This window comes from Zea mays, chromosome 9, assembly GCF_902167145.1.
Source record: "Zea mays cultivar B73 chromosome 9, Zm-B73-REFERENCE-NAM-5.0, whole genome shotgun sequence".
NCBI classification, from domain to species: domain Eukaryota; kingdom Viridiplantae; phylum Streptophyta; class Magnoliopsida; order Poales; family Poaceae; genus Zea; species Zea mays.
Genome location: NC_050104.1, coordinates 73,912,539 through 74,056,717, shown reverse-complemented (window position 1 = coordinate 74,056,717; position 144,179 = coordinate 73,912,539). Strand labels below are relative to the sequence as shown.

Below are 144,179 nucleotides of genomic sequence, written 5' to 3'. Positions count from 1 at the left end.
TTCAAACACTCTGCAGAGGTTGTGCACTTTACCCACAAGCCGTGATTCCCTTTCTGCCCGGAGAGAGCTACTCCCCATTAACCACTACCTAGGTGGTCTAGCAGGGTATCACTACATAGCCTTTACAAAGATTCCCCGGGACTGTAGCCACCCGTTAGGTTTCCTAAATGCACTACACTCCTCCCCAAGGGGCGAACCCAAACTTGGCAGAGCGAGTCGCATACACCGAGCCCCATTGACGGCACGACGGCTAAGTGAACTACACCCCGGATCCTCTAATTATTCAGCTAAGGGCATCCCATTCCACCCTCATGGTTGCACTGTTTTCCCGGGCGGTCATCCATAGAACAGGTCCTTACGGAGAGGCACTCGAGAAACCGCTCGAGCCCCCTTGAAGACCACAAGTATAACATCATAATAAGAGAAGGGAAAACATCGTATCATAGATAATCTCATCATGTTCATTGATTAGAGTTTGAGCAATAGCATAAAGCTAAACAATAATAATCCAACCCAAATAGGTAAACAAGGACATGGATAACGAAAGCTAGTCAATCCTTAGGCATAAATGTGTAATGCGGGAGGTGAATTAAAGAGTGAATAGGACAGAGATAGGTCAAGGGACACTTGCCTCCACCAACCGACTGCTGCTCAGGGGCTTCTCCTGCGAGTTCCTCGGGTTCTTCGACCGGATCGTTCTCTATGCGATTGCAAGCATACATACATCCATCCATTCAAATTAGGGAACAAACAGTACACCATACAAGAGAACAAATGAGGTAGATATACATAGAATATCACATACGATAATAAACTTACCATGGTTAGAAAGAAATGAGAAAAGGTCTCGCGAGGTTAGAGCTTAAGCCCGAGATGCACTACGGGTAGGCGAATAACTAGACGCTACGTGTTCTAGTTCCAATTGGTTCTAACAAAAGGATTAGTTACATGCACTAATGTAAACGTGACCACTTTTAGTAGATTATCATTGAATGAGATAGAAGATTAGCTATACAAATTAACTGACGTTACCAATTTCCATGTTGAGACTCCTATCTAATTAATATAAACACGTGATTAGCGAGCATAGGACATGGGGGGTAGACGGGGCGTCTGGGGGTAGACGGGGCACGATGGGTCGTGCCAAGGCACGCGCACTACGCGAGCACGCGCGCGAGACCGCACGCACACGCCACGAACTAGCCGTGCGCATGTCGGGGCCGAGCGCTAGCCGAGCTCAAAGCCGCGCGCTAAAGGCACACTGGGCCGAGCTCGAGGCCACGCCGGGGCCGTCACGACGCGAGCAAGGCACGGTGGGGCGAGCGGGCGATCACGGTGCACGGGCGGGGCGGGGGGCACGGTCGGGGCCGGGACGGCACGGGGCCGAGGCGGGCGCGGCCGAGGCGGGCGCGGGCGCGGCGGGGACGGCCGAGCGGGGCTCGCGCGGGGGCGGGCTCGCCGGAGCGAGACGCGCCGGGGCCGGGCGCGATGGGGGTGGGGCGGCCGAGGCCGGGGTCGGGGCGGGGTCGGCGCGAGCTCGCCGGAGGGCCGGGCGGGGCGAGGCAGCCGAGGCCGGGCGGCCGAGCCGAGCTCGCCGGAGGGCGGCGCGGGGAGGGCGGGCGCGGGCGGGGCCGGGGCAGCCGGGGCCGGGCGCGGGCGGCCGAGGGCGGCCGAGCCGAAGGCGGCCGGGGCCGGGGCCGAGCTCGCCGGAGGTGGCCGAGCTCGCCGAGCCGGGGGCGACCGGGCCGGGGACGGCCGAGGGCGGCGCGGGGAGGGCGACCGAGCGGGCGGCCGAGCGCGGGGCGACCGGGCGTGGGCGAGGCCGGGTGGCCGAGGCGGGCGCGCCCATGGCGCGGGGGCGGGGGACGCCGGCGGGAGGGAAGGAGGAGGGAGGGGAGGAGAGAAGGGAGGGGGGAGGGAGAAACCTCACCGGAGAGGGAGGCCGGCGCGGCGGTGGCGCCGGGGAGGGGCGGCGGCGGCGCGGGGGCGGGACGGGGGCGACGGCGGCTAGGGTTAGGGTGAGGGAGAGGGGATGATGAGCGGGGCCCGCGGGGAGGGGATTTTTGGAAAAAGAAAAGGGAGGGGGGCGGTTTGGCCGGCTGGGCCCAAAGTGGGAGGGGGGGCGCGGCTGGGCCGCCAGGCGGCCCACGGCGGGGAGGGAAAGGGGGGGGGCTGGGCCGAAAATGGGGAAGGAGGGGGGAGAGGAGAAGGAAAATATTTTCCTTTTTCTAAAATCTATTTTCCTCTAGATGAATGCTTTCACATTTTTAAACAATCAAAAAAGTATGCATGGTTCGGCATGGTGCATCACCCAAAATAAAGTATTTTAAGGTTTTGCTTTACACGAGGTCTAAAGCCAAAACCCGCTGTAACTTTGGAAAAGATCAAGGTTTAGCGAGGGGAAAAGGGAAAAGGAAAGGGTAACGCCTGAATTTGGAGAGAGAAAAGAAGAAAAAAATTCTACCCCCAAATTCAGGGCGTTACAAAAACCAACCATGCATATCCAAAAGAAGTATAAATTGGTTTAACTGCAAGCAACCTTTACACTTACCTTATGCAAACTAGTTCAATTCTGCACTTATATATTTGCTTTGGTTTGTGTTGGCATCAATCACCAAAAAGGGGGAGATTGAAAGGGAAATAGGGTTTAACCTTTTCCTATAAATAATTTTGGTGGTTGAATGCCCAACACAACTAATTGGACTAACTAGTTTGCTCTAGATTATATATTCTACAGGTGCTAAAGGTTCAACACAAACCAATAAAATGATCAAGTTAGGGTTCAAATGGAAAGGAGCAAAAGAAACCGAAGAGAACCCTGGTTTGGCGCACCGGACTGTCCGGTGTGCCACCGGACAGTGTCCGGTGCACCAGTGCCGTACCACTTCAAACTTGCCACCTTCGGGTTTCAGAAGCGCCGCTCCGCTATAATTCACCGAACTGTCCGGTGTGCACCAGCGGAGCAACGACTAGCCAGCGCAACAATCGGCTGCAGAGCTACAGTGCGCGGACAGTTCGCGCAGAAGTTAGAGCAGCCGCCAGAGGCGCACCGGACAATGCACAATACATGTCCGGTGCCACATGAAGACAAAGCTCCAACGGTCGAAACCATCGAAACCCTAATGGTTGGGTGACGTGGCTGGCGCACCGGACATTGTCCGGTGGCGCACCAGACTGTCCGGTGCGCCCATCGACAGCAGCCTGCCCCAACGGTTGAACTGGTGGTTGGGGGCTATAAATACCCCACAACCACCTCCACTCCAACCATCCAAGCATTCATCACACTCCATTCAATACAAGAGCAAAACACAACACTCCAAAACACAAATCAAAGCCTTCGATCCGGTCAAAGTCCCCAATTCAATTCTAGTCTTTAGGACTTGTGAGAGGATCGTTCTTGTGTTTCTTTGTTGCTCTTGTTGCTTGGTTGGCATTCTTCTTCCTCATTCTTGATCTCTAAGTGACGTGTAATCAAAGCAAGAGACACCAAGTGTGTGGTGGTCCTTGTGGGGTCTAAGTGACCCGTTTGATTAAGGAGAAAGCTCACTCGGTCTAGGTGATGGTTTAAGAGAGGGAAAGGGTTGAAAGAGACTCGGTCTTTGTGACCACCTCAACGGGGACTAGGTTCTTTAAAACCAAACCTCGGTAAAACAAATCACCGTGTCATCCGCTTTATTTCTTGGTTGATTTGTTTTCCCCCTCTCCCTCTCAGAATCAGATTTTATTCTAATGCTAACCCTAGCTTGTAGTGTGTTTAAAGTTGTAAATTTCAGTTTCCGCCTATCCACCCCCCTCTAGGCGACTTTTAGCGGGGCCGCACAACGAGGCTACAGGGGGGCGCGTGACGGGGCTGCAGGGGGCGCGCAGGGAAGAAGAAAGGGGAGGGGAAGGGAGAGGGAGGGGAAGGGAGAGAGAGAGGGAGAGGGAGGGGAGCTCACCTCGGGGTCCAAATCCGGCGATCACCGTCTCCAAAACCTAGGACACACCGGAGAAGAGAGAGATGGGAGAGAGAGACGGAGTTGTGCGCGAGATAATTGAATGAGGGAAAGAGAGGCAAGGGGAGGGGGCGCATGGGGGGAGGGGCAGGGGCGTCAGGGGCGCGCAGGCCAGGGCCAGGCCGAGCTGGGCCAGGTCGGGCTGGGCTAGGTCGCGTCGCGGGTCAAAATCCCATGACACGCACAACCACAGATCGGAAACCAATCGCAAAACGAAATCTGAAACGAGACTAAGCAAAACACGCGATAAAACACGACATCAGACAAGAAATATGCCTCGGCATGATGCAACACTCATGTCAACTTAGGTTTTTGTTCACATGCAATACGGACACCAGTCGCTATTCTGCTTTGAAATTGGGAAGACGGAGCGAAATGGGAAGAGAAAAGAGAGTAACGCCTGAATTTGGTGAGTAAAAAGAAGAAAAAATTCTACCCCCAAATTCAAGGCGTTACAAACCTATCCCCCTTAAAAGAATCTGACCCTCGAGATTCAAGGTTGGCCAACAAAGAGTTCAGGATACTTGGCCATCAAATCATCTTCACGCTCCCAGGTTGCTTCTTCCTCAGAGTGGTGACCCCATCTGACTTTGCACATTCTGATAGTTTTTCTCCGGGTGACTCTGTTTGCAGTCTCAAGAATTTGCACTGGCTTCTCTATGTAGGTCAAGTCTTCTTGGACTTCCAGACCTTCCACTGGCAACTGTTCTTCTAGCACACACAGACACTTCTTCAACTGAGACACATGAAAGACATCGTGCACCGCTGACAAACCTTCTGGCAGACTGAGCTGATAGGCCACTTCTCCATGCTTTGCGAGAATCTGATACAGACCAACATAGCGGGGCGCTAGCTTGCCTTTGACTCCAAATCTTCTGACTCCTCTGATGGGCGATACTTTTAGGTAGACAAAATCTCCGACCTCGAAACTTAGCTCTCTTCTTCTGGTGTCTGCGTAACTTCGCTGCCTTGATTGTGCTATCTTCAGGTTCTCCCGAACCATCTTGATGTTCTCTTCAGCTTCGAGCAAAATGTCTGGCCCAAACACTTGCTTTTCTCCAGGCTGATCTCATTGCAACGGAGTTCTACAACTCCTTCCATAAAGCGCCTGAAATGGTGACATCTTCAAGCTGGCCTATAACTGTTGTTATAGGAGAACTCTGCATAAGGTAACCTCTTGTCCCATCCGGACTGATCTTGCAACGCACAAGCTCTCAACATATCTTCGAGTATTTGATTAGTTCTTTCAGTCTGGCCGTCTGTCTGCGGATGATAGGCTGAACTGAAATTCAGATGTGTACCCAAGGCTTCATGTAACTGCTGCCAGAAATGGGAGGTGAACTATGTTCCTCTATCTGACACTATCTTCTTTGGTACACCATGAAGACAAACGATCCGGGACATGTACAACTCTGCCAACACTGCACTGCTGTAGCTAGTCTTGACAAGTATGAAGTGGGCTGACTTGGTTAAGCGGTCCACCACTACCCAAATGGAATCGAAGCCGGCTCGAGTGCGAGGTAATTTGACTATGAAGTCCATCCCGATTTCATCCCATTTCCACTGAGGAATTCGCAATGGTTGCAACAATCCAGCTGGCCTCTGATGCTCTACCTTGATCCTTTGACAACTGTCACATATTGCCACATCCTTTGCGATCTCCCTTTTTATTCCGTACCACCAGAATTTCTTCTTCAGATCCTGATACATCTTCTCACTTTTAGGGTGTATAGAATAAGCTGACTCATGAGCTTCCTCGAGGATCAACTCCCGAATGGACTGGACATTAGGAACACACAAACGGTCCTTGAACCATACCACACCTTCTGCATCTTCCCGAAAATCTTTGCCTCTTCCTTCCAGAATCAGTTGTCGGATTTTGCTGATATTCTCATCATTCTTCTGTGCCTCTTTGATTTCCCTCTCTAAGGTGGGTTCTAACTCAATTGTTACTCCTTGCATGCTGTTCAGAAATCCGAGGCTCAACCTATCAAACTCCTTGGCCAACTCATAAGGCATCGAATGAGCGACCATCATATTGACTTGACTTTTCCTTCTCAAAGCATCTGCCACTACGTTCGCTTTGCCTGGATGGTAATGAATCTCCAATTCATAGTCTTTGATCAACTCTAACCATCTTTGTTGTCTCATATTCAGCTCCGACTGAGTGAATATGTACTTTAGACTCTTGTGGTCTGTGTAAACATCACATTTCCACCCATACAGATAGTGTCTCCATGTCTTTAGTTCATGAACCACTGCGACCAACTCTAGGTCATGGATTGGTTAATTCTTCTCATGAACCTTCAGCTGTCGGGACGAGTAAGCTACAACTCTTCCCTCTTGCATCAACACGCATCCCAAGCCAGTGTAACAAGCGTCGCAATACACTGAGAAGGGCTTGTGCACATCAGGCAAGACTAAGACAGGCGCTGTGGTCAACTTCTCTTTCAGCGCTTCAAAGGCTTCTTGGCATTTCTAGGTCCACTTGGACTCAACTTTGTTGCCTAGCAAAGCTGTCATCGGTTTCGTGATCTTCGAAAACCCTTCAATGAATCACCGATAATATCTGGCCATTCCAATGAAGCTCTTGATTCCTCGGGCATCTGTTGGCGCTTTCCAGTTCAGAATGTCTGCCACTTTCTTCGGATCCACAACTAATCCATCTTTGTTTATTATGTGACCCAAGAACAAGACTTCATTGATCTAGAACTCCCACTTACTCAACTTTGCATACAGCTGGTGCTCTCGCAATCTCTGCAATACCATCTTCAAATGATCCACATGTTCTTCCTCACTTTGAGAATATATAAGAATGTCATCAATAAATACCACCACAAATTTGTCAAGATAATCCATGAATACACTGTTCATCAGATTCATGAAGAAGGCTGGTGCATTAGTTAGACCAAAGGACATAATAGTGAACTCATACAAGCCATACTTGGTAACAAATACTATCTTCGGAATGTCTGAAGGTCGAATCCTAAGCTGGTGATAACCTGACCTCAGATCTATCTTTGAAAACACGCTGGCTCCTCTCAACTGATCGAACAGATCTTCTATTCTGGGCAAGGGGTACTTGTTCTTGATTGTGACCTCATTTAGAGCTCGATAATCGATGCACATCCTCCTAGTGCCATCTTTCTTCTCCACGAACAGGACAGGGGCGGCCCAAGGTGAGGTGGTTGGCCTTATATAACCTTTCTCTGACAGCTCATCGATCTGCTTCTTGAGTTCAACCAACTCTGGTCTAGACATTATGTAGGCTCTTTTAGAAATGGGGGCGGTGCTAGGAAGAAGCTCTATGGCAAACTCAGCTTTACGCTCAGGTGGCATACCTGGTAAGTCTTCCGAGAACACATATGGGAATTCAGACACAACCTTGATAATCTCGAGTGAATCTGGCTCCTTGCTATCAATAGCCATCTGATGACCACCTCCTTTACTTGGCTTAGGTGAGACTAACTCGGCTACCACTTCTTCTCCTAGTGGGGACACCAACTTAATTATCCTCTTATCACAACTGATAATTGCTTGGTACTTATCTAGCCAATTCATCCCTAGGATGACATCTATTCCCTGAGTACCCATTACTATGAGATTAGCAGAAAACACTATCCCCCTTATTTCCACACTTACATTCAAGCAAACACTATCGGATTGGATTCTACCACCAGCTGAATCAATTTAGATGGGGGTTGACATGGTAGTGATTGCAAGATTATGTGCTTCTACCCATGATGCAGTAATAAATGAATGCATTGCTCCAGTATCAATAACACTTCTGCAATATGGGAGTCGACTGGAAACATACCTACTGTCATGTCGGGTGTTTCCTGAACTGCTTCAGCTTCCAAGTGGTTCAGTCTCCCATGCTTGTAGCGCGACTGGGAGCAGTTGCCTGCTCCAGGCTGGGGCACATTCTGCTTTGCTAGGGCACTAGGGCCTGACTGCTGTTGGGCTGCCTTCTTCGGACATTGCATCACCCAATGGTCTTGCTCTCCACAATTGAAACATGCTCTGCTTCCTCCTTGAACTGGGGCTGCTTGACTACTCTGGTTGGTTGCTGGGGAGGGGAGGCGAGGTGCCTGCTGATTCTGCCTCTGGAACTGACTTCCTCCTGATTGGTTGTTCTGGCGATTCTGCTGCTGGTGCTAATGGTACTGCCTTTGATACTGCTGCTGAGGTGGGCGCTGATTCTGCTTGAACTGCTGAGGCGAGTTGCCTGAGAAACGGGGGCGATTGCTGCTTCCAGGCTGAGGTCCACCAATCTTGCGCTGGCGATCCTCCATCTCCTTGCGCTTCTTCTCTGTCATGATCGCTCTGTCGATCAGGTGCTGAAATGTGGGGAAGGTTTGATTCATCAGCTGATAGTGCAAGGGATCGACTAGGCCTCTCAAGAAACAGTACTGCCTCTTGGCATCTGTGTTGACATCTTCAGGAGCATAGCGGGACAGCTGCAGAAACTTGTCTCGGTACTCACTGATAGACATAGGCCCTTGTTTGAGCGCTAGGAACTCCTCCTTCTTCACTGTCATCAGACGTACTGGGACATGGTACTGATGGAAATTGTCTCTAAATTCCTCCCAGGTGATAGTGTCGGGGTTGGCATGAGTGGCGAGGTAGGACTCCCACCAAGACTGAGTTGCTCCTCTTAACAAACGGGGACCATACAGAACTTTCTCCCTATCATCGCACTGAGCGGTGTGCAAGTCCCGCTCCACGGTACACAACCAATCTTCAGCATCCACGGGGTCAGAAGAGTGAGCGAACACTAGGGGATGACCTCTCATGAATTCAGCACGCTTGTCTCTGGCCATATGAGGCATCTGAGGTTGAGGCGGGGGCTAATGCTGCTGCTGCTGAATGTTGGCCAGAGTCTGACCGATGGCTTGTACCGCCTGAGTCTGCATTAGGAACATCTGCTCGATGGTCATCGAGGGCGGTGGTGGCAGCTGCTGCCGGGGTGCCTCATCCTGCGGTGCTGCCTGCTCCTGCTGAGCACGCCTTCCTCCTCTGCGCATGTTGTCTGACATCTGCAGAATGCAATCACACATCAGAACCGATCTTGCAAACTTGTAGCATAAGAAAAGAGTATAGAATTCTTCCACAGTATTGAACAGATAAGCATCTTCACTGACTCCCAACACAAGCCAACACAGCTTCTCAGATAAAGAGGAAAGTAGAGTGAAAGGGCCTCCCAACTAGATAACTAATTTTATTAACATTAACAGGTAAACCAAAGTGCAGGGGATACCCACACTCTGGCGACAGTCATTACAAAGATCCAAATCCATCATTGTTCATCATGACAAACATAAAAACACAGGTTAAGCAAACTACCCTGTCTAACTAAGACTAACCAAGAGTAAGACTAAGACTAAGACTATAACTTCTATTTTTAAGCATTAATTACAAGATCCGACGCTGACGATCTATGGTTCTAAATTTATCTTGGTCCTACAGTCGAGGTTACCATAAGCATGGTGTCCACGTTGAGTTGAGTGGTACGGGTGTTGAGTCCCGACGGGAGCGGGGAAACCATCCTCTAGGTGACGATGCTCCGCTCGCTCAGCCCGCAACTAGGCAATCTCAGCATGAGCCCTACTCAGCTCATCTAGGGCATGCTCCAGCTCCGTGTTTAGCACGGCGGCTAGGTTGACTGTGCTGCTCAACCTATGATTGTCCTCACCGACAGGTGAGATAACCACGCCTCATGTGCTGCCCGATGGATGGTGGGGGTAATACTTCAGGTTAAGACCATCGGCTACCCCACCGAACACTGAGCAGTAGTGTGAAAGCGCACGACGTGCGACATCTTGCATGGATGCCTCGGCAGAGTCCCGCTCAGAGATAGAGTAGTGCTCTAAGCAGACCTCCGCACCCTGGAGACTGTTCTCCAGTCGGCGCACCAAACAAGTTGCCTCCCAGCGGTCCGGGTAAACCCCGCGACTATGCTGGAAGACAACACATCGATATTCGATAGACCAGGTACGCCGGTCAAGTGCCTGGCATAGCAAGGTGTCGAGCGCATCGTGAAAGTGACACCCACGAGCGGCGTCACGAGTGATGGGTCGGGCAACCCATCCCTCCAGCTCCTGCTCCTCTGAAAAGTCGGTGTTGTGGCTCGAGCTGCTGTCATCGCCTCCGTCGTCGGGGTCTCCTCCAACAGCTACTCTAGTGGCCGGGACGCCCAGTGGTGGTGCAGGGGGCGCCTCCAGCGAGGGCACAGGGGAGCAGCTCCTCAGACTCTATCTCGTGCTGAAGCGAGAAAGAAGAGCCCTGCTGCTCCAACTCCTGTCGCCGACGCTTCTGCTCCTCGTGCAAGCGGTGATACAGCCTCTCCAAATGGCTAGACTGACCAGTCACCGGACGGCGAAGCGGACGCTCCGCGAGACGAGAAGGCAAGAAAGGAGTGACTGACTTCCGTGCTGTGTGTCTAAGACGAGTCATCTACAAAAGACACCGTAAGCATAAGAGTGAGAACAGAGCTAATATGACCAGCAAGTAAACCATAAAAAATTAGGAATTAGAATAAAACAGATTTTTTCAGCAAGGTATAATATATATAGTAAAACATAGGTTTGGTCAATATGACCAACTTTTGAAGGGATACCAAAGTCAAGGTGATAATAGGGTCTATAATCCTTTGAGCGACCATTCTACTCTAGGTTAGCGGTCCTACAGTCAGCACGGCTTTGATACCACCTATGTCACACCCGGTTTTAGAAGGCAAACCGAATGCGAACCATGTATGTGGCAGGATCAGCAATTCATGTACACAGCAGTAACATAACTGGACATCATCACACAATGCTCAAATAATAACATAAAAGAAGGTATAATAGTCAATTACATCATGATGTGTAACACCCTGAATTTGGGGGTATAAAATTTCTTTGCTCATATTCACAAATTCAGGTGTTACTTCCCTTTTCTCATCCTTTCTCATTCTTTTCTTTTTCATTTCTATAGGAGAAAAGTGCTTACTTTATTTGTAATTATAAGTTTGATAGGTTAAACCCTAAGGGAGTATGAATTGTTGCATCATGTTGAACCCTAGATTTCACTTTTGCTTGGTGCATAATTCTTGGAAGGTCTAATTTGAATTTGTGGCTTATTTGGATTTGAATCAAATGGAGAAAATAAAAAGAAAAGGGAAAAACAATTCCAGAATAAAAAGAAAAGAGAAAGAAGCCCACTCCCCCGCCCCCCTCAGCCTTTCGGCCCAGCTAGGCCCATCCCGCGCGCGCTCTTTCCCCCCCCCCCCCCCCGCTCTCTCTGCCCTGGCGGGCCCGCCCGTCAGCGCGGCCGCCTTCCGCGCGCCCGCCCCCGCTCTCCCCTCTCTCTCTGCTCGCGGGCCCGGCTTGTCAGCCCCGTCGTCCTCGCGTAACCGCCGCCCGAGCTGCGCGCGGCCGCCTTCTCCGCGCCCACGTCGCGCGTGGATCTCGCAACCGCCCCGCCCCTGGCCACTTGAGCCCAGAGCCCCACTCGCCCTCTCCCCCTCCCTCTTTTGCGCACCAGCAGACCCCTCTTCCACCTCTCCCTCGCTGCGCGCACGCCAGAGCACCGCCGCCACAAATCCCCGCTGTCCCGAGCTCGTTTCCTGGCCGCCGTTGGAGCTCCGCCGTGTCCGTTGCCACGGTGAGCTTCGCCCCGGCGTCCGCAACCCGGGACGCGCCCCAATTCCCTCTCCCCCTCCCTATTTCTCTCTGCCCGCGCTCACCCGCCGTTCCCCGTGCAGCCGCGGAGGTCCGCCACCGTCGCCCCGGGCCACCGTCGCGCCATTGCCGCCGCCGAGGAGTCCCCGGAGCCCGCCTTGAGGTAAAGAACCTCTCCCGCCCCTATCGACCCGTGTATTGCCTTCTGTTGCGCTTAATTCCTCGCCGGAGTAGATTAATGCCGCCGCCGAGCCGCTCCGCCGTGAACCGCCCCCCTCCGGTGCCCCTGCCCCGACCCAGACCCCACCAGAGGATTCCCCGTGCCCTCCCCAACCTTCATGGCCGATCAGGTCGCCTCGGAGCCCCGCCAAACGCCCGCGCCCCTCGTCTCCGGCGAGTCCTCCGCCGCGGGGACGAGCGCCGCCGCCCCAGCTAGTCGTAGAAGAAGCCTAGGCCGGCCACCCGATCCCCACCGTCCGTCCCAGATCGGGCGGTCCCGTTTCAATTAGGCCGAAGCCCATCCTGGCCGTCCGCCAGAGATCCAGCGGCCCAGGCCCGCTTCCCCCACACCCCGCCTCCCTGCCGTTGGGCCCCGCCTGTCAGCCCGCCCACGCGCTCGCGCTGCCCGCCGGTCCCGCCTGTCAGCCCGCCCGCGCGCTCGCGCTGCCGGCCGGTCCCGCCTGTCAGCCCGCCCGCGCGCTCGCGCTGCCGGCCGGTCCCGCCTGTCAGCCTGCTTGCGCCCCGCGCTGCCCGCCCGGTCCCGCCTGTCAGCCGCCTAGGCCGCCGCGCGCTCGCGCGCCCGCCCGCAGGATCTAATCCTGGCCGTTCGCTTTAGATCTGACGGCCGTAGTAGCCCGATACCCCTTCGCCCGCGTGTTTTCTTAAAGAGACCCCCGGTTTTCTGGAATTTGAACCCGCCGTCCCTAGTTTCTCTCAGTTAGGTCCCTGGACCTTTTATTTAATTCAAAATAGGTATTTAGGGTATATTTTTAACCCCTAAACTTGTAAAATTCATAACTTTGTCATATGAACTCCAAATTAAGTGCTTCAAATTGCAAAATGCTCATGATGTTTTTGTCTATCTATTTAAACAATGTTTCCCTGCTGTTTCCATGTACCAATTAATAGTTAATCACTAGGATAGGATTAAGGCTATTGGAACCTATTTGAGATAATTAGAAGTTGGTAGACTTTAATAAAAGTTAGAATACTTAAGTTTATGGACTTAAACACCTAAGTTTAGGAACTTAAAACCATGTAATGATTTAATCCCTCTACTGACTTAAACCTGATTAGTGGATAATGAATCACTTTGTATAGTCCTCTACCCCAGACCTAGGGAACACCAGAGTGCCTATCCCTTTTCAACTATGAACTTGTGATCTCTCTGCTGCATATGTTTGGTATGTTGCTTTTTGTTTGTTATCTTCCCAAGTGCATAGTGTGAATGATTACTTTACGTAGACAACGAGCAGTCTGTGTTTCCCGAGGAGGTTGCAGAGGAAGTCCCTGATCAGCAGTTTGGTGAAGGCAAGTGTCCTCTGTCCCATTATGTCCTATTCATTTATAACTTACTACCCCGCATTACTTACTCGAAACCTAAGGATTGACTAGCTTTTCACTTTACTTTATCCTTGATGACCTTATGGGTTGTTATGGTTAGCACTCTGCTATTGCCTTAACTTAATCAATGAACATGATGTGACTATTTATGATACTGTTATCCTGATGATGTTGATGATCTTGTGATACTCTAGGGGGCTCAGGCTGTTTCCTGAGTACCTCTCCGTAAGGACTGGTTCGTTGAGAGACCACCCGGGATAACAGTGCAACCATGAGGGTGAAATGGGATGCCCTTAGCTGATTAATTGGGTGAACTAGAGGTGTAGTTGCTTAGCCGTCGTGTCGTCAATGGGGTCCAGGCACAGTGCTTGCTCTGCCGAGGCTGAGTGCCGAGGTTCTTTCGTTTTGCTCTTTGTTAGCCACTCTCCTGCGGGGAGGGGTACTGTGTTTATCAAACTGGAGAAACCTAACGGGCAGCTATGATCTCTAGGGAATCTTTGTAAAAGCTACGTAGTGATGCCCTGCCGGACCACCTAGGTAGTGGTCAATGGGGATTAGCTCTCCCCGGGTAGAAAGGGAATCATGACTCATGGGTAAAGTGTGCGACCTCTGCAGAGGGTAGTGAAACTGGTATATCAGCCGTGCTCACGGTTAAGAGCAGCCTTGGGATCCTCTTTGATTAGAGATACAGATGGTTCGAGATACATGGATTATGTTATGGTTTTGGTTCGACTATGATGATGATGTTCCTCGATGAGGAAATGGTTTACGGGTTGGTTAATGCTAAAATCTGGCTCCTACTAATGATAAATACCTGACCAACTAAAAGCAACTGCTTGAGCCTAACCCCACATAAAGCTAGTCCACTTCAGCCAAACGGGACATTTGCTGAGTACGTTGATGTGTACTCATCCTTGCTTTACCACAAAACACCAGGTTGTCCGCACTGTAACCACTGCTCAGGAGAAGGCGAAGTCGTGGAAGGAGACTTCCAGGAGTTCCAAGACTACGACGAATTCTAGGTGTGGGTCGGTGGCAACCCCCAGTCAGCTGCCTGTGAAGGCCTTATCTTTACTGCGTTTCGCTAGTACTTTGATTTACTTGTTAAGACAATGACTATGTGGATGTCCATGACTCAATGATGTAATAAGTACTCTTTTATGATATTACTCGAGCATTGTGTGATGATGTTCATTTATGTAATCGCTGTGTACGTGAGTTCTGATCCTGGCACGTACATAGTTCGCATTCGGTTTGCCTTCCAAAACCGGGTGTGACATAAGTGGTATCAAAGCCGTGCTGACTGTAGGACCACTGACCTAGAGTAGCACTGGTCGTACTAAGGACTATTGACCCTCCCCCTCACCTTGACATCTGATGTTACTTCAAAAGTCGGTCACCTCGACCAACCCTATGTTTTACTATCTATATATACTATACCTTGTTAAAAATTTTATCTTATTCTGTTTATGGTTTCTTCACTTGTCATATTAGTTCTGCTCTTACTCTTATGCTTACGGTGTCTTTTGTAGATGGCTCGTCTTAGACACACATCACGTAAGTCGGTGATTCCTTTCCTGTCGTCTCGGCTTGCGGAGCGTCCTCTGCACCGCACCGTGTCCGGTCAGTCGAGTCACCTGGAGAGGCTGCACCACCGCCTGCGTGAGGAGCAGGAGCGCCGGCGCCAGCACAGAGAGCAGCAGGGCTCTTCCTCCCCACCCCAGCGAGAGGTGGAGTCCGTGAGGCCCCGTTCCTCTGTTGCCCAGCTGGAGGCGCCCCCTGCACCACCGCGGGACGCCCCGGCTGTTGGAGGAGCTACTGGAGGAGGTCCTGGAGGAGACCCCGACGACGACGACTCAGACCACAGCACGGAGTCCTCTGAGCCGCAGGAGGCGGAAGGATGGGTCGCCCGACCCATCACCCGTGACGCCGCTCGCGGTTGTCACTTCCACGACGCACTCGACACCTTGCTGCGCTAGGCTTTCGACCGGCACACCTGGTCGATCGAGTATCGTTGTGTAGTCTACCAGCACAGTCGCGGGAGGTACCCGGACCGCTGGGAGGCTACCTGCCTAGTTCGCCGTCCGGAGGATGACCTCCAGGGTGCGGAGGCCGTTTCGGAGCACTATTCCATCTCCGAGAGGGACACTGCAGAGGCGGCTATGCAGGATGCAGCACGGCGTGCACTCTCCCAGTACTGTTCTTTGTTCGGTGGCATGGCCGACGGTCTCAACCTTCGGTACTACCCCCGCCGCCCTACTGGCAGCACAGAGAGTGTGGTTGTCTCACCTGTTGGCGAGGCTAACCCTAGGTTGAGCAGCACAGTCAACCTAGTCGCAGTGCTTAACACTGAGCTAGATCACTCTCTGGACGAGCTAAGCAGGGCTCGAACGGAGATTGCGGAGTTGCGTGCTGAGCTGGCAGAGCGCCATCACCAGGAGGGTGGTTCCCCCGCTCCTGTCGGGACTCAGCACCCTTACCACTCGCCGCCGCGTGGTCACCACACTTATGGTTCCCCTGTCTGTAAGACCAGGATAGATCTGGATCCTTAGATCGTTAGCGTCGAAGTTTGTAATAATTCTTAAGTCAGTTGCCTTAGTCTTAGGTAGTTAGTTTAGTTTGCTTATCAGTTGCTTCCATTTAGTTTAGTTTGCTTATCAGTTGCTTTCATGCTTGTTATGATGAACTTGTGCTGGATTTGGATCTTTGTAATGACTGTAGCCAACATGTGGGTTTTCCCCTGCAGTTTGGCTTAGCTAGTAATGTTAATGAAGTCAGTTGTTTAGTTGGGAAACCATTTACTTCTACTTTCCTTCTTATCTGAGAAGCTGTGTTGAATCATAATGAGGATCAGTGAAGCTCTTTGTTCACTCAGTGTCCTGAAGAATTATGTATTCTCTTTTCTTATGCTAAAGGGTTGTAAGATCAATGCTGATGTATGAATGTCTTCCACAGATGTCTGACAACAGGCGCCGATGCAACAGGCGTGCTCAGCAAGAGCAGCATGACCAGCAGGAGGAACAACAGAGGCAGCCTCCCCCACCACCCCCGATGTCAGTGGAGCAGATGTTCCTGATGCAGACCCAGGCAGTGCAGGCCATTGGGCAGACTCTGGCAGCCATGCAGCAGGCTCAACAGCAACCCCAACCCCAATTGCAAGTGCAGATGCCCCAGATGCCACGAGATAAGCGTGGTGAGTTCATGAGAGGGCACCCTCCTACCTTCGCCCATTCTGCTGACCCCATGGATGCAGAAGACTGGTTGCGTGCAGTGGAAAGGGAACTGCACACCGCCCAATGTGACGACAGGGGGAAGGTTCTGTATGGTCCCCGCCAGCTGAGGGGAGCAGCCCAGTCCTGGTGGGAGTCCTACCTCGCCACCCATGCTGACCCCGAAGCCATCACCTGGGAAGAATTCAGCGAGAGTTTCCGTCGGTATCATGTGCCAGAGGGACTGATGATCGTGAAGAAGGAGGAGTTTCTGGCTCTGAAGCAGGGACCCCTGTCCGTTAGTGAATACAGGGACAAATTTCTGCAGCTGTCTCGTTATGCACCTGAAGATGTCAACACTGATGCTAAGAGGCAGTACAGGTTCATGAGAGGTTTGGTGGATCCCCTGCATTACCAGCTGATGAATCACACCTTCCCCACCTTCCAACACCTGATCGATAGGGCAGTTATGACTGAGAAGAAGTGTAAGGATATGGAAGATCGGAAGCGCAAGATGAGTGGACCCCAGACCGGAGGCATCAGCCGTCCACGTTTCTCAGGCAGTTCATCTCAGCAAGGCAGATCTGGTCACCCACAGGGATATCAGAATCAGAATCAGCGTCCGCATCAGCAGCAGTTTCAGAGGCAGTACCCGCAGCAGCAGCAGCAGTATCGCCAGCACAGCCAGCAGGGAGGTAATCAGTATCAGAAGCAGAACAACCAGGCACCTCGCCTTCCTGCCCCAGCAGCAAATCAGAGCAACCAAGCAGCCCCAGCACAAGGAGGAGGCAGAGGATGTTTCCACTGTGGAGATCAAGGCCATTGGGCGATGCAGTGCCCAAAGAAGATGGCTCGGCAGCAGGCCAACCCCAATGCTCCAACAAGACAAGGTGTACTGCAGCCGGCAGCAGGCAATCGTAACCAAGCGTACAACCGTGGGAAGGTGAACCACTTGGAGGCCGAAGCGATCCAGGATGCACCAGATGTGGCAGTAGGTATGTTCTCAGTCGAATCTCATCCCGCAAAAGTGCTATTTGATACTGGTGCAACTCATTCATTTGTCACGGCAACCTGGGTAGAATTGCATAACATCTCAGTAGAGGCAATGATGCCGCCCATGAGGATTAATTCGGTTGGTGGCAAGGTGCAAACAGATAAAATATGCTCAAATATAATGGTGGAAATAAGGGGGATAGGATTCCCCAGTGACTTAATAGTAATAGACACCCCTGGGATAGATGTTATTCTAGGGATGAATTGGTTAATGAAGTATGAAGCAAATGTTAGTTGTGACAAGCGGACCGTAACATTGAAGTCCCCGTCAGGAGAAGAGGTAGTGGCCGAGCTATGGATGCCTAAGTCAGAAGAGGGAGTCTGTCACCAGATTTCAGTTGATAGTAAGGAGCCCAACCCGCTCAAGACTATCAAGGTCGTGTCAGACTTTCCGGATGTGTTTCCCGAGGAGCTAACGGGCATGCCACCCGAGAGAAAAGTCGAATTTGCCATAGAGCTTATCCCTGGTACCGCCCCCATTTCCAAAAGAGCCTATCGAGTGTCTGGACCAGAATTGGTGCAGCTCAAGAAGCAGATAGATGAGATGTTAGAGAAGGGTTACATCAGGCCAAGCACCTCGCCTTGGGCCGCTCCAGTGTTGTTTGTAGAAAAGAAAGATGGTACCAAAAGGATGTGCATAGACTACAGAGCCTTGAATGAAGTCACTGTCAAGAACAAGTACCCCCTGCCAAGGATAGAAGATTTGTTCGACCAGCTCAGAGGTGCCAGCGTATTCTCGAAGATAGATCTGAGGTCAGGCTACCATCAACTCAGAATCCGACCCTCGGACATACCGAAGACAGCATTCATCACCAAGTATGGGTTATATGAATTCACAGTTATGTCCTTTGGTTTGACAAATGCACCAGCCTTCTTTATGTACCTGATGAACAGTGTGTTCATGGATTACCTGGACAAGTTTGTGGTAGTGTTCATTGATGATATTCTCATATACTCTCAAAGTGAGGAAGATCATGTGGAGCATTTGAAGATGGTATTGCAAAGACTTCGAGAGCATCAGTTGTATGCCAAGCTGGGCAAATGCGAGTTCTGGATTCATGAAGTCCTGTTTCTGGGTCACATCATAAACCAAGATGGGTTAGCAGTGGATCCAAAGAAAGTGGCAGATGTCCTGAACTGGAAAGCACCGAAGGATGTTCGTGGGATCAAGAGCTTCATTGGAATGGCTGGATACTATAGGCGTTTCATTGAAGGCTTCTCAAAGATTGCTAGACCAATGACAGCGTTGCTAGCGAAGAAAGTTGAGTTTAAGTGGACCCAAAAGTGTCAAGAAGCATTTGAAGAACTGAAGAACAGATTGACTACAGCTCCTGTGTTAGTCCTGCCTGATGTTCACAAGCCATTCTCAGTGTATTGCGATGCTTCTTACACCGGATTGGGATGTGTGCTAATGCAAGAAGGAAGAGTTGTAGCATACTCATCTCGACAGCTGAAGATTCATGAGAAAAATTATCCCACACATGACCTGGAGTTGGCAGCAGTGGTTCATGCTTTAAAGACCTGGAGACATTACCTGTATGGGCAGAAGTGTGACATCTACACAGATCATAAAAGTCTGAAATACATATTCACCCAGTCAGAGTTAAACATGAGGCAGCGAAGATGGTTGGAATTGATCAAAGACTATGAGTTGGAGATACATTACCATCCAGGCAAAGCCAATGTTGTTGCAGATGCTCTGAGCAGGAAGAGTCAAGTCAATATGTTGGCCACGTACCCAATGCCGTATGAGTTAGCCAAGGAGTTCGACAGACTGAGCCTCGGTTTCCTGAACAGTACGCAAGGAGTAACAGTGGAATTAGAACCCACCCTAGAGCGGGAGATCAAAGAAGGGCAGAAGGATGATGAAAACATCAACAAGATCCGGCAGCTGATCTTAGAAGGAAGAGGCAAAGACTTTCGAGAGGACGAAGAGGGAGTAATGTGGTTCAAGGACCGATTGTGTGTCCCCGACCTCAAACCTATTCGGGAATTGATCCTCAAGGAAGCTCATGAGACAGCCTACTCCATACACCCTGGAAGTGAGAAGATGTACCAGGATTTAAAAAGGAGGTTTTGGTGGTATGGCATGAAAAGAGAGATCGCAGAATATGTCGCCATCTGCGATAGCTGTCAGAGAACCAAAGCAGAGCATCAGAGGCCTGCCGGATTGTTGCAGCCATTGCGGATTCCTCAGTGGAAGTGGGATGAGATCGGGATGGATTTCATAGTTGGCCTACCTCGTACCCGGGCCGGTTATGATTCCATCTGGGTAGTTGTGGACCGCTTAACAAAGGTGGCCCATTTCATACCTGTGAAGACAACATACACCGGAGCAACGTTAGCCGAGTTATACATGTCACGGATAGTCTGCCTTCATGGTGTGCCGAAGAAGATAGTGTCAGATCGAGGAACGCAGTTCACCTCTCATTTTTGGCAGCAGCTACAAGAAGCTTTGGGCACACATTTGAACTTCAGCTCAGCTTATCACCCACAGACAGACGGTCAGACTGAAAGAACTAATCAGATCCTAGAAGATATGCTGAGAGCCTGTGCGTTGCAAGACAAGTCAGGATGGGACAAAAGGTTACCTTATGCAGAATTCTCCTACAACAATAGTTACCAGGCCAGCTTGAAGATGTCGCCGTTTCAGGCACTCTATGGACGGAGTTGTAGGACTCCGCTGCATTGGGACCAGCCTGGAGAGAGACAGGTGTTTGGCCCCGACATCTTGCTTGAAGCCGAAGAGAATATCAAAATGGTTCGGGAGAACCTGAAGACAGCCCAGTCAAGACAGCGAAGCTATGCGGACCGAAGGAGAAGAGAACTGAGTTTTGAAGTGGGAGACTACGTCTATCTGAAGGTGTCACCTATCAGGGGAGTCAGAAGGTTCGGAGTAAAAGGCAAGTTAGCACCCCGGTACGTCGGACCATATCAGATTCAAGCAAAGCGTGGAGAAGTGGCTTACCAGCTCAACCTACCAGAAAGTTTGTCAACAGTGCACAATGTGTTCCATGTGTCGCAATTGAAGAAGTGTCTGCGAGTACCAGAAGAACAGTTGCCAGTGGAGGGTTTGGAGGTCCAGGAGGATCTGACCTACATAGAGAAGCCAACGCAGATTCTGGAGTTTGCAGACAGAGTCACCCGGAGGAACACCATCAGAATGTGCAAAGTTAGATGGGGTCACCACTCGGAGGAAGAAGCAACCTGGGAACGAGAAGATGATCTGAAGGCCAAATACCCTGAACTCTTTGCTGACCAACCTTGAATCTCGGGGCGAGATTCTTTTAAGGGGGATAGGTTTGTAACACCCTGAATTTGGGGGTATAAAATTTCTTTGCTCATATTCACAAATTCAGGTGTTACTTCCCTTTTCTCATCCTTTCTCATTCTTTTCTTTTTCATTTCTATAGGAGAAAAGTGCTTATTTTGTTTGTAATTATAAGTTTGATAGGTTAAACCCTAAGGGAGTATGAATTGTTGCATCATGTTGAACCCTAGATTTCACTTTTGCTTGGTGCATAATTCTTGGAAGGTCTAATTTGAATTTGTGGCTTATTTGGATTTGAATCAAATGGAGAAAATAAAAAGAAAAGGGAAAAACAATTCCAGAATAAAAAGAAAAGAGAAAGAAGCCCACTCCCCCGCCCCCCTCAGCCTTTCGGCCCAGCTAGACCCATCCCGCGCGCGCGCGCGCTCTTCCCCCCCCCCCCCCCCCCCCCCGCTCTCTCTGCCTTGGCGGGCCCACCCGTCAGCGCGGCCGCCTTCCGCGCGCCCGCCCCCGCTCTCCCCTCTCTCTCTGCTCGCGGGCCCGGCTTGTCAGCCCCGTCGTCCTCGCGTAACCGCCGCCCGAGCTGCGCGCGGTCGCCTTCTCCGCGCCCACGTCGCGCGTGGAGCTCGCAACCGCCCCGCCCCTGGCCACTTGAGCCTAGAGCCCCACTCGCCCTCTCCCCCTCCCTCTTTTGCGCACCAGCAGACCCCTCTTCCACCTCTCCCTCGCTGCGCGCACGCCAGAGCACCGCCGCCACAAATCCCCGCCGTCCCGAGCTCGTTTCCCGGCCGCCGTTGGAGCTCCGCCGTGTCCGTTGCCACGGTGAGCTTCGCCCCGGCGTCCGCAACCCGGGACGCGCCCCAATTCCCTCTCCCCCTCCCTATTTCTCTCTGCCCACGCTCACCCGCCGTTCCCCGTGCAGCCGCGGAGGTCCGCCACCGTCGCCCCGTGCCACCGTCGCGCCATTGCCGCCGCCGAGGAGTCCCCGGAGCCCGCCTTGAGGTAAAGAACCTCTCCCGCCCCTATCGACCCGTGTATTGCCTTCTGTTGCGCTTAATTCCTCGCCGGAGTAGATTAATGCTGCCGCTGAGCCGCTCCGCCGTGAACCGCCCCCCTCCGGTGCCCCTGCCCCGACCCAGACCCCACCAGAGGATTCCCCGTGCCCTCCCCAACCTTCACGGCCGATCAGGTCGCCTCGGAGCCCCGCCAAACGCCCGCGCCCCTCGTCTCCGGCGAGTCCTCCGCCGCGGGGACGAGCGCCGCCGCCCCAGCTAGCCGTAGAAGAAGCCCAGGCCGGCCACCCGATCCCCACCGTCCGTCCCAGATCGGGCGGTCCCGTTTCAATTAGGCCGAAGCCCATCCTGGCCGTCCGCCAGAGATCCAGCGGCCCAGGCCCGCTTCCCCCACACCCCGCCTCCCTGCCGTTGGGCCCCGCCTGTCAGCCCGCCCGCGCGCTCGCGCTGCCCGCCGGTCCCGCCTGTCAGCCCGCCCGCGCGCTCGCGCTGCCGGCCGGTCCCGCCTGTCAGCCCGCCCGCGCGCTCCCGCTGCCGGCCGGTCCCGCCTGTCAGCCTGCCCGCGCCCCGCGCTGCCCGCTCGGTCCCGCATGTCAGCCGCCCAGGCCGCCGCGCGCTCGCGCGCCCGCCCGCAGGATCTAATCCTGGCCGTTCGCTTTAGATCTGACGGCCGTAGTAGCCCGATACCCCTTCGCCCGCGTGTTTTCTTAAAGAGACCCCCGGTTTTCTGGAATTTGAACCCGCCGTCCCTGGTTTCTCTCAGTTAGGTCCGTGGACCTTTTATTTAATTCAAAATAGGTATTTAGGGTATATTTTTAACCCCTAAACTTGTAAAATTCATAACTTTGTCATATGAACTCCAAATTAAGTGCTTCAAATTGCAAAATGCTCATGATGTTTTTGTCTATCTATTTAAACAATGTTTCCCTGCTGTTTCCATGTACCAATTAATAGTTAATCACTAGGATAGGATTAAGGCTATTAGAACCCTATTTGAGATAATTAGAAGTTGGTAGACTTTAATAAAAGTTAGAATACTTAAGTTTATGGACTTAAACACCTAAGTTTAGGAACTTAAAACCATGTAATGATTTAATCCCTCTACTGACTTAAACCTGATTAGTGGATAATGAATCACTTTGTATAGTCCTCTACCCCAGACCTAGGGAACACCAGAGTGCCTATCCCTTTTCAACTATGAACTTGTGATCTCTCTGCTGCATATGTTTGGTATGTTGCTTTTTGTTTGTTATCTTCCCAAGTGCATAGTGTGAATGATTACTTTATGTAGACAACGAGCAGTCTGTGTTTCCCGAGGAGGTTGCAGAGGAAGTCCCTGATCAGCAGTTTGGTGAAGGCAAGTGTCCTCTGTCCCATTATGTCCTATTCATTTATAACTTACTACCCCGCATTACTTACTCGAAACCTAAGGATTGACTAGCTTTTCACTTTACTTTATCCTTGATGACCTTATGGGTTGTTATGGTTAGCACTCTGCTATTGCCTTAACTTAATCAATGAACATGATGTGACTATTTATGATACTGTTATCCTGATGATGTTGATGATCTTGTGATACTCTAGGGGGCTCAGGCTGTTTCCTGAGTACCTCTCCGTAAGGACTGGTTCGTTGAGAGACCACCCGGGATAACAGTGCAACCATGAGGGTGAAATGGGATGCCCTTAGCTGATTAATTGGGTGAACTAGAGGTGTAGTTGCTTAGCCGTCGTGCCGTCAATGGGGTCCAGGCACAGTGCTTGCTCTGCCGAGGCTGAGTGCCGAGGTTCTTTCGTTTTGCTCTTTGTTAGCCACTCTCCTGCGGGGAGGGGTACTGTGTTTATCAAACTGGAGAAACCTAACGGGCAGCTATGATCTCTAGGGAATCTTTGTAAAAGCTACGTAGTGATGCCCTGCCGGACCACCTAGGTAGTGGTCAATGGGGATTAGCTCTCCTCGGGTAGAAAGGGAATCATGACTCATGGGTAAAGTGTGCGACCTCTGCAGAGGGTAGTGAAACTGGTATATCAGCCATGCTCACGGTTAAGAGCAGCCTTGGGATCCTCTTTGATTAGAGATACAGATGGTTCGAGATACATGGATTATGTTATGGTTTTGGTTTGACTATGATGATGATGTTCCTCGATGAGGAAATGGTTTACGGGTTGGTTAATGCTAAAATCTGGCTCCTACTAATGATAAATACCTGACCAACTAAAAGCAACTGCTTGAGCCTAACCCCACATAAAGCTAGTCCACTTCAGCCAAACGGGACATTTGCTGAGTACGTTGATGTGTACTCATCCTTGCTTTACCACAAAACACCAGGTTGTCCGCACTGTAACCACTGCTCAGGAGAAGGCGAAGTCGTGGAAGGAGACTTCCAGGAGTTCCAAGACTACGACGAATTCTAGGTGTGGGTCGGCGGCAACCCCCAGTCAGCTGCCTGTGAAGGCCTTATCTTTACTGCGTTTCGCTAGTACTTTGATTTACTTGTTAAGACAATGACTATGTGGATGTCCATGACTCAATGATGTAATAAGTACTCTTTTATGATATTACTCGAGCATTGTGTGATGATGTTCATTTATGTAATCGCTGTGTACGTGAGTTCTGATCCTGGCACGTACATAGTTCGCATTCGGTTTGCCTTCCAAAACCGGGTGTGACATGATGTTCGAGACATCCACATAGTCTTTAACAATTATCAAAGTGCGGAAAAGAAACGTAGATACACACGGCCTTCACAGGCAGCCGACTGGGGGTTTGCCGCTAACCCACTCCTAGAACTCATCGTACTCTTGGAATCCCTGGAAGTCCTCCTCCATGACTTCATCTTCACCTGAGCAGTGGTTGCAACACGGACAACCTGGGGGGGTTTGGTGTGTAAAGCAAGGGTGAGTACACATCAACATACTCAACAATGTGTCCCGTTCGGCTGTAGTGGACTAGCTTTATGTGGAGCTTAGTCAAGCAGTTGCTTTTAGTTGGTCAGGTTATTATTACTAGTAGAAAGCCAGATTTTAGCATTAACCCAAGTTATTAACCCAGTGTACCCTTTCCAAACGGAAAGAATACCACTTATCATTATCATAGTCATAACCAAAACCATCATCCTCATCACCACCTGTAAACCAAACATCTTTGATCAAAGTATCTCTAATCAATGGAGCCTTGGCCGCTCATAACCGCGAGTACGGCTGATATATCAGTTTCATAACACTCTATAGAAGTTGCGCACTTTACCCACAAGTCGTGATTCCCTCTTGCCTCGGGCCGATCAAACCCTTAAACACTACCAAGGTGAACAGGCAGGGTTTCACTATGTAGCCTTTACAATGATTCCCTGAGGTTGTAGCCGCCCGTTAGGTTTCCTAAATGCACCGCACTCCTCCCCAAGGGGCGAACCAACCTCGGCAGAGCGAGCCGCATACATCGAGCCCCATTAACGGCACGACGGCGAAGCGAACTACACCCCAGTTCCTCTAATTATTTAGCTAAGGGCATCCCATTCCACCCTCATAGTTGCACTGTTTTCCAGGGCGGTCATCCAACGAACCAGTCCTTACGGAGAGGCACTCGAGAAACAGCTCGAGTCCCCTTAAATGCCACAAGTATATCATCATAAATCAAAAAGGGAAAACAACGTATCATAGATGATCTCATCATGTTCATTGATTAATGTGAAGCACTAGCATATAGCTAAACCGAAATAACCCAACCAAAATAGGTAAACAAGGACAAGATAAACCAAAAGCTAGTCAATCCTTAGGTATAAACTGTGTAAATGCGGGGAGTGAATTATAAGAATGAGCAGGACATAGATGGGTCAAGGGACACTTGTCTTCACCAACCAGCTGCTGCTCAGGGTCTTCACCTGCAATTCCTTCGGACTCCACCAACTGTCCGTTATCTATACGAGTTCAAACATACATTCCACACATTTAATACAAAAGAACAGTACACCATACAATAGAATGTTATAAATAAACAGACACTCGGCGCAGGGCTCACCCCTACGACTAAGCGAGAAAGAGAGAGTAACGGTCGAGGCTACGGTCGGAGAGCGATCACATCACACGATTATAAATCAAAATACTCGTCTAAATAGAATAGTATTAATTTAGCCATCGCGCTATACATAGGATAAAATCATGTTCCATGTTTAATCATTATAAATAGATCAAAGTAAATTTTAAAAGGAATGTCGCGTGGCGAAGCGCGCGACACAGCATTGAGACTGAATTAAGAACAAAACGATTCGTCACGCGACGGGGCGCGCCACGAGACACTTGAACTAATTATGAAAATAGCGTCAAACGTCGCGCGACGAAGCGCACGACGGCTTACGTAATCCAAACTGAATTTAAAGTGAAGCGTAGCGCGACTGGACGCGCGACACCACACATTAATTAATCTGAAATTAAACTAATTCGTCACGCGACGAAGCGCGTGACGCAACACGTGAATAAAGATGAATTTAAAATGGATCTTCGTGCGGCGAAGCGCGTGACGCAATACATCGACTAAACCAAATTTAAAATTGAATAAACCAAAAGCTAAACATCGCGCAACCACGGTCACGCGCGCGGGAACGCGCGAGGCCGCGTCGGGGGAAGGGCACGGCCGCCAGGGCGCGATGCATGGGCCGTGAGGGCACGGCCGCCGGGGCGCGAGGCCGCGGGGTGTGAGGCCACCGGGCGCGGGGCCGGACGAGCCACCAGGGACACGGACCGCGGCAGAAGGAGCGGCCGCGGGGCCGCGCGACGATGCCGCAGGGGGCGCGCGATGGGGCTGCAGGGGGGCGCGCGACGAGGCTACAAGGGGGGACACGATGGGGCTGCAGGGGGCGCGCAGGGAAGAAGAAAGGGGAGGGGAAGGGAGAGAGAGAGGGAGAGGGAGGGGAGCTCACCTCGGGTTCCAAATCCGGTGATCACCGTCTCCAAAACCTAGGGCACAACGGGGAAGAGAGAGATGGGAGAGAGAGAGGGAGTTGTGCGCGGGAGAACTGAATGAGGGAAAGAGAGGCAAGGGGAGGGTGTGCGCGTGCATGGGGGGAGGGGCAGGGGCGCCAGGGGCGCGCTGGTCAGGGCCGGGCCGGGCTGGCTGGGTCGCATCGCGGGTCAAAATCCCACGACACGCACAACCACATATCGGAAACCGATCGCGAAACGAAATCCGAAACGAGACTAAGAAAAACACGCGATAAAACACGACATCAGACAATAAATATGCCTCGGCATGATGCAACACTCATGTCAACTTAGGTTTTTGTTCACATGCAATACGGACACTAGTCGCTATTCTGCTTTGAAATTGGGAAGGAGGAGCGAAACGGGAAGAGAAAAGAGAGTAACGCCTGAATTTGGTGAGTAAAAAGAAGAAAAAATTCTACCCCCAAATTCAGGGCGTTACATGTCGTGTACTTCTTCTCATGCCTCTTCGTTTTTCCACGATTCAAATGTTGCTTCCCTTCTGTGATTCAACCTTGCCTCATTTCTGTACTTCGCTTCATTATCCGAAGCCAGAATTCGACCTTCAGCAACAAGTCTTGTTACCTACGAACCTTTAGCAAAGCCTTCTCACCAACAGTAGCCCTTGGCGAGATTAGTTCGTTTTCTATGACGAGCTTAAACCGCGAAATTCAATGAAGAGTACTTTGCAATGAAGGTCCAAAGAACACCTATTGAGTTATTCAAACTAGTTCTTTACTTACTATGCCTTTTTCTATTGAAGATGTAGAAGACAAAGTTGGGGCCATGAGGCAGTGAGCGTAAGATATTTGCCTCCTCGGTTACTTTGTTGTTTTTTATATATGCAGGTAGATCCTACTTGCTGGCACATGACATTTATTGCTTTCTGCTTCGTTGTGCTCTGCCTATAAAGCTTTTTTGTGAGACCTTGCTTTCATAGTGGTGGGTCTTCGTCCAACCTTAGGTTATGGAGATGGCTTGCGTTTGGATGAGAGTGAGGCTATCCACTCTATCATTGTCTGAAGTTCTTCAGCTTGATGACAACACTACTAGCATTGAATATTTTTTTGTTCTGTGAGCGGTGTTGCATTAAAGATTATTAGCAGATGAAGATCAACCGAATATCAATCCAAAGAGATCCATGTGAATGGGATCTAATGGCTACTTGGTGGAGATGATGCTCTTTGTTAGGTGAGGTACTCCTACTTATTTCTTAGTTTGACAAGCACTACACAACCTACATTTGTTATTCCATGAATGTGATCTTTTACATGTTTGGGTAAGTTCCTCATCCCAACATGAGCTAGCTACCAAAGCCATATGCAACCCATGCTAGATGTTTCTACTAAACAAGTCTCAAGTGACAATTCACCTCTATTGAAATCAACTAAGTAAAGCTTGCCCCTCAAATGACCTATAAAAACAATAGAGGAATCCTCCCTTCTAGAGACAGTCACACTGATAGTCACCTAGAGGGGGTGAGTAGGTGACACCTGAAAGTTATGCCTTGAAAACAAAAACTTTGATCCCAATTAGGTGTTAGAGCAAGAGAAAATAGAATCAGAGTAGGCAGATGAGTTGTTGTTGCAAAATATTGATCAAATGATTACGAATTAGCTTTGGGAGCAACACTTAAGATTTGAATCAAGATAAATGCAAGAGAACTTAGTGTCACACTCGGATTTTAGGGGGCACCAAAACCCGAGCGCGAACTTATCACCAAGTGTGCTAGGATCAAGTCTCACACATATGATGACTCATGGTACAGAAACAAATGTCACATATTAAATATATAACAGAGTTCTGTACAAAATAGTTAAATAATCACATCATACAAAGACAATGATCTAGCAACCCGGATAAGAATTATGATGTAGAACATATTATAATAAGACTTTGCATCCCCTTAAGGACGACTTTGTAGTCTCTTCACCTTTACTAGGTGGTATTTTAGCTCTACATCCCCTTAGGAATGAATTTGGAGCTTCTTCACCTTTACTAGGTGGCATTTTAGCTCTGCATCCCCTCAGGAATGACTTTAGAGCTTCTTCACCTTTACTAGGTGATATTTTAGCTCTGCATCCCCTTAGGACGACTTTGGAGCTTCTTCGGCTTTTTTGTTACACTTGATGGTGTAACCTCAGATTTATTACAAAGTACCAAAGGTTGCACATTCTCAAATTGTCTTTAAGGCAAGAGAGTAAAGCAAAAGAAACGAAAATTACAATAAATGTGTATTAAGTTCTTGATCCAACCCCTCTGTTGCTTTAGTAAATATGACTGGATTCTGGAACAGTGCTATTAACTGTTTTAGCTTCGGACTCTTCTCATGCATCACGTTGCTACTGAACTTGACATTGCCCCTGAGTCTGCTGATTTTGAGATGGAGTTGGTACTGATGCAGGTGGCTGGGGTAGAACCTACCTAGCTGGAAAGTGACTTGCCGAAACAACCGAAACTGTAGGTTGCAAAAATGGCTGTTGGTTACACACATACTTTGGGATGTATGGAGAGTAGCATGAAGCAGTGTGAAGAACTTGCTTCGGCTGGTTCATGCGTGCTTCAGTCTCAGCTATTTCCTTCTGTTTTTGTATCGTTACTTGGCAAGTTCTTGTTGTATGTCCCTTGTGCTCCCCGCAGAATAGGCAGATCAGTCTTGTTGGTTGGGAGTTGTATCTTCCTCCGAAGCTTCGTCCTCCTCTGCCTCTTGGGGCTGGCGGTCTGAAGGAGTTCTGTTGCGTCCTTGTTGACTGGGAGCTACGCTGTTGCCCTTGATTGTAATTGCTTTTGTCTTTGCTTTTGACTGGTGTTGTGAATTGTTTTGACATGCCTTGGATGAAGCCTTCCCCCAAAGCCCCTGGTCATCTCAGGTACCTGTAGGCTTCCTCCTTTCTTTGTCAAAAATCTTTGTCAGCTCTGATATACTCATCCATTTTTTTGGAGAAGCTTCTCCAGGGTTTGAGGAGGTTTCCTGGCAAAATATTGTGTCCCTGGACCTGGGCGAAGTCCCTTGATCATTGCTTCAATGACGATTTCATTTGGCACCGTAGGTGCTTGGGCTCTAAGGCGCAAGAACCTTCAGACATATGCCTGGCTTCATCTGAAATCCTTGAAAGCTAGTGACCAACATGTCTTTAAGTTTCTGCCATGATGTAATTGTTCCTATCCTAAGAGAGGATTACCGGGTTTGAGCAACACTCCTCACCGCCATGACGAAAGATTTTGCCATGATAGCCATGTTGCCACCATAAGATGATATGGTCGCTTCATACCTCATCAGAAATTGCTTTGGGTCCGAGTGGCCATCGTACATGGGTAGCTGGGGTGGCTTGTACGAAGGTGGCCATGGGATAACCTTTACCTCTATAGCTAGAGGAGAAGCATCATTAAAAGTAATGTTGTCATGATGAAAATCATCGTACCGCACATCATCATGGCTGGGGCCCTACTGACGAAGGTCTCTTTGTTGTGGTCTATGTCCTTGCTCAGTATCCCGTGTGATATGTTGCATCTCCTCGGCTGCTTCATCAATCTTCTTTTGCAACTCAGCCAACCGAAGCATTTTCTCCCTTCTCTTTTCCACATGTTGATGTATGGCTTCCAGGATGCTGATCTCTTGATCTAGCTCTTCATCCTGTGGAGTTGGGCTAGTAGCCTTCCTCTTCTGGTTTCGGGCCTCCCTTAGAAGAACTCCGTCTTGATTGGTGTCCAGGGGAGCAAGGACATCCCTTGGCACCGTTGTCTTCTTCGGAAGACGAAGGCCCCCAACAGGGACTTGTGTTATCTGAATTCTGGTTCAAATAACTGAAGTTTGGGATTCAGTGTTTGTGGCTGATTTTGGAGCTCCTATGTGGCTAATCCATGGATTTTTGGGATGATGTGTTTATAGTAAAGTGGAAGACCATAGAAAGGTGAACAAATTTCTTGAGGTGAGTTGGACTTGGTACTGCACATACATTAGAGTAAAGTGTCCCAAAATGTTCATTGTCAGGTTGTGTCCTTGTCTAGATGTGATTCAGTTACCTAAAACTTAGTTTTAGTGTGTTGTGCCCAACTTTGGAGCACTATAACATTGGATCCATGTACTTTTGGTCTTGGACTGCTGCAGCAAACCCGCAGAGCTATACGTTGGTGGACCACCACGTCATGGAGAAGTCATCCCCAAGATCCTCAAGCAGGTGGTCATGGCGATTAAGATGCTCACCTACCTTAATACGACAACGATAGAGGAGCTCATCGACCGGTTGTGGGTGTCAGAGGAAGCAGACAACGACGACGTGAAGGAGGCTACTACGGAGGGCGTTGAGCAGTTACTACTTATAGAGGAACAGTGGGAGGCATGATGTCATCAACATGGGAAGGAGCATGCGCATGGCAGAAATGGGCGGCACGACAACGACGACAAGGGAGGAAGCAGCGAGAGCGACGACAACACGAGTAGCGCGTGTTCCGGGCGTAGCCGGCCCGGTGGAAGCCACAACCGCGGGCGCTATTTGATTGCGGGAAGAGCGAGCACCTATCTCGCCACTATCGTGAGCGGAAGAAGGAGAAGACATCGCTCCTCGCCACCACGGAGGAGGAAGCCACACTGTTATGAAGATCTTGGCATCACTATGTCAAGCTTAGGGGTGATTGTTAGCACTAACCTTGACATGGATGTGTGTGTCGTGTGCATTGTGTATGTGTGTGTATGGCATGACCGGATGTGCGCTCCAGGAGGGTTACAACCATGGTGCGTCGGTCATGGAAGGTCGGGTCGAGTATGCAACCGCAGACCATAAAGACTTTGTGGAGGGTGTAGTCATTGTCAGTTGGGGGTGGTGTGCATGTTGGTTGGTTGGGCATGGTTGCGTCATCCGGGCAAGCAGGTGGCTCTCCACAATGCCGTGCGTGGCCACAAGAAGAGGCAAGTATGTGAGGCGTGGAGGCAATCTCCTAGGCCTAAATGTACCGGGTACCACCACTCCCTTGTGTAATCGAGGCCGAGTCTAGCTTAATTGAAGTGAAGAAATAAGCTATAGCGGCGGCCTTAGCGTTTGTCGCCATATCAACTGTTCATCTTCTTTATCCTAGCATTCTCTGTTTTGTGCGTGTGAGTGCCCTGCCTTGAGTGAGAGGGAGAGCGAGTTCTTGGCTAAAAATCCTATAATAATTGTTGAGAATAGTTCCGCATTGTGAGTTGTGGGTGGCCAAACATGATTTTATATGGTTGAGGGTGTAACCCTTTAATGAGCTAGCTTTTTAGAGGAGTGTTGATCCAACAAACATAAATCTGCTACTGTGTGTTTCGGACGTGTCGCGGCACGACGATCTGGATGTGTGCGGGTGTGCCATGTGTGCGGGCGACTCGACGGGCACGCCGTGTATGGATGATCCTGTTCCAACACTCAAAAGCCTAAAATCATAAATCGAAGTTATATATGTCTACTATTGACTAGATGACTTCCAACATAATCAGAGAAAGGAGCACAAAGGAATAGAAAACATGTCAGAAATAACTATGGCTATAATCCGTACCAGCTTCTAGTATTTCTATAACGTTTTTGTCCTTATGAATTACAACTGCCAAACAGTCGGCTTTAATCTGAAGCGAACCCAGCCTAACCACCGTGGGATTCGACCTAGTTTTTATGCTTTAGCTCGTCTGGTCGATATTAGGAAATCAGCTTAGCCGGTTTTTCTGCACAGCAGCTCGAGGCGATCCCAAAAGGTGATTTTTGGTTAAATCAATTTGGATTCAAACCAACATTATTATTGTTCTTCTCGAGATTCAAGATGCCTAGATGTGTTATCACTGACTGCAAGCAATGGAACACATTTTATCTGTTTACACCGGACTAACCGTCCAAGTGACCACTGGTACACCGTACACCCTCAAGCCCTTGCCATCCGTCCGTACACGCTACAACGGCATGGCAGCGCACCGCTCAACTGCTACGAGTTTGACGCCCTTCTTGAAATTGAGCACGATCCCGAACTGGAGCTCCGGCGGCGACTCCATCCGTGGCGACCGCCGGAAGAGGAAACGCCGGTACAGGTGCAACATAGAGAGCTTCACCTCCTGCAGCGCGAACCGCTGCCCCACGCACGCCCGCGGGCCGATGCCGAAGGGGATGTGCGCGCACGGGTGCCGCCGGCGCTGCTCCTCGCTGGCCGGGTCGAACCGCTCCGGCCGGAATGCACCGGGGTCCTCGAAGTTAGCGGCGTCGCGGGACAGGACGCCCGGAGCCATCCACAGCCACGTGCCCTGTGCGCGGTGAACCATTCATGAACAGGACGAGCACCATGCCGATGCCAATGCCCAACCCTTGATGGTGAGATGTATCCATACCTTTGGGAGAGTGTGGCCTCCAAGCTCTGTTTGTCGAGACGTCACTCTGGCGATCAGTGGCGAGACTGTGTAGAATCTCATGGCCTCCTTTATGACCTGCAAATGCAAACGGAAGTTACGTTCGCGGCGCATGTCGTCCTAATCCTACACGTGACGCTGCATTGTCGTGTCACTTGCCTGATCAAGGTAGGGGAACCGGTGCTGCAGGTCGTCGGCGGTCGGCACGGCGCCGCGCGGCCCGAAAGCGTCGACCTCCGCCAGCAGCTTGGCCTCAACCTCCGGGTGGCCGGCGACTAGGTACACTGCCGACGAGAGCGTGAACGCCGTGGTGGCAGACCCGGCGAGGAGGTGCTCGTAGGTGAGCGCGCTCACGTGGTCCGGCGTGAGCAGCTCCCGCAGCGCCGCACTGCGGTCCCGGGCGTCCAGCACCGCTGACAGGAAGTCCTTCCTCCTTTCGCCGTGCTGGCCGCGCCCGCGCGCCCGTGACACCACAATCTCGTCCACCCGCGCGCGCAGCCGCGCGTTGGTCCGCGCGACCCTCCAGTCGGCGGTCCCCGGGACACGGCTCAGCAGGTGCCGTACCGGGCCCTGCAGCGCGGGCGCGACGAGGCCGAGCACTACGGAGAGCGGCGCGGACAGGTCCATCTTCAGGGAGGTTGTGGAGTGCACGTGCTCCCTGATGAACTCCGCGGCCTCGCAGCCGGGACCGCTCGCCGTGAGGCCGAAATCCACGCCGAACGCCGCCTCACCGATGATGTCCGTGGCCAGCTTGAGCGAGAGGTCGGAGAAATCGACCAGCCCGTTCTCCTGAACTACCATCGCCGGTATGGCGTCCGCGGCGCGCTCGATGCAGTGCTGCATGGTGGGGACGAGGCCGGCGAGGTGCGATGGCTGGTACAGCGAGATGATTGTATTCCTCATCGCCGACCACCGTTCATCCCTGACGAGATCGCAATGCTATGTGGCGCACCTGCTCGTGGATCCAAATGCGTAGAGGAAAACGAACGAACTAAAAGTCACCTAGTGAAGAAGAGGCCCTTCTGGTGGAGAGGGGAGCCGGCGATCGGCGCCGGCAAGCTCCTGTTGGGGATGAGCTTGAACTGCCTGACGCCAACCTCCCTGCAGAGCTCTGGGTCAGCGACGATCACCAGAGGCTGCCTCCCCAAATGGAACCTGCAGCCAAGGCTAAACCTCATTCCCATTTTAATCCTGATGAAAACATCTACTAGGTGAAGTGCTGAAATAGAGCACTCGATTCTGCAAGATCAAGTCTCGATCTTATCGTTGTGGCTTTGCCACCTGAAGATCGGGCCATATTTCTTGGCGAGGAGGCCGAAGACGTCAGGTCCGTGTCGGGCGAGCAGCGGGAGGTGCCCCACGACGGGCAAGGCCGGCGGCCCCGGCACGTCCCTGATCCGCCAGTGTGGCGCGTAGAAGTAGAGCAGGAAGAAGACGCCGACGGCGCAGGACGCCACCGTGGTCACGTACGGCAACCATGCTTCCGTTCCTGCGGCGCCTGCCATCTCCATTGATGATATGATCCCAGCTTCCTAATCCTAGTTGCTATGCTCTTTCTCTCTTGTCAATCCGCAAGATACGCAGTTTGTCCCCTGAGACTGTAGGATGTCTGAAGGGCTTATTTGTTGTCCTTGATAGTGCTGCGACGTTTGCAGTAACCAACGACATGAGTGGAACCCGGTGTGTCGAGCACATTCTTGCAACTAGGGAAAGGGGAAGACGCAAAAGTTCTTTTTTCCATGTTGTCAAAGAAAAACAATAACAGAAACTGGTCAAGCCAAGAATCATGGCATCGACATCTGCTTTTGCAAGAATATATTACTACAGATAAGTTTCAGATTCTATTCTATTGGAACAAATCATCTAAACCACACGGTAGTGCTGAAAATGCATCCGTTGTCACTTAATTTCAATCCCCTAAAGACATCAAAAATCAAGACAATACAATTAAATCGAGTTTCATCCTCATCTTTTCCACTCACCATTCTCAAAGAGAAGGTAGATTGAAAGGATGAAGACGAGAATTTACATAAACAAGTAAGACATTTAATTGTAGACAAGAGTGATGCGTGATCAGATAAGAGTTAAATAAAAAGACATATAATTCACACGTGAGCGAAGTCACTCAATTATATTTCTTCTTTGGTTTATAAAACAAGAACTTGCATAAATACCTTGAGCTTCGTAAAATTACAATGAGAGAGGTAAAAAGATTATACCTTCGTATAAAGAGAAATAAATCGAGTTCCGATCGAAAAAAGTCTCACCAATGCAAAACATTGTTCCTCTATTTATAGACACGGGATATAGCTTCGGTGAATTTACAATCGTGTCCTTAAGCCTATATATTTAGACTATCATACATGCTGAGGGTATAGTGGTCTTTTCCTTCTTCTATCTACGACGAAATGAATTTCAAGGACTCCTTATGGTCTAGTCTAGCTTCATTAGTTGAGTACGCACGGCAACCGCCCAATGCTTCTACCTTCGTGTACGTGTCTGTTAGCAGTTTCGGCTGAAGATTATCTTCGGCATTAGTCCCGCAACATATGAAGCCAGATAGAAAATAGTCATTGGATTAGTGTTGAGGACCTTTAGGAGAAGAAGGCCCATACAAAATCTAACCCTATTATGACTTTTGGTGAATTAATCACAATACAAACAAAAAATAACGAGACCTATAAAGCATTTAAACTAATGTCTTACAAAAAATGCATTTGACAATTGGTGAACATCCTCCCCTCCCCACACCACCGCGACACACACCCGACCCACACAAATTCTTTAAAGAATGGATGCCACGACGTAATTGACAAGAATAAAAGTGTCATTGCGTAGCAAGACTGGGGTTTTACAGGTACTCGAGAGATGATGGATAGAGTGATGGACACAGGCTCGAAACACACAGATCCTAGGTGATATTTTCCACCAGCACATAAAAATTTGTAGATGTTTATCGGGAACCTATCAAGATTCTAGAGAGAGAGAGACAATATGATAACACGATTAAGTTGTATCCTTCTCCCCTCCGAAGATGTATAGGTAAGAAGGACAAGTAAAGCATATACAACTCGGAATTGACATGATAAGTCGAAGGTGAGCACAAGTGTAACATAGATATACTTTTAGTCGACGATAAATTGTACACTCAACAGTTCAACAAATGTGCATGTTCTTTTATACATAGTAAATACACTTAACATATTAGGCAAAAGAATGTGACAATAGAAAAGCTTCATTCTTATTATACCTTCGGAGGCTCGCTAAGAAGAAGATGTTATAGGCACGAACTACCAAAAAACATGTTGACATGTAGTGGTGGCACTGTTTATCTATTTATAGGGCCAAACTTGTATAGATTTTTATACAGAATTTGAAGAATGCACTACCTATTATATGCTAGCTCTTCGTAACCGAGGAGGTATAATTACGTCTTTTTACAGTAGAGATGTTTCATATACATCTTTTCTTCTCCTTGAGAGTATTCTTCTGCCTTCTTTTCGAAGGTAGCCCCAAAGGAAATCAGACTTCATCTCTCCTTTAACTTTAATTCTACCTTGTCGAGTTTGATACTAATCTTCCCTTCGGCTTTCAACAAATTGCTTCGTTGATTAGTTTCAAGCTCTAGGCCTTACTCCTTAATTTGAAGGTGCTTTGTCCTTTGCTTCAATTTTTTTTTCTTAGGCCTTATTCATTAAAGCATGTTTTGTATGGAAAATGGACCATAGCCCATTTGATTAAGTGTTTTCATGTTGGATGATCAACGTAACCATTTGGCCTAATAATGTTTGCTAATGTTTATGGATATAATTCAAAGCATGGAGCATGGAATTGTACAAAGGCAACAAGGAGATCAACACCTCAAAGCAAGACATTAGAAGAATCATTGAAGACCTATCAAAGATCATGCAAGAGTCCAAGGCACAAGACAAAAAAGGCCAAACAATGAAACACAAGGAATTGAAGAAAACAAACTATAAAGGAGCACTAGACGTGTCTGGTAGTGCACCAGATAGGGCACCAAATAGGTAATGTTCTTGTACTAAAGATTGGGCTGAAGACTTAGTACTCTGGATGTGTATGTGTGCATCAGACATGTGCACCGGATGCGACAACAGATAGAGCACCTAGTAAGCCCTACATCGTATACGTGGGTGGCCATAATGCATTAGACATGTCTGGTAGCTCATTGAATCCCGCACCTGTATATGGTACTTACAAAGGTTGCAAATGCAACTGAGCTAGAGATGTCGGTTGTGACACCGGTGTTAGCACCAGATACCTAGGCTTCAATGATCGACAACGTCTAGTTCGCAATGGCTAGCTGACATCGAACTTACTAGACGTGTCTGGTGTGCCACCATGCCCGGTGCTACGCAGAAAACTATGCTTTTTCCCAACGAATTTTGGATATGGGGGCTATAAATTCCACCCCAACCGACCATTTATCAAGTGTATGTGCTAAGAAACATGGAATGGGAGTTGAGACTCCAATCCTTGAGCTCTAGACACCCAAATGCTTAAAGACTCACTCTATGTTTAGCGTAGGTGGTTTGTGAAGTGATTATGTTTGTTACACCATTGTATTAGTGCTTTCTCTAGGTTATGCCTAGTTTTAGAAGTGAGGGACAGACACCTCAACCCCTTGGTGCTTCCACGCACTATTGTGTTGTATCGAGTGGGGTTGTATCCTGCTAGATCACACCAACTGCGTTTGTGGTATAGCCGCCACCATGTACTGGAGGGAATGAGCCCCACAACATTTTAGCCGGAAGCTCGATAATGGAGATGGAAGGGAGTATCCAAGAGAATCTAGAAGTGGAGCACCACATGCATGTGGAGAAGGCCCACAATTATTATTGGCGTTTCTTATGCCAATTAGATATGATCTGCAATCGCATAGATAACATGTTGTAGCCTTTCACCCAAGAATATTCCAAGGTATCAAAATCCACAAAGAACAAGAAGTAAAGTAATACAGAATAGCTAGAACCAAATAGTGAAGTTAAACCAAATTGTAAAATGTAAAGTGGGTTGTTGGTCACTTGTTCTCAAATGCTATAAATCAAGAACAAGGCAACACAATTGTTAGTCATTATCGTCCTTCGTCTAACCGAAGCATTATCTCTTCGTGGTATAAAGCTTTGTCAAACGAAGGTTAAAAAGGGCATACCTTCATCATTTATTATGCAAGTAGGGATGCAAGACGATAAATATTATAACTGCATCTCATTAATTGGTTTATTCTTATATTACATAAAACAAAAATGAATATAAACAATGCTAATATTACATTGATACCTTCGGCTTGCTCGAAGGTGTGGATGCGAGAAAGTGAATACAATCTAGCGTGAACAATACGAGGTTACTGTTCACCTATTTATAGGCACGGGACGTAGCCCGAGCAAAATTACATCCGTACCCTTAAACGCTTATTTACAAGCAACTAAAGCTAATAAGGTCTATTTAGTATTTTATTTCTTTGCTTGATCCAAGTCGAAGCTATCGAGCTTCGGCATTATGCAGTGTTGCTTTTACGCAAAGCCTTTGTCTTGATCCTTTGTATTATCTTGCCGAAGGTGTTTTTGTCCTAAGGACCTTCGGTGGGGAAGAAGACTCCCAACAGTAGCCCCTTCGCGGTGCTAAATCATTTTTTCATAACGAGCTCGATCCACGAAAAACACAAAGGCTTCGGTGCCGAAGGTCTGAAAACACCTTCCCTGAGCTCATTGTAAAAAACGATAAAATATTCCTAGCGTCGGCCGGTCCACCGATCTGTTAGTGTAGACAGTTTTGGTGGTCCGCCTTCTTCTCCTGCATCACTATATAAGCAGACAGGTTGGTGAGGAGTTACCACATCATTCATTGTCATTGCACTGTTGTGCTGCTAAAATTTTTTGACCAAAGCCAAAGTTTTGTGGATTGCGCTTTCCAAACACGCTCTTCATAATTCGAAGTTAGCTTCGTCTTAAGGAATTGCAACTCTTGAAATGGCACGAGTTAGATCCACTGCTAGGGTGTCCCGTGAGGGAGATGAGACTGAAGTGATAGAAACAACGCCAATATAGGAAGTGATGAGGTGATCAGGTTTAGTTGTGTCGGAAGAAGCTATTGCCGAAGGTGAAACTGCCGAGGCTGAGCAGACTGTAGTTGACAGGAGTGATGATGAAACCGAAGAAGACAACAATATTTTAAGCCCATCAAAACCCAGCCATGTTGAATTTGGAAAATCTACCGTATCAGAAGAGGACCTGGTTATGGTGAAGAAGCTTGGCTATTTTGGTTAAGAAGAGAGTAAACTTATTTGCTTTGTTGGCGAGGAAGTGATTTTGGAGCCAAAGGATGATGAAGTTGTTGTATTTAAAAGTTTCTTCAGGGTAGGGCTTCGGTTTCCTTTATATGATATAATAAGAGAAGTTTTGAAAAGGTTTGAAATATATCTTCATTAGTTGACACCAAATGCCATTGTCAGGATGAGTGTCTACATATGGGCTCTCCGAAGCCAAGGCAAAAGTGCCAATGCCGAAGATTTCTGCCGAGTGCATGAGTTGTACTATCAGATGAAGGCCAGAGCGGTTGGTCTTCACAAAAACTTTGGGTGTTATAATTTTGCATACCGTAAAGACATCAAGGCCTCGGTGATTGGCTACTGCACTAAGTGGCTGACCGGGTGGACAAACGAATGGTTCTACATGAAAGCTAACGAGAAGAAGAGGGAAAAACTCATGACTATGGTTATGAGTGCTCTGAGATTGAGCTTCGGGATGACAAGGCCATTGTGCAATATACAACTCGGCTCCACATGCCAGGTGGCCAAAGTCGAATTCAGAGTGGTGGCTGCTGAAACTAGCACTAGGGATTTGGTGCAGGAAACCTAGCGAATAAAACTGTAACACCCCAGGTGTTTATCGTCTGCTCGACCACGAGTGCGGACTTTAAAACGTGATAGCGGTGAATAAAATGTACACTAAATTTTGATCATCTTTGTCTATCGCGATTTTGATATCGTGTCTGTCTCCATCTGTTTAAATTGTCCAAAATTATTTTGCAAAAATTCAGACTTTAGTAATCTTCCGAAACATCAAATCCAGTATCGTTTGGGGTTAAGCCATCGACATCTTGCCCCAAACTATAATCTTTGAAATTAAATGTGGTTCCTTAAAAAAATTCGTTTGAAATTAGTTCAAGCTTGCGTCGCACAAGTCTATCTGTAGCCTGACATCATGACGCGTGTGGCGGGTGCGAACCTGTGCGGGGACAGCGTATAGCTTCTCACCTACAAGAACGACACGTGACATCACCCGTGAGAACACGTGTACGCATCTTATTTCCCTGTCATCTCTTTTCGATCCATTAACACCCCACTCAAACATGAATTTCAGAACCGAGACATATATGTATGTAGGGAGAAAGGAAAACAAAAGAAAAGAAAGAAAATCTATAATTTTCTTCTCTGCCGCTTAAGCTTCTAGGCTTATCTTCAGGCTGCCTCCAACAAGAGCCGCTAAAGGCTCCTGTCCGCTAAATGTGAGGGACTGTCAGGTCCCCTACGTCTCCAACAAGGTCCTCTAAAGCGTCCCCTAAATTATAGAGGATGTGTCAGAGACCCTAAATGTGAAGGCCGCTCACCGTGCGCTATCCGCGCGACGGATCCACCCGCCGCCGCGAGGAAACTTCCGCCTCCTCCTACCGCGCGCTGGCGACTGCATCTCCCTGGGCCGAGCCCTCGATCCGACGTGCTTAGCCGCCAGCATCGAGGCAGGTGGGAGAGAAGAGGGCTTGCGAGGGCGGACGCGGAGTATGGCAGAGGAGCAGATCGAAGAGGCGTCCATGGCCATCGCCGGACGCGAAGCATGGCGGAGGAGCAGAGCGAAGAGGCGTCCATGGCCGCGGCGGCGGCCACGCCGTTCCAGCTCCAGTTCGACAAGCCCATCCCGTTCCAGGTCTAGTCTGCGCTCTCCTCCCCTGCCTCTCCCTTCTGCGTACGCAAACAACCTCTCCTCCCCTGCCTCTCCCTTCTGCGTACGCAAACGCTGTTGTGCAAGTTCATGCTGTTCTGATTCTTAACCAACATTTGCTGAGGCTGCAAAATAGTGTGCTGCAAAATAGCTTGACCTGCTTCTAGCTAGCCACCTGCTGCCTGCATTAAAACTAACTTTACAAATTGGCGTCATCACTCAACAAGTACTCTGTAATAAGTGTAATGTTTTCTTTGACCATCTTTCAATGGTTAATTTTCTTTATAAGCTTGAAGGGCTAAAAAACAATTTGGTGGGAGAAATTTTTCCAAAACTCTGCCGTAATGCTTTATAGTGATTGATTGGCACTATAAACACACACACAGACACAAAGGGAAATGTATTGCAGTGTCATTAATTTCTTTTTTGCAGTTTCACTCACATTGTTAGTACTAGTAGTGTATGTAATCTTTCATACTCCCTTTCACCTTTAATTTGGAAACAAGACCAAATCTGCACAGCTTGCCACTGTCAGTTAATCTTGAAATATAACAATATCTCATGCTGTCAAGATCTACTTGTTACTTTTCTTTTACACAGTCACTTTGTGCATTTATAATTGAATAAAAAATCTCATTGCAGAATGGGAAGATGCTAAGAACTATGAAATCCCACGATGTTGCCATTGTATCTTTGAATTGGGCAGAAGACGATCCACTGTCAAAGGTATGCTATTGCCTTTGCGATATAAGTATCATATAATAACACATGTGTAGTTACAAAAAGTTTCAGTTGATTTACAAATTCAGCACTAATCAAAATTAGTTTAGGTCTCTACTAAAACTTCTCATTACTGATTCTTCTACTAATTTATTCAGTCTGACAAGGATGAGTTTTTATCCTATGAAGACCGCACCACACGTTTCTTTCCTCCTCCTGTGATGCATAGGATAGGTGGACTACGTTCTGGAGATACTGGTCTTGCGGATGAGAACGAAGAAGCTATTCCAGAATTTTCTGATGCTTCCTGTCAGCGTTTTAACATTGTGTGCAGTGGTGGCAAAGATGGTTGTGTTTGCTTCAGCATTTTTGGAATATTTCCTATTGGAAAGATAGCAAGTAAATACAGTAACTCACTTGTCCATAAAAACTGTCGGTGTCTATTGTATCTTTGTATGAACATTCGTTTGTACTTCATAGACACCTGATCCAGTGCCTATCTTCTCTTAATATTTTTCTAATTGCTTATTCTCATTTTTATATCTTGCTTAAACCTTTATGAGCGAACTATTAGGAGACAATTAGGGGATACAGGCCTCAAGGACTTCTTGCCCAATTATGTTTTTGATAGAGGCATTTTAATACTTCTTGAAGATTAATGCGTGTCAGCTATACAATTGTCAATTGTGTTTGACAGACAGGACCACTTGATCACATACACTTGGGGATCTTGCAGCCACTGCTTGAACATCTGTGCAGATTCTCAAGACCTCACTCTTCCATGATAAACTTCTCATATTATTTTCTTGAAATGAAACACGCCCTTTTCCAATGACACTCTCTTAGTATCTTGCATCCTCTGCAAAGCTAGCTTGACCTGCTTCTATGCGACGTTCTATCGAGAACAATTACACACAAAATAATAGGCAATAATAATTAATTTAGACAATTCAAAATTATTAATTCGAAAATTAATAAATACTTTTTTGCGCATCATTTGTATAGCGTGAATTGGGAAGAAAATAAAGAAAACTGAAAAAGAAATGGAAAAAAGAGAATCTGTTAACACTGTAGCTTTAAGGGACCGAATTTAGGGGACGTTGCTGGACACTGAGAATATATAGAGGACAGAATCTTTTAGAGTGTGCTGTAAAGGACAGAGAATACTCCTTTAGGGGATGGAATTTAGGGGACGCTGCTGGAGACAGCCTCACGCCGCCCATCCTCCAACTTCTTCAATCCCACGCCAACCCTCTCTCTCCCTCCTCGTCGGCCACCAGGGAGGTTCACGCTCCCCCATGGCGGCTCCCTCTTCTCGCCCAGCCCATGGCCTCACATCCGTCGAGCACTCGGCTGAGTTCCCTTGACCATCCCCATCCATGGTCGTCGCCCCCTCTAAAGCCGTGGAGCACGCCATGGCCTCCAACGTCGTCGTTCTCTAGTGCGCCCTCGCCGATCTCCCACCCCGTCGCTCTCTGGTGGTGTTCGCCATGGGAGATCATCGACCCAGTCTTGGTCCGGCCATCCTCAACCTCGTCTCTCGCCGCGCCATGGTGTCGTCCCAGCACACCGACCGTCCCTGTTTTCCCCTTGGCGCCGAGCTCCTCTCCTCCTGGTGCTCGCCCCTCCTCAGGTCTGCGCTCGCGCAGCTCGCGCCCACTCCCAGCTCGGTCTCCACCTCCGTTTCCTCTCCCTGTCCAACCAAGCACACCTCGTCGTCGATTTCCTTCACTGGACCGCGCCCTGCTCGGCTTCATGCAGCACATGTCCAGCCCATGCTCCCAAGGTCATTGAGCAGCAACAACTATGAAACCCCTTCGTGTTGCGCCCTCGATGTGTTCGATGAAATACCGCCGCGAGCTCCACCTCGATCTATGCCGACCCAATCACCACTTCGTCGAACCCCGGTGAGAACTCTGTTTTTCTTGTGTTTATTCCTAGCTAGTACATGTACTCGGCGTAGATTAGGTAGAGGCTAACCATGTGTATGTTTTTGTATGCTTGTGAGGAGAGAAACCCCTAGGTTCCGATGGTGAAGAACCGAAGCCCGTGTGACGATTATTAAGTGTTCGGTAGAAGGACCGAACCCAAAACCTTCGCTGTGTTCGCGGACGTCGCTTCGAGTTTAGTCGTGGTAAGTCGATTCGTTGTTTCCGTTAATCGAATAAATGGTTGATTTGTATGGAGTCGATATTTGTGCTAAATGAAATGTGCATAGTGTCATGAAAGCGGTTCTTCGTTGCGACATGACCTTAAGTTTGGATTGCAAATTATATGAAATGAATGGATTCATGATTTTGAAGTAGTCGAGTCATACGTTAAAGTTTAGTTCTTAAATGCAAATTATGCAATGTGTCATGGTAGAAATATATGCAAGGTTGTGGTGGATTCTTAATAGTGCAATGGATGTATCGTGTGTATATGGTGTATTGTATAGTTTCATGTTATGAAATAGGTGTATTAGTATTAAGAAGCCAAAGTATTGTTTGATCTAAAGATTGGTTTATGATGCAAATTAGGCAATGGATGCTTTGATAAAGGAGTTGGTAAGGTGTGGTTAACTTAAATAGGAACTAAGCTGGAATTCCTGCTGTTTAGGGCTGTAGGTACGATTTTAATTATGCAGCTGGTTTAGTAAAGTAAATCATATTTTCTGTGAAAGTGTGATAAATAAAAGTTGTAGATAATTTCTTTATCTTACTTGTGTAAAACTTTCATGACCATAGGTTTAGTAGTTTAGGAGTTATGATTTTTCCAAGTCCAGTTTCAGAATCTGTCCAGATTCTATACAGATTTTGAAAATGACATTGTTTGCCCAAGTTAAACTGAGAATCAGCTCTTAGTAATTATAGGAAAATTGTAGTACTTTGCTTAAGCTTTCCAAAAAATTTTGGAGCACCCTTTTTGGTGGTCTAGAGACCAAGTTACAGCTGTTTGAACTATAGAGTCTGAATATGTCCAAATCTGAACAGCAATGTTTGTTTGTATTAACTGACGTCGATGCACATTGCATCACCTTGAGATGTTTATAAATGAATTGTAGACAACTCTACTAGCTTTCTAAAAAGTCTAGGATCACCTGATTTGGATGCCTGAAACTCCAGTTATGAATTTTTGAAGTAAGTAGTCGAATTCTGTCCAAATCTGGACAGAATTTACGTTTAGCATTGTTTGACCATTCTAAGTGTCAAGTCTCACTATGATGATAATACAAAAGTTGTGGAGGACTTCTTAAGCTTTCTAGAAAGTCTTAGTTCATGATTTTTGGATGCATATTTTGTAAGTTATTAGCAAAACTGTTGACTACTGTACTGCTGTCCAAAATCTGCATGTGTTAAATTGATTGTTTGGAGTCATTCTTGTTTGGCTAGGTTGGATTAGTCAATTTTTATTCTTAATTGATGAAGTGATGGCTTGTTTTAGTAATTGTCATATATTATATTTGTTGATTGAGTAAATGTCATAGATGGAGATTTACTTATGGTTCATTAGTGGTTTGTCATATTGATTCTATCAGGTCATGTGGTTTAAGTGTTCTCTATTACTAATAGAAAGTTAGTAAGGGATAGTATTGTGGATTTGTATATATCTAGGCCTTCTCATGCTGGTACTTGAGTTTTTGTTTGGAGAGTAAGGTATCCAGGTAGCAATGATCATGCAACTTAATTAACTAGTAATTCATTGATTACAATATGTGTGACTTGGGATTAGCTTCGTCTATGTCCTTATGCTTACGTAGTTGCAAATAAATGCTTGATCAAATGCCTTGTTGTCTAAAAATGATGTATTGCTCTCTTGATATCTGGTTAGGTCCATTTGACTAGAAGGTCATGAGTGATATAGAATTAAATGTATCTAGTAGTTACCCCCAAGGGTTGTATTGTTTGTTTTAAGTGTTATCCTCTTTAGTATAGATTATATATTGTGCTTTTTATGCCCATGCTCATGTGCATTATGCATATCATTTAGGTACGTTAAGTGATCATGTGATATGGAGGACCAGAGCTGAGTCGACCACAATATGGTGTTAAGCGTGGGCTTCTTCGCAAGGGATACTGATGAATAAACTTGAAGATTTGCGTGATCGGATCAAGCACCAGGATGTGAGATGATCGCCACGTGGACATCATCTAACAACACTAACGTAGTGTTATCCCAGGCAAGCCCCGGTGCATTTGCCACCTCCTTCTGTTTTAAAAACTTTTATCACTTACCTGCTGCATTAGGTGATAGGAGTTGTGTGAATAAACAATTGATGCATTACCATTCCTTGGAATTTGATTATCCTCCTTAATACCTGTTTTATAAAGAGAACTAATGAGGCTTAGCCCTGCCTAGAGAACTAAAACTTGATTCTTTTTAAAAGAATGCTGTGTAACACTGGTATGGGTTTGTTTTATGAAAAAAGACTTGTAATGGTGAGAGCATCATTTGCAGTGATGAATTCATCATTCAAGTATGGTACCTCTGTCAAGTACATGGTTTTGGGAAGGAAATAATAATATGAGACCAGACGTTGAGTAGGAAAGGTCGCTCGTCTGTGTCGATTAAGGACTGTACCGAAAGTAGGCTTGCTGATCTAGGACCCTTTAACTGGCCACATGCCTCGTCATGGGTAAGCCTAGCCTCGGCTGGACCAATACGAGAAAGGCCGGCCCGCAATGGGAGTGGAGAGATGGCGAGAGTATCGTGTATCCACCTGGCAAGAGGCTGGATGGTGGGGTACTGAGCTCTCGGTTGGTGGGGACCCGTTCTGGTCTTGAGAAACCCGTGGGCGAGTTGACATATGCAAGGGTTAAGTGCTACATATGTCGTGGGGTTGGAGATCCTCAGCTGAGTATTAATCGATTCGGATCGCCGTTACTTCTCGGATATGAAGACTGGATCACTGCCCTGCATCGTAGATAACAAGTGAAACTAAAGTTGCTAAAAGGAAGCTAGTGTAGGATAAGTAAATGCTCTAGATTAGGCAAATCTAGATTCAGGAAAAGTACTTAATCTGTGAAGTAAAAGTTTGGCATAAGGATCCACTACTAGTAAGCTTTTCTGCAAAAACAAGTCTTTGAAATTTGATGAGCTTTACCTTGATTCCCAACAAACCAGCATACCCTTGAGAGTCTCTTCTTTAGTCGGGTAAGTCTTGCTGAGTAATTCCATACTCAGGGTTTTATTCCCTGTTGTTTTTCAGGTTATAATTTTGTTCTGTTGTGGATGGTGCTAAGTGCCGGTGGGCTCGGCCTTCTTATATAAGTATATCCCATCTTTAGCTTCTCTATCGAGGATTGTCTCTTAAGCTAGCATGTATTTTAAAACTTATAAATGTTTTATACATTCAAATTGTAATCTTTTTGAATCAATTTCTTTTGTAATCAACTCCGATGATATATATTGTAAACTTGTTATAACTTGTAACTGTTGTAACTTGTAACCATTTTGTAATAAAGAATTTCCGCTTTAAATGTTGGTGTGTGATTTGTGTTTACTTAATCCTGCGATCTTGACGGTAAGTCGTTTATCCGGGGTCCTTGGGGCACTCGGACAGATCCTGTTAAGTTGTTTGGTGCACATGCATAGCCGTCTAAGGTCTTTGAGACAAGGACAGGTGCATGTGGGCCCAATAACTTGGGAGGTTCTGCGACAGCTGGTATCGGAGCAGGATTAAGTATATACGGTCACATACATATTTTCAAAACAAAAGTTTTAGTTTCGAAAAACCTATTTTCAGCTAAAAACATTGTTTGGTTTTAAAAAACAGATTTGAAAAACTATAATGCTAGCGACATCCTCTGTTAAGCCCTAAGTTAAGGACTACTAGGTGGCTTAGTTCAGAATACTAACCCACAACCTGGGAAGGGTAATGCATACATGTGTAATGTTATTTTTGAGGCCATTCAGTCTTGAATGGATCGACGCTCAGGTAAGGTGAGATGTGAGAGCATGACGGGACAAACGTCGATCTAGGTGAGAGTATAAAAAGTGCTTGATTATATACATGTTACACATATGTATATATGAAAGCTGTGATGTGGAGTATTTATTTTTCTGGGATTCAGTACCCCATGGATGTGTATGGGTATGCAGACATGGGAATACTGAGACGTGTAATGTACTCGCAACGACGTACCTACGCTCAGGTAAAAAGGTGAGTTACCATAATGAGCTGCCCTATGGTTAAAGTGTGGCAGCGGCGCCTATGCGTGGCTCGACGCTTAATGAGGAGCTGGCCTCCATATAGAAATATATGGAGTATAAACTGTGCTAAACTATCATGTGTGAATTGCATCATTGGGAACTGGGCTGTGATGGAATTTTCTGCAGGTACACTAACTTCGAACTCGTATGTGTAGCTGACGACTAGCAACATATCGAGAGAGAACGTAGATATGCCACCGATATAGAACACTATTGCCACATTATGTTGGCGAAATTCGTGAGGACGAATAGGACGATCATGCATCCTGATTGTTGCATTGTGTTTGTTGTTTGTGCACAAATATGCTTCTCTCACCCTTATTCTAATAATTGGTGATTGTGAACGAACATGCTTTTCTCATCTTTATTCCGATAATAAATAATTGGGAAATTGTATGAAGTATTACTGTTCTATAAGCAATTTCTAGCTTTGTTTGTTGTGTCCTTTAGACATGTGTTTATGTGGCCTGTGATTCTTCTTAGTTTGACTGCTAGTGCAACTTGGGTTTGTTTTCGTGCTTGTGTGCTAGTAGAATGCAGGTAGTTTGTTTGCATAAACCCAAAGCTAGGTCATGTCCCTGTTTAGTGAACCTTGATCTAAACATGTATTAATTTCTTGACAATCTATCCTAGGTGTCGTCTTGTGTGAGGATCATTTTCTTCACAAGATTATTGTTGTTCTAGCAATTAGACCAAGTCATGTCCTCATCATCTCAATATTTGAAATTGTATGAGATCTAATTTATAATTTTGTCATTTCTTCAAAGTCCCTCTAAATCTTCAAAACATGGATGACTTTAGATTATCCATTACTACTTCGTGGCCAAACTCGTGCAAATGAAATTTTTGATAATCTCTTTGTGGGACATAAGATGTACGCGGACTTTAATGAGGATCTCGAGTCTGTGTTCCTAATAATTAATTCATAACTATGTTGTGGTCATATTTTCATCCTAAACCATACCCTTGTTTGTTTGGTGCAAGCTGATGGTTCTATTCTGCTTTGCCTCTCCACGAGAATCACATTGTTGCTTTCTTAATCTAACCTAGGAAATGAATGCCCAATAGTTTTCTTGAATTTAATGCCTTTGGTTCCCTCATATCTCTCGAAGGCATACCAATTTGACCTCCTGACCGTTTCCCCCTCTATATCTACTCAGACACTAACCGTTGACTTGATAATCTCTGCGATGGGCATAGAAATATGCTTGGGCTGAATTAACAGTCTCCCATCATACTTCCTTCATCATTCAATTTAAGTTTTGGCCATGATCTGTTTGACTCTCTACTTGTAATCATCCTTACAAGTAGAATCTCTTTGGATATTGTCACCCTTGCTCAATCCATTTGTACTGTGTGAGATTTCTTATTGGTTACATCTGGTAATGGTGTTATGACTAAAACCGATGGTGCTGCGACGAAACCGAGGGCCTCCTGTGGGTGATCAACACATGGTTGCGCTACTTGGCACGCACTGGTATCATAGTTAGTAGTCATAATCCATTATGAGATTATATCGATATGTTATCTTTGAGCAAATTGTTCTTACCACGTGAGATTCATTATCGGTGCCAGTTCTGTAATGGTGTCATGATTAAGGACTTATGATGCCGCAGCGAAACTGAGAGCCTCTTGTGAATGTACATGCAAGGTTATGCTGCTTGGCGCATGCTGGTATCGAGGTCCTTGGTCATGATCCATTGTGGTACTACACTGATGTGTGATCTTCCGTGGACTCCTCCTTTGAAACATTTTTTTGTTGTTGTTGCTGAAACAATCAAACAACCTACGCCATCACTATTGGATCAAAAGGGTATCTAACTTTGATGTATTTGTTATAAATTTTCTACCATTCAACAGTCTTAATCAAAAATTGAAACCTATCTGTATTTAATCATGTGGTAAATCACCCCTTTCATGTGTGATCTCTTTTCTTTTGATTTTTGTGTGACTACACATACAAGGTCCCTTTACGTCCTTTGTGTAAAGGTGAAGTCTTGGAGCTTTTTAGTGTTGAAAGGCAACTAATTAGTTCCCCAAAATGGAGATTTGTTTTCCCTGCTGCTGAACTGCAGGAGTTTGTCCATTCGCTCTCTTGTTTGAGTTATACATTTTCTAAAGCGAATAGAGCATGGATGAAAAAATTTGATTAAGTGGATATCTATCCAAATACGTGACCTCTGGCTAATGAAAGTGAACTCTCGAACCCTGGCTTGCCGATCGATAATAAGAGGACCTACTCAATGTCAAAAGTAGTTCAACAAGTTGGTTTTACTAACTTGCAACTGCCCAATGAACAAAGGTTAAGTTTAGAGATTGTTTTATCGAGTTGTCTAAACTCACTTTAGTTCCACCCATCCTAAGGAAATGCTTACAAAGAGATCAAGTGAAGTCGTCTGGCAACCACCTAATCATTGCTCCAGTCATGCCTTAATTGCCTCACATGTGGTTTTCTCACCCGTGTGATCAAGTGGAGCTATGCTTAATGTTTGATAGGATGGTTTGATCACGAAGTCAACATCTACGGATCACTACATTGGTGTTTTCTCAAACTTTTATCGTCTTTCTTAAACTTGGATTCCCTGGCTAACCACGAGTTAACGGTGATGTTATTCGACATCCACCCTTGTCTTATGTGCTAGGAATTTCCAATAACCACTTGTTGGTAAACCTCTTTCTATGTGTTTTACCCAAGAGGTTGCAACTAATTCTGTTTGAGTAAAGTCGCATATCTACCGCTCGCCCAACAGACTCAGATAGTACAGTGTCATCAGAAAAAGCAAACTGCACATATGGAACCTTATGTGTTCTTTTGTCAGTTATATCTTGTTTGTTGACGTCTCTAGTTAAACTAAAGTGGTATGTGCTATACCCACTAGAGAAGCAACATTTTGAGATGCTCGTCTTTACTTGAAATTAGTTTATGCTATCACTATTATGGACAGGGTTATACGCCTCTCTACTCTTAGAAGTCTTTCGTTCTGAATCTCGGGACGAGATTCTTTTAAGGGGGGAAGGCTGTAACACCCCAGGTGTTTATCGTCTGCTCGACCACGAGTGCGGACTTTAAAACGTGATAGCGGTGAATAAAATGTACACTAAATTTTGATCATCTTTGTCTATCGCGATTTTGATATCGTGTCTGTCTCCATCTGTTTAAATTGTCCTAAATTATTTTGCAAAAATTCAGACTTTAGTAATCTTCCGAAACATCAAATCCAGTATCGTTTGGGGTTAAGCCATCGACATCTTGCCCCAAACTATAATCTTTGAAATTAAATGTGGTTCCTTAGAAAAAAATTCGTTTGAAATTCGTTCAAGCTTGCGTCGCACAAGTCTATCTGTAGCCTGACATCATGACGCGTGTGGCGGGTGCGAACCTGTGAGGGGACAGCGTATAGCTTCTCACCTACAAGAACGACACGTGACATCACCCGTGAGAACACGTGTACGCATCTTATTTCCCTGTCATCTCTTTTCGATCCATTTACACCCCACTCAAACATGAATTTCAGAACCGAGACATATATGTATGTAGGGAGAAAGGAAAACAAAAGAAAAGAAAGAAAATCTATAATTTTCTTCTCTGTTGCTTAAGCTTCTAGGCTTATCTTCACGCCGCCCATCCTCCAACTTCTTCAATCCCACGCCAACCCTCTCTCTCCCTGCTCGTCGGCCACCAGGGAGGTTCACGCTCCCCCATGGCGGCTCCCTCTTCTCGCCCAGCCCATGGCCTCACATCCGTCGAGCACTCGGCTGAGTTCCCTTGACCTTCCCCATCCATAGTCGTCGCCCCCTCTAAAGCCGTGGAGCACGCCATGGCCTCCAACGTCGTCGTTCTCTAGTGCGCCCTCGCCGATCTCCCACCCCGTCGCTCTCTGGTGGTGTTCGCCATGGGAGATCATCGACCCAGTCTTGGTCCGGCCATCCTCAACCTCGTCTCTCGCCGCGCCATGGTGTCGTCCCAGCACACCGGCCGTCCCTGTTTCCCCCTTGGCGCCGAGCTCCTCTCCTCCCTGGTGCTCGCCCCTCCTCAGGTCTGCGCTCGCGCAGCTCGCGCCCACTCCCAGCTCGGTCTCCACCTCCGTTTCCTCTCCCTGTCCGACCAAGCACACCTCGTCGTCGATTTCCTTCACTGGACCGCGCCCTTCTCGGCTTCATGCAGCACATGTCCAGCCCATGCTCCCAAGGTCATTGAGCAGCAACAACTATGAAACCCCTTCGTGTCGCGCCCTCGATGTGCTCGATGAAATACCACCGCGAGCTCCACCTCGATCTATGCCGACCCGATCACCACTTCGTCGAACCCCGGTGAGAACTCTGTTTTTCTTGTGTTTATTCCTTGCTAGTACATGTACTCGGCGTAGATTAAGTAGAGGCTAACCATGTGTATATTTTTGTATGCTTGTGAGGAGAGAAACCCCTAGGTTCCGATGGTGAAGAACCGAAGCCCGTGTGACGATTATTAAGTGTTCGGTAGAAGGACCGAACCCAAAACCTTCGTTGTGTTCGTGGACGTCGCTTCGAGTTTAGTCGTGGTAAGTCGATTCGTTGTTTCCGTTAATTGAATAAATGGTTGATTTGTATGGAGTCGATATTTGTGCTAAATGAAATGTGCATAGTGTCATGAAAGCAGTTCTTCGTTGCAACATGACCTTAAGTTTGGATTGCAAATTATATGAAATGAATGGATTTGTCACACCCGGATTTTAGGGGTCCAAAACCCGGGCGCGAACATATTCACCAGGTGTGCTGGGACCAAGTCTCACACATATGATGAATCATGGCACATGATCGAATGTCACATCTTTACTACATAACAGGAATTCCATACAAAATAAATAAATAATTACATTATAAGGAGACAACGGTCCAGCAACCCAAAGTTGACTGGGAGACGACGGCCTAGATCTCTCACGAACACATCACAGCATCCTCCAAGCGCCTCATCCTGTGGTACCTGGTCTTGACCTGTGGGGGGGGTGTGAGACAGCAAGAGTGAGCTCACATACGTTCATCGCTCAACAAGTTGTGGGGAATAATGTGCATGAACTCGCCAAAGGTGGGAGCTCACGTGAAGTGTAAGGCTTACCAAAGAGGATGGTTAGAGCTGGGCATTGCTTTTAAAGTTGGTCAAAATTTTATTAGCAATTACTAAGTATAAGTAAATACCAACCCAATTAAGTAGTGGAACAAAAGTAACATCATCACCTGCGATGCAATGCATATGACAAATTGAATTTAGTTCCATAAATTAATCATCAGAGAGTCCTGAGCTGCTCATGACCGTGAGCTCGGCTAGTATACCAGTTTTACACTCTGCAGAGGTGGTACCCTTTACCCACAAGTCATGTTACCCATCTGCCAAGGGATCGCGACTTCCCATACACCTCTACCGAGGAGGCGAGGCAGGGTAACACTACGAGGCCTTTACAAAGTTCCACTAGCTTCAGAAAACCCGCTACAGTTTATAGGAAGCTCCAATGCAGGAATCCCTTGCAGGACCACCATCGCAGCAAAATCCTCCCGAGGGCCTCCCTACACTGACCACTCCCCTACTGCCCTTGCCCCTTTCGGGTAAGGTAGTCCTCCACTAGCTTTCCTAATTAATCAGCCAAGGGCGTCCATAAACCCTTGTGGTGGCACGTGTTTCTCAAGTTAAGCTCTATGTTCCAATTAACATTAATGATCTTGACATGAACAGTAAATAACAACGGATAACAAAAGTATAATCATGAATAATGTGTATCTCAATGCCCAAAACCACATATAGCACTAGCAAGTACTACCCAAAAAGTTCAGTGGTAAACAAGGCATAAAGATAGACAAACTAGGGTAACCTATTGGGTCCCATCAAAATTAACCTATGCAGCTCATTATGATTAATTAGAACATGAGTGGGTAAAAGAAGTGATCAAGGGCACAACTTGCCTAGGACTTGAGATTCCAATTACCAGGGTGATTCTTCAAATCCTCGAAACCTCACTACTAGTCGTAGCCATACAAACATACATGGTATAGACAAAATTAACATCACACCAAACATAAGAACATACTGCAAAATAATGATCTACGCGTTTCTATGAGACTAACGCAACTTGAACGGATCAAATCGGAGTCAAAGCGGAGAAGTTATGAATTTCCTAAGGTTTTATGTATTTCATATAAGATTAATTAGGAAATAGATTTTAAAGTGGCTTTCATGTCAAATCAGTGGCACTATTTGATAATCGATAATATTATAAAATTATAAGAACTGGAATGTACTCATTTAGGCTTAATATGAATTTTATATGAATTAAACAAGTCCTAGTATTTATTTTTACATTAGAAATTCCTTTCCTAATTACTTTTCTGGATTTTTCTAATTCCCAGGACTGGGCGCCAATTAAACAGAGACATAGGGGCCTCTGCGCAAGATATGCTAAGACTCATCTACTCCCAGAATGGGACTGCGGGTTATTTCTAGTAATTTCCAGGGGCTCTTCTATAAAACTACCAGGCAGTCATAATGGTGGGCGAATCTGTGTCGCTAGATTATGATCTAGCGGCCAAGATTACATCGCGAACCGGTATGCGATCCCCTCCATCCGATATGAGATCAGCCGCCCGGATTTAATGAAGGAGAGATCGAGCTGTGGCCCTCGGATCTCGATCTAACGCCCCAGATGCGATACTCTAAAGCGCTAGACCCAGTCTAATCTACGCCGTCGGTGAAGATCCAACGGTGACCAGAGCGTCTCCTACCTCACGCGTCCAGAGAGCCCCGGTCGCGATGCCCAGGTGATCACAACGGCGGAGAACGTCGGTGAGCACCCAATCCTGTGCATACGCGGATCTACGCACCGTTGGACGGTTGCTAACCAAAATTGAGGGTGCAGCGAACACAGAGGAGAGATCCATACCTGTTATTATGGCACCGGTGAGGCCTCCCGCGGTGAGCGACGGACACGGCGGTCGTTCATCACATCGGCGAGAAATCGCCCCACCCGAAGGACTCCTCGAGTGCACCGAACCCCCGAATCGACTTCGCGATGGCCAACTGAACACCCCGAAGCCACACGCCGTGACCATTTGAAGGCGCAGGCGTGATTCCTCCGACGGCCGTGCGCGACCCCCACCCACCGCAGTACAATTAGTCGACACCCTCGCTTCCAGATTGCCGTGCGGCGATGCTTCGTGTGGACTCCCCAGCGACCTCGCCATTGATGGTAATGACGGGGGCCGAAGCTGGTCGCCCCCAAATTCAAGCAACAACGGCACCCAGGACTTGCGCGCGAGAGGCAGTGGGGAATGGAAGAGGGCGCAGGTCGGATCGGGCGAAGGGAGCGGAAGGGAGGCTCAGCTTTATACAAGCTACGAGGTCCGAGCCTAGGGGAGCCAGTCCACGGTCGTTTAGAACGGCAAGCGAGAGACCCGGGGGTCCCAACGAATTTCATCACTGGATCGAGCTCAGCGGAGATCTCGCCAGGAAGAGAAACAGCGCCCAATAGAAAAGTGGATACGGGAGGGAGAAGGAGTTCCTGACGTCCGGGCCCCACGCGGAGGTGAGAGCGGAAGCGCGCGGTGGAGGAGTGGGCCGCGCAGAAGGGATCGGAAGCTGGGCCGAAAAGGTGAAAACCGGCCCAGGCAAGCACAGTACCCCTTTTTCTTTTTTTTTCATTTTCTTTTCTTGTCACTTTTAAATCTCCATTTTGAATTCAAACTTGTTTGTGAGCTTCCTACCTGAGTTAAATGCCTAAATTAAAATATTAGTAGAGACAAAATGTAATATTTCATATATTTATTTTCCTCTATTTTGTATAATCTTTTCCTTCTCTCTTTTCTTGATTCTAGAATTATTTTAGGATTTAAATCCCCATCTGGATGTTTAACATATTTTTTTTACATTATTATAATATTGTCAAAAAAAAATGCACACAGACAAATAAAATATTCAGCATGATGCAATGGTTAAGTAGCATATCTTTTTATTAATTGTTTTTGGGCATGGTGTTCACATATGATGATGCATAAAGATCAAACTCACATAAAGAGAAATTGTTTATCTATTGGTATTATTTCTAGCAAATTACAAAGTGGGTGTTACAAATCCTACCCCCCTTAAAAATAATCTCGTCCCCGAGATTTGTAAGAAAGAGGATATGGGAAGAGTGTTTTAGAATTTTAGCTTTTAGTTTCTAATTAGTTCAAAAATCAAGAGTCCTTTTTTTTCATTAGTGAGTGATTAGGAGAGCATGGGTATCTTCGATGTTTAGGAACACAGTTAGGTAAGAAGAGAGATGGGCAGAGTGAGGTTAGCTGATGGTAAGAAGAACTTGGTAAGGGAAGGCTCCATCCAAGGTGGTAAATCTTGAATCATCTTGTGATCTGATTTGACTCCTATTCTTCCATGTCGAGGTTGGTCTCCTCCTTCTTGCTCTTTGGCGTCTCCATCCGGGTTTGGGACAAGAGGCTAAGATTGATCTGTTATGTAGGTCAAGTTGTTGGGTATAACCGAGTTGATTTAAGTCACCAATTTAGTCTTAAGTGGATTAGGAGTATGGCCTTATCCTTTGTACCAGCATTAAGTAACTTACATTAGATTAGCTCCACTTAGGGTTAGCCTTCATTAGGTTAGATTATTCTATCACACTGGATCAGATCTAGGTTAGATTGTTATGACTAGATAGACTAGATAGGACCTTCTTAATTAGATCATGGTTGTTACTTTAGGATGAGATAAGTAAAGTGGTTAGGATAAGATGATCCTATTAGGATAAGATATAATTTTTTTAAGATAAGATGGATCTATTAAGATAAGAGGGAATCTTTTGAGGTCAGTTAGATCTATTAAGGTGAGATAAAGTCTTTTCAAGATAAGATGAGTCTACTAAAGTAATAAAGTGTCTTTTAAGATAACGTAGATCTATTAAGCTTAACATATTTTAGTGGGGGATAATCCAAGTTGGCTAGTTATTTTATGAATTCCATTTATGCCTATACGTATATGCGGATGTAATTGTGGACATTACTCCACAACCCATCACACTCAATCAAAGATCCAAATCAGACAAGTATCATAAGAACAAACATTCAAGCATATAGATAAAAAAATAGTTTTGTTTTTTTTTCCTAAGAGTAGGTCTCCTATTCCTAAAGGTCACTTTAGGTACAGGATTTCAAAGTGTGAAATCCACAGTTGTATTTAGAAAGAAAAGGTAAGAATAATCAGAGTAAAGCGGAGATAGATGAGAAAAGATTAAGATAAGTTTAGAAAAGAATCAGAGTAGCAAAGGTAAGTAGATAATGGTTGTCCAGTTCTATCTAGGTTTCGTCCTACAGTCAACATTCCTCTGATACCACTTCTGTCACACCCGGATTTTAGGGGTCCAAAACCCGGGCGCGAACATAATCACCAGGTGTGCTGGGACCAAGTCTCACACATATGATGAATCATGGCACAGGATCGAATGTCACATCTTTACTACTTAACAGGATTCCATACAAAATAAATAAATAATTACATTATAAGGAGACAACGGTCCAGCAACCCAAAGTTTACTGGGAGACGACGGCCTAGATCTCTCACGAACACATCACAGCATCCTCCAAGCGCCTCATCCTGTGGTACCTGGTCTTGACCTGTGGGGGGGTGTGAGACAGCAAGAGTGAGCTCACATACGTTCATCGCTCAACAAGTTGTGGGGAATAATGTGCATGAACTCGCCAAAGGTGGGAGCTCACGTGAAGTGTAAGGCTTACCAAAGAGGATGGTTAGAGCTGGGCATTGCTTTTAAAGTTGGTCAAAATTTTATTAGCAATTACTAAGTATAAGTAAATACCAACCCAATTAAGTAGTGGAACAAAAGTAACATCATCACCTGCGATGCAATGCATATGACAAATTGAATTTAGTTCCATAAATTAATCATCAGAGAGTCCTGAGCTGCTCATGACCGTGAGCTCGGCTAGTATACCAGTTTTACACTCTGCAGAGGTGGTACCCTTTACCCACAAGTCATGTTACCCATCTGCCAAGGGATCGCGACTTCCCATACACCTCTACCGAGGAGGCGAGGCAGGGTAACACTACGAGGCCTTTACAAAGTTCCACTAGCTTCTGAAAACCCGCTACAGTTTATAGGAAGCTCCAATGCAGGAATCCCTTGCAGGACCGCCATCGCAGCAAAATCCTCCCGAGGGCCTCCCTACACTGACCACTCCCCTACTGCCCTTGCCCCTTTCGGGTAAGGTAGTCCTCCACTAGCTTTCCTAATTAATCAGCCAAGGGCGTCCATAAACCCTTGTGGTGGCACGTGTTTCTCAAGTTAAGCTCTATGTTCCAATTAACATTAATGATCTTGACATGAACAGTAAATAACAACGGATAACAAAAGTATAATCATGAATAATGTGTATCTCAATGCCCAAAACCACATATAGCACTAGCAAGTACTACCCAAAAAGTTCAGTGGTAAACAAGGCATAAAGATAGACAAACTAGGGTAACCTATTGGGTCCCATCAAAATTAACCTATGCAGCTCATTATGATTAATTAGAACATGAGTGGGTAAAAGAAGTGATCAAGGGCACAACTTGCCTGGGACTTGAGATTCCAATTACCAGGGTGATTCTTCAAATCCTCGAAACCTCACTGCTAGTCGTAGCCATACAAACATACATGGTATAGACAAAATTAACATCACACCAAACATAAGAACATACTGCAAAATAATGATCTACGCGTTTCTATGAGACTAACGCAACTTGAACGGATCAAATCGGAGTCAAAGCGGAGAAGTTATGAATTTCCTAAGGTTTTATGTATTTCATATAAGATTAATTAGGAAATAGATTTTAAAGTGGCTTTCATGTCAAATCAGTGGCACTATTTGATAATCGATAATATTATAAAATTATAAGAACTGGAATGTACTCATTTAGACTTAATATGAATTTTATATGAATTAAACAAGTCCTAGTATTTATTTTTACATTAGAAATTCCTTTCCTAATTACTTTTCTGGATTTTTCTAATTCCCAGGACTGGGCGCCAATTAAACAGAGACATAGGGGCCTCTGCGCAAGATATGCTAAGACTCATCTACTCCCAGAATGGGACTGCGGGTTATTTCTAGTAATTTCCAGGGGCTCTTCTATAAAACTACCAGGCAGTCATAATGGTGGGCGAATCTGTGTCGCTAGATTATGATCTAGCGGCCAAGATTACATCGCGAACCGGTATGCGATCCCCTCCATCCGATATGAGATCAGCCGCCCGGATTTAATGAAGGAGAGATCGAGCTGTGGCCCTCGGATCTCGATCTAACGCCCCAGATGCGATACTCTAAAGCGCTAGACCCAGTCTAATCTACGCCGTCGGTGAAGATCCAACGGTGACCAGAGCGTCTCCTACCTCACGCGTCCAGAGAGCCCCGGTCGCGATGCCCAGGTGATCACCACGGCGGAGAACGTCGGTGAGCACCCAATCCAGTGCATACGCGGATCTACGCGCCGTTGGACGGTTGCTAACCAAAATTGAGGGTGCGGCGAACACAGAGGAGAGATCCATACCTGTTATTATGGCACCGGTGAGGCCTCCCGCGGTGAGCGACGGACACGGCGGTCGTTCATCACATCGGCGAGAAATCGCCCCACCCGAAGGACTCCTCGAGTGCACCGAACCCCCGAATCGACTTCGCGATGGCCAACTGAACACCCCGAAGCCACACGCCGTGACCATTTGAAGGCGCAGGCGTGATTCCTCCGGCGGCCGTGCGCGACCCCCACCCATCGCAGTACAATTAGTCGACACCCTCGCTTCCAGATTGCCGTGCGGCGATGCTTCGTGTGGACTCCCCAGCGACCTCGCCATTGATGGTAATGACGGCGACCGAAGCTGGTCGCCCCCAAATTCAAGCAACAACGGCACCCAGGACTTGCGCGCGAGAGGCAGTGGGGAATGGAAGAGGGCGCAGGTCGGATCGGGCGAAGGGAGCGGAAGGGAGGCTCAGTTTTATACAAGCTACGAGGTCCGAGCCTAGGGGAGCCAGTCCACGGTCGTTTAGAACGGCAAGCGAGAGACCCGGGGATCCCAACGAATTTCATCACTGGATCGAGCTCAGCGGAGATCTCGCCAGGAAGAGAAACAGCGCCCAATAGAAAAGTGGATACGGGAGGGAGAAGGAGTTCCTGACGTCCGGGCCCCACGCGGAGGTGAGAGCGGAAGCGCGCGGTGGAGGAGTGGGCCGCGCAGAAGGGATCGGAAGCTGGGCCGAAAAGGTGAAAACCGGCCCAGGCAAGCACAGTACCCCTTTTTCTTTTTTTTCATTTTCTTTTCTTTTCACTTTTAAATCTCCATTTTGAATTCAAACTTGTTTGTGAGCTTCCTACCTGAGTTAAATGCCTAAATTAAAATATTAGTAGAGACAAAATGTAATATTTCATATATTTATTTTCCTCTATTTTGTATAATCTTTTCCTTCTCTCTTTTCTTGATTCTAGAATTATTTTAGGATTTAAATCCCCATCTGGATATTTAACATATTTTTTTTACATTATTATAATATTGTCAAAAAAAAAATGCACACAGACAAATAAAATATTCAGCATGATGCAATGGTTAAGTAGCATATCTTTTTATTAATTGTTTTTGGGCATGGTGTTCACATATGATGATGCATAAAGATCAAACTCACATAAAGAGAAATTGTTTATCTATTGGTATTATTTCTAGCAAATTACAAAGTGGGTGTTACAAATCCTACCCCCCTTAAAAATAATCTCGTCCCCGAGATTTGTAAGAAAGAGGATATGGGAAGAGTGTTTTAGAATTTTAGCTTTTAGTTTCTAATTAGTTCAAAAATCAAGAGTCCTTTTTTTTCATTAGTGAGTGATTAGGAGAGCATGGGTATCTTCGATGTTTAGGAACACAGTTAGGTAAGAAGAGAGATGGGCAGAGTGAGGTTAGCTGATGGTAAGAAGAACTTGGTAAGGGAAGGCTCCATCCAAGGTGGTAAATCTTGAATCATCTTGTGATCTGATTTGACTCCTATTCTTCCATGTCGAGGTTGGTCTCCTCCTTCTTGCTCTTTGGCGTCTCCATCCGGGTTTGGGACAAGAGGCTAAGATTGATCTGTTATGTAGGTCAAGTTGTTGGGTATAACCGAGTTGATTTAAGTCACCAATTTAGTCTTAAGTGGATTAGGAGTATGGCCTTATCCTTTGTACCAGCATTAAGTAACTTACATTAGATTAGCTCCACTTAGGGTTAGCCTTCATTAGGTTAGATTATTCTATCACACTGGATCAGATCTAGGTTAGATTGTTATGACTAGATAGACTAGATAGGACCTTCTTAATTAGATCATGGTTGTTACTTTAGGATGAGATAAGTAAAGTGGTTAGGATAAGATGATCCTATTAGGATAAGATATAATTTTTTAAGATAAGATGGATCTATTAAGATAAGAGGGAATCTTTTGAGGTCAGTTAGATCTATTAAGGTGAGATAAAGTCTTTTCAAGATAAGATGAGTCTACTAAAGTAATAAAGTGTCTTTTAAGATAACGTAGATCTATTAAGCTTAACATATTTTAGTGGGGGATAATCCAAGTTGGCTAGTTATTTTATGAATTCCATTTATGCCTATACGTATATGCGGATGTAATTGTGGACATTACTCCACAACCCATCACACTCAATCAAAGATCCAAATCAGACAAGTATCATAAGAACAAACATTCAAGCATATAGATAAAAAAATAGTTTTGTTTTTTTTCCTAAGAGTAGGTCTCCTATTCCTAAAGGTCACTTTAGGTACAGGATTTCAAAGTGTGAAATCCACAGTTGTATTTAGAAAGAAAAGGTAAGAATAATCAGAGTAAAGCGGAGATAGATGAGAAAAGATTAAGATAAGTTTAGAAAAGAATCAGAGTAGCAAAGGTAAGTAGATAATGGTTGTCCAGTTCTATCTAGGTTTCGTCCTACAGTCAACATTCCTCTGATACCACTTCTGTCACACCCGGATTTTAGGGGTCCAAAACCCGGGCGCGAACATAATCACCAGGTGTGCTGGGACCAAGTCTCACACATATGATGAATCATGGCACAGGATCGAATGTCACATCTTTACTACTTAACAGGAATTCCATACAAAATAAATAAATAATTACATTATAAGGAGACAACGGTCCAGCAACCCAAAGTTGACTGGGAGACGACGGCCTAGATCTCTCACGAACACATCACAGCATCCTCCAAGCGCCTCATCCTGTGGTACCTGGTCTTGACCTGTGGGGGGGGTGTGAGACAGCAAGAGTGAGCTCACATACGTTCATCGCTCAACAAGTTGTGGGGAATAATGTGCATGAACTCGCCAAAGGTGGGAGCTCACGTGAAGTGTAAGGCTTACCAAAGAGGATGGTTAGAGCTGGGCATTGCTTTTAAAGTTGGTCAAAATTTTATTAGCAATTATTAAGTATAAGTAAATACCAACCCAATTAAGTAGTGGAACAAAAGTAACATCATCACCTGCGATGCAATGCATATGACAAATTGAATTTAGTTCCATAAATTAATCATCAGAGAGTCCTGAGCTGCTCATGACCGTGAGCTCGGCTAGTATACCAGTTTTACACTCTGCAGAGGTGGTACCCTTTACCCACAAGTCATGTTACCCATCTGCCAAGGGATCGCGACTTCCCATACACCTCTACCGAGGAGGCGAGGCAGGGTAACACTACGAGGCCTTTACAAAGTTCCACTAGCTTCAGAAAACCCGCTACAGTTTATAGGAAGCTCCAATGCAGGAATCCCTTGCAGGACCGCCATCGCAGCAAAATCCTCCCGAGGGCCTCCCTACACTGACCACTCCCCTACTGCCCTTGCCCCTTTCGGGTAAGGTAGTCCTCCACTAGCTTTCCTAATTAATCAGCCAAGGGCGTCCATAAACCCTTGTGGTGGCACGTGTTTCTCAAGTTAAGCTCTATGTTCCAATTAACATTAATGATCTTGACATGAACAGTAAATAACAACGGATAACAAAAGTATAATCATGAATAATGTGTATCTCAATGCCCAAAACCACATATAGCACTAGCAAGTACTACCCAAAAAGTTCAGTGGTAAACAAGGCATAAAGATAGACAAACTAGGGTAACCTATTGGGTCCCATCAAAATTAACCTATGCAGCTCATTATGATTAATTAGAACATGAGTGGGTAAAAGAAGTGATCAAGGGCACAACTTGCCTAGGACTTGAGATTCCAATTACCAGGGTGATTCTTCAAATCCTCGAAACCTCACTGCTAGTCGTAGCCATACAAACATACATGGTATAGACAAAATTAACATCACACCAAACATAAGAACATACTGCAAAATAATGATCTACGCGTTTCTATGAGACTAACGCAACTTGAACGGATCAAATCGGAGTCAAAGCGGAGAAGTTATGAATTTCCTAAGGTTTTATGTATTTCATATAAGATTAATTAGGAAATAGATTTTAAAGTGGCTTTCATGTCAAATCAGTGGCACTATTTGATAATCGATAATATTATAAAATTATAAGAACTGGAATGTACTCATTTAGACTTAATATGAATTTTATATGAATTAAACAAGTCCTAGTATTTATTTTTACATTAGAAATTCCTTTCCTAATTACTTTTCTGGATTTTTCTAATTCCCAGGACTGGGCGCCAATTAAACAGAGACATAGGGGCCTCTGCGCAAGATATGCTAAGACTCATCTACTCCCAGAATGGGACTGCGGGTTATTTCTAGTAATTTCCAGGGGCTCTTCTATAAAACTACCAGGCAGTCATAATGGTGGGCGAATCTGTGTCGCTAGATTATGATCTAGCGGCCAAGATTACATCGCGAACCGGTATGCGATCCCCTCCATCCGATATGAGATCAGCCGCCCGGATTTAATGAAGGAGAGATCGAGCTGTGGCCCTCGGATCTCGATCTAACGCCCCAGATGCGATACTCTAAAGCGCTAGACCCAGTCTAATCTACGCCGTCGGTGAAGATCCAACGGTGACCAGAGCGTCTCCTACCTCACGCGTCCAGAGAGCCCCGGTCGCGATGCCCAGGTGATCACCACGGCGGAGAACGTCGGTGAGCACCCAATCCAGTGCATACGCGGATCTACGCGCCGTTGGACGGTTGCTAACCAAAATTGAGGGTGCGGCGAACACAGAGGAGAGATCCATACCTGTTATTATGGCACCGGTGAGGCCTCCCGCGGTGAGCGACGGACACGGCGGTCGTTCATCACATCAGCGAGAAATCGCCCCACCCGAAGGACTCCTCGAGTGCACCGAACCCCCGAATCGACTTCGCGATGGCCAACTGAACACCCCGAAGCCACACGCCGTGACCATTTGAAGGCGCAGGCGTGATTCCTCCGGCGGCCGTGCGCGACCCCCACCCACCGCAGTACAATTAGTCGACACCCTCGCTTCCAGATTGCCGTGCGGCGATGCTTCGTGTGGACTCCCCAGCGACCTCGCCATTGATGGTAATGACGGCGGCCGAAGCTGGTCGCCCCCAAATTCAAGCAACAACGGCACCCAGGACTTGCGCGCGAGAGGCAGTGGGGAATGGAAGAGGGCGCAGGTCGGATCGGGCGAAGGGAGCGGAAGGGAGGCTCAGCTTTATACAAGCTACGAGGTCCGAGCCTAGGGGAGCCAGTCCACGGTCGTTTAGAACGGCAAGCGAGAGACCCGGGGATCCCAACGAATTTCATCACTGGATCGAGCTCAGCGGAGATCTCGCCAGGAAGAGAAACAGCGCCCAACAGAAAAGTGGATACGGGAGGGAGAAGGAGTTCCTGACGTCCGGGCCCCACGCGGAGGTGAGAGCGGAAGCGCGCGGTGGAGGAGTGGGCCGCGCAGAAGGGATCGGAAGCTGGGCCGAAAAGGTGAAAACCGGCCCAGGCAAGCACAGTACCCCTTTTTCTTGTTTGATCTAAAGATTGGTTTATGATGCAAATTAGGCAATGGATGCTTTGATAAAGGAGTTGGTAAGGTGTGGTTAACTTAAATAGGAACTAAGCTGGAATTCCTGCTGTTTAGGGCTGGAGGTACGATTTTATTTATGCAGCTGGTTTAGTAAAGTAAATCATATTTTCTGTGAAAGTGTGATATATAAAAGTTGTAGATAATTTCTTTATCTTACTTGTGTAAAAATTTCATGATCATAGGTTTAGTAGTTTAGGAGTTATGACTTTTCCAAGTCCAGTTTCAGAATATGTCCAGATTCTGTACAGATTTGGAAAATGACATTGTTTTCCCAAGTTAAACTGAGAATCAGCTCTTAGTAATTATAGGAAAATTGTAGTACTTTGCTTAAGCTTTCTAAAAAATTTTGGACACCCTTTTTGGTGGTATAGAGACCAAGTTACAGCTCTTTGAACTATAGAGTCTGAATATGTCCAAATCTGAACAGCAATGTTTGTTTGTATTAACTGACGTCGATGCACATTGAATCACCTTGAGATGTTTATAAATGAATTGTAGACAACTCTAATAGCTTTCTAAAAAGTCTAGGATCACCTGATTTGGATGCCTGAAACTCCAGTTATAAATTTTTGAAGTAAGTAGTCGAATTCTGTTCAAATCTGGACAGAATTTACGTTTAGCATTGTTTGACCATCCTAAGTGTCAAGTCTCACTATGATGATAATACAAAAGTTGTAGAGGACTTCTTAAGCTTTCTAGAAAGTCTTAGTTCACGATTTTTGGATGCATATTTTGCATGTTATGAGCAAAACTGTTGACTACTGTACTGCTGTCCAAAATCTGCATGTGTTAAATTGATTGTTTGGAGTCATTCTTGTTTGGCTAGGTTGGATTAGTCAATTTTTTATTCTTAATTGATGAAGTGATGGCTTGTTTTAGTAATTGTCATATTTTATATTTGTTGATTGAGTAAATGTCATAGATGGAGATTTACTTATGGTTCATTAGTGGTTTGTCATATTGATTCTATCAGGTCATGTCGTTTAAGTGTTCTCTATTACTAATTGAAAGTTAGTAAGGGATAGTATTGTGGATTTGTATATATCTAGGCCTTCTCATGCTGGTACTTGAGTTTTTGTTTGGAGAGTAAGGTATCCAGGTAGTAATGATCATGCAGCTTAATTAACTAGTAATTCATTGATTACAATACGTGTGACTTGGGATTAGCTTCGTCTATGTCCTTATGCTTACATAGTTGCAAATAAATGCTTGATCAAATGCCTTGTTGTCTAAAAATGATGTATTGCTTTCTTGATATCTGGTTAGGTCCATTTGACTAGAAGGTCATGAGTGATATAGAATTAAATGTATCTAGTAGTTACCCCCAAGGGTTTTAATGTTTGTTTTAAGTGTTATCCTCTTTAGGGCTTGTTCGGTTATTCCTATCCCATGTGGATTGGATGGGATTGGAAAAAATTGTGAAAGATTTTGACTTGTTTGGGATTGAAACTCATCCAATCCCACCCAATCCACATGGATTGAGAGCAAAACGAACAAGCCCTTAGTATAGATTATATATTGTGCTTTTTATGCCCATGCCCATGTGCATTATGCATATCATTTAGGTATGTTAAGTGATCATGTGATATGGTGGACCAGAGCTGAGTCGACCACAATATGGTGTTAAGCGTGGGCTTCTTCGCAAGGAATACTGATGAATAAACTTGAAGATTTGCGTGATCTGATCAAGCGCCAGGATGTGAGATGATCGCCACGTGGACGTCATCTAACAACACTAACGTAGTGTTATCCCAGGCAAGCCCCGGTGCATTTGCCACCTACTTCTGTTTTAAAAACTTTTATCACTTACCTGCTGCATTAGGTGATAGGAGTTGTGTGAATAAACAATTGATGCATTACCATTCCTTGGAATTTGATTATCCTCCTTGCTACCTGTTTTATAAAGAGAACTAATGAGGCTTAGCCCTGCCTAGAGAACTAAAACTTGATTATTTTTAAAAGAATGCTGTGTAACACTGGTATGGGTTAGTTTTATGAAAAAGGACTTGTAATGGTGAGAGCATCATCTGCAGTGATGAATTCATCATTCAAGTATGGTACCTCTGTCAGGTACATGGTTTTGGGAAGGAAATAATAATATGAGACCAGACGTTGAACAGGAAAGGTCGCCCGTCTGTGTCGATTAAGGATCGTACCGAAAGTAGGATTGCTGATCTAGGACCCTTTAACTGGCCACATGCCTCGTCATGGGTAAGCTTAGCCTCGGCTGGACCAAAATCAGAAAGGCTGGCCCGCAATGGGAGTGGAGAGATGGCGAGAGTATCGTGTATCCACCTGGCAAGAGGCTGGATGGTGGGGTACTGAGCTCTCGGTTGGCGGGGACCCGTTCTGGTCTTGAGAAACCCGTGGGCGAGTTGACATATGCAAGGGTTAAGTGATACATATGTCGTGTGGTTGGAGATCCTCAACTGAGTATTAATTGATTCGGATCGCCGTTACTTCTCAGATATGAAGACTGGATCACTGCCCTGCATCGTAGATAACAAGTGAAACTAAAGTTGCTAAAAGGAAGCTAGTGTAGGATAAGTGAATGCTCTAGATTAGGCAAATCTAGATTCAGGAAAAGTACTTAATCTGTGAAGTAAAAGTTTGGCATAAGCATCCACTACTAGTAAGCTTTTCTGCAAAAACGAGTGTTTGAAATTTGATGAGCTTTACCTTGATTCCCAACAAACCAGCATACCCTTGAGAGTCTTTTCTTTAGTCGGGTAAGTCTTGCTGAGTAAGTCCATACTCAGGGTTTTATTCCCTGTTGTTTTTCAGGTTATAATTTTGTTCTGTTGTGGATGGTGCTAAGTGTCGGTGGGCTCGGCCTTCTTATATAAGTATATCCCATCTTTAGCTTCTCTATCGAGGATTGTCTCTTAAGCTAGCATGTATTTTAAAACTTATAAATGTTTTATACATTCAAATTGTAATCTTTTTGAATAAATTTCTTTTGTAATCAACTCCGATGATATATATTGTAATCTTGTTATAACTTGTAACTGTTGTAACTTGTAACCATTTTGTAATAAAGAATTTCCGCTGCAAATGTTGGTGTGTGATTTGTGATTACTTAATCCTGCGATCTTGGCGGTAAGTCGTTTATCCGGGGTCCTTGGGGCACTCGGACAGATCCTGTTAAGTTGTTTGGTGCACATGCATAGTCGTCTAAGGTCTTTGAGACAAGGACAGGTGCATGTGGGCCCGATAACTTGGGAGGTTCTGCGACAAAAACTTTTCCAACCTCTAGCGGCTGGGGGATGCCGAAGAAGAAGGAAGGGGGAAAGAAATATGAACTTGTTCGACTCCCCTTCCGCTTCAAATTTGAGAAGCAATTCAAGAAACCGTGTACTGAATGGTTAGAGATGATAGAGACCATGTGTAATGAGATCCTTGGGAACTACACAAAGGAAGATCAACTAATGACTGCTGCCTTCGGCACCCGGCCGAAACGAAGGTTAAATCGGGTAATGGATGCCCTGAACTTCGAGTACCCGGATTATGACAGACTTGATGAAGGGGCCAGGGGAGCGAAAAGGAAAAGGGTTGTTAGTATTTTGAGCAGGCAAGCTGCCCGGTCTGTGAAGGAAGACGAGGAGGCTTCGAAGAAAATGAAAACAGCTTCGAAGCTGAAGGCACTAGCTCCTAAGGAACGGAAGCCTGACTGGATGCCTTCTGTCGAACTGAATGTACATGATGCGCCGAAGAAAACTTCAAGCCCTCTGTCACCTTCTGTTGTCGAAGTGTGAGAAATTTTGAAGGTAATGACTGAATCCCCACCATTCAAGCTGCTAAGTCCTCTAGGATTGGAACTGACAAACCTTTTTTAGAAAAAGGAAATCCCTTTGGCTACCGATGGAAGAGACGGGGGACAAAAAAGCGACGTATGATACTACAGGCGATTGAGCAAACCCCACCTCCAGCTTCGGCAGACAAGACTGTCAAACCTATTGATGCCAAAGCTGCCTGTAACACCACAAAACCATCAACTAAAAATAATGCATTTAGATTATTAGTGGTAAATATAGTAATGAATTTTTCTTTCACGTGTTTGATTTTTATTTGCATTTAGAATAATTTTGTTTGCTCATATTTGATTTATGGTTGTTTCGTAGAATTTATTTTATATTGAAAATCCAATTAATTAATATAGAAATATTGGTCCAAAAATAAATATTTTGGTCATAAATAATTTTAGATAATTATTATGATTTTTAGATATATTTAAAAATATATTTGATTATATTTTTGGTAAAAAGAAAAAAAGGAAAAAAAGAAAATTTTGAAACCCTAGACGAGCTAGCCAATTTGGCCCATTAGGCCCAAACCGGCCGCCATCTCCCCATCTACCCTCTCCCTCTCTCACTTACCTACGGGCCCCACCCGCCAGGTGCCCTTTCTTCCTCGTCTTTGCGCCCACGCAGGAGCGCCCCCGCCGAGCTGCCCGGACGTCGACCCCGTGCCCCGGCCCTCGTCCCCTCGGTTTCCACTGCACCAGAAACCGTCGCGCCACCTCCTCCTCTCCCTAACACACTTCTCCTCGCCATTATTGAAGAAATCGTCACCGCCGCCATTAGGGCCATTGATGGCCGTCCATTGCTTCTCCCCCCGATGCCCTCTCCCATTCCCCTCTCCCTCTATAAAAGGACCGATCGAGCTCTCTCCCTCTCCCCTGCTCAAGCTCTCCCTCTCCTCTTTCTCTCACCCGCGCCATGCTCTGCTCGCCCTCGCCGTCCGTGGAGCTCACTAGACCGTCAGTCTACACTGTGCCCCCAGCCGCACCCGTCCCCAGCCACCTCGACCGAGTCGCCTTCCACTTCCCTGCTCCCTGTCCGGCCGACTCCCCCCCGTCAAGCTCCTCCCTGCACACAAGCACGAACTCAAGGTAGAAGACGACCATTTTGTGTTTTGGCCCTCCAGTTTTCTAGAAATTATTCCTGTATTTTCTGCAGTACAAATGTATCAAAAATAAGTCCTAAAATCTTATGTGCTACTCCCCAAAGTATACATGTAATTTGGAATCAACCCCGACAATAATATTTTGAATATAGATATTATTTTTATAATTTGAAAAAATACATAGATTGTCATGATTCTTTAACTTATGATGTAGATTATTTCTATTTGTACCCAAATAATGCATAAAATAATGTTTACTTTTTGGATATTGCATAATTTGATGGGATTTGCCTAAATAAGGATTTCCTAGAATTACCAACCCTATTCCTTGAATTACCCTGGGATAAATGCTATGCTTAGCAATTTTTGCTATTGCTCAACTTGATAAATATGATGTCACTCTTTTAATGATACTATGTTCCGGAAATGAAGTTTTATTTATGATGTTAACCCGATGGTTAAACAAGAACATTTTGTATTAAATGGAACATGGAGTGACCACCCAGGATAATAGTGCAACCACGAGTGCTATAATGGCTCTGGCTTTGGTAATTAGCTCTATAGACTTAGTGCTTAGCAACCTACTTGAAAGATGGGAAAGAGGGAGCGACAATGGTTTGATGGCAGCTCATGTTAACATGGGGCGGTAGTCTTGGCTAAGTTACCTCACCTAGAGGGCCATCAATACTGACGTGGAAACCTTAGCTGGTGGCTTTGTACTAAGGATATTCTGTGAAAGCCTCATAGTGGATCCCTAGCCATTCACCTCGGCAGTGTTTATGGGTCCAATCAACCCAGGCTAGATGGGATACACGGCTTGTGGGTTAATTTGTACCACCTCTGCAGAGTGTAAAACTGATATGTCAGTCGTGCTCACGGTTAAGAGCAACCTGGACCCTCACATGATAATTGAACTTAAAGATGGAAAATAAATCGTGATCCAATGATCTACTAGTGGTTTGCTTAAGTGATTTCACTTAAGTGTTTTTGATATAATCTTATGCCTTTGATTAATTGGGATTTTTGGGACACACTTATTAGTAAGACAGGTGTTGCTAATAAAATATTGATCAACTAAAATGCTTACCTCTTATCCATAGCCTACCTTGTTAACTTTGCATTATCTCCCCCACTTGCTGAGCCCCGACCATAAGTGAGCTCACCCTTGCTAATATTTTGATCAGAGGGTCATGACGAAGACTTCGTAGATGACATTGATGAGTTTTGAGTCCAAAGAGCGACAGTCACCTTCCTGTGGAAGAGTGTCCATGTTTAATTCCACCGTACTTTGATTATGATACTTGTTAAGATACAATGTTCTGGATGATGTAATAAAGTTACTCTACTCCCTTTTACGCCTTTATTGCATTGTCTTTTGATATATTACACTTGTGACGTCAACATATGTGTGGAAAATGGATCATGACCCATATATGATATGCATTCGGTTTTGCCCCCAGAACCAGGTGTGACACGACCATTGCAACTGAAGGCGAAGGTCTCACAGCTACCATGTCCGATATTGACAAGATTATATCAGACGTGGCTGTGGAGAAGAAGGTGGCCACAGAAGTTTCAGACAAGAGGAAGAAGGCTAAAGAAATCTCTTTGGAAGAAGCAGACTTCGACCTACGGCACCTGGGCGGCCAGCAGCTTTCCAAAGAGGATATGGCAGAGTTGAAGGATTTTTCTATCAACTACGGCTACAAACCGGGGTCCATGCTCTTTGGTGGAGTGGACGAAGAAGTTATAGGATGCATCCGCGATCGTGCCGGTGCAAAAATTATAGGCACCCTATCAAAGAGCATCGGATTCCTGAAGCTTGAGAAGGATATCAGCTGTTACAGGCGCCAGCATATCATAGGGAGCCTGTTTTATTCGAACTTTAAAGTAAGTACCTTATTTTAAGTTACCCCTGGTGTGCCTGTATTAGCTTAAATATTCTAAGTTTGAACTTTTTTTATAGAGTTTATTACTAAGCAAAACTTTAAAGATACAACAAGACGACGAATACAGGAAAAACGAAATTATTATCAAAGGTTTAGAGGATAAGGTCAAAGAACTCAAAGCCTCTTTGAAGGAGAAAGACAAAATGCTATGTTCAGCCGAAGGGTCCCTTGCTGAAGCGCAAACTCAGAACAAGAAGTTAAGCAAAGACCTATCAGACTCTTAGACACTTTTGAAGGAAAATTCTAATCAATTCGAACAAGAAAACAAAGCCTTGAAAGCAACACTTAAGGTTGCGACTGAGAAAAATACGAAGCTTAGTGAGGCGCTGAGGGCTCTGAAGGAGAGATGCTTCAAGTTTGCAAGCAAATGCACCGCTCGGTTGAGAAGTATTTTCAATTCAGTTGGAGCTGCATGAGGAAACCAGCCTCTCTGCCGAAGATGTACCCGGGGCACTCGAATGTATTGAAAAGGAGGTTAATGTCCTCGATGAAGTCATAACCGACCATGGAGACTTTTGTGCGCTGGTAGCTTCTCGTGGTACAGCTGCTGCCTTCATAAAAGACGGATGTAATCACGCAAGAGCCATCAACAGGCCAAATTTCAATCTTTCATCATCAGATCTGGTTGACGTTCCAACCGAAGCCTGAAGCATAGGGAATAGATTTATTACTCAAATTTGGGCTAAAGGCGGGCGAAACAAATGCTAGTAACCTTTTGAGCCATAGGCGAAAAACACCTTCCCTTCTTTTCGTTCACATCAAAGCATTTTCATGTGCAACCAGATTTCATTTGAAACGGAGCACAACGAAGTTTCATTTGATACGAAGCATCTTCGAAACATTTTCTCATCGAAGACAATCATCTCCTGTTTTTTCTCGTTAATGTCTATGCTTTAAGCCATGATGATGAGCCTATGAATGTCTAATGTATGTCTGTATGAATGCAAAAAGATGATGTGATGAAATATGCAAATGTATGCCAGAAACACATCCAAACTCTGCATCCCCATAGGAATGACTTTTGAGTCTCCTCACCTTTTACTTAGGTGGTATTTAAGCTCTGCATTTCCTTGGGAATGACTTTGGAGCTTCTTCACCTTTGATTTAGGTGGTATTTTAGTTCTGCATTCCCTTAGGAACGACATTGGAGCTTCATAACTTACTCTGCGTCCCTTTAGGAATGACTTTGGAGCTTCTTACCTCTTAGGTGACAACTTAGCTCTGCATCCCCTTAGGGACGACTTTTGAGCTTCTTCATGGCTTCTACACTCGATGGTGTAGTCATAGATTTTACATTTTACATGTGGGGGAATTTGGCCCTTGTATTGCACAAGGCTACACAAAAAATGAAAATTACAACATATGGCCCCATTAAAAACCTTTCTCCTCTCTTGAAAGGAAAACGGTGCCATAGGAAAAAAATAAGAAAATTGCATAGTTTACATGTAATATCTTTGAAGCTCATCTGCATTCCAAGACCTTGGTATGTCATTGCCATCCATGTCTTTCAGCCTGTAGGATCCAGGTCTCGATGAAGGTACCACCAAAAAGGGGCCTTCGCACTTGAGCGGAAGCTTCCCCACTTTATCTGGGTTGGCCACTCTACAAAGCACCAAATGTCCTAGCTTGATATTCTTCAATTTTACCTTGCGGTCGCGCCATTTGATTGTTTCAGCCTGGTACTTATTGATGTGGTCTACTGCATGGAGCCTAGTCCCTTCTATGGTGTCTTTTGTTATTTTGCAATCCTCTTCATCTTCTGTCGAAGCCAAGGTCCTTATTGAGCCCCTTCTTGCTTCTTCTGGTGTTATTGCTTCGTCACCAAACAAAAGATTGAATGGAGTAAATCCTGTTGACCTTGATACGACAGTGTTGTGGTTCCACACCACCTTTATTAGTTCGTCTGGCCACTTTTCTTTGGGCTAGTTGAAAGTTGACTTCATTATTCCTGTTATTATGATTCCATTTGCTCTTTCTACCAATCCATTTGACTCCGGATGTCTCACTGATGCAAAGTGTATTTCTGTACCAATCTGATCACAAAAGGTTTTAAATATTTCAGCATCGAATTGAGTTCCATTGTCAACCGTGATAGCCTTCGGCACACCGAAGCGACAAACAATATTTTGCCAAAAGAATTTCTGTACTGTGGCCGAAGTTATTGTAGCTAAGGACTTAGCTTTGATCCACTTAGAGAAGTACTCCACTGCCACTACAACATATTTCAAGTTGCCTTGTGCTGGTGGAAGTGAACCTAACAAATCTAAGCCCCACCTTTGTAGTGGCCAAGTGGGCTCTATCAGCTGGGTTAAAGACGAAGGCTGTTTCTGGTCTCTAGCGCATCTTTGGCAATTTTCACATTTTTGAACCAAATCTACTGCATCCGAAGCTGCCTTCGGCTAGTAAAATCCTTGTCTAAAAACCCTCCCTAGCAGAGGCCTAGACCCAATATGAGCTCCACACAACCCTGCATGTATCTCCTTCATCAATTCTTGACCTTCGGCTTTGGACAAGCATTTGAGCAATGGAGAGTAGACTCCTTGTTTGTATAATTCCCCCACTATAATTACATAGGGTCGTGTTCTTGCTTCCATTCTTTTATTGTAAACGTCGTCATCCGAAAGGCAATTGCCCTGGAGGAAAGATATGATCTCAGTCGTCCAATCTTTACTGTGCAATGGTGAGATTGTGAGCACTGCCCTTTCCATAAGCTCAACCGAAGGTGCTTTTATTATTTCAAAGAACACCTCCGAAGGTAACGGAAGCCCCTGTGCCGCTGATTTGGCTAACAAATCTTTGTGCTCATTTTCTCCTCTTGGTAAGTTTTTTACAGAGAAACCTTCGAAAGAGGCTTCCATCTTTAGGACTGCGTCCATATATTTTTACAGCTTTGGGTCCCTTGCTTTGCTACTTTTGTCAATGTGTCCTGAAATGACTTGTGAGTCAGATTTGAGTATTGCCCTTCTTATTCCTATTGCCTTAAGCTTTCGAAGCCCTAAGAGAAGGGCTCCGTACTCTACAATGTTATTTGTGCAGGTGAAGTCTAATCTTGCTGCATAACAGGTTTTGATTTTTGATGGTGAAATCAAAACAGCAGCTGCTCCTACACCAAAGGTTCCCCAAGATCCATCACAAAATACTGTCTGGGCTTTGCATCAGTTGTTTTGTCTTCGTCCTAAGCCTCTGGCGTCCAATCAGCAATGAAGTCTGCTAATGCTTGGGATTGGATCGAAGATCTATGAACGAAGTCGATAGTGAATTCATTCAATTCTATAGCCCATTTTCCAATCCTTCATGTGTCTTCTCTATTTCTCATTATGTCCTTAAGGGGTTGTGAAGAAGGTACTATCATATGGTATGCTTGGAAGTAATGCTGAAGCTTCCTAGAAGCCATTAATACAGCATGTAGCACCTTCTCTAACTCTGTATAATTTTTCTTTGATGCACTAAGTACTTCAGAAATGAAGTACACTGGCACTCTTGCCTGGCCATCCTGCTTCTCTTGTACAAGCGCTGCACTAACCGCAGCGTGGGAAGCAGCTCGTATAGCAACAATGGAGTTCCTGACGAAGGTGGATTTAAGGTTGTCAGCTCTATCAAATACTACTTCAGTTCATCGAAGGCTTTTTGCTGAGTTGGTCCCCATTGAAACACTTCGACTGACTTCAGCACTTCAAAGAATGGCAAGTTCCTCTCTGCTGATCTTGAAATAAATCTGTTCAATGATGCCAGCCTCCCTGTGAACCTCTGGGCACCCTTTCTGGACTTTGGTGTCTCCATCCGAAGTATTGCTTCTATCTTACTTGGATTATCTTGGATACCCTTTATTGATACCAAGCAACCAAGTAATTTGCCCTTCTTCACTCCGAAGACACATTTCTCTGGATTTAGTTTAAGACCAGCCCTTCTGAAGTTAGCAAATGTTTCTTGCAAATCAGCAACATGGTTTTCTTGCTTTCTGCTCTTTACTATGATATCATCAACATATGTCAGCACATTTTTGCCAATTTGGGAGTGAAGGACTTTGGCGGTCATCCTGCTGAAGCTTCCTCCAGCATTCTTGAGCCCCTTAGGCATCTGAAGGTAGCAATAGGTCACACTAGGGGTTATGAAACTTGTCTTAGGATCATCCTACTTCTTTATCCAGATTTGATGATAGCCTGAGTAGCAGTCCAATAAGCTCATAAGCTCTAAAGTGACCACTACATCTACAAGGGAATCTATTCTTGGCAATGGGAATTCATCCTTCGGGCATGCCTTATTGAGATCTGTGAAGTCGATGCACATTCTCCATTTTCCATTAGCTTTCTTTACCATCACAGTATTGGTCAGCCACTCTGGGTATGTTACTTCTCTGATAACACCGGCACTCAAAAGCCTTTTCACTTCGTTTCGTGCGCCTTCGGCTTTATCGTCGAACATTTTCTGAAGCCTCTGCTTTCTTGTCCTAAAGGCCAGATCTACAATGAGTGAGTGCTCAATGGCATCTCTATTGACACCAAAGAGATCATTGGCTGACCAAGAAAAGACATCCTTGTTGTTGAATAGGAATTTCAACAAAGTCTTCTCTTGTTCATCAGATAATTGGGATCCCAACAGTACCTTCTGCTTGGCTATGTCCTCGCACAGAAGCATGGGCTTTGGTTGATCTGCTGAAGCAGCCCTTTCTCTTTTATGCTTGAATTGTTGATGAGCTTCGGCTTCATCTATATTATGGATGGCTTTCGAATCCGTCCAGTTCCCTTCGGCTCTCCTGGCAGCCTCTTGGCTTCCATGTACAACAATAGGCCCTTGGTCAGAAGGTATCTTCATGCAGAGATATGCTGGGTGGAGTATTGCTTCGAAGGCATTCAGCGTCCCTCGACCAATAATTGCATTGTAGGGGTACTCCATATCGATAATGTCAAAAACAACCTGCTCTGCCGTTGTATTGTGAACTTAGCCGAAGGTGATCGACATAGTTATCTTGCCGAGTGCCACGACCTGCCTTCCTTTAAAGCCACAGAGGGGGTGTGTTGCATCATGTATCTTGTCTTCTGGCTCTTGCATTTGCCTGAAAGCCTTCACGAAGATGATGTCTATCGCACTGCCCATGTCCACTAGGACATTGTGGACCAAGAATCCCTTGATGACACAAGATATGACTATTGCATCATTGTGAAGATAATCCTTGAGTTGAAGGTCTTCCTGGGAGAAGGATGAAAGCATCTAGGCCCCTGGTTGGTTTTAGTGATTAATGACAACATAATGTTATATGTGACTAACGTGTGTTTTGCAGAGACAAATGGTAAGTTAGGTCGCATTACAGGTAGAAGTACTACAACGGTGAAAACAATCCCAGAGATAAGAACTCGAAGCGACGGCTAAAACGACGAAACAAAAGGTGAAGGACTACGGAGTCCGAGTGTCAAGGAGATGTGGACACTCGTGATTTAGTTAGGTCTTTTATTCTCTTTTAGCCGTACTATAAAGAGGGGTTGTCGATGAGTAGTTTGACCAAGAGAGTTCTAGTGTAGTGTTGGTGCACAATCACACTCACATATAGTGCAAGGTGTCACTCTAGAACTTACTCACAAGTTAGAACGAAAACCGATTTGAAAAACGGCTGAAAAACAAGAAGTAGGGTTTCTGGCCCTGGGGCACCGGACTGTCCGGTGCACCCTCTGCCAGGTGGGCCCAGGGAAGAGCCTTCCCCACGCAGAAACCCGAGAGCACAGGTTTCAGAGTTGAATTATAGTGGCGCACCGGACAGCGCACCAGACAGTGCACCGGACTGTCCGGTGTGCACCAGACAGTGACTGTTCACTGTCCGGTGTGCCATGAGTCCAATGGCTAACTGTCAGAACTAGCTGTTGGAAACGACCGTTGGCGCACCGGTGGCGCACCGGACTGTCCGGTGCGCCATTGCGCAGTGAGATGCCTGTAACAGCTAGTTGGTGGGTGAGGGCTATTTATACCCCCTCCACCCACCATATTCAATTTCTTGCACCCCACATTTATTCCAGCACATTGCTAGAGCATTGCAAGCACCAAAAGCCTAGTGAAGAGATTAGAGAATCCTAATCCGCATTTGTTCCTCATTAGCGCTAGCGAGAGCCACCTAGAGCACACACCACTTGCATTAGGCTTCTCTTGGTCAAGCGAAAGTCTACGGCTTGTTACTCTTGGTGATCGGCATCACCTGGACGGCTTGGTGGCGCTGGGAGCTCGGTGATCACCGTGAAGATCTTGTTGGTGACCTGACTCAAGTTTGTAAGCGGTCTCGAGGGATCCATCGCGCCGGAGTGGCAAAGGATCATCTCGTAGTGAGCACTTGGTTCTTGCGAGGACCAAGGGGGAGCGATACCCTTGCGAGGGTGCTCCAACGAGGACTAGTGGAGAGTGCCGACTCCTCGATACCTCGGGAAAAATTGGAGGAGTCTTCTAAACCTTGCTTTACATTCCGCACTTAATTCAAGCACTTTACATTGTGTATTTGTTGAGCAAGTATTTGAAGTATTGTCTTAGCATTGTTGCATTTCTAGTATTATATTCTTAGTGCTAGTTGTTGGGGTGAAGTTGGGCTCTTGCTTAGGTTTTAATTAGTGTTGATTTTTAGAAAAGCCCAATTCACCCCCCCTCTTGGACATCGTGATCCTTTCAATTGGTATCAAAGCCTTGTTGCTCGTAGATTAGCTTAACCGCTAGAGTTACGATGTCCGGTGGGGATGGACCTCTTCCCGTTTTTGATGGTGACGATTTTCCATATTGGAAAATTCGTATGGAAGCATATTTAGAGGCTATAGACATTGGTGTCTATAAAGCCGCCACACAAGGATTCCCCGAACCTAGAGATCCCACAAATCTTGTAGATGATGAGTTCAATTATGAGAAATAGAATGCTAAGGCCAAAACACCCTTTTTAGAGGCCTTTGCAAAGACGTGTTCAATAGAGTAAGAAATCATAAAAATGCTCATGATTTGTGGATGGACATTTGTGCTTTACATGAAGGAACTAGAAGTGAGCGTGAGGAGAGATATCACATAGCCATGAGAAAGTTAAATTCTTTTGAAATGCTTGCTAATGAAAATGCCAATGCCATGTACTCACGTCTCAATATTCTTGTAGAGGAAGTTAATGTATTGGGGCTTACTCAAATCTCACAACCGGATGTTGTGAGGAAGATTCTCAGTGTCCTCCCAATAGACAAATATGGACACATTGTCACTGTGCTTCATCAAATGGATCTTTCAGTTACCACACCTACACAGATTTTGGGAAAGATCAATGCTCATGAGATGTACATGCACATCAACGACAAAGAAGAATCATCTTCCAAAAGAAAGGATTTGGCTCTCAAAGCAAATCATGAAAGAAAAGGAAAAGCAAAAATACAAGTTGAGGAAGAATCCTCTAGTGATGATGACCTTGATGCTAACATTGCCTTGATGGTAAGGAAGACCACCAAGATGTTGAAGAAGCTTAATAGAGAAGGCATCAAATTTGATTCAAGAAAGAAGAAATTCTTTTCCAACAAAAGAAAGCCCATTTCTGAGATGGATTGCTACAACTGTGGTGAGCTCGGTCATCTTGCTCATCAATGTAACAAGCCCAAGAAGAACAAGTTCAAGGGCAAGAAAGAAGATGATAGCGATGATGAAAAGAAGGAAAAGAAATTCTTCAAGAGGAAGGATGGGAAGCAAAAGAGGTTCCACAAGAAGAAGAATGGAAAGGCATATATTGTTGGTGACTGGCTCACTGACATTGAGTCATCAAGTGGATCTTCTTCAAGTGAAGAAGAGAATGATGAAAAAGTTGCTGCCATCACCGGGGACTTCTCTTCACCACCACCATCGCCATCATCGACTCCTCACCTATGCCTCATGGCTAGAGGTGAACGGAAGGTACAAAATGATATTTATACTACTGATGATAGTGATAGTGATGAGGAATTTGCTTCACCTTCTTATGATGAGCTAGCTGACTTGCTTAAAGAATATACTCAAATTATTAGAAAGTCAAAAGCTAAATGTGATAGGTTGAAAAATGAAAATGAATCTTTAAATGCCAAATATGATATAGTTATGAAAGCTAGTGATGAAATAAAAGAAGAAAATAAAACTACGTCATCAACTGTAAATGAGCTCACAATCTCCCTAAAAGATGCTAAGGATAAATGTGACATATTAAATGAAGCTAATAGGGAGTTGCAAAATAGACTAGTAAAAATCAAGGAAGCCTATACTCAAATTAAATTTGATCATGACAATCTTCATGTTGAAAATGAACGTTTATCTTGCAAAACACATGAGGCTATTAACCCTGTTGTTAAGATTGATGTAGCAACCTCATGTGATGATTTGAGTCAAGGAGAGCAAACTAGTCTACATGCTGAATTGACTGAACAAGTTGAAGTCCTAACTTTAGACAACCAAAAATTGAAGAAATACTTGACTGATGCAACTACTAGAGGAAAGGTTGCTATTGAGAACAATGATTTCAACAATGAGTTGGCAGTGGATAATCAAAGGCTTAAAAATGAGGTCAAGAAACTAAAAAGTGAAAATGAACATCTTGCAACAAGTGTGTAAAAGTTCAACAAGGGTCAATACCTCCAAAATGAGCTGCTTATGAACACTGTCATGAAAAACAACAAGAGTGGTATTGGATACAATGCTTTTGTGCAAAAGAAAGCTACCACTCAATACAAGCCAAAGCAGACTCATAAGCCCATCAAATGCTTTGAGTGTGGAAATGAAGGTCATTTTGCCCACAACTGCAAAGCCAAACCACCAACTCCCTTGCCTAAGCACTCAAGACCATTTGCTTTCAATGCTCACTATGTTCTAAGAAAGGTTGCAAATGGAAAGGTCAAAGTTACATTTCTAGGTCCACCAAACAAGAGTAGACCTAGACAAATCTGGGTTGCAAAGTCCTTGATTGAGAGAGTCACTGGTCCTATGCAATATAGGGCCCTCAAAACTCAAGCTTGATTTGTCTCTGGATGTAGGTGAACTACATGACCGGTGGGAGCCATTGGGTTATTGACAGTGGATGCACACAACATATGACAGGCAACCCACGGATGTTCACCTCACTTGATGAGAATGTTGATGGACAAGATAAAATCACATTTGGAGACAATTCAAAAGGAAAAGTGCAAGGACTAGGCAAGGTGGCAATTTCAAATGATTTATCAATATCAAATGTTCTCTTGGTTGCACCTTTGAGCTTCAATTTATTATCAGTGGGTCAACTCTGTGATCTTGGACTTCAATGCTTATTCACTCCAGCAGAGGTTATTGTAACAAAGATGGATGATGAATCAATGGTGTTCAAGGGATTTAGATACAACAACCTCTACTTAGTGGATTTCACTTTAGAAGATGCAGACTTAAGAACTTGCCTCTTCACCAAAGCTTCACTTGGATGGCTTTGGCATAGGAGGCTTGCACATGTTGGGATGAGCACACTCAAGAAGGTATTAAAGAAAGACATGGTTAGAGGATTAAAGGATGTGGTGTTTGAAAAAGACAAGCCATGTAGTGCATGTCAAGCTGGAAAGCAAGTTGCTAATACACATCCTACTAAAGCTTTCATGTCAACATCAAGGCCACTGGAACTACTTCATATGGATTTATTTGGACCTACAAATTATGTAAGTGCCGGTGGCAACCTCTACTGTCTAGTGATTATTGATGACTTCTCAAGATACACTTGGGTGTTCTTTCTCCACGACAAATCTGAAGTTGCATCTATATTCAAGAAGTTTGCCAAGAAAGCACAAAATGAATTTGATTGCAAGATCAAGAAGATTAGAAGTGATAATGGCAAAGAATTTGACAACACCAACATTCATGAGTACTGTGATGAAATTGGGATCAAATATGAAGTATCTGCAACATACACATCTCAACAAAATGGAGTTGTTGAAAGGAAAAACAGGACCTTGATCACACTTGCAAGAACAATGATTGATGAGTATAACACACTGGAGAGGTTTTGGGCCGAAGCTGTCAACACTGCATGTTATGCATCAAACAGGCTATTTCCTCACTGGCTACTTGCAAAGACTCCCTATGAACTGCTAAATGGGGAAAAGCCAGACGTCTCCTTCTTCAGGGTGTTTGGGTGCAAATGCTACATCTACAAGAAACACCATCACCTAGGGAAGTTTCAAAGACGTTGTGATATTGGTTTTCTTTTGGGTTATTCATTAAAGTCCAAAGCATATCGAGTATTCAACCATGCCACTGGCGTGGTAGAAGAAACATATGATGTGGAATTTGATGAGACTAATGGCTCCCAAGGAGCACTTGAAAATCTTGATGATGTAGGTGATGAGCCACTTAGGGAAGCAATGAAGAACATGCCTATTGGAGCTATCAAACCAAAAGAAGATGAAGAAGAGGTGCAAAACATTGACAGGCCTTCTTCATCAAATGTACCACAAGATGATGAAAAAGATGAGAGGCATGCAAATGAAGATACATTTGTCTCTCATGAACAAGCAAGGGTACAAGCCGAAGATGTTGATGCTCCAGGATCTTCTTCCCAAGTGGTTGACAGGAGAAACTCATCACTACTTCAAGCTCATCCTCCAAATCAAATCATCGGGAGTCCTTCACAAGGGGTTATTGCTCGATCACATAGACATGCTTCTTTTATTGAACATCACTCCTTTGTTTCTTGTGTTGAGCCTACTTGTATAGATGAGGCGCTACAGGATCCGGACTGGGTGAATGCCATGCATGAAGAACTTAACAACTTCACCCGTAACGAAGTTTGGACCCTCGAGAAGCCCCCACAAGATGCAAGAATCATTGGAACAAAGTGGGTGTTCAGAAACAAACAAGATGATCAAGGTGTGATTGTAAGAAACAAGGCAAGACTTGTTGCAAAGGTATTCTCTCAAGTTGAAGGCTTAGATTTTGGAGAGACCTTTGCACCGGTTGCTCGACTGGAAGCCATCCGTATCCTACTTGCATATGCATCATGCTTAAAAAGTGCATTTTTAAATGGCTTCATAAATGAACTTGTATATGTTGAGCAACCGCCTGGATTTGAAGACCCTAGATATCCTAACCATGCTTACAGGTTGTCCAAGACGCTATATGGGCTAAAGCAAGCTCCAAGGGCTTGGTATGAGCGCCTTCGCGACTTCCTCATCGAAAAGGGCTTCAAGATCAGGACCGTCGACACAACTCTATTCACAAAAAAACATAACAGTGATATTTTCATTTGTCAAGTATATGTTGATGATATAAACTTTGGCTCGACAAATGACTATCATTGCAAGGAATTTGGTGAGTTGATGTCGAAGGAGTTCGAGATGTCAATGATTGGTGAGCTAACGTACTTCCTCGGCTTTCAAGTCAAGCAAATGAAAGATGGTAACTTTCTCTCACAAGAGAAGTATACCAAAGACTTGTTGAAAAGGTTCAACATGGAGAAGTGCAAACCAATCAAGACCCCCATGCCTACAAATGGATATCTCGACTTAGATGAGGGAGGTAACCCGGTTAATCAAACTCTCTACCGTTCTATGATTGGTAGTTTATTGTACCTTACCGCATCTAGGCCCGATATTATGTTTAGTGTCTGCATGTGTGCTAGATTTCAATCTAATCCTAAGAAAACTCATCTTCACGCTGTTAAGAGAATTCTTAGGTATCTCAGGCACACCACAAGCGTTGGTCTGTGGTATCCCAAAGGAGCTACTTTTGATTTAATTGGCTATTCCGATTCGGATTATGCCGGTTGCAAAATTGATAGGAAAAGTACTTCTGGGGGATGCCATCTGCTTGGTAGATCACTACTTTCATGGACATCCAAAAAGCAAAATAGTGTTGCCTTGTCAACTGCCGAAGCGGAATACATTGCCGCAGGTGCTTGTTGCACACAAATTTTGTATATGAAACAAACTCTTCTAGACTATGGCGTAGTTCTAGAAAAGGTACCTTTGTTGTGTGATAATGAGAGTGCTGTTAAAATTGCTAATAACCCTGTACAACACTCTCGCACCAAGCACATTGATATCTGTCATCACTTCCTTAGAGATCATGTTTCTAAAGGAGATATCATTTTAGAAGGAGTGAGGTCGGAAGATCAATTAGCGGATATTTTCACTAAGCCACTTGATAAGACCCGCTTTTGCATGTTGAGGAATGAACTAAATATTCATGATCTCAGAAATTTTATGTAAAATGTCAAATGGTGTTGTCAAGCTTGCATTGCATGTTTAAATTTCTTGTATTGCATCTAGGGCTTGTCTAACCTAGTTGAGATAACCGCCAACAAAGCGAGTGAAAAAGCTTAACTCGGATCAAACTTGACAAGTCTTAGTTTTAAGCTTTTAGCACTTAAATTCTTACTTTTTATGCAAATTGATTGGTTCTTGAAATATGCATGAGGTACTGCACTTAGGGGGAGTATTCAAAACTCAAATCACTCATGAAAACCCCTAGTGCAAGGCCAAAATGCAAATTTCACCATTTGCCTATTTTCTCTAAAAATTATCTAGCCTATGGCAAAATATTTTGAAAATTATGAGAAAAGTATATGAGGGTGCCAATACCTATCCCAACAAGTGTTATTTTGTGTGTTTATAAGTTGGGATTTGGTTTGGTTGGGAACTAGGTAGAAAAATTCAAAAAATCCAAATTTTCCCTCTGTCTGGGCTCACCGGACAGTCCGGTGTGCACCGGACACTGCACTGTGCAATGTCCGGTGCACCGGCAGCCGCGCGCTCATAATCCTTTCTTCTGTGCGCTGTCCGGTGTGCACCGGACAGGCACTGTAGACTGTCCGGTGCGCCCATACTCAGTTTTTAAAAAATTCTTCTCTGCCCAAGCCCGAGGCCAGGCCCATTTTCTCCCCTGGCCAACCTCTGCTCTCGGGTTTAGGCGATCTCCACCCTCGCCGGCGATCTCCACCCTCGCCGACGATCTCCCCTCCCCGGCGGCGATCCTCCGGCGATCCTGTGCCTGCACTCGTCCCTTCTCCCTCTGGTGAGCAGCTTTGCCTTCACCCCTCTCTCTTCTCTCTGATTCAGCCTAGTGATGCCCCCTCTTCCACCCCTTGTGAGTCAATTCCAATTTCCTGTGAAATCCAGTGAAACCAAGTGGTCATATGTGTTCCTCTGTGAGCCTTGAGTATCCTTGCAGGTTCCTAGCTCCTTCGGGAGGGTTTTCCCACCTCAAATAGCCATTTCCCCGAAACCCTAAAACTCCGCCCTCCACGTGTTCGGTGAAATGCCCAAACTAGCCAAAAATGCTCCAATTGAACTCAAATTTTTCAGGCACCTTCAAAACATCTCCAGTAACATATTCGCCAAATTTCACGCCCATCCGATATTCCAGGCTTTAATTTCACCCAATTCCCCGTTTCGAGCGATCGTTTCCGAGCTGAGTGCCCAAATCTCATTTTCTTCGCCTAAATTCAAACCAAACACACACTTCACTCATATTCACCCATATAAACCTATTCGTGAAGTGTCGGCTCAATTCCACGTCATTTCGTGCCTCAATTCGAATTCCAAACCTCCTATGGCACTTTTTATCGTTCAAACGCCGTTTTCACGTCGTTTGACCTCTCGATCGTCTCATCTCTTGTTTTCTGTGCCATATTTCTCTGTGTATGTATTTATTCACATTTCATATACTTATGACTATGTGACTAATGCGTGCTCACCTCTTCTGTCATTTCAGTGACCTTGATTGCCCATGTGCCATCTCCTGTCTTGCCTGGATCGTCACCTCTCGTGTGAGCTTTCCAGGTAGTCATCTCATCCTTTGATATTCTATCGGATTTTATCGATCTGTGCTTAGTCTCTCTCTCTCATTTACAGTCATCAGGTCAGGATGCCGCGCACGAAGAATGTGTCGGCACCAGGGGGAGGCGATGATGAGGATCCTCGTCGCCCCTTCAGGCAGGTCAAGGGCAAGACAGTACACTTGGAGCAGCAGGAAGGCCGCAAGAAGCGGCGTATGGACAGAGCAGCCCGTGCAGCGGCAGCAGCAGCAGCGGCAGCAGCAGCAGCGGCCGCTGCGCAGGCCAAGCTTGGAGATCAGCCACAGACTCTGTCAGATCAGATTGCGTACCGTGTTCGTCGTCTCGCCTCCCGGTCTCGCTCCTCCACTCACACCACTTCTTCCACTCCACCACCCACTCTGCCTGCTCCCGTCACCCCTGTTGCGCCATCCACCACCCACTCTGCCTGCTCCCGTCACCCCTGTTGCGCCATCCACCACCACAGCCATACCCACTACCTCCACTACACCAGCTTCCACTGCTCCTCCTCCCGCTCCCGCTTCAGCTCCTCCTATCCCTCCACCTCGATTCCGGGAGCGCGATGAGACTGATGTACGACCTCTTGCAGCGGATCCCAGACTTTTTGACCTTCAGCGTGCTACAGCGGCACGGGTACGTAGGTTCAGATACGTACCCGTAGAGTCTTGGTTACCGGCTCAGAGGGACCTTGCAGCAGTTGACCTATTCAGCACCTGTATTCAGGAGTCCTTTTTCAGAGCTCAAATGTCTGGACAGATTGCTCTACGAGTGCACCAGCTCTTGGACCTTCCAGCTTTTCTGCTCGCCGCCGGTGCTGACTCTGAGGTGCACCTCACATATCTGCCTGGCCTTCTGACTCTTTTGACTACCAGCGGCAGGTATGTTGAGGAGTGGGTCCGAGTTTTCTACGCGACTGTATGGATAGACCCAGATCATCACTGGATGAGGTTTTGTTTTGAGCGAGAGGATGTCACCATTACTGCCAGTCAGATTCGCCAGCTCTTTGGATTTCCCGAGTCGTCGACTCGACTTCACAGCTTATGCTACGACACCTCTTACCCTCCTCGTCGCCCTCACGGCGGTGTGGCTCCGGTACAACTCACGTCGCGGCTCTGTTCCGCCCGCCCTTCTCAGATGGGTCACGACGTTCACCGGCAGATTTTACTACAGCAGCTAAGTACTTATTTGAGCTTATCAGACGGACTCTTTTGCCGAGGATGGGATACAGGGAGGCTACCACACATATCTAGCTCTGGCTCCTTGGTGCCCTGGTCTCTCACTCTGAGTTTGACGTCGTGGATTTCCTTATTTGTGAGATCGAGGACACCGTTTTGGATGGCATTCGTGCTCGTCGACAGTTGCCATATGCTCACTACTTGTGCCACATCTTTGCGCAGCTGATTCGGCCTCCACAGTTTCAGGGCACACTTGAGGCCTCTCGCCTTGTCTTTGGGTCCTACCGTCCTGCGCCTGAGGCTCCTGTGCCAGCTTCTGCTCCAGTCTTTGACTCTCAGGCCGAGGATGCTGCTCTTCATCAGTTCGAAGCTCAGGATGCAGCAGTTGATGATGATGATGATGATTTTGGGATTCCTCCTCCGCCTCTGCCTCCTATGCCTCCACGCTCACATGATCATGAGGCTGGGAGTTCTAGTGCTACCCCTGCTGCCCCTCCTGCTATTGACCCTGCACTTGCTTCGATTCTTCAGACACTCACTCAGCAGCAGGCTCACTTGGTAGCCGAGCAGTCCCGCCAGGCAGCAACCCATCAGCAGTTATTCGAGAGGATGCTCTCGATGTTTCAGACCATACAGGACAGACAGGATTCCCTTCAGCAGCAGCTTCTCCAGGATCGGGCTGAGAGCAGGGCATTCATGGCTCTTATGTTGCAGCATTCTGGTGTCTCAGTTCCACCGGTTCAGTCTGCTCCACCTCCTCCGCTTCAGGCTCCTATGGTGCCAGCGATTCAGACATGACCCCCTCTTTCTTCTGTTGGTCTTTCTTCCTCTCCGCTCCGGCCGGTCACTCTGGCTTTCACGTCACCGGTTCTCAGCTCTGTCTGCCCTCAGCCGCCAGTGCCACCAGCATCTGCTGTTACCACTACTGATGTGGCAGTATCTATGACCACTTCTGTTCCGGCAGCTTCTGCAGCGTGGCCTCAGTCCGAGTCAGTACCAGCTCCAGCTTCTACCGCAGATCCTGGATCCGAGACTGACTCTGACCCCCCGCCGGCGTTCGCTCTGCTGCCTCGACCGCGACCGGATGCGCCCCCGCCGCCTCCTCCCGCCTCAGATGTGTAGGTTAGGGTCCCTTTTGGTGTTTGACACCAAAGGGGGAGAGATATGAGTTGTGAGAGCTAGGGGGAGTTAGAGAGTTAGTAGAGAGTCATTTTGATGTAATATATGTGCTTGCTACTCTCTGTACTAGCTTGGTGTTTTTGGCTCACAAACTCTATATATACTCTCGTTGCTTATGATTGACTGTGTGTATTATGTTTTCACCTTATATTTTATCACCAGTCTTCTAGTTCTTGATTCATTGATTTAACTTCACTTTTATATGAACAAGAATCTTACGATGTGTATGCGCTCACTCTTATTATTATGGTACACGTTCTTTCTATCAAAGATTACTGAGTATAACTAACCATCCTTTCTATTGACAGAAACTTCAAAACAAACTACTCTCACAAATCTTGTAGGGTTGTCATCAATCGCCAAAAAGGGGGAGATTGAAAGCATCTAGGCCCCTGGTTGGTTTTAGTGATTAATGACAACGTAATGTTATATGTGACTAACATGTGTTTTGAAGAGACAAATGGTAAGTTAGGTCGCATTACAGGTAGAAGTACTACAACGGTGAAAACAATCCCAGAGATAAGAACTCGAAGCTATGGCTAAAACAATGAAACAAAAGGTGAAGGACTACGGAGTCCGAGTGTCAAGGAGATGTGGACACTCGTGATTTAGTTAGGACTTTTATTCTCTTTTAGCCGTACTATAAAGAGGGGTGGTCGATGAGTAGTTTTACCAAGAGAGTTCTAGTGTAGTGTTGGTGCACAATCACACTCACATACAGTGCTAGGTGTCACTCTAGAACTCACTCACAAGTTAGAACGAAAACCGATTTGAAAAACAGCTGAAAAACAAGAAGTAGGGTTTCTGGCCCTGGGGCACCGGACTGTCCGGTGCACCCTCTGCCAGGTGGGCCCAGACTGGCCCAGGGAAGAGCCTTCCCCACGTAGAAACCCGAGAGCGCAGGTTTCAGAGTTGAATTAAAGTGGCGCACCGGACTGTCCGGTGTGCATCGGACAATGACTGTTCACTGTCCGGTGTGCCATGAGTCCAACGGCTAACTGTCAGAACTAGCCGTTGGAAACGACCGTTGGCGCACCGTTGGCACACCGTTGGCGCACCGTTGGCGCACCGGACTGTCCGGTGCGCCATTGCGCAGTGAGATGCCTGTAACGACTAGTTGGTGGGTGAGGGCTATTTATACCCCCTCCACCCACCATATTCAATGTCTTGCACCCCACATTTATTCCAGCACATTGCTAGAGCATTGCAAGCACCAAAAACCTAGTGAGGACATTAGAGAATCCTAATCCGCATTTGTTCCTCATTAGCGCTAGCGAGAGCCACCTAGAGCACACACCACTTGCATTAGGCTTCTCTTGGTCAAGTGAAAGTCTACGACTATTTACTCTTGGTGATCGACATCACCTAGACGGCTTGGTGGCGTTGGGAGCTCGGTGATCACCGTGAAGATCTTGTTGGTGACCAGACTCAAGTTTGTAAGCGATCTCGAGGGATTCACCGCGCCGGAGTGGCAAAGGATCATCTCGTAGTGAGCACTTGGTTCTTGCGAGGACCAAGGGGGAGCGATACCCTTGCGCGGGTGCTCCAACGAGGACTAGTGGAGAGTGCCGACTCTTCGATACCTCAGGAAAAATTGGAGGAGTCTTCTAAACCTTGCTTTCATTCCGCACTTAATTCAAGCACTTTACATTGTGTATTTGTTGAGCAAGTATTTGAAGTATTGTCTTAGCATTGTTGCATTTCTAGTATTATATTCTTAGTGCTAGTTGTTGGGGTGAAGTTGGGCTCTTGCTTAGGTTTTAATTAGTGTTGATTTTTAGAAAACCCAATTCACCCCCCTCTCGGGCATCGTGATCCTTTCAAAGGTGATTGGTATATGAGACCATTTGGACTTGATGAAGGGTCCTTGCACTCCAACATGTTGTACCCTTCTATGTGCTTCCTTCTTCTGCTTCTTATTGGCTGGTTCAGAACTTGAGCTGCCTGTGATTGGGAGCACCAGCTTCGTAGCCGAAGGTGCCACAACTTGGTTGCCTTGTGAAGCCATTGTTGCAATTGTGGAAGTGAGTTCACCGGAGGTGGGCGCCAATGTTGGTCACTTGTTCTCAAATGCTATAAATCAAGAACAAGGCAACACAATTGTTAGTCATTACCGACCTTCGTCTAACCGAAGCATTATCTCTTCGTGGTATAAACCTTCGTCAAACGAAGGTTAAAAAGGATATACCTTCATCATTTATTATGCGAGTAGGGACGCAAGAGGATAAATATTCTAATTGCATCTCATTAATTGGTTTATTCTTATATTCCATAAAACATAAATGAAAATAAACAATGCTAATATTACATTGATACCTTCGGCTTGCTCGAAGGTGTGGATGCGAGAAAGTGAATACAATCTAGCGTGAACAGTACGAGGTTACTGTTCACCTATTTATAGGCACGGGACGCAGCCCGAGCAAAATTACATCCGTACCCTTAAACACTTATTTACAAGCAACTAAATCTAATAAGGTCTATTTAGTCTTTTATTTCTTTGCTTGATCCGAGCCGAAGCTATCGAGCTTCGGGATTCTGCAGCGTTGCTTGTGTGCAAAGCAAAGCCTTTGTCTTGAGCCTTTGTATTCTCTTGCCGAAAGTGTTTTTGTCCTGAGGACCTTCGGTAGGGAAGAAAACTCCCAACATGGGTATAGTAGGTTCCCTATTTCAATTATACATACTCAACTTCCTAAGCATAATAGTATTGAGTTAGTCGGGGTTACTTAGACATCGAGGCTATAGAACCACTTCTAGGAACCAAAGTGCTGGTACCTAGATGAGAAAGGTAGTTCTACAAGAACTCAGTTATATCGTCAGCGTAAACTATGCAAACAAGGGGGTCAAGATACACTAGACACACACTCGTTGTCACTAGGTGGGACTACCAACCAAATCTACACGTGATAGATCTCCAACCACCAACAAAAACTAAGCCTAAACAACACTTCTAAGCAAAGATTTCACTATTGCTCTGGTTGCAAGTCAAAGTAACACGTAAGCACTTGTACAACATAAATAAGTATGCACTTGTGTTCTCGTAATTGACTAAGTAGAATGAACAAGTATGAAATTAAATCAAGTAGAATATAAATGCAATAGAAGAAAAGGGAATTTTACTCAAGCTTGGAGTTGAATATCCATCCTCTGAGAATACAAGCTTGTAGATAGAAAATCCAAGAGAAATCCTAACTTCTTCACTCTTTCCTCACTCCTCTCCCTTGACACAATAGGGCACACTCACTTTAAAAGCTAAGGGTGGCTTCACTATATTTCTAAACTATACAAATGAGCACTTGAGGGTATTTATAGTCTAAAACATGACAAAGGGTACTTATAGACAGCTTAGGTCACCAAAGGGGTCAAGTTGGTGGTCGGGTGGACAGGTGGAAGGACAATTGGCCGTGTAGTGGCTAGACATCTAGGGGGTGGTCGACCATTGGATCCACCAACTTGGCTTCATCAACACTCCTCCTTTGCTCTCCAAGTCGGTTGATAGTTGAAACAGATGTGCATGCGATTTGCTGACTTCATCTCTTTTTGATAGTCCATGACATGCTTCATTTCCAAAGGTTGTAATGCACAATTTGATGAGAGGGATAATGATAGTTAGAGTCAAACTGAGGATGTGTAGGATCCTCCAATGAGGAACTATTAGTCACTTGCTTTTGGTTCCTAAGTGAAATCAAGAACAAGGCAACACAAATGTGTTAATTTTTCCTTCTCCCTTTAATGAATCCCCTTTTTGAAGAGAATGAATAAAGGAACAAGATTAGAGATAAATTATATCTTAGAATATTTTTGACATAATGGAATAACATAGCAAATCATCTTGAACAATTAATTTGACTTCGTCTAATTTTATCATGAATGGTTACAAAAATACCTTTGGCTTTACAAAACACCTTGGAAAGTGGAGAAATCCTTGTTCTCTCCGTTATCCACCTATGTCCTAATGCATGGCACCATTTCTCTATTTATAGTGGCGGGATACAACTTTTTGTAGGGGTAACATTGTCCTTTCTTTCCTCGTGTGGCGCTGGCCAACCTTATGGATTCTTCTCGTCTACTTCTGCTCTGTGTGATAATACCACATGGTCGAAGTTCGTTCTCTCCTTCGTTCCTGTCCGTCAGTCATGTTCATAGGACTGAAGCTCCCTAGATTCATCCTTTCCTCACGTGTAGCTTCAGAAGAAGGTTAGCTTCGCTATCTTTTGGTAGTGCCTAAAAACATGTTTGATTGATAATGCAATGCTTTGAGGACCTTTCACAATAGAGGCCCTGAACAGGAACTTATTGAGCTATTACAAGAGGATAGCTCTTTCTCAAACAAAAATACAAAAAAAAGTTCAAAGAATTGCACAAGAAGCACAAAACTCTTAAGCAATCCTTTGAGGAGCATTTAGCTACTCATGAGGTTCTCACTAAAACTTATGAGAAGCTAAAAGAAGCTCATTTTACTCATATTAGTCAAAAGAATACTATTGAAATAGCTAGCATAGGTGTTACATGTGATATTGTTGATGAATCTTGAAACACCCCATCCAATCCCTGGACTAGCGGTACTTACTCCTGGCAGCTCTCTAGGATTATATATCGTCCCCATAGACTAACACGAGTCTTTTGTGCGCACTTTGTCCTCACTCATGCACACCCGAGAAAACTTCCCAGTCGGTCACCCATCCCAAATTGCTCCAAGCTAAGCACGCTTAACTTAGAGGTTTTTTTGAGATAGACTTCCAAAAAAGAAGATGCACCTTGTTGATATGGATACTCTATTAATTATATTAAGCCTTGGGCTAGGATATCACCATCCCAGGGGTCAGAATATCAAAATCCACCCCTTAGAAGAGTGACGTCCTCGTCTGTCAACCCCAATCCAGGAACCTCCCCTCTTAGCCACCTTCGTGTATCTAGTGTCGTCAAATGCCATGCCATGTGACCACTCCGGGCCCACATGTGCCATGCGCCATATACCCGAACCCCGTAACCCACACACGCCCATGAAACCGCGAGGGTCAGCTCTGATACCACTTGTAACACCCCGTCCAATCCCTGGACCGGTGATACTTACTCCTGGCAGCTCTCTAGGATCATATATTTTCCCCACAGACCAACACGAGTCTTTTGTGCGCACTTTGTCCTCACTCATGCGCACCAGAGAAAACTTCCCAGTCGGCCACACATCCCAAATTGCTCCAAGCTAAGCACACTTAACTTGGAGGTTCTTTCGAGATAGGCTTTCGAAAAAGAAGATGCACCTTATTGGTATGGATACTCTATTAATTCTAATTAAGCCTTGGGCTAGGATATCACCATCCTAGGGGCTAGGATATCACAAATATTCTAGTGCTCGTATTAATATTGATCATACTAACCCCTCATGTAGTGCATCATGTCATCATCTGTGAGTGATGGTTTCACTTGTGATGTGTGACTTGTGGTCGAAATTGAGACCCTTAAGGAGGTAAATGAGCTCACTCATGCCTTAGGTAAAGCCTATGATGGTGAGGCTTGTTTGCTAAAATGCTTGGGTAGCAAAAGACTTTCTCTCTACAAAGAGAGATTGGGCTATACTCACTTAAATGGAAATGTGACCTTTGCTACACATATGACTAGTTTTGTGAGGAGTAATCTTCGGTTTTCTTTAAATGTCAATAAGTTGGGAAATTTGTAAAATAATGCAAAAATAAGAACAAATCTATATCGTCCATTAGATTTGGTTTTTGCTATTTTCTTACCAAAATACTAGTGGTGTAAAACCTAAGTCCATTGGAACAACCTACTATTGGTCCAAAGAAGAAGACAATCTGGGTGCCCAAGAGCCTAGTTACTATTGTTGGAGGACCCAATGTGATGAGGACATCCTCCACTATTACCCGTTGGCAAAGACGCAATTGGCCCATTTGGCCCAATTGTAGTCCGACGGTGACCGTGTGAGCCTCAGAATTATCCCACCTCACTTAACTTGGGAGGAGGAAGCCACTTTAAAAGGGAGAGCCACCCTTCCCCCATTGGACTAGTCTTTTGGGGCGATTGGGCCTTTCCCTGAGTTGGGTGTGCATAATGAACTATTGGGCTCCGGGCAACCCTAATTTGTTGGGCCTCGGCCAACCCCACCTGGGCTGGGTGTATTCATCTGGTATCAGAGCTAGGGCCCATTTTAAGAAGGTGGCAATGATGAGGACATCCTCCACTATTACCCATTGGCAAAGACGCAATTGGCCCAGTTGGCCCAATTGTAGTCGGACAGTGACCGTGTGAGCCTCAGAATTATCCCACCTCGCTTAACTTGGGAGGAGGAAGCCACTTTAAATGGCAGAGCCACCCTTCGCCCATTGGACTAGTCTTTTGGGGCGATTGGGCCTTTCCCTGAGTTGGGTGTGCATAATGAACTGTTGGGCTCCGGGCAACCCTAATTTGTTGGGCCTCGGCCAACCCCACATGGGCTGGGTGTATCACAATGAGTTTAGGTATCTAAAAGAAATTGAATTATCTTTGTAGGTTAATTACAAGGGTGGAGGAAGGCATTGGGTGCTTGATAGTGTATGCACTCAACTCACGACTAGATGTCAAGGACCATTCAATTTAATTAATCAGAATGGCATAGATGAGTTTGAAAGCATTACCTTTGGTGATAATGGCAAAGGCAATGTTAAGGGACATGGAAATATTGCATTATCAAATGACATGAGCATATCAAATATATTGCTGGTAGAGTCTCTTAACTTCCACCTATTATCAAAGTCTCAATTATGTGATTTTGGATTCAAGTTTGTCTTTGGTGCTAATCATGTGGAGATCATATGTGTGGTTTGATCAAATGTCATATTCAATGGTTTTTGGTATAATAACTTATGCTTGGTAGATTTTGATTCAAGAGAAGCTCAATTATTAACATCTTTATTCTCAAAATCAAGTTTGTGTTGGTTATAGCATAGCAAATTAGTACATGTTGGCATGAAGCAATTGATATTGTATCAAGCATAATCTACTCGAGTGAATGAAGGATGCCAAATTTGAGAAGGATAGATTATGTAGCTTATGTCAAGCCAGTAAACTAATTGGAAATACCAATCCCAACAAGAGCATGATGAGAACTAGTAGGCCAGTAGAATTATTGCACATGGATTTATTTGGACCAACCACATACCCAAGCATTGGTGGTAAAAATATGGATTACTAATAGTAGATGATTTCTTGAGGTTTAGATGAATTTCTATCTCAATGACAAGAGTGATGTCTTCAACATATTCAAAATTATTTATCAAGAAAAGTGAGAATGAATTTGAATTGAAAATCAAGAAAGAGAGAGGTCATAATGGAAGTGAGTTTAGAAACTCGTGAATTGATGAACTTTTCGATGACATGAGAATTAAGCATGAGTTTCTAGTCAACTACACTCAACAACCAAATGTCCTTGTTGAGAGTAAAAATAGAACACTCACTGATATGGCAAGACTTATGTTAAGTGAATACATGATGCTTTTTGGGTGGAAGCAATCAACACGGAATGTCATGCATGCTAGCAATAGGCTTTTTTGTCACCCGTCGTTGAAAAATATATCGTATGAGCTACTGACTAGAACAAAGCCAAATGCTGAAATTTTGGAGTCTTTGGTTGTAAATGATACATTCTCAACAAAGGCAAGATAAATCAAATTCAAGAAGAAATGTAATGAGGGATTTCTACTCTGATAATCGACATCAAATAAAGCATATTGAGCCTAAAACAAAATGTATGGCATAGTTAAAGAAGCTAATGATGTGGAATTTATGAAACAAATGGTCTTTAATATGAAGATTAAAATCTAGATGATGTGAGATGTTGGGGGTCTGCTTCGTCCCCGAAGATCCTTTAAGAAGAAACACCTTTGGAAGATCAGCACATAAGCAAATACAGCATGAAGGGACACGCCGAAGCTACCATCCAGGGAGCTTCGGCATAGCGACATGCCTTGAGACGAAGGGCTGCACCGACTTAAAGAGGAAAAGACCAATCAGTCCATGGTAGTTTGTATCATGATTGTAACTAGTTGTCAAGGACATAAATGTAATTTTGACCGGGCTAGGTCCCGTGCTTATAAATAGGTGAATAGTAACCCTGTACTGTTCACGCTGGCTTGTACTTGCTCGTGCGTCACACTTGTACTTTTGCCTTCTGTCAAGCCGAAGGTACAAATGTAATTCAATATTATTCTTATTTGTCCATGATTATATAATAAGGATATATAAATGATGTCATATGATTATTGATGTTATTTCTCATGTTTCATATGCTTTGTAACACCCCTGGTGTTACTGCCACTAAAACTTGAGCATAACATCATAAGCATTGGCATATCATGTGATTGTTACACTTAGAATGCATTCACTAGGCAAAAAGTTCAAACAAGTTGTATTGATGTGACACGTTATAAGTGAAACCCTAGGGTAGGGTACCTAACCCTAAACTGGGCTTGAAAGAGCTAACAAAGCCTAAATAGAAGAAAACTTCAAAACTTATTAGAAATGGTCATGAGATATCCACTCTAATAATATTTGAAAGCATCCAAACCCTAGAAGTGTCAGAAACCCTAATAAACCCCTGGAAAACCCTACAGTGAAACCCTAGGGGGCTAAGTGCAAAACTAGTGCACTTTTGGACTAAAGTGCAAAAACCAAGACATTAGGGTACCTTAAGTCATATGGTTCACATAATTGGGGATTCCCAAGCAAAAGATGTGAATTGGACTTATTTGCAAAAAGCCCTATTTGAACCCTATGGGGTTAAGTCTGATTTTCAGTGCATTTGGCTCAACTTTAGAAGCTTGTATCTTCCAAGTTATGAATATTTTGCCCTAGGTCAACACATAAAAGGTTTAGAGCTACAATAGGAGTACAACTTTGCTTAAGGGGTTAAGCATTGTTGTTATGCAAAGTTGAGAGAAAACTGGGCCCAAAGATGGGTTGTCAGTCAGCCAAAAACCTGAATTTTGATATTCAGTGACATGGGATGAACTTTGGGAGTCTTTTCGAATATGATCCATTAAGTGTTTGAGCATGGTTACCCTAGCAAGATTGTGGCTGGTTTATTAGGCTATCACTTTGATACGAGAGTTGATTCAGTCCTTATACAAAATCTGGAGTAAATTGGTACCAAATATGCTTTGTCAGGCCAACTAAATAAGCTACGCCATGGTACAGTGAACGAGATGGATTAGGTTCAGAGAACCTCGCCGCCGGTGACCTGTGTGCCCGGATTCGCGCCGGCGTCACGATTCACGCTCGACCGAACTCAGATAAGCACTCCTCGGTATAAAGTATCACGCTGGAGATAAACTCCGACCACTGTTCTCACTGCCGTCGTGTCTCGCCGTAGTTAGTCGCGCTGGCATCACCGGCGTTTGCCGTTATCCGACCGGGCTACGTGCCTCGACGCTTTACCCCATCGCGGTGAGTCACTAGAAACCGCCCGGTAGAACTGGTTCGTCGCCGGTGAGGTCGCCACGGTAGATGCCACCGAGCTCTCGCGACAGTACTCTTTTCACTCTCCGGCCGCCACCGCGCTAACTCAAATTCATGTGCCACCGCTGATGGAGTCTATAAATTGCTGCCCCCGCCTACTATGCTATGTAATTGTGAAACCAGTAAAGCAGCCCGTGCCTCGAATCATCCCCTAGAACACTCCAATTTCCCATTCTCCCCAATTTGGTTTCCGTCGCCGTGAAAGCATCCTCGCCCTAGCCAGCTTGTTTCAGGTTGGTTCAAGCTCTCTAGTCGTTTGTTCTAGTCTCCTTAAGTCCTCCTAATGTTGTTCGACCCCTCTGATTGAACTAGATCGCCCTGGATCACCGAGAACGCCCATGTTCATCCATTGTTCGCGCTGTCTCCGTGGGTAGGATGATTTAGAGTCTCATTAGTGAAATTGAGTGAGGGTAAATGGTTAGGTGGAATCCAATTTGGTGTCTGCCGCACGGGAGCACCGGTCTTTGCATGATCCGGCCATTATAGACTCGTCGGTGCTCGGGTCTCCGCCGTGCGACGTCATGGACATGGCGCTGTGAAGAATTAGAAGTTCAGGGGTCTAACTGTAACTGTCAGCGACTCAAAGAAATAGTGCGGTGAACTCAGTTCGGGTTATTTAAAACAATAGAGGTCTCTGTGCAAAGTCTGCACGCGGGCGCTTTCCTCCAGTAATGGGCCAACTTGGGTCGATTGCGGTCCAGAACTGTTCATTATTTTTCTTTTTCCTTTTCTACCAGAGCTAAAGAAATTCTAGAAAATTACAGAAAAATGCTAAAAATACCAAACGAATTTTGCTAGGCTTCTAATTTTCTATAGTATTTAATAAAAATAATTTCATGATTTTTAGTTCCAATAGGGAATTTTAGGGTATTTTAAACAGTTAAAATACATACTTCTGGAATTTTATAAAGTAATTTATAATCCCAAAATTCACCAAACTTTTTAGGTAAACTTTAAATATTATTTAGAAGCTTTGGGTAATATTTGGTATGTTTTGGACCATGTTTGATACTTAGAACCCAAAACCCTAGCCCCTGCCCTATGAACTTCACTATTGACTCCGAAAACCCTAGTTTCTCGGAGATCCGTGAAGGAAAGTTACATTCAAGGCCTTAGATAATAAACTTTTATTATCTTTGCATCTTCATGAGCATTACATGAGCATTCATTATTATATTTGGCTATATCTAGAAAATGAGGAGGAAATAGCAGTTTAAGAAGCAAGGACTTCATCACCACCACCACCTGAAGAACATCAGGCAGGCAACTATTTTTATTTTGATATCTGCAGAACAGAGCCTGATTCACCAGTAACACAAGGCAAGCCCCGTTGCATTTGCCACCTCCTTGTTCCTTTTAAAATCTTTCTCACTTGCTTGATGCATTAGGTGATAGGAGTTGTGTGCTAAACCAATTCCTGCATTTCCTTTCTTGGATTTGATTACTTCTCCTTAAATCCCTGTTTTATAAAAGGTTTTTCTTATGCTTAGCCCTGCTCTAGAAAAACAAAATGTTTTGTTTTCACAAAAGATGATGTTGCAAAGTGGGTGGGATGTTTTTCAAAAACAAAACTTGATGGTGGATCCATCATGGCCATGATGGGTTCAACATCAGAAAAGATGTACCTCTGCCAGGTACCAAACTTTGGGTTTGAAATGATTAAGCTGAGACCGGGTGGGTGACTTGCACGAGAAGAGAGTCTCGATGTAGTGTCTCAGACTGAGTCGATTAAGGACCATCTCGATGTAGGCTTGATGATCGAGGACCCTTTAACTGGTCACATGCCTCATCATGGGTAAGCTTTGCCTCGGGCAGACTAATACCAGAATAAGATAACACACAATGGGAGTGGAGAGATGGCGAGAGTAGCGTGTACCCTCTATGGCAAGAGGCTGGACGGTGGTGTATCTGTGCTCTCGGTTGGCATGAACCTGATCTGGTCTTAAGAACCCCGGTGGCGAGTTGACATATGCAAGGGTTAAGTGCTACATATGTCGTGTGATTGGAGATCCTCAGCTGAGTATAATCGATTCGGATGGCCGTAACTTCGCGGATATGAAGACTTGGTCACTACCCTACACGTAGCATTCCAGTGAATAAGAAGGGTTGTTAAGAAATTGGCTAGTATAGGTCAAGTGATTGAATTAGGGTAGAAAGAACCCTAGCTACAGGTAATTTTACTTAACCTGACAAATAAAACTGGATTTTTAAGGATCCACTATTAGTAAGCATTTCTGCAAACAGAGTGATTGATTATTGATAAGCCTTACCTTGACTCCCTTAAAGCCAGCATATCCTTGAGAGTCTTTTACTTTGACAGGTAAGTCTTGCGAAAGTACACTTCGTACTCAGGGCTTTGTCCCATGTTGTTTTAGGTGAAGAAGCAGCAAACTTTTGTTGCTTCTGTTCCAAGGTGGTACCAAAAGAAGAGAATCAAGACTAAAGCTACGGGAGGAAAGGTCCTCCATTAAGAAAAACTTTTTACTACTTATTCGGGAGGGGTTTTTGCCTCCCATGTTATGTAATAATAATACTCAGCACTCATATATTCTATTCTGGTCTGTAACTATATAACTCTGTCTTACTTTTTCAATAAAGTAAGTTATTATAACTGCTTCCGCATTTTCGTACCTCCGATGTATTGTAATGTCTGTGTGACGGGTGAAACGCTCTTGGGAAGGTAAGGAATTCAGATACCGAACTTATCAAGTGATCAGGTGCACCTTCAGGGTTGTCTGAAGTCCGTTGGACAACGACAATTGTAGGTGGGCCTAATGACTTGGGAGGTTCCATCACATGCTTCTTCTTTCATTAATGTATACTGTGATGATGAAGGTACATCCATCATAACCTTCGTCCGAAGATCGTTATATCCTAAGGAAAATAATGCTTTGAAGGACGAAGGGCATTAACCATTAACCTCCTTTTGTGTTGCCTTGTTCTTAATTCATAGCATTTGAGAACAAGTCCCCAACATTGGCGCCCACCTCCGGTGAACTCACTTCCACTTTTGAGCTGATGGCCTCGTTCAACAACCAAGTCATAGCACCTTCGGCTACAAAGCTGGTGCTCCCGATAACAGGCGGCTCAAGTTCAGAGCCGGCTAACAAGAAGCAGAAGAAGGAAGCGCAGAGAAGGGTGCAGCATGTTGGGGTGCAGAGACCCTTCATCAAGTCAAAATGGTCCCACATCCCAATCACCTTCTCTCAGGAGGACCTTCAGCTTGAAGATTACCCTCACAATGATGCTATGGTCATATCTTGTGTCATCAAGGGATTTCTGGTCCATAATGTTCTGGTCGATACAGGCAGTGCAGCGGATATCATATTTGCTAAGGCCTTCAGACAGATGCAAGAGCCAGAAGACAAGATTCATGATGCTACACACCCTCTTTGTGGCTTCGGAGGAAGGCAGATTGTAGCACTCATAAAAATCATAATGCCAGTGACCTTCGGCTTCGTCCACAACACAAGGACTAAACAGGTTGTCTTTGACATTGTTGACATGGAGTACCCCTATAATTCAATCATTGGTCGAGGGACAATCAATGCCTTCGAAGATTGAAAAATACCTTCGGAACAAGGGCCCATTGCTGTCCATGGAAGTCAAGAAGCTGCCAGAAGGGCCGAAGGAAACTGGGCAGATTCAAAGGCAATTCATAATATAGACGGAGCCGAAGCCTGTCAGCAGTATAAATACAAAAGGGAGAAGGTTGCTTCAGCGGATCAGCCGAAGCCTATGCTCCTATGTGAAGACATAGGCAGAACAAAGGGTACTGCTGGGGTCTCAGCTGTCTGAAGAGCAAGAGAAGACTTTGCTAAGATTTTTATTCAACAACAAAGATGTCTTTGCTTGGTCAGCCAATGATCTCTATGGTGTCAACATAGATGTCATTGAACATTCACTAAATGTGGATCCATCTTTCAGGCCAAGAAAACAAAGGCTTCGAAAGATGTCTGAAGACAAAGCTGAAGGTTCTCGGAATGAAGTAAAGGGACTTCTTAGTGCTGGTGTCATCAGAGAAGTGAAATACCCAGAATGGCTAGCCAACACTGTTATGGTGAAGAAGGCCAATGGTAAATGGAGAATGTGCATTGCTTTCACAGATCTCAACAAGGCTTGTCTAAAGGACGAGTTCCCATTGCCAAGAATAGACTCTCTAGTAGATGCAGCAGCTTCTTTAGAGCTCATGAGTCTGTTGGATTGTTACTCAGGCTACCATCAAATTTGGATGAAGAAGGAAGACGAGCCGAAGACTAGCTTCATAACCCCTTGTAACACCCTGAATTTGGGGGTATAAAATTTCTTTGCTCATATTCACAAATTCAGGTGTTACTTCCCTTTTCTCATCCTTTCTCATTCTTTTCTTTTTCATTTCTATAGGAGAAAAGTGCTTATTTTATTTGTAATTATAAGTTTGATAGGTTAAACCCTAAGGGAGTATGAATTGTTGCATCATGTTGAACCCTAGATTTCACTTTTGCTTGGTGCATAATTCTTGGAAGGTCTAATTTGAATTTGTGGCTTATTTGGATTTGAATCAAATGGAGAAAATAAAAAGAAAAGGGAAAAACAATTCCAGAATAAAAAGAAAAGAGAAAGAAGCCCACTCCCCCGCCCCCCTCAGCCTTTCGGCCCAGCTAGGCCCATCCCGCGCGCGCGCTCTTTCCCCCCCCCCCCCCCGCTCTCTCTGCCCTGGCGGGCCCGCCCGTCAGCGCGGCCGCCTTCCGCGCGCCCGCCCCCGCTCTCCCCTCTCTCTCTGCTCGCGGGCCCGGCTTGTCAGCCCCGTCGTCCTCGCGTAACCGCCGCCCGAGCTGCGCGCGGCCGCCTTCTCCGCGCCCACGTCGCGCGTGGAGCTCGCAACCGCCCCGCCCCTGGCCACTTGAGCCCAGAGCCCCACTCGCCCTCTCCCCCTCCCTCATTTGCGCTCCAGCAGACCCCTCTTCCACCTCTCCCTCGCTGCGCGCACGCCAGAGCACCGCCGCCACAAATCCCCGCCGTTCCGAGCTCGTTTCCCGGCCGCCGTTGGAGCTCCGCCGTGTCCGTTGCCACGGTGAGCTTCGCCCCGGCGTCCGCAACCCGGGACGCGCCCCAATTCCCTCTCCCCCTCCCTATTTCTCTCTGCCCGCGCTCACCCGCCGTTCCCCGTGCAGCCGCGGAGGTCCGCCACCGTCGCCCCGGGCCACCGTCGCGCCATTGCCGCCGCCGAGGAGTCCCCGGAGCCCGCCTTGAGGTAAAGAACCTCTCCCGCCCCTATCGACCCGTGTATTGCCTTCTGTTGCGCTTAATTCCTCGCCGGAGTAGATTAATGCCGCCGCCGAGCCGCTCCGCCGTGAACCGCCCCCCTCCGGTGCCCCTGCCCCGACCCAGACCCCACCAGAGGACTCCCCGTGCCCTCCCCAACCTTCACGGCCGATCAGGTCGCCTCAGAGCCCCGCCAAACGCCCGCGCCCCTCGTCTCCGGCGAGTCCTCCGCCGCGGGGACAAGCGCCGCCGCCCCAGCTAGCCGTAGAAGAAACCCAGGCCGGCCACCCGATCCCCACCGTCCGTCCCAGATCGGGCGGTCCCGTTTCAATTAGGCCGAAGCCCATCCTGGCCGTCCGCCAGAGATCCAGCGGCCCAGGCCCGCTTCCCCCACACCCCGCCTCCCTGCCGTTGGGCCCCGCCTGTCAGCCCGCCCGCGCGCTCGCGCTGCCCGCCGGTCCCGCCTGTCAGCCCGCCCGCGCGCTCGCGCTGCCGGCCGGTCCCGCCTGTCAGCCTGCCCGCGCCCCGCGCTGCCCGCCCGGTCCCGCCTGTCAGCCGCCCAGGCCGCCGCGCGCTCGCGCGCCCGCCCGCAGGATCTAATCCTGGCCGTTCGCCTGAGATCCGACGGCCGTAGTAGCCCGATACCCCTTCGCCCGCGTGTTTTCTTAAAGAGACCCCCGGTTTTCTAGAATTTGAACCCGCCGTCCCTGGTTTCTCTCAGTTAGGTCCCTGGACCTTTTATTTAATTCAAAATAGGTATTTAGGGTATATTTTTAACCCCTAAACTTGTAAAATTCATAACTTTGTCATATGAACTCCAAATTAAGTGCTTCAAATTGCAAAATGCTCATGATGTTTTTGTCTATCTATTTAAACAATGTTTCCCTGCTGTTTCCATGTACCAATTAATAGTTAATCACTAGGATAGGATTAAGGCTATTGGAACCCTATTTGAGATAATTAGAAGTTGGTAGACTTTAATAAAAGTTAGAATACTTAAGTTTATGGACTTAAACACCTAAGTTTAGGAACTTAAAACCATGTAATGATTTAATCCCTCTACTGACTTAAACCTGATTAGTGGATAATGAATCACTTTGTATAGTCCTCTACCCCAGACCTAGGGAACACCAGAGTGCCTATCCCTTTTCAACTATGAACTTGTGATCTCTCTTCTGCATATGTTTGGTATGTTGCTTTTTGTTTGTTATCTTCCCAATTGCATAGTGTGAATGATTACTTTACGTAGACAACGAGCAGTCTGTGTTTCCCGAGGAGGTTGCAGAGGAAGTCCCTGATCAGCAGTTTGGTGAAGGCAAGTGTCCTCTGTCCTATTATGTCCTATTCATTTATAACTTACTACCCCGCATTACTTACTCGAAACCTAAGGATTGACTAGCTTTTCACTTTACTTTATCCTTGATGACCTTATGGGTTGTTATGGTTAGCACTCTCCTATTGCCTTAACTTAATCAATGAACATGATGTGACTATTTATGATACTGTTATCCTGATGATGTTGATGATCTTGTGATACTCTAGGGGGCTCAGGCTGTTTCCTGAGTACCTCTCCGTAAGGACAGGTTCGTTGAGAGACCACCCGGGATAACAGTGCAACCATGAGGGTGAAATGGGATGCCCTTAGCTGATTAATTGGGTGAACTAGAGGTGTAGTTGCTTAGCCGTCGTGCCGTCAATGGGGTCCAGGCACAGTGCTTGCTCTGCCGAGGCTGAGTGCCGAGGTTCTTTCGTTTTGCTCTTTGTTAGCCACTCTCCTGCGGGGAGGGGTACTGTGTTTATCAAACTGGAGAAACCTAACGGGCAGCTATGATCTCTAGGGAATCTTTGTAAAAGCTATGTAGTGATGCCCTGCCGGACCACCTAGGTAGTGGTCAATGGGGATTAGCTCTCCCCGGGTAGAAAGGGAATCATGACTCATGGGTAAAGTGTGCGACCTCTGCAGAGGGTAGTGAAACTGGTATATCAGCCGTGCTCACGGTTAAGAGCAGCCTTGGGATCCTCTTTGATTAGAGATACAGATGGTTCGAGATACATGGATTATGTTATGGTTTTGGTTCGACTATGATGATGATGTTCCTCGATGAGGAAATGGTTTACGGGTTGGTTAATGCTAAAATCTGGCTCCTACTAATGATAAATACCTGACCAACTAAAAGCAACTGCTTGAGCCTAACCCCACATAAAGCTAGTCCACTTCAGCCAAACGGGACATTTGCTGAGTACGTTGATGTGTACTCATCCTTGCTTTACCACAAAACACCAGGTTGTCCGCATTGTAACCACTGCTCAGGAGAAGGCGAAGCCGTGGAAGGAGACTTCCAGGAGTTCCAAGACTACGACGAATTCTAGGTGTGGGTCGGCGGCAACCCCCAGTCAGCTGCCTGTGAAGGCCTTATCTTTACTGCGTTTCGCTAGTACTTTGATTTACTTGTTAAGACAATGACTATGTGGATGTCCATGACTCAATGATGTAATAAGTACTCTTTTATGATATTACTCGAGCATTGTGTGATGATGTTCATTTATGTAATCGCTGTGTACGTGAGTTCTGATCCTGGCACGTACATAGTTCGCATTCGGTTTGCCTTCCAAAACCGGGTGTGACATAAGTGGTATCAAAGCCGTGCTGACTGTAGGACCGCTGACCTAGAGTAGCACTGGTCGTACTAAGGACTATTGACCCTCCCCCTCACCTTGACATCTGATGTTACTTCAAAAGTCGGTCACCTCGACCAACCCTATGTTTTACTATCTATATATACTATACCTTGTTAAAAATTTTATCTTATTCTGTTTATGGTTTCTTCACTTGTCATATTAGTTCTGCTCTTACTCTTATGCTTACGGTGTCTTTTGTAGATGGCTCGTCTTAGACACACAGCACGTAAGTCGGTGATTCCTTTCCTACCGTCTCGACTTGCGGAGCGTCCTCTGCACCGCACCGTGTCCGGTCAGTCGAGTCACCTGGAGAGGCTGCACCACCGCCTGCGTGAGGAGCAGGAGCGCCGGCGCCAGCACAGAGAGCAGCAGGGCTCTTGCTCCCCACCCCAGCGAGAGGTGGAGTCCGTGGGCCCCGTTCCTCTGTTGCCCAGCTGGAGGCGCCCCCTGCACCACCGCGGGACGCCCCGGCTGTTGGAGGAGCTACTGGAGGAGGTCCTGGAGGAGACCCCGACGACGACGACTCAGACCACAGCACGGAGTCCTCTGAGCCGCAGGAGGCGGAAGGATGGGTCGCCCGACCCATCACCCGTGACGCCGCTCGCGGTTGTCACTTCCACGACGCACTCGACACCTTGCTGCGCCAGGCTTTCGACCGGCACACCTGGTCGATCGAGTATCGTTGTGTAGTCTACCAGCACAGTCGCGGGAGGTACCCGGACCGCTGGGAGGCTACCTGCCTAGTTCGCCGTCTGGAGGATGACCTCCGCGGTGCGGAGGCCGTTTCGGAGCACTATTCCATCTCCGAGAGGGACACTGCAGAGGCGGCTATGCAGGATGCAGCACGACATGCACTCTCCCAGTACTGTTCTTTGTTCGGTGGCGTGGCCGACGGTCTCAACCTTCGGTACTACCCCCGCCGCCCTACTGGCAGCACAGAGAGTGTGGTTGTCTCACCTGTTGGCGAGGCTAACCCTAGGTTGAGCAGCACAGTCAACCTAGTCACAGTGCTTAACACTGAGCTGGATCACTCTCTGGACGAGCTAAGCAGGGCTCGAACGGAGATTGCGGAGTTGCGTGCTGAGCTGGCAGAGCGCCATCACCAGGAGGGTGGTTCCCCCGCTCCTGTCGGGACTCAGCACCCTTACCGCTCGCCGCCGCGTGGTCACCACACTTATGGTTCCCCTGTCTGTAAGACCAGGATAGATCTGGATCCTTAGATCGTTAGCGTCGAAGTTTGTAATAATTCTTAAGTCAGTTGCCTTAGTCTTAGGTAGTCAGTTTAGTTTGCTTATCAGTTGCTTCCATTTAGTTTAGTTTGCTTATCAGTTGCTTTCATGCTTGTTATGATGAACTTGTGCTGGATTTGGATCTTTGTAATGACTGTAGCCAACATGTGGGTTTTCCCCTGCAGTTTGGCTTAGCTAGTAATGTTAATGAAGTCAGTTGTTTAGTTGGGAAACCATTTACTTCTACTTTCCTTCTTATCTGAGAAGCTGTGTTGAATCATGAATGAGGATCAGTGAAGCTCTTTGTTCACTCAGTGTCATGAAGAATTCTGTATTCTCTTTTCTTATGCTGAAGGATTGTAAGATCAATGCTGATGTATGAATGTCTTCCACAGATGTCTGACAACAGGCGCCGATGCAACAGGCGTGCTCAGCAAGAGCAGCATGACCAGCAGGAGGAACAACAGAGGCAGCCTCCCCCACCACCCCCGATGTCAGTGGAGCAGATGTTCCTGATGCAGACCCAGGCAGTGCAGGCCATTGGGCAGACTCTGGCAGCCATGCAGCAGGCTCAACAGCAACCCCAACCCCAATTGCAAGTGCAGATACCCCAGATGCCACGAGATAAGCGTGGTGAGTTCATGAGAGGGCACCCTCCTACCTTCGCCCATTCTGCTGACCCCATGGATGCAGAAGACTGGCTGCGCGCAGTGGAAAGGGAACTGCGCACCGCCCAATGTGATGACAGGGAGAAGGTTCTGTATGGTTCCCGCCAGCTGAGGGGAGCAGCCCAGTCCTGGTGGGAGTCCTACCTCGCCACCCATGCTGACCCCGAAGCCATCACCTGGGAGGAATTCAGCGAGAGTTTCCGTCGGTACCATGTGCCCGAGGGACTGATGATCGTGAAGAAGGAGGAGTTTCTGGCTCTGAAGCAGGGACCCCTGTCCGTTAGTGAATACAGGGACAAATTTCTGCAGCTGTCTCGTTATGCACCTGAAGATGTCAACACTGATGCTAAGAGGCAGTACAGGTTCATGAGAGGTTTGGTGGATCCCCTGCATTACCAGCTGATGAATCACACCTTCCCACCTTCCAACACCTGATCGATAGGGCAGTTATGACTGAGAAGAAGCGTAAGGATATGGAAGATCGGAAGCGCAAGATGAGTGGACCCCAGACCGGAGGCATCAGCCGTCCACGTTTCTCAGGCAGTTCATCTCAGCAAGGTAGATCTGGTCACCCACAGGGATATCAGAATCAGAATCAGCGTCCGCATCAGCAGCAGTTTCAGAGGCAGTACCCGCAGCAGCAGCAGCAGTATCGCCAGCACAGCCAGCAGGGAGGTAATCAGTATCAGAAGCAAAACAACCAGGCACCTCGCCTTCCTGCCCCAGCAGCAAATCAGAGCAACCAAGCAGCCCCAGCACAAGGAGGAGGCAGAGGATGTTTCCACTGTGGAGATCAAGGCCATTGGGCGATGCAGTGCCCAAAGAAGATGGCTCAGCAGCAGGCCAACCCCAATGCTCCAACAAGACAAGGTGTACTGCAGCCGGCAGCAGGCAATCGTAACCAAGCGTACAACCGTGGGAAGGTGAACCACTTGGAGGCCGAAGCGATCCAGGATGCACCAGATGTGGCAGTAGGTATGTTCTCAGTCGAATCTCATCCCGCAAAAGTGTTATTTGATACTGGTGCAACTCATTCATTTGTCACTGCAACCTGGGTAGAATTGCATAACATCTCAGTAGAGGCAATGATGCCACCCATGAGGATTAATTCGGTTGGTGGCAAGGTGCAAACAGATAAAATATGCTCAAATATAATGGTGGAAATAAGGGGGATAGGATTCCCCAGTGACTTAATAGTAATAGACACCCCTGGGATAGATGTTATTCTAGGGATGAATTGGTTAATGAAGTATGAAGCAAATGTTAGTTGTGACAAGCGGACCGTAACATTGAAGTCCCCGTCAGGAGAAGAGGTAGTGGCCGAGCTATGGATGCCTAAGTCAGAAGAGGGAGTCTGTCACCAGATTTCAGTTGATAGTAAGGAGCCCAACCCGCTCGAGACTATCAAGGTCGTGTCAGACTTTCCGGATGTGTTTCCCGAGGAGCTAACGGGCATGCCACCCGAGAGAAAAGTCGAATTTGCCATAGAGCTTATCCCTGGTACCGCCCCCATTTCCAAAAGAGCTTATCGAGTGTCTGGACCAGAATTGGTGGAGCTCAAGAAGCAGATAGATGAGATGTTAGAGAAGGGTTACATCAGGCCAAGCACCTCGCCTTGGGCCGCTCCAGTGTTGTTTGTAGAAAAGAAAGATGGTACCAAAAGGATGTGCATAGACTACAGAGCCTTGAATGAAGTCACTGTCAAGAACAAGTACCCCCTGCCAAGGACAGAAGATTTGTTCGACCAGCTCAGAGGTGCCAGCGTATTCTCGAAGATAGATCTGAGGTCAGGCTACCATCAACTCAGAATCCGACCCTCGGACATACCGAAGACAGCATTCATCACCAAGTATGGGTTATATGAATTCACAGTTATGTCCTTTGGTTTGACAAATGCACCAGCCTTCTTTATGTACCTGATGAACAGTGTGTTCATGGATTACCTGGACAAGTTTGTGGTAGTGTTCATTGATGATATTCTCATATACTCTCAAAGTGAGGAAGATCATGTGGAGCATTTGAAGATGGTATTGCAAAGACTTCGAGAGCATCAGTTGTATGCCAAGCTGGGCAAATGCGAGTTCTGGATTCATGAAGTCCTGTTTCTGGGTCACATCATAAACCAAGATGGGTTAGCAGTGGATCCAAAGAAAGTGGCAGATGTCCTGAACTAGAAAGCACCGAAGGATGTTCGTGGGATCAAGAGCTTCATTGGAATGGCTGGATACTATAGGCGTTTCATTGAAGGCTTCTCAAAGATTGCTAGACCAATGACAGCGTTGCTAGCGAAGAAAGTTGAGTTTAAGTGGACCCAAAAGTGTCAAGAAGCATTTGAAGAACTGAAGAACAGATTGACTACAGCTCCTGTGTTAGTCCTGCCTGATGTTCACAAGCCATTCTTAGTGTATTGCGATGCTTCTTACACCGGATTGGGATGTGTGCTAATGCAAGAAGGAAGAGTTGTAGCATACTCATCTCGACAGCTGAAGATTCATGAGAAAAATTATCCCACACATGACCTGGAGTTGGCAGCAGTGGTTCATGCTTTAAAGACCTGGAGACATTACCTGTATGGGCAGAAGTGCGACATCTACACAGATCATAAAAGTCTGAAGTACATATTCACCCAGTCAGAGTTAAACATGAGGCAGCGAAGATGGTTGGAATTGATCAAGGACTATGAGTTGGAGATACATTACCATCCAGGCAAAGCCAATGTTGTTGCAGATGCCCTGAGCAGGAAGAGTCAAGTCAATATGTTGGCCTCGTACCCGATGCCGTATGAGTTAGCCAAAGAGTTTGACAGACTGAGCCTCGGTTTCCTGAATAGTACGCAAGGAGTAACAGTGGAATTAGAGCCCACCCTAGAGCGGGAGATCAAAGAAGGGCAGAAGGATGATGAAAACATCAACAAGATCCGGCAGCTGATCTTAGAAGGAAGAGGCAAAGACTTTCGAGAGGACGAAGAGGGAGTAATATGGTTCAAGGACCGATTGTGTGTCCCCGACCTCAAACCTATTCGGGAATTGATCCTCAAGGAAGCTCATGAGACAGCCTACTCCATACACCCTGGAAGTGAGAAGATGTACCAGGATTTAAAAAGGAGGTTTTGGTGGTATGGCATGAAAAGAGAGATCGCAGAATATGTCGCCATCTGCGATAGCTGTCAGAGAACCAAAGCAGAGCATCAGAGGCCTGCCGGATTGTTGCAGCCATTGCGGATTCCTCAGTGGAAGTGGGATGAGATCGGGATGGATTTCATAGTTGGCCTACCTCGTACCCGGGCCGGTTATGATTCCATCTGGGTGGTTGTGGACCGCTTAACAAAGGTGGCCCATTTCATACCTGTGAAGACATCATACACCGGAGCAACGTTAGCTGAGTTATACATGTCACGGATAGTCTGCCTTCATGGTGTGCCGAAGAAGATAGTGTCAGATCGAGGAACGCAGTTCACCTCTCATTTTTGGCAGCAGCTACAAGAAGCTTTGGGCACACATTTGAACTTCAGCTCAGCTTATCACCCACAGACAGACGGTCAGACTGAAAGAACTAATCAGATCCTAGAAGATATGTTGAGGGCCTGTGCGTTGCAAGACAAGTCAGGATGGGACAAAAGGTTACCTTATGCAGAATTCTCCTACAACAATAGTTACCAGGCCAGCTTGAAGATGTCGCCGTTTCAGGCACTCTATGGACGGAGTTGTAGGACTCCGCTGCATTGGGACCAGCCTGGAGAGAGACAGGTGTTTGGCCCCGACATCTTGCTTGAAGCCGAAGAGAATATCAAAATGGTTCGGGAGAACCTGAAGACAGCCCAGTCAAGACAGCGAAGCTATGCGGACCGAAGGAGAAGAGAACTGAGTTTTGAAGTGGGAGACTACGTCTATCTGAAGGTGTCACCTATCAGGGGAGTCAGAAGGTTCGGAGTTAAAGGCAAGTTAGCACCCCAGTACGTTGGGCCATATCAGATTCAAGCAAAGCGTGGAGAAGTGGCTTACCAGCTCAACCTACCAGAAAGTTTGTCAGCAGTGCACAATGTGTTCCATGTGTCGCAATTGAAGAAGTGTCTGCGAGTACCAGAAGAGCAGTTGCCAGTGGAGGGTTTGGAGGTCCAGGAGGATCTGACCTACATAGAGAAGCCAACGCAGATTCTGGAGTTTGCAGACAGAGTCACCCGGAGGAACACCATCAGAATGTGCAAAGTCAGATGGGGTCACCACTCCGAAGAAGAAGCAACCTGGGAACGAGAAGATGATCTGAAGGCCAAATACCCTGAACTCTTTGCTGACCAACCTTGAATCTCGGGGCGAGATTCTTCTAAGGGGGATAGGTTTGTAACACCCTGAATTTGGGGGTATAAAATTTCTTTGCTCATATTCACAAATTCAGGTGTTACTTCCCTTTTCTCATCCTTTCTCATTCTTTTCTTTTTCATTTCTATAGGAGAAAAGTGCTTATTTTATTTGTAATTATAAGTTTGATAGGTTAAACCCTAAGGGAGTATGAATTGTTGCATCATGTTGAACCCTAGATTTCACTTTTGCTTGGTGCATAATTCTTGGAAGGTCTAATTTGAATTTGTGGCTTATTTGGATTTGAATCAAATGGAGAAAATAAAAAGAAAAGGGAAAAACAATTCCAGAATAAAAAGAAAAGAGAAAGAAGCCCACTCCCCCGCCCCCCTCAGCCTTTCGGCCCAGCTAGGCCCATCCCGCGCGTGCGCGCTCTTCCCCCCCCCCCCCCCCCCCCCCGCTCTCTCTGCCCTGGCGGGCCCGCCCGTCAGCGCGGCTGCCTTCCGCGCGCCCGCCCCCGCTCTCCCCTCTCTCTCTGCTCGCGGGCCCGGCTTGTCAGCCCCGTCGTCCTCGCGTAACCGCCGCCCGAGCTGCGCGCGGCCGCCTTCTCCGCGCCCACGTCGCGCGTGGAGCTCGCAACCGCCCCGCCCCTGGCCACTTGAGCCCAGAGCCCCACTCGCCCTCTCCCCCTCCCTCATTTGCGCTCCAGCAGACCCCTCTTCCACCTCTCCCTCGCTGTGCGCACGCCAGAGCACCGCCGCCACAAATCCCCGCCGTTCCGAGCTCGTTTCCCGGCCGCCGTTGGAGCTCCGCCGTGTCCGTTGCCACGGTGAGCTTCGCCCCGGCGTCCGCAACCCGGGACGCGCCCCAATTCCCTCTCCCCCTCCCTATTTCTCTCTGCCCGCGCTCACCCGCCGTTCCCCGTGCAGCCGCGGAGGTCCGCCACCGTCGCCCCGGGCCACCGTCGCGCCATTGCCGCCGCCGAGGAGTCCCCGGAGCCCGCCTTGAGGTAAAGAACCTCTCCCGCCCCTATGGACCCGTGTATTGCCTTCTGTTGCGCTTAATTCCTCGCCGGAGTAGATTAATGCCGCCGCCAAGCCGCTCTGCCGTGAACCGCCCCCCTCCGGTGCCCCTGCCCCGACCCAGACCCCACCAGAGGACTCCCCGTGCCCTCCCCAACCTTCACGGCCGATCAGGTCGCCTCAGAGCCCCGCCAAACGCCCGCGCCCCTCGTCTCCGGCGAGTCCTCCGCCGCGGGGACGAGCGCCACCGCCCCAGCTAGCCATAGAAGAAGCCCAGGCCGGCCACCCGATCCCCACCGTCCGTCCCAGATCGGGCGGTCCTGTTTCAATTAGGCCGAAGCCCATCCTGGCCGTCCGCCAAAGATCCAGCGGCCCAGGCCCGCTTCCCCCACACCCCGCCTCCCTGCCGTTGGGCCCCGCATGTCAGGCCGCCTGCGCGCTCGCGCTGCCCGCCGGTCCCGCCTGTCAGCCCGCCCGCGCCCTCGCGCTGTCGGCCGGTCCCGCCTGTCAGCCCGCCCGCGCGCTCGCGCTGCCGGCCGGTCCCGCCTGTCAGCCGCCCAGGCCGCCGCGCGCTCGCGCGCCCGCCCGCAGGATCTAATCCTGGCCGTTCGCCTGAGATCCGACGGCCGTAGTAGCCCGATACCCCTTCGCCCGCGCGTTTTCTTAAAGAGACCCCCGGTTTTCTGGAATTTGAACCCGCCATCCCTGGTTTCTCTCAGTTAGGTCCCTGGACCTTTTATTTAATTCAAAATAGGTATTTAGGGTATATTTTTAACCCCTAAACTTGTAAAATTCATAACTTTGTCATATGAACTCCAAATTAAGTGCTTCAAATTGCAAAATGCTCATGATGTTTTTGTCTATCTATTTAAACAATGTTTCCCTGCTGTTTCCATGTACCAATTAATAGTTAATCACTAGGATAGGATTAAGGCTATTGGAACCCTATTTGAGATAATTAGAAGTTGGTAGACTTTAATAAAAGTTAGAATACTTAAGTTTATGGACTTAAACACCTAAGTTTAGGAACTTAAAACCATGTAATGATTTAATCCCTCTACTGACTTAAACCTGATTAGTGGATAATGAATCACTTTGTATAGTCCTCTACCCCAGACCTAGGGAACACCAGAGTGCCTATCCCTTTTCAACTATGAACTTGTGATCTCTGTGCTGCATATGTTTGGTATGTTGCTTTTTGTTTGTTATCTTACCAAGTGCATAGTGTGAATGATTACTTTACGTAGACAACGAGCAGTCTGTGTTTCCCGAGGAGGTTGCAGAGGAAGTCCCTGATCAGCAGTTTGGTGAAGGCAAGTGTCCTCTGTCCCATTATGTCCTATTCATTTATAACTTACTACCCCGCATTACTTACTCGAAACCTAAGGATTGACTAGCTTTTCACTTTACTTTATCCTTGATGACCTTATGGGTTGTTATGGTTAGCACTCTGCTATTGCCTTAACTTAATCAATGAACATGATGTGACTATTTATGATACTGTTATCCTGATGATGTTGATGATCTTGTGATACTCTAGGGGGCTCAGGCTGTTTCCTGAGTACCTCTCCGTAAGGACTGGTTCGTTGAGAGACCACCCGGGATAACAGTGCAACCATGAGGGTGAAATGGGATGCCCTTAGCTGATTAATTGGGTGAACTAGAGGTGTAGTTGCTTAGCCGTCGTGCCGTCAATGGGGTCCAGGCACAGTGCTTGCTCTGCCGAGGCTGAGTGCCGAGGTTCTTTCGTTTTGCTCTTTGTTAGCCACTCTCCTGCGGGGAGGGGTACTGTGTTTATCAAACTGGAGAAACCTAACGGGCAGCTATGATCTCTAGGGAATCTTTGTAAAAGCTACGTAGTGATGCCCTGCCGGACCACCTAGGTAGTGGTCAATGGGGATTAGCTCTCCCCGGGTAGAAAGGGAATCATGACTCATGGGTAAAGTGTGCGACCTCTGCAGAGGGTAGTGAAACTGGTATATCAGCCATGCTCACGGTTAAGAGCAGCCTTGGGATCCTCTTTGATTAGAGATACAGATGGTTCGAGATACATGGATTATGTTATGGTTTTGGTTCGACTATGATGATGATGTTCCTCGATGAGGAAATGGTTTACGGGTTGGTTAATGCTAAAATCTGGCTCCTACTAATGATAAATACCTGACCAACTAAAAGCAACTGCTTGAGCCTAACCCCACATAAAGCTAGTCCACTTCAGCCAAACGGGACATTTGCTGAGTACGTTGATGTGTACTCATCCTTGCTTTACCACAAAACACCAGGTTGTCCGAATTGTAACCACTGCTCAGGAGAAGGCGAAGCCGTGGAAGGAGACTTCCAGGAGTTCCAAGACTACGACGAATTCTAGGTGTGGGTCGGCGGCAACCCCCAGTCAGCTGCCTGTGAAGGCCTTATCTTTACTGCGTTTCGCTAGTACTTTGATTTACTTGTTAAGACAATGACTATGTGGAAGTCCATGACTCAATGATGTAATAAGTACTCTTTTATGATATTACTCGAGCATTGTGTGATGATGTTCATTTATGTAATCGCTGTGTACGTGAGTTCTGATCCTGGCACGTACATAGTTCGCATTCGGTTTGCCTTCCAAAACCGGGTGTGACACCCCTAGTGGTACCTATTGCTATCTTCGGATGCCTGAGGGGCTTAAAATACTGGAGGAAGCTTCAGCAGAATGACAGCCAAGGTCCTTCATTCTCAAATAGGCACTTTTGGAGACTTGTTCTCAAATGCTATGAATTAAGAACAAGGCAACATAAAATGTTAAATATCAAAGCCCTTCGTCCTTCGAAGCATTATTTCCCTTTGGATATAATGGATTTCGGACGAAGGTTATGAAGGTCACACCTTCATAATTATAACAAAAGATAAAGGAAATTTATACACAAAAACACGAAAAAATAACATGATTACTTTGAACATTATTATTAATTTATTTCTATTTATTTTACTTATATAAACAACAACAAATTACAAATGTACCTTCGGCTTGAAGGAAAGTAAGGATACAGGCGTGATGATAATGCCAAGTCAGCGTGAACAGTACGGGAGTACTGTTCATCTATTTATAGGCACGGGACGCAACCCGTGTAAAATTACATTAATGCCCTTTGCTTTTACCAGTAACTCTATAGTAATTCTTCGAGGTCTAATTTGGCTTTTCATCTTTAAGTCGGTTCCTCTTTTCTGCAGTCATGCCGAAGCTTTTCTGCACATAGCTTCGTGATCGTTTCATCCTTCATCATGATCGTCTTCCATTTTAGTCAAGCTTCATCTTGACCATGCTCTTGTATACCCGCAACCTGATTCCGAAGATACCTGCTCGCATACTTGGAAAACATTATGAAATTATGTTTTTGAGGACCTTCGAAAGCCGAAGGCCCCCAACAGTAGCCCCTCGCAATATTAATTTGCTGTAATGATAAATTCATATTGCGATATGGACGAAGGCCTTAAGCCGAAGGTCCGAAAAAACACCTTCTCTTTGCTAGAATAGCAACAGTCTTTGACAAGCGGGACCCTCCAGTTTTCAACGCACTAGGTGTATAAATAAGAGCCCATCACGGGTTTATTTGGCACGCTCTCTTGCCAACTGCTTTTACTCACCCAAGTTTTAGCCTGCGCGCAACAACACTTGCTTGGCCTTTTAGATTTTTGAGCTTCGGTTTCGAGAGTACTTTATCAGCGTTTTCAAGGATGTCTGAAGATAAAAAAGCTGTTGGTGATTCGAAGCTAAGTCTTTCTAAGGAGATGCATCTGGGCTTTCTTCAATCAATGTCGAAGACTAAAACAGAGAAGATTACTAAAGAAATTTTGGAGGGTTTATCTGAAGATACTGGTGACAGTGACAGTTATGACGCGGATAGTGGTGGTGAAGAGTCCGAAGATCGACCGTGGCGACCAAGTCACACAGTCTTCGGAAAATCGAGCATCAAGCAGAGTCATCTTGATAGTATGAAGGGAAGGTATTTTCGAGACATGTCTATTGTGAGGGCAGATGCCAGGGAGAAGACTACGCCTACTTCTCGAAGAGAATGAAGTTGTAATCTTTCGAAGCTTCTTGAAGGCTGGACTGCGATTTCCTTTGAGCAGTTTTGTCGTGGAAGTACTGAAGATATTTGAAATCTACCTTCATCAACTTACTCCGGAATCAATCATAAGGATGGGCATCTTCGTCTAGGCCATGAGGAGCCAAGGTTTAGAACCAAATGCAAAAAGCTTATGCAACATACATGAGTTATTGTACGAGACAAAACCCTGGGGTAAAGAACAGTATCACAACAACTTCGGCTGCTACAGCTTCGGCTCCCGGTCTGGGTCAAGCTGCCCCGTGCCAACCTTTCGAAAGAGGTGGCCCGGCAACTGGATGACGGAGTGGTTTTACATGAAAAATGATTTGAATTTACAGGAAGATATTAAAAGTATCATTATGCGTCCCATCTGGCAACGCTTCGGACTACGGAGGCCGAAGGTGGAAATGAATGAAGCAGCCGAAAAATGCCAGAGAGCCTTCGGTGTTGTTTGCTCTTTTATTGGGACAAGGGATCTAGTTCAAGAACATATTGCCTTCAGAATATGGCCACTTGTGGAAAAATGGGAAATGCCGAAGGAGACCATTAAAGAAACTGATGAAGGTGGACTAGTCAGGTTGAAATACACATTTAAATACGGAGATAAATTCATTGAACCAGATGATGACTGGTTGAAAAGTATTGAGGCCATCAGTGATGAATTACTTGGTGTATACTCGAAGGCCGAAGATACTGCATTGTCGGCGGCCTTCGGAGGCCGAAAAAGGAAGAGGCTCAACCGAGTATTTGATGCAATTGGGTTTGTCTACCCCGACTACCATTATCCAGCACGGGGTGAAAAAAGAAAGAATACATCTTCTGCGAAGGAAACTGCTTCAGCCGCTCCTAGCGAGCCGGCGCCGAAGAGAAGGGTAAAAGTTCTCACACACCGGCCACAGTGCCTGCATTTGTCGGTGGGACTCCTTCGGCCACTGAAGCTAAAGAGACAACTCCCTTGCCAAATATTGAAGTGCTGGCCGAAGTGCCAGTGACTGAAAAAATAGAAGAAATGAGGGCTGAAGAAGTAAAGACATCAGAAATCTTGAGTCCTTTGACAAAAACTGAGGCAACAAAAAGCCAAAAGGGTCCAACAGTGACCCCTAAAAGAAAAAGAATGGTTAATGTGCTAGATGTTTTAGAGACAATCAAATCTTCAAGCACAACTCCAAAGAAAATTGCTAAAACTTCCGAAAAGCACACTGAAACCTTTGGCGCCGAAGCTTCAGAGCCACAGTCTGAAACTGAAGCCGGGCCTTCAGAGCCCGCCAAGGTGGAATCCTTGGAAGCTAAAAAAACAGAAATGGCAGAACAAATTTTGAGTGAAGAAATTGGCACTGCTACCCCCGAAGCATCTTCCAAAATACATGATTATATTATACGACATGCTTCGGGGAAGAGATTATCTGAAGAAGAGATTTTTGAAGCTAATCACTATGCCCGAGAACTAAAGTATCCGAAAGGGGCCTTAGTATTCAACGGCACAGATGAAGATGACTTCTTATACTGCCTCCCAGACAACAAAGAATTATCTGTCTGCCGGGAGATGGCTAGAAGTATGGGGTTCCCGAAGCTTGAAGCTGGGCTCTGCGCTATGACGAAGGACGATCTTGCGGATAGCCTTGCATATAATAGTCTGAAGGTATGAGAATTGTATATTTGGAAATTTGTAATTTTTGAATCATTATTTTATTCTTATACTAATTCTTTTTTCATATAGGGTTTAATACTGAGCAATGCTTTGAGAGCGCAAAAGAATGCCGATGACGAGAGCTATAATATTGCTTTCAACAACCTACGAACAAAGGTTATTAAGATGAGGAACGAAGCTTTGGAAAAAGATAAAATTCTGCTTACACTGGTGGATAAAATAAAGGAAGACGAAGCTACCTCTAAGGCTCAAGCTGAAGCCCAAAAACACGAAATTCAGGATCTTCGGAAACAGCTGGCCAGAGCTAAAGAAGAACGCATACTTGAAGAAACAAAACGAGAACTTAGTGATCAATGGGCAGATCATTTGGAAATAAATGTTGAAGAGCTTCGGGCATCCATGAGAAGGTGCTATGACAAATCCATAGAGTGTGTTAAGAAGATAAAATCCAGCTTCGCCAGCGTTGGCGCATTCTCTAGCGAAGAAAATTTCACAAGGGGGAATCCAGAAGGCCCGATTGAATGGATCAGCCATGAAGCTGAGGCCTTCGAAGAAATCTTGAATAGCCACGGAGACATATGCGCTTTTTCAGGCGCCAGGGGAATTGCTACTGTTTTGGAAAGAAAAGGCTGTGAGCATGTGAAATCTTTAGCACAATCCGAAACTGCCTTATCTTCCGAAGATATAAAAGACCCCTCGGCCGAAGCAAGCCTTGTCGGTGGGAAATTTTTCACCGACATCTGGGACAATGGTGGCCGGGAAGTGGCCAAAGAAATTATTCAAAAAAGTGAAAAAGGCATCCATGATGCTAGAAAAATAGCAGAAGCTGCTGAAAAAAGCGCAGAGCCCGAAGAGCAAATATGTATTAACTAGTGGTTTTTATTCTGTTGTAATTTTTGATTTCAAACTTTGTTCACGGTTTGTAATAGTAATATAGCCGTATCTTCTCCTCCCTCAGAACCTGCTGAGGCATCTCCGGGCCCCCATCCGAAGGGGGACGACGAAATTAGAAAGATGGCCGAAGCCATCATGGACAAAGTTGTCGATCAGCTACTGAACAAAGCTGCAGAAGTAGTTCTTAGGGAAGATTAAATGCTATTGTAAGAACATTTGGAATGTAACATGTGTAATACTTTGTAACTTTGAATGTAATATATAATCTATTTGTGGTTCAATTCTTTACGATGCATGAAATTTTGCATACATACCGTTTTTTTGAGCCTTCGGCGAAAAAACACCTTCCCTTCTTTTCATGCTTCGTGAAGAAAATCTTTTATATATCACAAGAATTACCATACTTCTCTGATGAAGAATATACAAGCTTCGTGAAAACGTTCTCCGAAGCTATAAAAAAGTTTTATGTTGTCTTTCTGATGAAGCTACTCTTCTTCTCAATTTATCTTGTGGCTTAGCACGATTTTCTCTTTTTCAAAACGTTCTCCGAAGATCAATACTGTATCTCCTTCTTGTTCCACATGCAATATGATGTATGATGCTTATGTTATGCAAAATGATATGATGATGTTATGTTATGCAAAATGATATTTGTGCCGAAGGTACACATATCCCTGCAGTAGAGCACACAATCTTTTTATATCAGCGCTGACTTTTCGCTGTAAGCCTCCTTTAGGAGCTTCTTCGCCTTTTACTTCAGCGGAATCAGCGTTTATTTTTTGCTGTAAGCCTCCCTTAGGAGCTTCTTCGCCTTTTACTTTCAGCGGAATCAGCGTTTATTTTTCGCTGTAAGCCTCCCTTAGGAGCTTCTTCTCCTTTTACTTTCAGCGGAATCAGCGCTTATTTTTCGCTGTAGGCTCAGAAAACTTACACTGCGCTCCCTTAGGAACGACTTTTTACTGCTTCGAATAAATTGCACTGTGTTCCTTAGAACAAATTTTTGATAATTCAAAGGTCCTTCGTGCCACCATAAATTCTTATGCTTCGGCAACTCAAGCCTATGGAGAAGATATATTTTCATTATGGCAAAAGGAGAAACTGTTACAAGAAATTGAAAAACGATAAAAAATACTTAGACTTCCCATAATTGTTCCTTATTTACAAGAAAGTAATACTGAATGTGAAAATGCGAAAAAAACTGCTGTCGAAGTAGGATATCTTCAGTAAATGTGCTTCGACTCTGGCACAGTGCTATTGACTGTGCGAGCTTCGGACTCCTCTCTGAAGTCCCGCTGAAGGTGAGTGTGCTGACTCCCTTCTGGCTGCTGACCTCGCTGCGTTGGTGGTGGCGGTGGAGGCTGTTGCCAAGATGCTTGGGGTTGACTTGCCGAAGCAACAGAAGCTGTAGGATGATTGCCTACATATTCTGGAATGTAAGGCGAATGGTATGAAGCAGTGTGCATGACCTGCTTCAGCTGACTTTGTTGTGCTGCAGCTTCTGCTATCTCCTTTTGCTTCTGGATGGTGACATGGCACATCCTGGTGGTATGGCCCTTGTCTTCACCACAGAATAGGCAGTAAATTCTTCTTGGCTGATCCCCAAATCTTCCCCCGAAGCCCCTGGCGCCTCTGCCCCTTGGCGCTGGCGGCCGAATAGAGCTTTGCTGTTGCCCCGAAGCTTGCGAAGAGATTGTGGCCTTTGCTGTTGGCTCCCTCTATCATCACTTTGAGTGGAGTTATGAATTGACCTGACGTGCCTCAGATGAAATCTTCCTCCGAAGCCCCTGATCAATTCAGAAAACCTGAATGCCTCCTCCCTTCTTTGGCGGAAGTCATTGTCAGCTCGGATATACTCATCCATCTTCTGGAGCAGCTCTCCAAAGTTTGTGGTGGCTTCCTGGTAAAGTATTGCGCTGAAGGTCCCGGCCGAAGTCCCTTAATCATGGCCTCAATGACAATTTCATTGGGCACTGTTGGCGCCTGTGCCCTCAGACGCAGAAACCTTCGGACATACGCCTGAAGGTATTCTTCGTGGTCCTGGGTACACTGGAATAAAGCTTGAGCAGTAACTGGCTTCGTCTGAAACCCTTGGAAGCTGGTTATCAACATATCCTTCAGCTTCTGCCATGAGGTGATTGTTCCTGGCCGAAGAGAGGAGTACCAGGTTTGAGCGACACTCTTGACGGCCATGTCCAGGAGTACCAGGTTTGAGCGACACTCTTGACGGCCATGATAAAAGACTTTGCCATGACTGCAGTATTGCCACCATACGAAGATATGGTTGCTTCATAGCTCATCAAGAATTGCTTCGGGTCTGAATGACCGTCGTACATGGGGAGCTGGGGTGGCTTGTAAGACTGGGCCATGGTGTAGCCTGCAATTCTGTTGATAGAAGAGAAGCATCATCAAAAGCAAAATTTCCATGATGGAAATCTTCATACCATTCGTCCTCATTGTAGAAGCCCTCCTGATGAAGCTCTCTGCGCGGAGGCCTTCGGTTCTGGTCATCCTGAGTAAGATGATGAACCTCTTCCGAAGCTTCATCTATCTGCCTCTGAAGGTCAGCTAGACGAGCCATCTTCTCCTTCTTTCGTTGCACCTGTTGATGGAGCATCTCCAGGTTTTGGATTTCCTGGTCCAAGTCGTCCTCCGGAGGCGTTGGACTGGTGGCCTTCCTCTTCTTGCTCTGGGCCTCCCTAAGAGAAAGGACGTCCTGATTGGGGTCCAGCGGCTGCAGAGTGGCAGCCCCTGTCGCTGAAGCTTTTTTCGGCGGCATGACGAAGGTGATGCTTGCCGAAGATGTTCAAAGCTCAAGAAATGGAAGTGAGTTCACCGGAGGTGGGCGCCAATGTTGGAGACTTGTTCTCAAATGCTATGAATTAAGAACAAGGCAACATAAAATGTTAAATATCAAAGCCCTTCGTCCTTCGAAGCATTATTTCCCTTTGGATATAATGGATTTTGGACAAAGGTTATGAAGGTCACACCTTCATAATTATAACAAAAGATAAAGGAAATTTATACACAAAAACACGAAAAAATAACATGATTACTTTGAACATTATTATTAATTTATTTCTATTTATTTTACTTATATAAACAACAACAAATTACAAATGTACCTTCGTCTTGAAGGAAAGTAAGGGTACAGGCATGATGATAATGCCAAGTCAGCGTGAACAGTACGGGAGTACTGTTCATCTATTTATAGGCACGGGACGCAACCCGTGTAAAATTACATTAATGCCCTTTGCTTTTACCAGTAACTCTATAGTAATTCTTCGAGGTCTAATTTGGCTTTTCATCTTTAAGTCGGTTCCTCTTTTCTGCTGTCATGCCGAAGCTTTTCTGCACATAGCTTCGTGATCGTTTCATCCTTCATCATGATCGTCTTCCATTTCAGTCAAGCTTCGTCTTGACCATGCTCTTGTATACCCGCAACCTGATTCCGAAGATACCTGCTCGCATACTTGGAAAACATTGTCAAATTATGTTTTTGAGGACCTTCGGAAGCCGAAGGCCCCCAACAGGCACGAAGCAAGAAAATCACATTGCTGATTTGCAAGAGACATTTGCCAATTTCAGGCAAGCTGGCCTGAAGTTAAATCCAGAAAAGTGTGTTTTTGGGGTGAAGAAGGGCAAATTCCTTGGCTGTTTGGTATCAACGAGGGGAATTGAAGCCAACCCGAGCAAGATCGAAGCTATCCTTCGGATGGAGCCGCCAAGCACAAAGAAGGGGGCCCAACGGCTGGCAGGAAGACTAGCATCACTGAATAGATTCATATCCAGATCAGCAGAAAGAAATCTGCCATTCTTTGAAATATTGAAGTTAGCCAAAGTTTTTCAATGGGGACCGGCTAGCAAAAAGCTTTCGAAGAATTGAAGCAATACTTGATCGATCTAACGACACTAGCTCCACCTTTGCCAGGGGCTCCATGTGACACCCCAGGTGTCAGTTTCGTGTTACGTCGGGAGATTCATCCCAATCTCGGATGCTCAGTAAAAATTTCTATTTTCTCGATCGTGTCTATCTCTGATTATCAGGATTATTCATGGAAGCTCACCGAAGTCGGAGTTATTCGATCGCAAGAAACAACCAATTTTGGAGCCTATTAAAACTTTTATTTCTCGGGACGAATGCCAACTTGTTATTCATTCTCTAATTATAAAATCTCGTCTAAAGCTCATTTAATCAAAACTCTCGACCATTGTTAGTGGATCTATGCCCGAATCCAAATCATCGAACTTCAATCGATGTCCGACTATTTTAATCCGAGTCCGTACTCTCAAACGAAATGCTCTGTTGTGTCGGTATCTAATTATTTTTTATCCGACTCGGCCAAATATCTCGTGTCCGAACCAAACTCAAAACCCCGTATCGACAACAATTTTAAAATATCACGATTCACCTTCTCCGACTAAAATCCAAAGCCGATCAAATCTCAGGACGATTTATTTTCGAATCATGCGTAGGGAATTATTTCCGAGCGAATTCAAATCAGACTCTCGACCGAGTTAATCGCTCAATCGTCCATTCATCTGAACTGTATTTCGGAATGTTCTCTGTTGAGACAAATTCCGCAGGAGCGTTTGTATTCTAGGAAATGATTAGCGATCCGATAATCTGTGTTTAATCAAAACACCATAAAATAAAATGGAAATAAATTAGCGCGGCCCGGTTTAGTGTTTGGGTCAGCCCAACCCAGCCCAATAGGCCCACTAAGAAACCCTAACCCTACCTCATGCCTATAAATAGGAGCCCTCTCTCCTTGCACTTGGCTATTTTGCACTCCCACCCCTCAAAAATTTTCAGCCGCCACTCTCTTCCTCCTCCCACGCGCAGCAGCATGGCACCCTTTCTTCCTCCCTGCTCCACGGCAGCAGGCATGGGGCTTGGCTTCTCTCTCCCATGGTGAGCAGGCCCTCTCCTTCCCCATGGGCGCGCCCCCTTCAGGCTTGGCTGCAGGGACAGCGCCCTCCTTTCCCTCTGCTGTCCAGGCGCGGACGCCCCTTTCCCATGGCCGAGCTCAAGCTGCCGGGACCCGACGCGGCGCCCCTCTGTTGCAGGTCGAGCGTCCTCCTTGCTCCTCCTCCTAGCGAGCGGCTGCAGCAGGGAGCCTTTCTCCCCTACGCGCTGGAGCTCCTTGGGCCGACCTCGGCGAGGTCCATGTCCATGGCGACGCAGCAGCTCCATTCCTCCATGGCCATGGCGCCCCCTCCCTCCTCTTCCCTGCCGCGGCGAGGAAACGCCGGAACTCGTGCCCTCTCTCTGGTTTGGGTGGAGCAGCGCCTTCCCCTGCTATCTCCTCCCCGACGCCCGTTGGAGATGGCACCCAATAGCCCCGGCACCTTCCTTTGCTTCGTCTCGCTGCCACCGCTGCGCACGTGCCAAGTGTTCGACAAAATGTCGAGGGAGACGTGTTGTTGCAGCACTGTCGGCGCTCACCGGTTGGTTGCTGTTTTTGCGCAGCCCCAACATCATCGTCGATCACCACCAGTGAGACCACGACGATCCTTGTTCGATTCCGCATCGGCGTTGTTTCCCTATGATTAATTGTGTATGTGTGCTGTTGTGTTTTTGTTTTGTGGAGGAGTGGAACCCCGTGTTTTGCGAGGAGAAGGCAAGCCGCTCAACGCTCGTCGGACGTGCGGGGCTATGCACAAATCGGAATCGCCATCGTTCTTACAAACACCGATTGGGTTTGTTTTTGGTGAGCCGGTGCATGTCGCTCTCGATTGACTCGATTAATAAATTATATAGATGTGTGTAAAATGTTTCGGTATTACGCATTGGTAGGATCACATTTGTGATTGGAGAACAAGAGGTTGTTTGATGTGTGCGATTTGTAGTTTGTATAATTATGTTTTGGTCGATGTGGTGTACATTGGTGTTTGAATATATGTGGGTATAAAATGTTTTGGTTATATGCGGTGGCAAGGTCGCATTCATGTTTTGGTAAACAAATGTGTCATGCTTGTTTTATGTGATGAGTAAGTCTGCAAATACAAGGGATGTGAGGATTGAATTAGTGCACGTATGTGTGTGGTGCCGTGGTGTATTATGGTAATGGTGGCGTAAGATGTTTATTTGAGATGTGCGGTTATATGTCGTAATATGGTTATACTCGCGACGAGGAAAGATGTATGTATTGTGTGACCCGACGTTTAGGTTGCTATTGTATAATCGTGTGAAGGATGCTCCCGATGGTCATGTGACTAAAGGGTGATGTAGTGGTAAAGCGAGAAGTAAGTTTAATATTTTTAAAACGATTAGTTGATAGCATCTGTCGGTGTCGTCATGCTTTCTGTTGTATGGCGGGTCGATGCCTTGCCTTGTCAAATATTGCATTCCATTCCCATTGGGTAAAATAAATATCTTGTTGGTTGATTAGAGGTCTTATATGAGCGTTATCGCAGCCCAAGAATTATTGGAAACAAGTAGCATTCATAAGTCGGTCCTGGTTAAAATTGAAGAACAATCTGATAACATATGCACCTAAGTGCTTTAGGTCATTCAGTAGCAAGTAAGTCTTATGGAGTTTTATGCCAGATGTTAATGCCTCTATGGTAGACCTCCTAAAATATGGTGTTTTAAGTGACTTGTGTGTTGTCCAGTTTAAGTTGAGAAAAGGTTAAGAAACATTAATTAACCTGCTCCCACCCATGTTTTGAGTTGCAATGTCTAAATGGGTTGCTAAGTCTTATGCTGTGATTAGCCAACTAATGTTAAGTAGGAGTCAATTGCATTAAGTGATTGTTATGTATATGTTGTGTCTCGGATTTCGATAATAAAAGGCTGGCCGACGAATATGTTGTATAGCGGCCTAGACTGTTGCTCTGGTTAGCCAACTTGTTAGATGGCTTGGTTAAGCTCGTAATCATGGTGAATTGCTTGTTATGGTTTAAATGCGCATGATTATGGTGAATGCATTTGTTAAATGTATGTGGTAATTTTAGTGCACTAAATGACTTGACTAAAAAAATTGTAAGTCTACTTGTTAGTCCTTATTTGATTAATTTAACTCTAACAAATGGTAAAGTGTTACAATAATTCAAGTCTCTAAAACATGACAATTCTTGAATTGTATAGGAACTGAAATTTATTAATTGCTGTTTTGGACTGCACGCAGTGATTTCTTCATACTGTATGTTTGATGAACTAAATTGTGTTTTCTGTAGATATGTGCTATAGAAAAGTGGTAGATAACTTTATTATCTTGCTGGTGTTAAAATTTGACAGCCATAGGTCTGACAGTTTAGGAGTTATGCTTTTTACAAATTCAGTAACTGAATCTGTCCAAATTCTATACAGATTTTAGAAACTGCATTTTTTGCTCAATTTAATTTTGCAATCAGTTCATGGTCGTTATAATAAAGTTGTAGATGTTTTTGTTATCTTTCTTGTGTTAAAATTTCATGACCATAGGCCTGACAGTTTAGGAGTTATGAATTTTACAAACTGCTTGCTGTGTTCTGTCCACCGTCAGAACAGATTTTGAAAACTGTGTTGTTTGATTTAGTTAAACATTGAATCAATTCTTAGTGATTATAGAAGTTATGTAGAGCTTTTGCCAAACTTTCCAAAAAGTCTTGGATCACTCTTTTTGGTGGTCTGAAGATTTAGTTATGAATGTTTAAAGTAGGAAGACTGAATCTGTCCAAATCTGGACAGCTAAGCCTTCTAGTGTCTTTTATCCTTAGTTAAATACTGAATCACCTTGAGATGTTTATAAATGATATGTGGACAATTTCATTATCTTTCCAGAAAGTCTAGGATAAATTTATTTGGATGTCTGAATCTTCAGTTGTGAATTTTTAAAGTTGCAAGTCTGACTCTGTCCAAATCTGGACAGACCTGTTGTATTATCACGTTTAGACTTTGCTAATTGTTGAATAATGTTGTGATGACAATACCAAAGTTGTAGAGCACTTTTTAAGCTTTCCAGAAAGTCCTAGTTTGCTATTTTTGGATTAATATTTGAAAAGTTATGATTAAAACAAGTAACTGCTGTATTGCTGTCCAAAAATCCTGCAAGTGCGCATTTGATTGTTTAGTTCACCTGTTGGCTAAAAATGCTTAGTTAGCACTTAGCGGACATAGACTTGTAATGGCTAAACATAGGTTATCATGTGTTCCATGATTAATGTGCTTGCTTGCTGTAGTTGATTGTGTTGGTGACTTGTTCTCAACAGTTATGAATTAAGAACAAGGCAACACAAAAATGTTAAGTATTAATGCCCTTCGTCCGCTGAAGCATTATCTCCCCAAGGATTTAATGAGCTTCAGACGAAGGTCATGAGTAAAATATCACGAAGATTTCTCCTTCGTGATCAGACTTGTAAAACAATGAACAATGAAAAATGGAATATAAAGTATAAAACATTTAGGGGGAAAATGTACTAAAAACAAATAATATTATTCACATATTTTATTATATGAATATAAATATTAAAACATAGTATTTGGGCACACTTATACCTTCGCCTTGGCGGAAAGCAATAATTCAAGCGTAATGTGCCAGCGATTACAGGGTTTCGTGAACAGTGTCGGGGTACTGTTCACCTATTTATAGACACAAGGTGCAACCTGCGTAAAATTACATTTATGTCCTTTACAATCGACTACAATAATGACACAAAACATCATGGGTCTTTAAGTCAATCCATCTTTAACTCGGTTCGGCCCTTCATCTTGAGATCTGTCATTGTGCCGAAGCTCAATAGGTAATAGTTTCGGCGCTTGCTCCTAAGAAGATCTTCCGAAGGTGTTCGCTTTCTTTAGTATCATCGGCTTCGAAGCATACCCCCAACAGTAGCCCCTTCGCGGTGCTAGATCGTTTTTTGTAACGAGCTTGATCCGTGAAAAAGTCTTCTAGGCTTCGGGACGCCGAAGATCCAAAAAACACCTTCCCTGAGCTCGTTGGCGAGAAACGATTAAAATAATCGTCGCGCGCGCGGTGGCCCCATCTTGCAGCAATTACGCGTGCCCCAGCAATTCACCTTCTCGGACCCTGTGGCCCACCGTTCAACGAGTGCGGGTGACTGTTTGTTCGGTGCGTGAGACCTTGACGATTCACCTTCCCACTTGCGGCACTATATAAACAGACGGGTAGGTGTGAAGTTACCACAGCATTCATTGCTATTGCACTTTTTGCTGCCAAAATTTTATTCATAGCCGAAGCTTAATCATCGTGCTCAGACGAAACTTCGCTTTTAATTCTGCTTCGTCACAAGAGGAAGAGCTTCGGTAAAATCAGAAAAGTCAACAACAAAAATTTCAAGAAAGTCATAATCAAATGGCCAGAGTTCGCTCCACAGCTAGGGTTGATCGTGAGGGAGATGAGACCGAAGCTACTGAGGCTGTTCCGATTTCCGAAGCAATGAAGCGGTCTGGGCTGGTAACATCGGAGGACGTCCCTGCCGCTGAAGCAGAGCAAGCTGATGTTGAGGAGACCGATTCTGAAGATGATTATAGCAGAGCGGTGCCGAGCAAACCCAGCCATCTGGATTTTGGAAAATCCACAGTCTCTGAAGGTGACCTACCTAAGATGTTGAAATTGGGCTATTTTAACGAAGAAAAGAAAGAGTTGTTTCGCTTTGGAGGAGAGGAAACTACTCCGAAGCCAGGAAAAGATGAAATAGTAGTTTTTAAGAGTTTCTTCAAAGCTAGTTTGAGATTCCCTTTGAATAAGATGATTGCTGATGTGCTGCAGAAGTTTGGAATCTACTTTCATCAGCTAACTCCTAACGCTATCGTTAGGCTTAGCGTTTACATTTGGGCTCTCCGAAGCCAAGGGGTGGAACCGTTTGCTGAAGGTTTCTGCCGAGTGCATGAGCTGCATTACCAAACCAAGGCCAGCAGAGATGGGTTGCATGAAAACTTCTGCTGCTACAATTTTGCCTACCGGAAGACTACAAAATTTCCTGTGATCAGTTACCGAAGCAAGTGGTCGGCTGGCTGGAAATTGGAATGGTTCTATGTCAAAGTTGACGATGATAAGGAGAAGCTGGTCCAGAGTCCGTTAGAGCTGATCTTCGGAGAGACCAGACCCCCCGTGTAATATGACACCAGAGGGTCCAACCCAAATTGCACTGGTTGAATTCAGGATTATCGTAGAGCACATCGGCACTAGGGACTTAGTGCAGGAATTTTTGTCTTTCAAAGTGTTTCCAACTATGAAAGAGTGGGCCATGCCGAAGCTTGAAGGAAAAAAGAAGGAGAGAGAACTTGTCCGGCTACCCTACCACTACAAATTCAAGAGACATTTCAAAGTACCCTGCCAAGAATGGTTGGATACAATCGAAGTAATGTGCAACGAAATTCTTGGAAATTATTCTAAAAAAGAAGATCAATTGATGACTGTAGCCTTCGACACCCGTCCGAAACGAAGGCTAAACCGAGTGATGGATGCTATAGGTTTTGAATATCCTGACTAGGAGCGGTTGGACAAGGGTGCTGAAGGCCAAAAAAGGAAAAGAGTAGCTAGTGCTCTGAATAAGGACGATGAAGATCAGTCAAAGAAGAAAAAACAAGAGTCTGAGGCGAAAACAGTTGCTTCGAAGAAAAGAAAGGCTTCGACTCCGAAGCAAAAATCAATTGATGAAAAAGAAAGGACTTCTGCGACATCCTCTGCTACTGAAATAAAGGAAATCTTAAAGGTAATGACTGAAACTTTGCCTGTCAAACTAAGTCCACTGGGGCTACATCTGACGAAGCTTTTTCAAAAGGAAAAGGAGCCCACAAAAACGAAGGCACCTAGGCCAAAGAGACAAAGAATCGTTACTGTGATAGAAGTTATTGAAGCAACACCACCAGGAGCTTCAGCTCTGAAGGTGCCAGCTATTGAAAGCATGACAGCTACTGAAGCTGTACCTTCGGAGGCTGCCGCAGAAGAGGCCAGAGCCGAAGATGCCAAATCCAAAGATATTAATTTAGAGAGCATAGCTGCTGATATAGACAAAATGCTACTAAACATGGCCGCGGAAGAAGCTTCCGCAGCCACCGAAGAGACTACGGCCGCAAAACCCGAGAAGGAAGAGATGACCGAAGAAACTTCAGAAGATGAAACTTTTGACTTTCAAAACTTAGTTGGCCAAGAGCTGACAAATGCTGAAAAAGAGGAACTAAAAGAATATGCTATATCTTGCGGGTATCGGCCGAGAGCGCTTCTCTTCGGTGGCATTGATGACGAAAGGTTAGGCTGCATACGAGATCAGACTGGCGCGAAGGTTATCGGTACTCTATCAAAAGAGTATCGGTTTCCCAAAGCTCGAAGCAGATATCAGCCGCTACCGACGACAACACATTGTCGGTAGTTTGTTTTATTCCAATTTTAAGGTAAACAACTTTTGTCTAACCTTTATTATTTGTAATATCAAAAATGTTTTCTAACGAAGGTTATCTGTCCACAGAGTATGCTTTTGAGCAAGGCTTTAAAAATGCAACAGGACTTAGAGGATAAAAAGCACGAAGTTATAATTGAGAACTTGGAGAACAAGATAAAAGAGCAATCAGTTACCATCGAAAAGAAAAACTTCGAGCTTCAAACAGCCGAAGGCTTATTAGCGGATGCTGAAGCCAAAATAACAGAATTAAATTCGAAGCTTCTTTCTCAATCAGAAAATTTCGAACAAGAAAAGCTGAAGCTTGATGCAAAACTTGAGGCCGAAGTCCAAAAAAGTTAGGAGCTAAAAGAATCTTTGACACGCCTTCAGAATAAATGCCTGGAGTTCAGCAATTGATGCGTTCAACAGCTGAAGCAGGTGTTCTATTTTGTTGGAGTCAGCAGCGAGAAGTTCACTTCTTCGGCTGAAGACCTGCCTGGTGCCTTCGAGCATATTGAAGGTGAAATTAATGATCTTGACGAAGTCATAGCTGGGCACGGTGACTTCTGTGCCCTGGTTGCTTCTCGGGGCACAACTGTTGCCTTTTTGAAGTCTGGCTGTGAACACGGAAAAGTTGTCAATAGACCCAACTTCAGCTTGTCACCAGCAGACTTAGATAACATTCCCAACCTGGCCCGAAGTATTGCGAATAGATTTATAAAATTAGTATGGTCAAAGAGTGGACGGAGCAAAGCTGGTGACGAAGCTCGAAGCCACCTTAAGCCGGTAACAAAATCATACCTTATGCTTACCTTTTCTTTTGAGTTTTGAATTTAGCTTATAATACTTACATACAGGATGACCAAGCCAAAGCTGAAGCTACGGAGTAGAAAGACGAAGCTCCATAAATGCTGACGAAGCTCTAGTAGTCTATAGAAATAGCTCAAAAAACTCCTGTGATAACTTGTATAAAGTATGATGTAATTAAATTTCACTTTGTGAACTTTATTCATACCTTGTAATATAATATTACCTTTCCGTCAATGTATAAAGTGCTTTGGTGTGGACGAAATTAATATTTTTGAGCCGAAGGCGAAAAACACCTTCCCTTCTTTGAGTACACAGCGAAGCATAAAATTGCATCTTTTCCCTTTTTTCGAAGCCTTATGTTTCAAAGCCGAAGCAAGTGTGTATGTTATGATGATGATGATCCTATGTATGTCTAAGTGAATGTTTATGAATGCAAATGTATGATGTAATGTATCGTGCAAATGAATGTTCAAAGAGACATACGAAACCATAATCACAACTCTTATTCCCTTAGGAATAACAAATTTTTGCCGTTTATTTTTCGGCTTAACCGCTTATTTTTCGGTTTATCAGCGCTGACTTTTCACTGTAAGCCTCCCTTAGGAGCTTCTTCGCCTTTTATTTCGGCGGTATTCGCGTTGACTTTTCGCGCTTCGCCTTATATTTCGGCGAAATCAGTGTTGACTTTTCGCTGTAAGCTCTGCATTCCCTTAGGAACGACTTTTGAGCAGAAAACTTACGCTGCGCTCCCTTAGGAACGACTTTTTGTAGCTTCGTCGTGCTCTGCATCCCCTTAGGGACGTCTTTCGAGCTTCTCCCTGTTTTTCCTTTTTCTCTTTGCACTCGATGGTGCATGCCCAGTTTTTACATTTACATCTTCGGGGGATATTGCTCTTGTAGAGCTGATATAAGAAAAAGAGAAATTACATGCTATGGCCCCATTGAAAACCTTTCTCCCCCTTTGGAAAGGAAAATGGTGCCATAGGAAAGAATAAAAAAGATTACATCAGGTTACACATAATACCGCCGAAGCTCATCCGCATTCCAAGATCTAGGAATGTCATTGCCGTCCATATCCTTCAACCTGTAGGAACCGGGTCTTGACGAAGATACTACCAGGAAAGGTCCTTCCCACTTCAACTGTAGCTTGCCTACTATATCTGGGTTGGCAACTCTCCAAAGTACCAAGTGTCCTGGCTTAATATTTTTTAACCGAACCTTTCTGTCACGCCATTTTATTGTTTCGGCTTGATATTTATTGATATTCCACAGAATAATCAGCTTCGTCCTCTGCCGAAGCCACTGTTCTTATTGATCCCACTTTAGCTTCTTCTGGGGTTATTTCTTCGTCACCAAACAACAATTTGAATGGTGTAAAACCTGTTGACCTTGACATTGTTGTGTTGTGGCTCCACACCACTTTGATTAATTCGTCTGGCCACTTCCCCCTGGGCTGGTTGAAGATTAACTTCATTATTCCTGTCATTATAATGCCATTAGCTCTTTCGACAAGTCCATTTGACTCCAGATGCCGAACCGATGCAAAATGGATCTTCGTGCCAATTTGTTCACAAAACTCTCTGAAAGCTTTGGCATCAAACTGTGTTCCATTGTCCATGGTGATGGCCTTCGGCACTCCGAAGCGACACACAATATTTTGCCAGAAAAACTTTTGAACAATTACCGAAGTTATTGTGGCCAAAGGCTTTGCCTCAATCCACTTAGAAAAATATTCTACTGCCACTACAACATATCTTAAATTCCCTTGTGCTGGTGGAAGTGAGCCTAGCAAATCAAGGCCCCACCTTTGCAATGGCCAAGTGGGCTGTATTAATTGAGTTAGAGACGAAGGTTGTTTTTTATCTCTTGCACATTTTTGACAACCTTTGCATTTTTGGACTAATTCTGCTGCATCCGAAGCTGCCTTCGGCCAATAAAATCCTTGACAAAAAACTTTACCCAACAAAGGCCTAGATCCAATGTGAGATCCACACAGGCCTGCATGTATTTCTTTCATTAGCTCTATACCTTCAGCTCTGGATAAACATTTGAGCAATGGAGAACAGACTCCATGCTTATATAACTCCCCTTCTATTATTACATATGGACGGGCTCTTGCCGCTATTCTCTTATGATAAGCTTCGTCATCTGAAAGGAAATTGCCCTGAAGAAAAGACATGATCTCAGTTCTCCAATCTTCGCTATAGACAGGAGATATATTGAGCACTGCTCTTTCAAGAAGGTCAACCGAAGGTGCTTTTATTGTTTCAAAGAATACTTCTGAAGGTAAGGGCAGCCCCTGTGCCGCTGACTTGGCTAGTAGATCAGCGTGCTCATTTTCTCCTCGTGGAATGTTCTTGACAGAAAACCCTTCGAAGGAAGCTTCAAGTCTTCGAACTGTATCCAAATATTTCTCAAGCTTCGGATCTCTTGCTTTGCAACTTTTGTCAACATGGCCAGAAATAACTTGGGAATCAGTTTTGAGAACCGCCCTTCTTATCCCCATTGCCTTCAACTTCCGAAGACCCAAAAGCAAAGCTTCGTATTCAACAATATTATTTGTACAACTGAAATCAAGTTTCACTGCGTAGCATGTTCTAACTTTGGAAGGTGCAATTAAAACGGCAGCTGCACCTGCCCCGAAGGTTCCCCAGGAACCATAGCAGAATACTGTCCAAGCTTCGGCATCTTTACTTGCTTCTTCCTCCTGAGCCCCTGGCGTCCAGTCGGCGATGAAATCTGCTAGCGCCTGGGACTGAATCGAAGATCTATGCACATAATCAATGCTGAACTCATTGAGTTCCGCAGCCCACTTTCCAATCCTTCCAGTAGCTTCTCTGTTTCTCATAATATCCTTCAAAGGCTGTGATGAAGGAACAATTATATGGTATGCTTGAAAATAATGTCGAAGCTTCCTGGAAGCCATTAAAACAGCATACAACACCTTCTCCAATTATGTATAGTTTTTCTTTGATAAACTGAGAACTTCGGAAACAAAGTATACTAGAGCCTGCTTTTTCAATTGCCCTTCAAGCTTCTCCTGAACAAGCGCCGCACTTACTGCAGAGTGCGAAGCTGCCACATACAGCAGTAGAGGAGCCCCTGGCGCTGGTGGAGTTAGAGTTGCTAAATCTATCAAATATTGTTTCAGTTCTTCGAAGGCTTTTTGCTGAGCTGATCCCCATTGAAAAACTTTGGCTGACTTCAGCACTTCAAAGAATGGTAAATTTCTCTCTGCTGATCTGGATATAAATCGATTCAAGGATGCCAGTCTTCCTGTTAGCGGTTGAGCCCCTTTCTTTGTGCTTGGCGGCTCCATCCGAAGGATAGCTTCGATTTTGTTTGGATTAGCTTCGATCCCTTTTGTTGAAACCAAACAACCAAGGAATTTCCCCTTCTTTACCCCGAAGACACATTTTTCCGGATTCAGCTTCAGACCAGCTTGCCTAAAATTAGCGAATGTCTCCTGCAGATCAGCAATGTGATTTTCTTGCTTCGTGCTTTTTACTATGATATCATCAACATATGTTAGCACATTTCTGCCTATCTAAGAATGAAGGACTTTTGTTGTCATTCTGCTGAAGCTTCCTCCAGCATTCTTGAGCCCCTCAGGCATCCGAAGGTAACAATATGTACCACTAGGGGTGATGAAGCTGGTTTTTGGCTCATCTTCCTTCTTCATCCAGATTTGATGGTAACCTGAATAACAATCTAGTAAACTCATGAGCTCTGACGAAGCTGCTGTGTCTACCAGAGAATCTATCCTTGGTAATGGAAATTCATCCTTCGGACAAGCCTTGTTGAGATCAGTAAAATCAATGCACATTCTCCATTTACCATTGGCTTTCTTCACCATAACAATGTTAGCTAGTCATTCTAGGTATTTTACTTCTCTGATGACTCCAGCGCTGAGGAGTCTTTTCACTTCATTCCGAGCACCTTCGGCTTCGTCATAAGACATCTTCCGAAACCTCTGCTTTCTAGGTCTGAAGGATGGATCAACATTGAGCGAGTGTTCAATAACATCACTGTTGACACCGCAGAGATCATTAGCTGACCATGCAAAGACATATTTGTTGTTGAACAAGAACCTTATTAGGGTTTTCTCCTGCTCTTCAGACAATTGAGATCCCAATAGCACCTTCTGCTCTGCTATATCGTCACATAAGGGCATGGGCTTCGACTGATCAGCCGAAGAAGCCTTCTCCCTTCTGTACTTGTATTGCTCACAAGCTTCGGCTCCATCTATGTTATGGATTGCTTTTGAATCTGTCCAATTTCCTTCGGCCTTTCTGGCAGCTTCCTGACTTCCATGAATAGCAATAGGCCCTTGATCCGAAGGTATCTTCATGCAAAGATATGCTGGGTGAAGAATTGCTTCGAACGCATTGAGTGTTCCACGACCAATGATTGCGTTGTAAGGGTATTCCATGTCAACAATATCAAACACAACTTGTTCAGTCCTTTTATTGTTGATAAATTTGAAAGTTACTGGCATCGTGATCTTACTGAGTGCTACAATCTGCCTTCCTCCAAAGCCACAAAGGGGATGTGTAGCATCATTGATCTTATCTTCGGGTTCTTGCATCTGTCTGAAGGCCTTAGCAAATATAATATCCGCTGCACTACCTGTGTCAACCAAAATATTGTGGACCAGAAATCCTTTGATAACACAAGAAATGACCATAGCATCGTTGTGAGGGTAATCCTTGAGCTGAAGGTCCTCTTGGGAGAAGGTAATCGGGATGTGGGACCATCTTGACTTGATGAAGGGTCCTTGCACCCCGACATGATGTACCCTTCTCTGTGCCTCCTTCTTCTGCTTCTTGTTGGCTGGCTCTGAGCATGAACCGCCTGTTATCGGGAGTACTAGCTTCAGAGCTGAAGCAGCTCCGGCTTGGTTGTTGAACGAAGCCATTAGCTCAAAAAAGTGGAAGTGAGTTCACCGGAGGTGGGCGCCAATGTTGGGGACTTGTTCTCAACAGCTATGAATTAAGAACAAGGCAACACAAAAATGTTAAGTATTAATGACCTTCGTCCACTGAAGCATTATCTCCCCAAGGATTTAATGAGCTTCGGACGAAGGTCATGAGTAAAATATCACGAAGATTTCTCCTTCGTGATCAGACTTGTAAAACAATGAACAATGAAAAATCTCTACAACTATTAAGAACCAAATGTAGACTGCCCCCGCCTCTACGCCTGCCCGCCCGCAATCCCGCCACGGTCGCCCACAATCCCGCGAACCGCCCTCCCGCCCGCAATCCCGCTGCGGCCGCCCGCAACCCCGCACGCCGCCAACCCCGCCGCGACCAATCCCACCCGCACGCCGCCCGCACCTCAAGCACCACGAATCCCGCGTCTTCCCCGCCGCGGAACCCGCCTCCACCCGCGGAGCCGCTCCCCACCTCCGCCCGCCCGCCCGTCCGACCTCCGGAAACCCCGCCGCGCTTCCAACCGCCTCCTCAAACCACGCCGCAAACCCCGCCGCACACAACTTTGCCTCCACCGCACACAATATGCGCGCTCCTTCCCCGCTCTCTTCTCGTCGCGCTCCTTCCCCTGCCTGCCTCGCGGTGCCGCGGCCTCCGGAGTCCGGACCACGCGCACGCGGGGACCGCGCTTCCACGTCACGTGCGCCACCGCGCGCCGGAGAAGACCGTCGCCGCCCGATGGCGGTTGCCCCGACCGCACATGCCTACCGCGCTTCGGCTTCTGTAACTACTCGTACTCTCCGTTCTACCTCGGCGTAACTCCGTTTCCCCTCCTTCCTCCTCTTCAATTTTTCTAAGGCGTGTGAAGAATTCGTGTCCGAGAGTGCTCATCAGTCAAAAAAAAACTACCCAATATTTGAGCATGGTTGCTCTGTGCATCATGGAGTCTAGCAAATAAGGTAGTCTCAGCTGAGGCCTAACAGGACCTTTTTGTTGGTGGGGGGAGGGGGATACGAATGGGGAAGACGACTGTCATGCTGTTTGGGTGGACAAAGTCCTTTATCAAAAACTGAGTTGTGATTTATAGCTTGACTAGAGCTCGGCCTCAAGGTTTTTAACCAGGCGTTACTATGGGTTAGTGTGTGATCATACTTGTCCCAAATGGAGAGTGTTTAACATGCTCAGATGGCCTTTTTATGATATGCAACTTTAAACCATTTGGTTCAATGAGTTGCCAATTGACATTGCAAATTCGAAGAATAGATAGATACAGATGAGATGAGATGATATTATACATTGGAACAACAATCTAAAGTCAAAGCATGGAAGACTATGTGGTTCACTCCATGCTTAGCTGTGACAATAAGACGGTGACGTAGCATGGATCAAAGATTACCCCAAGAATAACCCCTGCCTTTTCCGCATACTGTTGTAGTTTAATTCTCTCAGAACAACTTTAGGTTACAGTTGCACATGCACCGATGCAATTACGTTTGTGGGTTATGAGTACAGATTTCTTTGACTAAATAGGTTGAGGTTTTCATGCAACCGACTTACACATGTAATGGAACTCAGATGATTGCAGGCCTAATGGGTGCTCTGTGGGTAGCATTTAGAGGTAAGTTGCTTCACAGGAACTTTTCTTTATGGGGTTTTTATTATGTCATTCTTGTTTTTGTAATGACTACTTGAAATTGGTTTCGTTTAGGGTCGTATACTCATTTCTGTAATTTCCAAAACATCAGGAAACAATGCACTACTTTACAGAAGGGAAAATCCTCTCTCCTTGAGATGCTCTTTTCGCTCCTTGAAAGCAAGAAATAACCATTCATCAGCTGTGGCACCTAAGGACTACTGTGAAACTTACATCCAATTTTTGAGAGATAAACGGATAGTTCCTGATTCAGATCCTCCAAGCCCTAAAGATGTGGACCTATTGTATCAGTTTATTGATAAGAGGTGAGACCCTCCATATTTGAACGAAATTGTCATTTTTCTGAGCTGTAGTTGAAGTGAAATGAACTTCATTGCCTTCTCTCTTTTAGTAAAAGGCTCATGGTAGTGACTGGGGCAGGAATGAGCACTGAATCTGGGATTCCTGATTACAGGAGGTATGTGCATTGTTGTATCTGATGAAACCATATTTTCAGCCTCCCATTAATCTTAATATTCTAACAATCAGAATTCTTATTTTATGGCAGTCCTAATGGTGCATACAGTACAGGTTTTAAACCACTTTCTCATCAGGTGTGCCCACCATTGCTTATCAAATGATGTCTCTTGCTGTTTTTGATACACATTTCTTTCATTATGGTGCTATTTTTAAAAGGGGACACTGACATCTTTTACAAATTTTACAAATTTGTATCCTAAAGATAACAAGGTTTTTATCCTGTTTATCTGCATACATTGTTCGAAGGCTGATCAGGTATGAATAATTATTTTATGATGGTTCTTGTTCTAGGTGATTAGTCACACTAGGGAAAACAGTTTGTTCCTCCAATGATGGTTCCTGTTCTAGGTGATTAGTCAGGTGCATTATATGTTTCTCTGGTTTGATAACAATTGAGATGCTTGATTACTCCTCAACTCTGGAGAATTTCAAGGTAACATATAACTCTTGGTTAATGCCCCGAACTACCTCGCTATCTTTGTCCAAAGCTGTGGGAATCTACCCAAGGTAAGAATCATGAAACGGTTATCAGATTTGGTTGGTTCTTGAGCTGATTTTGTAAGTGCACCCCCGAATTGCTTTATTCAGATGTGTTTTGTGGCTTATTTATGTGTAAATCCCTTGAAGGTAGAGGGTTGAGGTAGGATTTGCTGTTCCAAGAAGAGGTATGCCATATGCCTGTGATGACTCATGTTTTGTGCATGCTTCAAGTTTCAACTATATTCATTCATAAATCTAGACTGCATTTTCTGTTGGGTTGTATACTGAAAAAATAAGTTCATGCTGCTAAACTGAAAGTTCCACTGTTTTCCTTAAAATCATGACATTTGGTATATATATTTACCCCAAGGATTTACCACCATCTACAACCAATCTAGAGCCTTTTAGTAAATTAAGCCATGAACCAATGCCATGATATTCAGTAATTTCATGTTTGATTAAATTAATTTCACCTATGTGTTCAGTTGTATGTTCTTCTTTTTATCTTGGTGATGTTTTTTAGTTCTTTGCTTGAAGCTACAAGAAGAGGCTAAAGGCGGTTCCCTTCTGCAAAATCAGCTTCACAATATTCCTATTAGTACATGGTCTCCACATACGGGGAGGTCAAGCAGTAGGCAACTCAGAACTTTGTTATTGAGTTATCCACTAAATACTTGCCTGGATATTCTGCTTCAAGGTATGCTGACAGCCTGACATTTCCGATGCAACATTTGTATTGATACTTTCATCTGATTCTAAGGATTATAAACGACAATCACGAACTATGCAATCAACTTAAGTATGTGATTTGTTCTTGAATAATACAGATAATAATTTTAGCTCAACAGTAAACATATGAACTAATGTACCATGGAAAATACATAAATTACACCTGACATGATCAGTAGGATCATGCACCACATCACTTTAGTCTTAAGATCTATATAGATTCCTGCAAATGTTCATTGGTTTTATATCTGTTAGATTCCTGTAAAACTTGCTAAGTGTTACACCCAGATCTGTATACAGTTGTATACTCTAGGCAAAAGACTCTTTTATTAGAGTTCTTTTGCTACAGGAGATGATTTTTCCTCCCTCCCTAATGATAGAAAGACAATGTGGTTTCTTGTTCCTTGTAAATGGTGCTGATTTCAGTAATTTCATGTCATTATTTATCTGTTCAATGTTTTGTACGAGCCACTATTCTTATGAAATGATGAAATATTAGCATTTTGGATATAGTGATTGTACATAGTTTTTGAATTATTATTACTCTAAAAAACCATATACATCTATTTGATGGAGAGACCAAACGATGATAAAAACCAGGAGATAAATATCTTCCAATATGGAAGTTTTTCTTCTCTCAAAACCAGGAGATAAAAACCTTTATTTTAACTCCCCTGTCCAAATTTGAGAGGATACAAGAATCTGAATCTGACTCCGATGAATGAACATGAGGAGAATTCAGCTGACCCTCTTCTAGACACCATTAATTTCGAAATAAAGAAGTTAGTATTTCATTTGGTAAATATATATTGGCAAAGTGTAGTATTTCAATAGACAATTTACAGATGTAGCCCCATCACATGCCAGTGGTGGAGGGTCAAATTGATGAACTTGTCAACTTGTATAAAATTAGTTAAGTATATAAGTAAAAAAAGTTTATTGTAGAGTAAAATTGTTAATCTGAATGTTTATGTCACTTTGATTTGATTTTAACGTAGGGGAATCTTCTGATTTTGCGGGGAGTAAGCCACTAAAGGTTCATTGTTTGATTTTCCATTATATGTGGCACAGAAATATCTTCCCTTTGATAAAACAACTAAGGGAGTTCTATTTTTTTTGACATCAGATAAAAATACCTTTTCACCTTTCCTGTTTGTGTTACATCCTATGTTTATAAGGCACACATTCTTTTTGCCAATTTGACTTCCGAAATATTTGATCATCATGTATACCTAATATTAAAGATACATAAACTATGAGGCGGCATGTGGAACTGCAAATTCTCCATAATTGAATGGTTTATGATCACATGGCAATTAAGTGACAGAAACAAATCGATGGTCACCTGATGTTTGAAACGTACAAGTTAAATTCAAATGCGGCAACTGTTACAGTATTACAGTTTAGTGGTTAGTTTGTGTTTTATAGGCTTGCATTGCATCTGATCCAATACTAGACAGCAATAAAGTCTTTTAATCCCAAATAAGTTGGGATACATTAGTTAGAAATTAGAACCCAACAGAGACCACATGTCAAGGTTAGGTCACATGAATAACTGTTTTCCACACACTAATATTCAAGCTAAAACTTTAGTACATTGCATCCTTTCAAGACTCCATTATATCTGATCCAATCCTTCCTCATTGCAAACTGTTGAGGAGGAATAACTATTTGGCAGATGCACTCATTACAAACTATTGAGGAGGAATAACTATTTGGCAGATGCAGACATGCAGTAGCTTCACACTTGGTTCATCGGACAACAGTTCTTTGAACTGAGTAGAGTGGAAGGCAACTGAACCTAACACCCATCCATGACCCAGCTTACATATAGGCAAGTTTTATAACATAGCCTGCTTCAAATATAACTTTTGAGCTTGAGTTACGTATGCTTTCAGTCACTACTCTTCAACTATGCTGGTTCAGTCACTACTCTTTAGAACTGAGGGTTGTCTTCCTATAATAGGTGGTTTTACTGGGTTCTGCATCAGATCCTCGCATACAAGGTGACTTCACAAATTTAGCCAATAAGTTGTATAGCCGAGTGAAGCTATGTTTGACCTATGCTACGACGAGCCACCGTCACATTTGGTTAGTTTTATCTAATACGAGTTGGGTGCATATTTCCATTTCTGTAACCATTTCCTTTGAATCTGGTTTCTAATGGATTTTCCACCGATTTAAGATTTCCTGATAGAAAATTGCGCCTTGCATCTTAATGAAAAGAATGGTGCATCTGTTTTTTTTTCTGCTAACACATGAGCTGTCAAGTTCATTTTTAAGATGATAGTACCACACAAGGTTGAAATGCTAAAGGATATATGGCACCTGTTCCGGTTCATAAAGGCAGTAACTTTGATGTAGTGTCACTTTTCAGTTGTGTGCTATAATAACTATTACTTATACATACCCACCCAAAAAAAATCTTTGTGCCTGTTTCTGTTTGACCCTCCATCATGACAAAAATAATTCGGTTTGATTAAGGTAATGTGATGAATGCATGATTGAAGGCTTTATGGAAGCATACTATTTAACACCAATGATTGGTTCTGCCCATTATCTATTGTTATTTTGTTAAAAAAGTCTTCTGGTACCCATTTTTTCTAGCTACCTGGTTATGATTCTCTCCATTTGCAGCAACATGCTAATGAGAAAAATGACACCAAACTAATGGAAAATGTAATCCATGTTCTATCAAGATATTTCTTACCGCTGCAACCAGGCACAACTGACATAGTCTTCAGGTATCTCATTGTATGTTCTGAGTTAGTTATATTAATGATGTTTACTATAGGTTTCGTTTGTTGTTTTTATATTACTGTAGACCATGATCTAGCCTCTATAAAATTTATTTTAGTGATTCATTGCATCATATTACTCCTATCTTTTTGCAATATAGTCGATGCCATGCATACGGACATGGAGGTTGTGTTCGAGGTGCTGAAGAGCCTAGAGGACGTTGAGGAGCTGGACCCCGAGTAGCTGCATGATCCTCACAAGCTGCACGCGTGCGTGGAGAAGGACACCTCCTTGTCGGACTCGTGCGGCGTCGGCCCATTCGGGCTGGTGGTGATGGCGCCCGAAGGCATGCAGAGCAGGAACAGATCACCGTATTCTTCAGGGAGTGACCAGGATCTCAGCTTCTCGATCTATGCTTCTTTGTGATTTCTCTTCTAATTTGTCTACCTCCTTTTTCTGCCTGCAGATTGGAGCAAGAGCAAGGTGGTCAGATCTAGATCGAAAGTCAGTGAGACGAAAGCCGTTTTTACCTCACTGGTCAAGCAACACTATTCACTCTTTGATCCAACATGGGAAGCTTTATTTCCTGAAGCACTAGCTGGGAAGTCAGTGAGACGAAAGCTCACAAGGGCAGGTCCAAGGGCATTGATCTTCCCAGCACCTGAAAACGCTGCCTCAGCATCCATGCGCCTCTTGAAGATCACCTGGGCAGAGCTGGCACTGTTTGCAACATCTGGCTTCACTTCATTGACATGACCGTATTGGCTAAAGATATTGATAAGGTCACACTTTGTAGGAGAAATGCATGGCCTGCTGAAGTGCAGCACCAGATTTTCTCTCTCTGCTGAAGACCACATGGTGATTTTCTCTCTCCGTTGAAGACCACATGCTGCTACAGAGAGCTGCCATAGCATTTCTCCACAAGATGCAAGTCCAACCATTTTGTTCTTCCAAGAAAATACTGGCAATATCCTTTTTCCCCTATGTACATATAAACCATACTTCATATGATGGGTCAACCATTATGTTAAATTCTTTACTGTTAGAAATCGCTCACGATGACGCAGCAACTACAGTGCAATGTTTTTATGCTTTCCTATAGAGGGCATGCTATTTCTTACTTCTATTCTATTTATGCCATTCAAACTTGTAGCTCTCAATATTTAGTGGGTTTAAATGTTCTTGTTTTCTTTATTTGCGATACATCTAAATCTGATTTTGTTTGTAGGTATGGTGAGAGTGATGGTTATCCTTCTCAGAAAGGGAGAGATCAAGAAATATGAGATATAAATTCATATGCTACCAGAACAAGAAAGATGAGAGCGGTTGGTGGCCAAGGCTCCTGAAAAGGACCTGTGTTCTTGAAGGTTGACTGGACAAATGGTATGACGAGGATGTCGAAGATGTTGGATGTTAGAATTTCACTTTTGGTTGATTATGTTTTTTCTTATGCGCCTAACAAATCTAGATATGCAACCAGACATGCTTTATTCTTGTTCCTGTTTTGTTTTCCTTATGTATTAATTTCTTAACTTGTAATGCACATGATGTTTTCCTTATGTATTAATTCCTTAACTTTTAAAGCACATGATGAAGGCTGGTTGTCGGGTAAGTTCTCTTAAACTTTGATAAGCTTACATATTATCGCTATGGATCTTTTGAATCAATTACAAGGTAATTCATTTAAAAATTGTAGTAACACATGTGTACCTAAATATCATATATAAAAGTCTGTACGGTACTGATGGTTGCAATGTAGTG

At 45.5% G+C, this 144,179-nt stretch overlaps 2 protein-coding genes across 3 annotated transcripts; one reads left to right on the top strand and one right to left on the bottom strand.

Moving 5' to 3' along the window:
• Positions 1-32,445: 32,445 nt before the first annotated feature.
• On the bottom strand, positions 32,446-34,797 carry LOC100273597 (putative cytochrome P450 superfamily protein). 2 transcript variants are annotated; one of them, XM_008660043.2, is made up of 5 exons: positions 34,370-34,797; positions 34,091-34,243; positions 33,248-34,010; positions 33,071-33,166; positions 32,446-32,986 (listed from the first exon to the last, which is right to left on the bottom strand). In XM_008660043.2, exons 1-5 carry the CDS (start codon positions 34,597-34,599, stop codon positions 32,642-32,644), a joined length of 1,587 nt encoding a protein of 528 aa, XP_008658265.1. In that variant the 5' UTR covers positions 34,600-34,797; the 3' UTR covers positions 32,446-32,641. The 2 variants fall into 2 exon arrangements, with proteins under 2 accessions (XP_008658265.1, NP_001141485.1); NM_001148013.1 differs by having other exon boundaries at positions 32,511-32,986; positions 33,248-34,243; positions 34,370-34,671.
• A 36,595-nt stretch (positions 34,798-71,392) lies between these two features.
• Positions 71,393-125,116, top strand: LOC118473452 (uncharacterized). Its single transcript, XM_035962830.1, has 3 exons — positions 71,393-71,770; positions 123,985-124,725; positions 124,820-125,116. Exons 1-3 carry the CDS (start codon positions 71,393-71,395, stop codon positions 124,997-124,999), a joined length of 1,299 nt encoding a protein of 432 aa, XP_035818723.1. The 3' UTR covers positions 125,000-125,116.
• The last annotated feature ends 19,063 nt before the right edge of the window (positions 125,117-144,179 follow it).

What these genes read in the sequence shown, in the direction of transcription:
- LOC100273597 (XM_008660043.2), bottom strand. Translation starts at nt 34,599, where the DNA reads ATGGAGATGGCAGGCGCCGCAGGAACGGAAGCATGGTTGCCGTACGTG. An exon ending in AAATATGGCCCGATCTTCAG is followed by an intron (nt 34,244 to 34,369) that starts GTGGCAAAGCCA and finishes CCTTGGCTGCAG; the next exon opens with GTTCCATTTGGGGAGGCAGC. An exon ending in AAGGGCCTCTTCTTCACTAG is followed by an intron (nt 34,011 to 34,090) that starts GTGACTTTTAGT and finishes CGATCTCGTCAG; the next exon opens with GGATGAACGGTGGTCGGCGA.
- LOC118473452 (XM_035962830.1), top strand. Translation starts at nt 71,393, where the DNA reads ATGTCCGATATTGACAAGATTATATCAGACGTGGCTGTGGAGAAGAAG. An exon ending in TGTTTTATTCGAACTTTAAA is followed by an intron (nt 71,771 to 123,984) that starts GTAAGTACCTTA and finishes GCCTATAAATAG; the next exon opens with GAGCCCTCTCTCCTTGCACT. An exon ending in ATCATCGTCGATCACCACCA is followed by an intron (nt 124,726 to 124,819) that starts GTGAGACCACGA and finishes TGTTTTGTGGAG; the next exon opens with GAGTGGAACCCCGTGTTTTG.